General features: G+C 39.4%; 4 protein-coding genes and 1 long non-coding RNA gene across 6 annotated transcripts; 1 reads left to right on the forward strand and 4 right to left on the reverse strand.

Annotated features, from left to right (window-relative positions):
* Positions 1-1,281: 1,281 nt before the first annotated feature.
* LOC134626793 (uncharacterized) lies at positions 1,282-6,265 on the reverse strand. Its single transcript, XM_063472716.1, has 13 exons — positions 6,238-6,265; positions 6,020-6,095; positions 5,204-5,454; positions 4,679-4,735; positions 4,429-4,502; positions 3,979-4,079; positions 3,631-3,834; positions 3,384-3,470; positions 2,927-3,180; positions 2,643-2,771; positions 2,420-2,560; positions 1,798-1,921; positions 1,282-1,726 (listed from the first exon to the last, which is right to left on the reverse strand). Exons 2-13 carry the CDS (start codon positions 6,060-6,062, stop codon positions 1,509-1,511), a joined length of 1,683 nt encoding a protein of 560 aa, XP_063328786.1. The 5' UTR covers positions 6,063-6,095; positions 6,238-6,265; the 3' UTR covers positions 1,282-1,508.
* Positions 6,266-6,280: 15 nt separating this feature from the next.
* LOC134625612 (uncharacterized) lies at positions 6,281-8,364 on the reverse strand. The gene is made up of 3 exons (XR_010093740.1): positions 7,871-8,364; positions 6,992-7,146; positions 6,281-6,451 (listed from the first exon to the last, which is right to left on the reverse strand). It is a non-coding gene; the product is annotated as an uncharacterized LOC134625612 (long non-coding RNA).
* A 7,832-nt stretch (positions 8,365-16,196) lies between these two features.
* Positions 16,197-52,964, forward strand: LOC134626522 (cytohesin-3-like). Of its 2 annotated transcripts, XM_063472424.1 has the most exons (15): positions 16,197-16,813; positions 35,246-35,879; positions 36,742-36,926; positions 37,433-37,506; positions 37,772-37,836; positions 39,936-40,002; positions 42,007-42,125; positions 43,581-43,661; positions 43,790-43,902; positions 44,193-44,341; positions 46,951-47,062; positions 47,167-47,243; positions 47,337-47,408; positions 47,639-47,787; positions 50,325-52,964. In XM_063472424.1, exons 3-15 carry the CDS (start codon positions 36,887-36,889, stop codon positions 50,407-50,409), a joined length of 1,203 nt encoding a protein of 400 aa, XP_063328494.1. In that variant the 5' UTR covers positions 16,197-16,813; positions 35,246-35,879; positions 36,742-36,886; the 3' UTR covers positions 50,410-52,964. The 2 variants fall into 2 exon arrangements, with proteins under 2 accessions (XP_063328494.1, XP_063328495.1); XM_063472425.1 differs by lacking the exon at positions 35,246-35,879 and having other exon boundaries at positions 36,859-36,926.
* A 5,599-nt stretch (positions 52,965-58,563) lies between these two features.
* fam83fa (family with sequence similarity 83 member Fa) lies at positions 58,564-75,030 on the reverse strand. The gene is made up of 5 exons (XM_063470863.1): positions 74,557-75,030; positions 66,399-66,566; positions 64,565-64,686; positions 59,312-60,102; positions 58,564-58,613 (listed from the first exon to the last, which is right to left on the reverse strand). Exons 1-5 carry the CDS (start codon positions 75,028-75,030, stop codon positions 58,564-58,566), a joined length of 1,605 nt encoding a protein of 534 aa, XP_063326933.1.
* Positions 75,031-79,734: 4,704 nt separating this feature from the next.
* grap2a (GRB2 related adaptor protein 2a) lies at positions 79,735-103,421 on the reverse strand. The gene is made up of 8 exons (XM_063470864.1): positions 103,179-103,421; positions 95,742-95,884; positions 95,572-95,663; positions 94,704-94,823; positions 88,259-88,454; positions 82,234-82,323; positions 81,833-81,949; positions 79,735-80,304 (listed from the first exon to the last, which is right to left on the reverse strand). Exons 2-8 carry the CDS (start codon positions 95,817-95,819, stop codon positions 80,125-80,127), a joined length of 873 nt encoding a protein of 290 aa, XP_063326934.1. The 5' UTR covers positions 95,820-95,884; positions 103,179-103,421; the 3' UTR covers positions 79,735-80,124.
* Positions 103,422-115,974: the final 12,553 nt, after the last annotated feature.

Raw genomic sequence — 115,974 nt, forward strand, 5'->3', positions numbered from 1 at the left:
GAAGGCTGGAACAATCACTCTCTTAGGACAGAGCGGAACTACACCCCAAACCAACTATGGGAGATTGGAAAGACTCAGAATCCAGTCAATCCTCCTGAAAGTATTGTGGTATGATTACACATCTTTAAATTTTTCAAATCGCTTTTTTGAAAAAAAAAATATATGTATATCATTGACAAAATTAATAAAGCATGTATTTTAAAGACTTCCTGAATTGATGGCGTCTAATTTCAGGCAGAGTATCCAGATGTGGACATTGCAGAGTTGGACCAAACTGGTATTCACCTTCCAGAACTTGTGTCTCCACTTGACAGTGAGGATTTGGAAAGAGTGAGACACCTTTTCAATCCCATGGAACCCTCGATGTCCTATGGGGCTGACATTTACAGTTCCCTTGTCCAGTATGTGGAAGGCATTCTTGAGAACAGGCAGGATTTATAGCTTTATCTAGAGTGATGGTTGAAAATAAGATGCCCTAACAGATGTTTACATTATGTTGAATTATCAGTTTTTGTATCCAAGGACAGTTACTAAAAGTCTGCATCAATATTTATTTTCAGTTTTTAATCTTAATGCATTTTGTGTTTGATGAGTTTACAGTTATATTTTCCTGATAATCTGTCAGTTAATGCAAAGGTAACATGATAAATGCTTTCTGTTCTCATGTAAGTCCTTTGTTTAATAATAGCTTCAATAAAATTTTGTTTAGGTGCCATCATGCCTATTCTTGCTGATTTCTATTTTTATTTAATTGTAAAGGCAATATTCAATTAATCTACTTTTATTTACAGTCTGACAAGAATTCTTTTTCTTAACTTTGATGGAGTGGCAACCATTCTAGAATGTAACTTGTATTTAAGTCCAATAACTGCTGCTCCAAATCCATGTCCTTGACAACTTCTAGATTTTAATTTGGGGTGTTCAAGCACATTTCCTTTGATTTACAAAATGATTTCAAACAACCTCAAAAATAATCCGGAAAATTATCATCCAATTTTCATAGCTCAAAACTTGACTTTATTGATAACAGCTTGAAAGTGACAAAAACTCTCATGACTGTAGAACTGTAATGTTTTGATGTGTGTTAGCTGTCCTGCATGCGGTAATTAAATAGCTTGACCACAGCTGACAGTGTGGCAGATTTTTATTAACATTTTATTCAACAGCATTGGACTGTGTGTAACATTTAATACAGCTTTAGTATTAATCTACTTTTTTTCACTTCTTGTAATCCATGAAACTGCTTCAAACAAAGAGATGATGTGAATCAGATGCATGACAATGACTTTAAGTTAACAAAACAACCCTAAATAACACAGTCATTAGTTCCTTAACTTCAAATATAAAAATTAATGGTGGGAACTGTAACTTTAATTTTTATATTTAAACTCGCATGACAATATTCCCAAAAAATCAATAAGCCTAGGTAACAGTGAAACTTTTGGCTATGTAAAACATTTTTCAAGCATGGTAAAGTTTATTCGACATCCAGTGTCTACAAATTGCTTTTAAATAAGGCCGAAACCTGTGGCACAAGTTGCAATGCAATCATCAACATGTTTGGAAAAGACATTGTACTCGTGGAAGTGCCCAGGCACACGCAACGTTCCAAAACATGTAGAGGATATGAGGTAGTCTGCTTTGACCACTTCAACCTTCATGGTACCAGTCGGAATTTCCCATCCAACCCAAAACCTCATCAGCTGGCTGAGCTGGAATGGAGTGGCTGTAAAGTTAATCAATGCATTAGAAATCAAATTAGATTCAAATTTTGAATCACAATGCAATTACACTTGCCTGTTTCAATGTAGGTCTTCAGAAATCCCACTGTTTGCATTTGGATGCTTAGTGGGTAAGGTGGATCATCATCGTCTTCATCATCGCCCTCATCTCCTGGCCAAACAATGTGGCTAAGAACAGCCTAAAACGAGATTTCAGAGACACACTTAGGAATGCAACTGCCTTACAAAACAGTTTTTTTACATGTTACATTTGTGAAGGGACTTTTTTCCGACACTTGGCATTTATATATGGTGTATTCTATGGGGTGCTCATGATGGCACTGGATTATCTGGCAGCCTTTAAAAGAATTTCCCTCAGGATGAATAAAGTATTATCAATCAATCATTTTGTCTCACTTAAAGTATAATGGTAGAAGGACTGATTCTTACTTTTCTACTCTCCCAGACCCTTCAAAGTTTTTTCTACAACAATTATCATTCTCACAATCACATTCTTATTTTCAGTACTTCCTACCAAAAATTCATACAGAGCAGGGAGCCAGGGATCTTAACAAACTGCTGATCAGTAGATGACCTGCTCTACCTCCTGAGCTACAGCCTCCCCTAAAAGCAGCATTAACTGTCATGCCAACTAGCCTTGTCACTGTAGTCGGCATCTTAGAAATGCATTGAAATACCTGTGCAGTAAGAATGCTGTCTTCATGCTGGGGAAAGACCACTGAGGCTGTGTCAGGTCTTTGTTGAAGCATAGTCAACAATCCGGTGTCCTTCAGACCTTTTCTGATGTGTTTTGTCTGCCTTTTAGTTCGGCCTATCACCTAAAACAATAATTAAAAATAACCACATGATATTTGCTTAGGTGATGACAATCTAAAAACAATTTTTAAAGGGCAATCTTACTGCATGATGGAGAAGCTGTTGGAACAGCCATCTGCGGTTTTCTGCACTGACGGGTGGCAAGTCCCAGGAAATGGCCAAATTGTTAATGTCATCCTTCTGCTGCTCAGTGAGGTGTTTATTACCATCAAGCTTATAGAGGAGAAAAATTCCATTTTAGTATGTTGCAAATATATTGCCTAAAAAATCTGCATTTTCTTGAGGGGGGGGGGGGTATTTACAGTTATATAAAAATGAGTTAATTTAAATTATGATTTCACTAAGGCTTGAAGTAAATTAGTATTCACCATGCAAATTGTAGAACGAATATCTAGATCTGGCACATCATCGAGCTGGACAGTGACAGTGTCTCTATCAGCATGGACCAACATGTGAATAATAGCCTTGCTGAGGCCATGCAATCGTGGCCCATCGTTCAAAAATGAATGCCCAATCATTCTGCCTGCTACCACAAATAAGTCACTGTCTGCCAAAATCTGAGAAGTAGAAGGCACTAGATGGTTCTCTTGTCCCTCAAAGAGAAGGGTCATGTTGGCTGCACCTGGAGAAGAACAGTACAAGCAAAATAAAAAAGCTATAGCTTTATCTATTGACGTAAGTACTTGATTAATGAAGTTGTCAAACATGATGCAAATACTTCAATGGTATCTTTTTTCTTTTTTTTTAATTTTTGGAGTAAAATTTTCAATGGATTATTTTAAAAACTCATCTCACATTAATTAAGAAAAGGATATAGAAACATACCGCTATGGATGTTAAAGCCATGTTGCAACTTTAGCATTGCCATGCTGAAAAAATGTCTCTGGACCCCAGTGCCAACAGCTGTGTCACCTATTTTAAAATTGGGAAAAAGAAAAAAACAACAACAACACAAGTAAAGTTACAAACTGCTTTACAGCACCCTTTAATGGAAAATCCTCATTTACCAAGTTGGAATGTTAAACAGCCTTTAAAGAAACTAACTGAATGTATGCTTCACCATAAGCATTACCTTGTAAAGAACAACGAAAAGGTCCTGCCCAATCAATCTGTGGTCTTTTGTAGAAAGCAATGATCTCTCGGCTCTGGGATGTTTGATCTTGTCGAATGTCAATGATAGCTGTGATTGTGGGGTTCTCCTCCTTTTCCTTTAAGAGATGCCTCTTAAACAAAACTGCAGCATCTTGGGGATCACTGGCCTTTTTCCACTGTTCTACTAAAAGATAAAGTACATTGTATGCAAAAATAACATTTTGTACTGTAAACCCAGTAAGCCAAAAAATTAAGGCCCAGCACACTTTCTGGTAAGCACGTCAATTTGGAATTTTAAATATACTCTGACATTTGGTATGAAAAGTACCTTCCTTATTGTTGGCTGGGATGTCAGTGTTCATCTCAGCAGCAAAATTGAGAAGTGTGTCTCTGAATTCATGTGCTGTGTGATGCAGGTCATCCACTTCACTTTACCCAAAGTGGTGCAAAAGAAAGAAAAAGATCAGTGTTTAAACATATATACACTGATCCATCTATCTATCTATCTATCTATCTAGATAGATAGACGCAGGAATACTGTCAATAAAAGACAAGGTGACCTAAACAATGCACTCTAAAGAAGCAAAAGTATATTGTCAAAATGCCAGGATGAACACTGATAAAAGCTCATCCATGTGGTCAACATGATCATAGAAGATGAACAGGTTAGGTAAGGATGAGCCCCTGCTATGACATGATGCAAAGGCAGAAGCAAGAGCAACTATAAATGTGCTACACATAGCATTTGTTTAGTGTTGTCCAACTAAAATGAACTTACCGATCACCACATGTACTGGCATGCAAGACCAAGTCATCTGGAGGATAACGATTTCCACAAACAGGACAAGAAGGCTGAAGAGGATATTGCAATTAAAAAGTGTATTTATTTTAGTCCTCGCAAAGATGAACAGTCCAAATCTAGCACAGAATGCCACAGGTAATTAGCAAATAATGAAATAGTTGAACAAAGATCTGCTTGGAATTTTGTATTGTCCATATTACAATGTTAAATATATCTGGGAACTCACCTCCAATTGGACTTCATTCTGATGTGCCTGGTCAGTCATGCTTTCACACGCAGCTTCCTGGTAAAGGAATATAATGTTACATTACACATTTATGGTAGGTAGGTACATGCTGCTCACGATTTGTCATTTAGAGCAAACTAGGGGATCAACGCCCCTCATGGGGACACTCCAATAGGGCATAAAGTTTTGGACTCTCCATCAATTGCTCTAAAGAAACGAAGAAGCTTCTCAGATGAGAGGTGGCACATCTTCAAGGAAACTTATAGAAGTCCAGATGTTTTCTTTCCAAACTCTTTACACTACAATGACTGGGATGACTGAGAAACTTCACAGACATTTAGAGCAAAACTTACGACTGATTTCAGCACATACATTGACTCTGGAAATTCACCCAAAGTAGTCTTGGGTAAAGCATAATATTCTGTCCTTCCATTTTGAAAGTAGTAAAAAGGAATACAACTTAAAAAGTTTTAGTTTTTAGCAAAGGTGGTAGCAATGTTTTTTTTACTGTTGAATTTGGCTTACTTGTACACAGTTTTCTACGTGACAAACAAGTAGCTGAAGAGGCATAGTCACACCACAGGTCTTGCACTGAGACTTCGGCATTTTGCTGAATTCTGCAGCATCATGTGGAAGAGGTGTAGTATCAATTTTTTCTTGGAGAGGGACAATATAAAGTGTATTTTTTCCATTGTTGGTGGCCATCTTGAGCGTCTTGGCTGTGTAGCCTTGTGTTCCCTGAGATACTAGAGAGAGATTTCTCTGTCCGCTACCACCTAGAATATGGAACAAAAACCAAGTAAAATGCATTCGCAATACAGCAATGTTCTAAAAGTTGAGATCATAAAGTACAAATAAATCCATAACATTATGGAACACTACTGTTGTATAGCAATGTCTTTAAAAACTACCTTGTATCAACCTATACTTTTCATTTTTAAACAATGCTTAAAATGTTAAATGAATCACTAGACTAAAACAATATTTCATTCATAACTATATTCAGAATATTCAAGTTTTTTATTAAGTGGTGCTGTACTGTTGATGTTATACCTGTAAACAATGGAAGTGTATTGATGTGCATCTTATGCCTTTATTGCTTTTCAATCACAATGCGCCAAAAAAAGTGAGTTAATCTAAAAAAACAAGACCATGCCAACAAATCTGAAAACTAAATAATAAAAGCCATATCAGTGTTCCATAAGTTATTCTCGGAAGAAGTGTTAGAAATGTTTTAATTAGACAGAAAAGCTTCTTCTAAAACTTATCCAGATGCTTTTTGCTCTAAGTAAATGTCTTCTATTAACTCAGACACAAAGTTGGGGAGTTAAAATGACTTACCTCCTGCTTTATACAAGAGCCATCCACCAGTTAGGGCCTTCATCTTCGGATACTCTTCATGCAGAGCTACAGTAATCTAAATTAGGGTTAAAAGAAATCAAACATTTCCTCATGATTAGTTTGTCAAGTCAAATTGTAACATTTTTCAATTTTAATTTTGAAGTTTAAAATTAGATTTTTTTTGACAAGATAAAGGCATCTAAAATTGAGAAAAGTACTTCTTCATGATCAGCATTGTCAGCTATGCTGAGAATTCGCCTTCCAAGTCCAGCTTGAAGAAGCCGTATTTCATTCTTTGGGGTTTTTGTCGTGGAATCAGGCAAAAGACAGAATTGCAACTGAATGTTGCGAACTGCATGTATGACATTACTAGGAGCTGGGAAAGGCCTCTTTCCTTTGGATTGCCTTCTTTGAAACATTGCTGGAAATGACCTGTAAATAAGATTATACATTTGAGGCATTAAACACTTTGCCAATTTCTTCCAAATTAAAGCAAGACTACTCATCTGATTGGAAAAGTACTGCATTACTGTTAAGGTGAAATGTCATAATGATGTTTAAGGAGGATCCAAGTGCATAGGTAATTTGCAGAACAGGTTGTTTAAATAAAAAGATGACTTACATAAAAGAGAGTAAGAGTAAAAGCTGAACACACAATAGAGACAAATCATGGATGCAGCATTTTACTTTTGTGCATGCCAGGTTAAAGCCTATGAAATATATTTTTAAACAAAAACCAAAGAGTAACTCAAAACCAAAGGGTTGCTTGAATCCAGTATTCATTATATCCTTGTCAGTACAGATGTTGTGTCTTCTCCAGAATACAGGGAAAAGAATATTAAAAATATGAACAACTGAAATACAAACCTAATTATCTGGGCTTCTACTTTACTGAATATCTTAGATTATTGTTCCATAACACTCCCCCAATGAATGGAGTAGCATTACTGGCAAATTTCTTTTTCTTTTTACCTTTGCATTTCTATTTGGGTGCTCACTCTTGGGGTTTGCTGAGGCACTGTCGCTGTAACAGATGTGGTTGCAGTTCCACTCCTAATATCAGACTGGGAAGTTGACAGAATTCCCACAAGATTCAGTATAGCCTTCTCTATTGCAGTCTTTGGCTCCTGTTGAAAATATATTTATATGTTATTGAACATCTGCATCTTCATTTAAACAATACCATATGGTTTCCCGATATATCCCTATTCCCTTATTAACCTGATATTAAAATAGTTAACAGTATAACTAATAGTCATGAGTGAGAGTTTAAAAGAACACTAAGGAAGCTTGTTAAGCCATAGTTACAGTAGTAAAAGAAAATTGAAATCAAATACTTTATACACGCACATATATCTCCTTAAAATGACGTTAACCGATTTTACGTTAGCAAGTTAGTGCAGCGTAACACGTTAGCACGGTTTGCTCGTTAACGCGTTAGCAGCTACTGAAAGTGAAGCTAGGTCCCCTAACTTTCAGTAGCTGTTGAAAGTTGTTGTATACTGTAATTACTGTAGTATTACTCTAACACAAACTCGGGGGTGACCTGGGACCAGTGCTAAGGTCAAGTCAGAGCATTTCAGTTCCAAATATTACCAAAACGACATCTCACCGGGATTAAACTTAAATCCAAACACATAATTCTCCACGATGCTGCTGATGTTTAAGCAGACAGACCGTGCCACACAGGAGACTATTTGAACACATGCAACACTAGGGCTAATGTTGAGAGCCCTTTTTAAGCTAGCTTTTGGCACCGTGAAAAATTACAGTGTAGTAACCGAACATGATATTCAAAAATATATGTCTGGACAATTAGCTTGTTCCAGTAAACCATAAATTAAAGCTTACCTGCGCTGCAGAAGCGCCACCGCTGTCCTCCATCTTCAAACTGTGTTACCCTTCCAGGACCTGAAGGTCCGTAAAGCATCCCCCCCGACAGCCAAGCCCATCTGTTCTCTGATTGGATTGTTTAATTTGTGATTGACATGACATTGACCAATCAGCTTAAAGGAAGAAAAATAGGGTCAAAATTCGTACTTGTAACTTGCAGGGGTTTTTTGGCTAAGTCCACACACAAATCTTTTTTACACACGCACAAATCTGTTTTACACACGCACAAATCTTTTTTACAGATACAAATCTTTTTTACGCACACACAAATCTTTTTTACAGATACAAATCTTTTTTACGCACACACAAATCTTTTTTACAGATACAAATCTTTTTTACGCACACACAAATCTTTTTTACAGATACAAATCTTTTTTACGCACACACAAATTTTTTTTACGCATACAAATCTTTTTTACAAGTACAAAACCGATTTACAAGTACAAAATATTTATGACCACATTTTGAGCCCATAGGATTTGGGTACACCACCATAAGGTAGTGTGCAAAAGTCTTGAGCCACCCCTCATTTCTTTATCATTTTCTTTCACAGAGCCAGACTTTCTCATCATTTTTAAGTGGTCTTGAGCAATCACTCTACAGAGTTTCTGAAGGTCTTTCAGAGCTTTTCTTTTCTCTTTTCTTTTTCACTGATTTTCAGCCCGGTCCTTATCTGACAATTTTCATAGGAATATTTTTTTGTTTTTTCAGCCACATAACACTAACCATTTAAAAAAATGCATCTAACTCAAGAGACAAACCAGTCTTGTGTCTACACATAACAGACAACTTAGCAAAAAATCAATTTTAAATCACATCTTTAGGAACCTTTTTACTCAAAGCCTGTCAGAAAAAATAACATTTGTTCTAATTTCTTTGGTTGAATCGATGAAAAAATGCTAAATTTAACACAGTTTGATAGGCATGAGATAGTATTTTTGCACCAACAAGGTGATTCCCAAAGAGCTGTTAGTAAAATTGCAGAAAACTGGACAAGTCAAAGACATGGCAGGGCTAAACTCTGCTGCATTTCATCCAGTGGTTTGGGGGATCTTACAGTACAGTACAATCAGTACAATCTGGAATGTGTCTGTTTGGGAACAACAGTCATTTTGGCAAAAGCGTACCTGAAATGGAACTCTAATGGTCATGAATTGGCTTCCCCAGAGATTTAACATGATTGAACCAGTGTGGGATCAGCTTGACAGAGAACAAAACAAAAGGCAGCTAACATCTAAAGAAGAGCTTTGAAGGTCCTTCAAGAGGCCCTGAGAACTATTCCTGATCATTACTTAAAGAAATTACAAGAAAGCTTTCCTAAGAGGCAGAATTGTACAAACTCTGTTTTTGCCTTAAATACCTCATTTCTATGTATGTTTGCAGATGTAATTGCTGAACCCATATCTCATTTTCCTAGGAAAATAAAAAGAATTGAGGGTCGGCGTGTGCTGTACAAATCAACATCTGTCAGTTTGCAGTGCAGGTTTTGCCATCATGCCACAAGCAGCTGCTCCATTTTGAATCCTAAATAGCTGAAGGTGTACAAGCTATCCGTGTCTGTGATTCAAAGCACAACCACAGCATGCATCTGTGTCTCTGGCTCACTGGAGCTTCTTAAGCCGGCTGGAGGTTTTATCAGATTTCAGGGCTATTTTTGTTAAATCTGTAACTTTTGGGAAATGTTTCCTAACAAATCAGTACACCACCCTATGTGGCCAATCTGTAGAATTATCTTTTTAAACCAAGATAATTTATTTCTATCACTCTGTCAGCCATATTACAAATCACCTCGTCTCCACACATGGGAATAAAATCAGAGCCGCATCTTGTGTGTTTGTGTATTCAGGTGTGACGGCTGCTTACGCTGAACGCTTATCACTCTTAATGAAAAAGTAAAGCTGTTTCCGTGCTCCTTTTATCCGTGTTGACGGGAACCAGCTGCTACTCCGATTAGATAAGTGGCTCTCTTTTCAGGCTGTAACCTTCACAGACCCACTTCTTAGTTTCCTTTAATCCCTGTCTTCAAGTTCATTTTTCTTTGGACAGGCCCTCTGCTCGTCTCAAGTCTCACCAGGTTTCAAAATGTCAAGAGAGGAGAGTAAGATTAAGTAAAGTGCAGGAACTCTGCATCTCTTAATTGAATCTTGGAGTGTACTTCCACATCTATTCATGAGTCTTTTTTATCGGATCATTTAGAGTTCTGAGACTTCTATACCCACATTTTTAATATGAGCATGTCCTCACAGACTCTGCGAAAATGAGTTAAAACATATACATAATTGAAACGCTCTCGTAACATGTCTTTAAAAAGTCATATTTGCTTTATAGACCACGCTAAATGAGCTGCACACTAAAAGCTGCAAAGTCCCTGCAGACCCCTAGTTTACAGCCAGTGCTGTGCAATAATTACATCCAGTTTTAGCCAAAAATGAGCTCTTACTTACATGTAAAGTTAAATAATTCCTGATTCTGATTCCTCTTTTTCTCCCTTCTCTTTGTAGTTCCCTGTCTGTCTTCATGTTTCTCCGTGTTATTTCTTTCTTTTGACTATTTGTTCTTTGTTTCAGAGTTGGGTTTTCTCTTAAGGCCCAGTCACAGAGACATAGAGATCGGTCAGTGACACCCTGACAAACACCAGTCACAGGGGAAAAATAAGTAATCTCCAACCAGTTATGAGTGGGTGCTGGAGGTTTTTGGCAGTCACTGTTAAATCAAATGCTGAAGCCCAGGTCTAGACACCAGTCAGTGAACTCCTGCGAACCACTAGTCGCTAGAGGAAGTTGGTCACAAAATCGGTTGCTATCAGAATATTATGGTTGCCCTTTGTTTGTGAGGAAGACTCCAACTTGTCTGCAAACTCTCATCAACTTCTTGTTAACTGTGAAGAGTGCACCATACACCAGAAATCGAGACTTTAAGGTAAAAGTTGTGACTTACTGCTGCAACCAGCATGTTGCAAAAGGCTGGTGGTTAACAGGTTTCACTGACTGGTCTCAGGTCCTCCATATTTTCAGCAATCTATTTCTCCAAGTTTCACTATCATTTGGCGAGTATTTGCTGAGTGCTTATTAAAGATGAGTCTGTATCTTCAATGCAATCTGCAATAGATCAAAGTCATCACAAGGAGGTTGTCATCTTCTTTGCAACCATCTTCACCCAGTGATGGTCAGCAACCACTCACCACCACCTGGCGCCCACTTAGCAACCAGTGGTCACAAGGTGATCGCGAACCGATCTCTAGATGAATGTTACTGACTTTCTATTTTTGCCTTTGTTCTGCCGTGCCATAAAGACACCTGTGTCTCTCCTTTGCTTTTTGTTTTTGTCAGATCTTCTGTTCACCTTCCTGTGTCCTCTGTTTGAGTTCCTGCCTATGTCTCTTGTTCCATTATTTTGGAGTTTCATTGTTTCCTCATTGTCTCTATTTGGTATACCCTGCAGCCTACCTGTAGCACTTTTATGAATGCATTAAGCTCTCCAAAATTAAGCCTGGTGATGCAAAAAACAACTGAAAAATTAAGAAAATGCAGAAATGCCAAAGTGGAATTTCTCTAATGGCCACTTTAGGCTGGCTTTAGGTACTCAAAAGCAGTTGTTTCCTTTTGTTTTTAGTTTTGTTGTTTCATGATAGTGTTTCATTGGATAAAGACGCCTACCTGCTGTCAACATGTTTCTGTGAAATACATGGCAGTACACACAACAGTGCACACGATATATTCTCAAATCCTTCCCTTGAAGCATCTTTATTGTCCACTTGTGTATCATACTGTGTATGATAAGATGTATTTTTTAATTATTCCTATCAGTTTCTGCTGTTTGATTATCTGCATGGTCTGTATGTCATTTCTGTAGGGATTGTTGTTATTCTGCTTGTCATGCAGCAGCACTGCCATAGAAGAAAGGGTGTAATCATGTGGAGGAAAAACTGACAGAAAGCTAAAAACAAATCCAACAAACAAAACCTTTGTGAGCATTTGTAATAGAATCACTAGTAAATCTCACCCTAGAATCAGTACCTGTTTTTTTTTTTTATCTTAACTTCAAAGTTTCTGTTTTTACTGCTTGAAGAAATGCGCATGGCACCAAAAACTTGCAATCTCTGCAAAGACAATGCCTCTAAAGTGTTCGGAGGACAAGCATTCCCCTAAGAGGAGCTCACATCGCACTCCATGTATGTTCACACAGTATAAAGGTTGTATAGCCTCTCAGAGACTGCAGCACTTTGATGGTGGCTCAGCACACTAAAGGGTCCTTTATGTTTGAAGCAATAACACCTTCACATTGCAGAGGAGAGAAATGCATTTATCTCAGAATGTTCAATAGCCTTTGAGATAGATAGATAGATAGATAGATAGATAGATAGATAGATAGATAGATAGATAGATAGATAGATAGATAGATAGATAGATAGATAGATGCTTAAAATACAGAAATCAATAAAATAGTATACATGAATAATTTGTACTATACACAAATTGTACTATATACATACAAATACTAGTGTGTGTTTATTGTTTGAACCTGATGAACTCTGTGGCTGCCCTCCAATCTTCCATGAAACATACGTGAGATTCTAAGAAGTAGAGTAGCAAACATGAACTGTACAATAAACGTGGAGTACTAGGAAACTATATACACATGAAATCTGTGGCATGGGGAAAAGGGGAGTCAGGCCGCGGAACGAAACCAGGAGTCTTTGAGTCACTGTAACAAGAGGAGACAGGGTTCAGAAGATGTTCCAGTGCAGGTCAGGAGAGAGCAAACATGGACAAGTACTGTCTTACTTATTGCAGGTGGAGGACTGGCATGAGAGGGGTAATGTCATGGTCCTGGGTCATTTTGACCCAGCGTTTTGTGTTTCCTTGAAGTTCATTTTTGTGCCTTGTGTTTATTCTGATTTTGCATTAGTTTAGGGTTGAACTTGAAGTTTAGTGTTTTATCAGCCCTACCCTGTGTCTGTCCTCGGTGCTCTGTTCATGTCCCCGTGTTGTGTTGTAAATCAGTCTGTGTGTTTCCTGCTTTACTTTGAAGGCTCGTGTTCTGGATTTCCTGTTCTATTCTGAAGGTCTGTGTCTGTTGTCATTGTGTTCAGCTTGTGTCCTCCAGTCATCGTGTGTATTAGGATCAGCTGTTCTCCCCTCCTGTGTGTCATTACCCGATTACCTTGTGTGTGTATATTTAGTGGGTGTCGGTCTGTGCTCGTTGTCGGCTCGTCTGTGTATCTCTGTGTAGTCTGCGTTCGTCTGTATATCTCTGCGTTAATCTGCGTTCCATGGTGCTTCGTTCCTGTCTGTGTCTCTCTGCCCCGCAGCCCTTTTGTATGGTCTCAGGTTTGTTATTTAGTTTTTCCCAGTTTAGGTTTCCGTTAGTATTTGCCATGCCTCACTGCCTGTTTGCCACCCTGCCACTTTGTAAATAAACGTCACACTCTTCATCAGTCGGCTGTCTGCATTTTGGGTCCTCCTTTCACTCCTCAACACGACTGCTGCCCCAGCCGTGACAGTACGAGCCGACCAAACATGGACCCAGCAGCATCCGCACCCTCCCAGGAGTTTCGGGAGGAAGTAATTGACTCTGTTTCGAGGTTGATTAATCTCTGGCTCGAACGTGAGGGGGAGGAATTGCACCGCGCTGTAGAAGCCAGGCTACAGCGATTACTCTCTGCTCACCCCTGGCTACTGGACTCTCTTCATCCGCTCGCACAGGACTTCATTCTGAACGAGCTTCACCTTCACCCTTCAACTGCTACCGCTTCCCAACCCAGCCCGGCGGCGAATGTTTTGCTCTGCCCGCCGGGGAATCTGCGGCCCGGCCCGCCGGATGTGGAATTACCCGGCCGGTCGGTGATATCCCCAAGAAGGAAGCGACGTTCACGCCACCGACGCCCATCGCCACAGCCGGACCCCGAGACTTCCGAATTGACGGCTGTGGTGAGTAAAAGAGACAAAAACCACGAACCTTCCAATTTAAGGACTGTTTATTCTGGGGCTGTTTTCTGTGCAGCCAGTGAGGACTATGGTGTTTTCCCTGGCTCACCTGCAACTGTCGTTTCCAAGAATGTGTTTCCAGGAGCCCTCTTAGCTGCCCAGCCTCTAGGAACTCACTTAGCTGCCCAGCCTCTAGGAGCTCACTTAGCCGCCCAGCCTCTAGGAGCTCACTTAGCCGCCCAGCCTCTAGGAGCTCACTTAGCCGCCCAGCCTCTAGGAGCTCACTTAGCCGCCCAGCCTCTAGGAGCTCACTTAGCCGCCCAGCCTCTAGGAGCTCACTTAGCCGCCCAGCCTCTAGGAGCTCACTTAGCCGCCCAGCCTCTAGGAGCTCACTTAGCCGCACAGCAGCCACAAGCTCAGTTAGCCGCTCAGTCGTCACCTCCATCACATCCAGCCTCACAACCCATAGCTCAGTTACAGTCACAGCCAGACTTATTACAAACAATGTTACAGTCCATTTCCCAGTCTATAGCTCAGTTGATAAAAGAATCATCAGCCTTATCATCAGCTCAGTCTCCAACTTCGCCACCATTATTGTTCCAACCTTTACCTCAGTCACCCTCAGATCAGCCACCTAGTCAGTCGTCATCTTCACCTACTCCTCCTGTACAACGAGCTGAGTCAATCCGACCTGAAAAGAACTATTTTTCATCCGTTCAGTCCAAGCAGAGAGACAACTCTAATAATGTAATCAGTCCTCAAACGCTGGTCATTCCAGAGACTGTGACGCACTCCAGGGCCTCCCCAGAGGCTGGGTTTCAACCCTCAGCCCACTCTGGACCCCTGGAGGCTAAGGAACCAGCTGAGGACTGCACCCAGCTGTCGCTGCCTGAGCAGGGCCAGTGCTCCGCGCAGCTGCGGTCAGCCATGTGTGTGCCAGGGGCCTCTGTGCCCGCTGGTTCAGTGACTGTTTCCGCTGGAGGGTCCGAGGGACCGCTCCGGCCTCCTGTTTCCGCTGGAGGGTCCGAGGGACCGCTCCGGCCTCCTGTTTCGTCCGCTGGAGGGTCCGAGGGACCGCTCCGGCCTCCTGTTTCGTCCGCTGGAGGGTCCGAGGGACCGCTCCGGCCTCCTGTTTCGTCCGCTGGAGGGTCCGAGGGACCGCTCCGGCCTCCTGTTTTGTCCGCTGGGGGGTCCGAGGGACCGCTCCGGCCTCCTGTTTCGTCCGCTGGAGGGTCCGAGGGACCGCTCCGGCCTCCTGTTTCGTCCGCTGGAGGGTCCGAGGGACCGCTCCGGCCTCCTGTCTCGTCCGCTGGAGGGTCCGAGGGACCGCTCCGGCCTCTTGTCTCGTCCGCTGGAGGGTCCGAGGGACCGCTCCGGCCTCAAGTGGCGTCAGCTGGAGGGCCCGAGGAGCCCGCCCAGCCTTCTGTCTCGTCAGCTGGAGGTTCAGGGGAACCTAACCAGCTTCCTGCCACGTCAGCTGGAGGGCCTGAGGAGCCCATCCAGCCGCCAGCTGCAGCCTCCGTGGCTTCATCCTCGCCAGCTGCAGCCTCCGTGGCTTCATCCTCGCCAGCTGCAGCCTCCGTGGCTTCATCCTCGCCAGCTGCAGCCTCCGTGGCTTCATCCTCGCCAGCTGCAGCCTCAGCAGCTGCACCCACGCCGTCGCCTGGTCCAGCTCCGGCTTCATCGTCGCCTGGTCCAGCTCCGGCTCCATCGTCGCCTGGTCCAGCTCCGGCTCCATCGTCGCCTGGTCCAGCTCCGGCTCCATCGTCGCCTGGTCCAGCTCCGGCTCCATCGTCGCCTGGTCCAGCTCCGGCTCCATCGTCGCCTGGTCCAGCTCCTGCTCCGCCTCGCCTCTGCCGGCCGCTTTCCAGGCCTTTCCGTTGGCATCATGGTCGTCGAGGACGGCCTCCAGATGGGACTCGCCGCCACCGCTGGCTTCGCGGCCAACCTGCGGACCTGTTTGCACGTCGCCGCCGTTGCCGTGTGCACGGTCGGCCGCCTGAACTGTTTCCACATCGCCACCACTGCCTTCCACATGGTCGGCCTCCGGAGATGAACTGCTCTAGGCTCCTGAGTTGCCAGCCTCTGGGCCGGCCTCCTGAACTGTGTGTTGGGACCCTGTTCAAGGACTCCAGTGTGTGTGTTGTGTTTTGGACAATCCATGTGGTTCGCTGGAGTTTGTTTTTGTTTGGTTTTGGTCCCTCCGTCCTGGGCCCCCCGCCGCCCGCCCTGGGTTGGTTGTCTGTTTTTGTTTTGGGCTGTCTGGAGCCAGCCCTTGGAGGGGGGGTACTGTCATGGTCCTGGGTCATTTTGACCCAGCGTTTTGTGTTTCCTTGAAGTTCATTTTTGTGCCTTGTGTTTATTCTGATTTTGCATTAGTTTAGGGTTGAACTTGAAGTTTAGTGTTTTATCAGCCCTACCCTGTGTCTGTCCTCGGTGCTCTGTTCATGTCCCCGTGTTGTGTTGTAAATCAGTCTGTGTGTTTCCTGCTTTACTTTGAAGGCTCGTGTTCTGGATTTCCTGTTCTATTCTGAAGGTCTGTGTCTGTTGTCATTGTGTTCAGCTTGTGTCCTCCAGTCATCGTGTGTATTAGGATCAGCTGTTCTCCCCTCCTGTGTGTCATTACCCGATTACCTTGTGTGTGTATATTTAGTGGGTGTCGGTCTGTGCTCGTTGTCGGCTCGTCTGTGTATCTCTGTGTAGTCTGCGTTCGTCTGTATATCTCTGCGTTAATCTGCGTTCCATGGTGCTTCGTTCCTGTCTGTGTCTCTCTGCCCCGCAGCCCTTTTGTATGGTCTCAGGTTTGTTATTTAGTTTTTCCCAGTTTAGGTTTCCGTTAGTATTTGCCATGCCTCACTGCCTGTTTGCCACCCTGCCACTTTGTAAATAAACGTCACACTCTTCATCAGTCGGCTGTCTGCATTTTGGGTCCTCCTTTCACTCCTCAACACGACTGCTGCCCCAGCCGTGACAGGTAAGTGGAGCAAGTGCGGCGGTGATGGTTCCAGCCAGTGATGATCCGTGGTATTCAGTAACTGTGGCAGGGAGGCAGGCAGGTAGGAGAAGAGCTCTTCCGTTAAACCAAATGAAAGTGAGTACTGTCGGAGTTAGAGCGTGGAGATCGGATGGATGACTGCAAGCAGAGAAACACTCGGTGAGCAGAGAATATCGCTAGAATGATATCACAAGAACTGTGATGACATACAATAACAGAGGTTAGCTGAAGATCTGGCGAGGATTAGTTGCGAGCGCTGGTCTTAAGTAGCTTAATTGCCAACAGGTGTGGACTGCACACTGGAATGCACTCCCCCCGGACCATGACTGACCTGCCACAGCCTTACCCATAATCATGGTTGTTTCTAATCTTTTACACTAAAGGTAATTTTCCACATTATGTATCAACTTTACATTGAGCAGATTTATACGCTGTATTTTAAAGCTTCATTAATCAATGATTTTTCACTTATATAGATGGAGAAAAAAAAATAAAACCTCAGTGTGATTAAAAAAAAAAAAAACTAGTTTCCATACAGAATTTGTAGTTTTTCAAATTCAATTTTGATTTGTTTGCTATCAAAATATTTTAATATACTTTTGTAAAATCCAGCAGTAGGCCTGCTTTCCTGTACGAGTTGTTTTAGAAATATATGGCACTCAGGACATTAACAGTAAAAACATATACATTTTTAGAATATGAAGTTTAAAGAGCTGGAGTTTAAAGAGAATAGAAGATATTTATACTGACCTCAACCTTAAAAATCTGCAACAGCAATATTATTACCTGATGCAGATCACCTTTGTAAAGTAAAGGTATGTTTTAAACTGGTCCGGTTTCTGGATATTTGTTCATTATTTCTCGTGTTTAGGCGTTCCTGTGCCTCCCTTGTGTTCCTTCTTGTCATCCTTGTCTCCACATTCGTGTATTTCCTGTTTTACTTTGGAGAGTGTCGCGTCCTGTGTTCAGTGTTTTTATTTTTGCTTCCCCATTGTCTCATCTTGTCTGATTACTCTCAGCTGTGTTCCACCAAGTTTAGGTTTCGTTAGTGTTTTCAGTTCATCCCTTCGTTGGTTACTTTGAAGAGTTTTTTGTACAGCCACCCAAAAAAAAGGCTCGCTTTCAGTTTAACATCATCCTGCTACACCGTGTCTGCATTTGGGTCCCATCTCTCTCGTTTCCACTCTCTAAAATTCAAGCACACCCTCTGTTATGGTTTGTAATTCACCACAAGACATAGTATTAGTCCAATAATCCATTAAAATGCTCCAGAAGGCTCCAGCAGTTCACACAGAGATTTGAAAAGGTCAGAGTTGTTATGAGAGGTGAAACTATCTATAGAGGCCAAAACTGTTTGTCCCAGAATATAAATAAGATTAATTATGTAGTATGTATTGTTGTAAATTTGTGCCTGTTGAGTCTTTGAGAGACTCCCTTTTGGAGTCAGGCTAAAGTGGCCATTAGAGGAACTGCAGATTTTGGCTTTGGTCAAAATAGCATCACTCAGCTAAAGCTGTTTAACTCTTCAAACTAAATTTCTGTGTTTCTGTAATTTTGTTAATTTGTTTGTGTTTTTCTGTGACTTTTTATAAGTGTATATCTTTTTTTGTATTCAAATGCTTCTGGTGCTTATTTATGCATGGATGTTTTTGCATCTTTGCTTTTCTGCCTCTGTCTCTAAAAACCATGAACTTGCAGGGATGCACACTCCAAATCAGACAAATTCACATGACTGGAAATACGTGCTGAGTTAAAAGTGTCTTCTAAATAAAATAAACATCAAATTAGTGGATGGGGAACAATTTGAGCTAATCAAAAAAGTGGTTAAAACTGTATATATAACTGTTTTTAAAGTCTGTGTATTGACCTTTATGTTTAAAATTAACGGGGAACCCTTTCAAGTTCAGGTAAACTCCCCTGTGTGTGTTCCTTGTGATGTTTTTTACTCAATCTGCTAACGGTAAAGGTCACAGATGTTAAACCGTTGTGACTGTTCAGAGATCAAAGAAATATATTTATGGTCGTGGTCAAGTGGTGATTCATACCTTAATGGAGACAAAGGGAATAATAAACCTGAATGCATAAAAAATCAGTCAACAATCAGTTGTTGTTTAACTGAGAATATAAATTTTCACATTTAAGATGCAGCAACAACAGCACCGATACTCTAGCACCTTCTTTCAAGGACAAAAAAAATCAACGAGCCCACAAGAGCGACAGTTTGGTTTTGAAACATCCACAATCATCTTGACCTGGTTTGCTATCTGTGAAAGAAATGAAACGCTGCACAAATTAAAGTAAATGATTCAGCACAGACATAATTGAGGAGTTGTTTGGGGGCATTCAGCTTTCCCTCTGGAAATGAGTGTTTTTTAGCCTCTAACAGAGGAGCAGATGAATAGTTATTGTGAGGAGGAGTCAATGAAAACAAGAGAGGACAAAAGTTTATTTCTGTCCAAGTACAGCGAAGCCTTCAGTCAGTGAATGTAAGTTAAAAAAGCATTTACATGTGGCTCATCATCTTTTAAGAAGCCGGTGAATGAAAGGCAGTGAGTCATCACGCTGCTTTTGATGATGGATGGATTTGTCACAAAGGTGCATGGATTGTTTCTCAGCTGACCTTGAACACTAAATGACCACATTTGTGATCAAAAGAAGAAGAGAAACTGCTCTGTGAAGAAGAAATAATATTTTGACTTAAATGTCAGCGAGGGGAGCCATAAGAATGCTTTTTAAATGGCAAGCAGGTCACGGTCCCTAACCTCTGATACTACTTCAAGGCAGCTGGAGATGCACCACAGTAAGTACATATCATTATATGATAGTGCTATCATTCCCTCCACACTCCCTTGTCATGTCTAGAGATGGGAATTAAGAACTGGTTCTTGTAGAGAGCTGGTTCCCAGTAGTCTAGTTCCTTGGAATTGTTAGTCTGCTTCACTACTGACCTCGCTTATCGGTTCCATTTGCACTTGCGCTACAATCAGCTGATTTCAGTTTGTCAGAGGAGAAAATTATTAGCAGTCTACAGTTGGATTTGTACATTACTTTTATAATTATTGCATAATAGACTAGAACGTGATGGTAAAGTGCATCCAGAACAGGAACAACTGACTTAAGCTGCCAAGACAACTTGAGCTCTTTGCAAGCATGCTAATCCATGCTAATGCTAAGCTAGCTAAGGACCCAGACTGATGAATGCCGAGCCCAGACCAGCAGACCAGACCCTGACCTTAAACAGAAAACAAATTGATGAGCAGTCAGGCTGCAGCCTCTGTTTCTATCTGTTCATGTTTCTACAATCACTGTGGTGATCACTCTGAACTCTCTTTGTGCTGGTTTTCAAGTTTGCATTCACACCTGAATACTAAGAAAAATGCGACACGGAACTGAGGGAGACACTGACGTAAGTACACAGAAAGATAACGAGGGACGTGGGACCACACGGGGAACACAGCTGACACGGATAGTCATAACGAGACAGGGGAGGAGCAAACACAACATGACGTACACTGATGGGAGACTATCAAAGTAACACAGGAAGTACACAGAGACGCAGACTGGACGGGGAGAGAGAACATGACGAGCTGGGGAACATAGATAAACATGATGGAATAAAACACGAGGAGAAACACGACACGAGAACTCACACAATTAAATAAACACAGAGACACAGACGGCAAAGACACAACAGGGAATCTAATAAACAAAAGCTAAACAGAATAACCAAGTCACTACAGAATCAACCCTACAATAACAAAGTAGACTGACATAATACCAAATGACAAAAACACAAGAAACTCGCACTTGCACTGGAGTGGCTTGCAGCTGAATGTAAAGAGGCAGGAACACCTTAACACCTTATTCTTATTTGATAAAACAGTTTTCCCTTTTGGTTCTAAGATGTTATGACGCCACCCACCACTAGCCAGAGCAGCACCTTTCTCTCTTTGTGGCAAGACGTTATAAATGAACAAAGTGTGAATTAAGTGGATGTGGATGCTAGCCTCCTAACGTCAGCCACACTCAGCAAACTAATCTCAAATTATGTTTGCAACCCTAACATCATCCATTTAACGGTGCCTAGCTTTGGTTATTTTCTAAGGGTTTTCTTACTTTAGGCTAGCCAGCAAGGCTAAAAACTTTGTTGTGCCCAAGCTTGCATTGTTCAATAATCCCTCAAAAATATAATGGATTCAGATCCAGCAACTCTAACAAACAAACAGAAATAGCAACATAGGCCACTTTTCTGAACAGTAAAATCCAGTCAAAAATAAAAGCAAAAAATGTAATGTTTGTATCTGTGGGCCAGAACAGCACCTTCAATTACTGAGTAATTAAATCTGATAGGCTGGTTAATGCACATAATTATTAAATGAGAGTAATTTTTCCTGTGCTGCAGCAGGGCATTGCTTCTGGTAACATTTATATACTTGCTTGATAATTTAAAAAATAATCATATCCCACAGCCCTCTTAAACTCTCAGCACAGCCTTTTTTCCTTCTCATCGCAGTGATGCCTTCATGGCACAAACGTGGAGCTGTGGTCATACAGTAGTACATAAGCATCTAGCTAGAGGTATAAAGATTAAGATATAAAGATAGAGGTATAAACATTTTTAAGCAGCAGCCAATTTCAAATGCAACTTTTTAATCAAACCAACAAATATCAACAAACACAGAAAACTGTTTTTTGTGACTTTTGTGATCACTGTAATTCAGTGGCTACATGCAAACACTGCACTACACAGTTTAGTGCAGGCTAAACGGGTTAGTTTGCACTAATGTTATTGTAGGATCTTTACCTTACAATATAAAATGCCCTTAGGTTGTTTATGTTTTGAATTGGTGCTAATCAATCAAACTGCTTTTAATTTAATCGATTTACTGTGATAACACTTATATTGATGCACTATATTGGACTGGTTACATCTAGGGTGCTATTACTAGGTTACATCACGGGTCGCAGATATCAATTTATATTTTAGGTGATGAAGCTGATTAGATTCACTCACTGAAGTCTGCTTTTTATACTAGCTTCATAATGTCTGCAGGTTAGAAATCTGCTCACATAACACCTCCTTATATCTTTTTGAATTAACTTGGCTAAATCTATAAAGAGCAGTGAATATTGCGGTAGGAGCACAGGTCAGCTGTTCACAAAGGAAAATCTGCTGGAGCTCACAAAGCAAATTATGTGACTTATATCTATGTAATTATTTTCTCCATGATGCACTGCTACGCCTCATCTTAGGGTTAACCCACCTGCCAAATCAAGTTTAACCTCTGTGTGTATCCAGTGTGTAGACATATGAACAGTCTCTAATATCAAAACTCCTCAATATTCAGTATTCAGTGGTCCAAAAGACCTTATGCTACTGCTGCAAAGCCCTTAAAATGACACAAGAGATACCGAGAACCACCACAGGCATGCCCTCTTGATTATGCTGTGGTGTCATTTTGAGTATTTTAAAATGCAATTTGAAAGGTAACGTGACCTTCTGCAGAGTTAATTGGTAATAAATTGTGGCTCATTGTGGCTCTATTTAAAACATCTTTTTTTAAAGTCTGAGTACAGTAAAGTGGTACCGGTAAAGAAGGATTATTTAAGTACATAAACAGAAATTCACTTTTTAAATCGGGTGATTTTGCTGCCACGTGCTGAATTCTCAGGTGTAGTGTTACTGTTCTTTTCTTTCCTTTTCAGTATGTCTGCACCTTTTCTGGGATTTAATTAATGTAATTAAATTAATTATTATTCACTTGTATCTCTCTGAGTTGCGTATTCTCTTAAATCTATTAAGTGCAAAATTATGAAGCCAAACTTCATGATTATGAAGCTTCTGTGAGAACAAATGCACTATAAATATCTTAATATTTGCTGTAGTACTAATCACTCTGTTTTCCAAGGAGCAAATACAAGTCATAAAAGTCATTCATAAATCAATTATAGTGATAATATTAAAGAGACTCCACATCTCTAAGTGAGAAATGGGCTAATTTTCTCAAACAACTTTACAACTGAACTTTTTGCTACCGAAGGGGTCGCCCCCTGCTGCCCATTAGAAAACAGGTTTAAGGAATTTCATCACATTTTTAATGCAACCCTAACCCTAACAATGCAATATACAAAGTTGTGGATACAGCGAATAAAGCACGCCACCACAGGACTCCAGAGCAGTGCAGACGTGTTCTCTGGAGTGATGAATCAGGTTTCTCTGTCTGACAATATGATGGACGAGTCTGGTTTTTGCAGTTTGCAGGAGAGCAATACTTCTCTGAGTGCAGTGTGTTAAGTGTAAAGTTTGGTGGTGTGGGGTTGTTTTTAAGCAGTTCAGGAAATGTCCAAAGGAACATTTTGGACAATTTCATACTCCCAACTTTGTGGGAACAGTTTGCCGATGGCCCTTCCTGTTCCAACATGGCTGGGCACCTTCCACAAAGCGAGGTCCATAATAGATGAGCAAGTTTGCAGTGGAAGAACTTAACTGGCTTGCAGCGTGCTGACCTCAACCCCATGGATACCTTTGGGATCATTTAGAGTGGAGACTATGAGCAAGGACTTCTCGTCTAACATCAGTGTCGAATGTTCAAAACGTCCCATAAAGTCACTCCTAAACCCAACGGGAAGCCTTCCCAGAAGAATTGAAGCTGCTATAGGTCCAAAGGGTGGACCAAGATCATATTAAATCCTGTGGATTAAGAACGGGATGTCACTCAAGTTGGTAATTTGTTTACTGAGCATAAATAAACTTTTGCACCTCAGAATCAGTTTGGTGCACTCCATTCTCCAGCCATTGGTCATGTGACACAAAAAGGGTACACACAATATCAACGTCATTAGTGCCACTGTAGTGCAACTGACTCAAGGTGACCGAGGCTGGACTACACTGCCTGCTGGATGCTGGCATGGCATGCATGTCCGAGTTGTTGCTGCAGCCCTGGATGTCCATGAAAGTGCCGTGTGGTACTTGTGTCAGTCTTGCGGCACCCCCGCAGTGTGCAGGTAGGCTTTGTTCTGCTCAAACAAAACAAAGCCTACCTGCACACTGGCAGAGAAGTGTAGGTCTTTCTGCATTTCTGATATGTCATGTGTAGATGGGAGATAGCCATACCACCTATTAAACATCTCGTATATACATGTGTTATAGTTTTGGACAGACAAGGTGTAGTTCAGTGATTCAGTTTAGCTAGTAAAGCTGTTTAAGTCACCACACCTCTAACTTTGAGCCTTACTGGTATCCAAATGGATTAGTAATACAGGAATTCACCCTGTATAGAGCTGTATATTGTTGCATGCTGTAAACATGATTATTTCTGCTGTAAAGTTGAGCTTTTTAACACTATTTCATGGTCATTAGAGGAACTGCAGATTTTCACTGACGTTATTTTTCATCTCTGGGTTTACTGCTCGGATTAAAAATGAATCTGAACACGTTTTGCTCACCAGTCCATTTCAAATAACTGTTTGTTTGTTTTTTCTGTTGACTTTTTGCAGTTCGATTGTTTCATTTAATGATGATGTCATAAGTACACTGTTTACTGTATCAAATGTTTGTTATATAACATAATGTGAGTATCCAGCAGAGATACTTAACTGCTACATTTTATGTGACTTTCCAACACTGTTATAGTGCATTATGCCTACACACCGCTGCTGTAAATAGATCTGCTTTCCTTACCTAAAGCTCACGGATCTGACAAGGCAGCATTTGCATTATAGATATGTGGTTACCATGGCAACTTAGTCAAACACAATGACCTTAAGCGAGAGGCTAAAGAGGAGTGTTGGAAATCAAAGTTTCACATGTGGAAGTGTGTCTGCTTTGGCATGAGGGCCTGTTGTTGGGACTTAATGACCAAATCAAAACACTGAGTACACTTGTTTATGCAGGCGAGGAGATTCTAAATGGCACAAAATGGGATGGATGGCACCTCAATAATTACCAATATCAAGGACAATTTTGCCTCTCTTCTGTCGCACCTGCGCTTTATGCAGCAGGTTCAGACCGCTTCGTCCTCATGACTCGCTGCTGCTGTTTCAGACCGTCGCCACCGCAGCTGCTGGAGCCCACTTTGGAGGCAATTATTTTTGCTTTGACTGAATCAAGGCTCAAGGAGACAGGAGCCGCATACTGATCGATGTAAGTGTCTGTCTACGTCTCTGCCAAATGACTCCATTAGAAAAACGTACATTCATAGCACGAGGCAGCTTACAACTTCAGCCGCATTACTTTGAGTTTGTGTTTGTTGCATTCGCTTTTTTGACATCTTGTTAGATTACTGCTCTTCTGTTGCTTTCTGTACCTGCCATGTGCAACACAACATAAACATCTTTAGGAGTCAAACACACACTTTAATCTGAATGAAAGTGCAGTGAACACTGTTCTTCCTGAGCACTGGGCACATGACCCCCCTCATCCCCAACTGAAGCCATGAGGATAGAGTTAATCTTATAGTGTCCAACAATGGAAAGCATGTAACTGAGTACTTTTACTCAGTTAGGTTTACTGAGATACAGTTCTGATGTAATCTGTTTAGGTATCATAGGTTACATATACCTCAGTTCCAATGTTCCCTCTAATTTTTCATGTGTCTGAGCGAACACACAAACTCCCTGAGCGATCCCTTGGACCACTGTGAGCAACAGCAGACGTGTGCACTGTGGTCACGCCAGCATCGAATCCATCCAAGTTACATGGTTTATTAAAATAATCAAATTACAGCATTTATGTTTGACTAGTTTTAATTAACTGCTTTAGCCCACTTACGATGAAAATTTAAAAAAAAATCTTGTTCATGACCTGTGTAGTATGTTAACACTATTGGAAGTAAAAAGTAACTTGAACTCCAATTTTGAAAACACAACTTTCTTTTTTTATAAAGCTCTGACTTGTATTATGAGTCTGTGGTCTGGGAGAGAGTCCTGTAACTCTCTGTCTGCAAAATACAGTATATAATGACCAATGTTGGGCAGTTAATTATATAGTTACTTTTTCAAAAAAGTAACTGAGTTATGCAAACAACGAAGTTTTTTGCAGCTGTTTACCTAAAAATGCAGCCAAGGCGTTTTTTTAAATAAACATTTCAAACTATTTACAGAACAATCAGCTGTTCTGCATCAAATTTGATGCCACACAAATTATTTGTGCCACTACAAAAAAAAAATAATAATTTCTGTCTACTATGAGATAAAGGAGAACAACAGCCTGATACCTGCAGGCCTGACAACAGATGTATCACTCCTGTAACACCTGTAACATTCAGCAGCTGCCTCATTGTTCTTACACACACAACAAAACTATTGACTACACTACACACTAACTACACAAGATTTGCTCTAAACGTCGCAAATCTTTCACATCTCAAAACACCACCGTCACTCCTAAAACTTCCACCTTCCTAAACAACTAAATGCCATGTTGCCATATTATTTTTTGATTGGTCGACATGGTACATTTTTCCACCAATAGGAAAGGGTGGGGTTTGGTTTGGTTTTGCTCACAGGCGGAGAGCGCTTTCGAGCGTTTTCCTTATAAAACGCCGTTTTTACCGTTTCTTCCCGCAGTAAATATAAACAACGATAGTATTCAGGAAGAAAACCAAACATTGCAGATATTTTTATCATAACTCTGGTTTTACGTGGCCGATCAACACAATTTAAAAACTGGTATAAAGTCCACACTTTTTCCGTCAATTGTTCCGTCTGTCCTGCTCACATCTCCAATGGTTGAACACGTTGTCATTAACGTGGCTTCACTCCACATCAGCCACGCGCTTTGCTAGCTAAAACACCGGTGTCGGCACATAAGGACGCTGTCATAGCCTGTCAACGACGTTGATTAGCTGCGTATATACGAATGTGAATCGCATTATTGGCTGGACTATGGGATAAGGTGGCATCGTTGTAATCCCATACGGGAGCAGCCAGTCACTCACTGACTAACACTGCAAAACAGAACTGTTAAAGTATTAATTTTAATTTCAATTCAGGTTAGATTTTTATTTTTGTGCCCAACGCAGATTTTCTGTGCGCAGAGACCGTGCCAGCAGTGCGCAATTGCGCACGCGCGCAGCTTAGAGGGAACATTGCCAGTTCACAGATTCAGCAAGGTGCTGGAAAGCTTCCTCTGGGATTCTGGTTGATGCTGACATGAAATCGTCACACAATCGATGTAGATTTGTTGGAGCACACACGAGCTGCCCTGTTGAATCGTGATCTGGTGACTGTGGAGACCACTTGAGTACAGTGAACTCCCTGTCATGTTGAAGAAGCCATTTTAAAACAGTCTGAGCTTTGGGACACCTTATCCTCCCAAGAGCAGCCATCAGAAGAAGGTTACGGGATTTACATGGTCAGCAACAATATTTAGGTATGCTGTGACTTTTAAATGATCTAAATTTGCTACTAAGTGGCCAAAATATCTGATCCTACCATCCAGATATCAAGACTCATAATACCAGGGGACGTTTTTCCAATATTTTATTGTCCAATTTGGAGAGCCTGTGTGAACTGCAGCCTGTGTAGGTCAAGTTTTCATGTAACAAATCTGTATTAACACTCAAAGCTTCATGTCCATGAAATTATGTGCGTGTTTTTTTACAGTTTTTCTACATTAGATGTTGCTCTGATTTTAAACTATTTAATATAATAAAATATTTATAATATAGATATCTTGTTCTTGGCTTCCTTTCTAGGCAACCCATGTAAAACATCTGGAACTGCCCCTGCTAAGCACTAACTTTCTGTGATGTTCTTGAGAGAAAAATACTGTTGTTAAAGTCCCGCTTCTGATTCAATTCAGTTGATTTTTAACATCCTAAATCATAAAATAAAAAGCTATTTTCCTCAGTAGCCTTCCACAGGAGCCAGAGAATATTCTTAACTTTAGACAGTTGGTTTGGTAGTGTGAGCACTGCTGCACCACAAACATCACTCATCCTAATGTTGCAGTCCTCCTGTGAACTCATTCTAGCAGCATTAGCATCCAGGCACTCTGACACATCTGCTGACAGTTTATGCTCTGCCGATTCTCTTAGTTTGCCTTTCTCCCACCAGACAAACAGTAATCATGCTACTAACTAATACCTTTTAAATAAACATTGTATGCTATACAATAATAAAACCTTAATGCCCTGGGCATGTGCCCACTTTTCCCATGCAGTTATCTGTCTGTGTAAACACTGGATAATAAATGATATTAAATAGGTAGCCAGATGAGATAGTCAGTTGAAAGAGATTGTTGCATCTCTTGTATTAAAACCAAATTAATCCTTCGGTTACATCTTGATTGCAAATATAAAAACAAGAAAACTCTTTCTGCACAAATGTTTCTGAACCAATCTGTACTGTATATGGTTTTGCATTTATGCCAAAAGTGGCAGGAGGACACAGAGGGGGGTAATGTGACATTAGACTGAATCATCAGACTAGTGAAGAGCTGGGTAATTTTAGATTTTAAACTCTTGCATAAACTTAGTTTATCTAAACTTTGTGGTTAATTTCCCTTAAATGCATGCTGTGGCTTCTTTGTGCTCAGTTTATGTGTAGGGTTTTATTTAGTGCCTCTTTACAGATGTTTTAAGTGTGTCTCTTTTGTGAGTGTTTGGTACCTCTTTTTGGTTATTTTAAGTCTCTCTAATTGGGTTTCTTTGTGTCTCCTTTGTAATTCTAATTAGCTATTTTAGGTCTATTGTTGTAGAACTAGGTCATCACCTTACAATATAAAACGCCTGAGGCGATTGCTAGTGGTGGGCGGGTCGATCCAATCCATGTGTAATAAGATCGATACTTTAGTTTCTGCATGCACTGCTGCAAAGGGGCAACCTGGCTGCCTGTGTAAGTGCCTCTGCTTTCATGTGTCACAGCGCAGAGCAGCCACAGTTTGGTCCTGTCACGTGTCTCAGCAGCGCTAGGCAAAGAAGCAAGCATGTTCAGGTAGCCAGGCCACCCAGCAGCGCAGTATGGCAGAGAGTATCCAGGTACATGATGGTGGTAACAGTAATATTTTAGTTATTTTCAGCATTGCTGTAATTTTTAAAGTGCAGCTGGCTAATTCTTATTTTAATCAACTAAAAAAGTATAAATTACATTGAGACCTTGATATAATTGAATTAGAGCAAACATTCCAATTATAATATGGCTCAGATTTGATTGAATGTAATTACCCCTTTGTGTTAACTGTGAAACAGATACAGTATGATTATTATATTTAAAATACAACTAGATGTGCTACAGACTTACTCATTATAGTATTTCTGTCCTGGGTTTGAACTCATTAATAACTTAAAGGAAAAATCCCCCCAAACACTTAAAGGTCATGAAAACCCATTCACATTTAGCAATGGTGGTGCATCTATGTTAATTACTAAAAAGTATCAGTATCGGCGATAATCGGCCTTGTATTTACTCAGTATCGGACCAATACCAAATCTTAGAGTATTGCACACCACCAGCGATTGCTTTGATTTGGCACTATCGGAATAAAATTAAATTGGATTATTTTGTGTCTGTAGTTCTTTCACGTCTCTGTGGGTTTTTTTTTTTTATCTTTTATTTTCCGTTTGGTGTCTCCTTGTGGTTAATTTGTTTCTCTTTAACATTGCTTTGTGATATTTTGGGTTGTTTGGTGTCCCTTTGTGGTTAATTTGTATCTTTTTTCTGTTTGTAGTTCTTTTGTATATCTTTGGGTTGTTTAGAGGTTCTGTGGCTACTTTCTCTTTTTTGTGCTTTTAAGTGTCTTTTTGATTATTTTACATCTCTTTTGTGATTGTTTTGTGTCCCTATTGCATCCTTTTTTGTCTCATCTGTTATTTTGTGTCTATGTTTTATGCCACTTGTGATTGTTTTGTATCTTTTTGCGGTCCTTTTTTATTCACAGCTCTCAGAGTGACTTTTCAGTAAGAAACAAAAATCCAAGGCCGAAGAACATCTTGGACCGCCGCACAAATATCCAGCACCCCATTAAATCCATTTTGTGGTTTGCCTTGCAACAAACTATTCTCCTATGAATGGAGCAGTGGGAACAATGGATTCTTCATAATGGACAGAGTACAATGATGAAAGCCATTACAGCGAGATCAGTCAAAGCGATGCAGACAGAAGAGTCTGCAGCAGGCAGATTACCTTATCTCGTAACAAATACTCCAGTTGATTGGCATTGGTGGCAATAGATCTAATTTGACAAGGGTCAGCTCAGAACAACCCATCTGAGAGACTTATCTGGCCCATTCATGTCTCTGCCGAATTAGTTTTTTGGTAACACAGAGTCACATTCTGTCAGTTTTTCCTGCAGCAGCACAGTCACACGCTAACTTAAAGTAATATTCTCAACCAAACCTTCCCTGTTTGTGTATACTATCTCCTTTATGATTAACAATGTTTGCACGCGCAGCTTCAATTGAACCATAGAGAGGCGTTAAATAATAAAATCAGGGTTTGTTTTATATTTTATGACACATTCATAAATGAATAGTCAGTATGCTTAACAACTGAAGTGCTTCTTTAACAGCAGTAATACACTCAGTGAGGACTTCATTAGGAACGCCGTACTAATACTAATGCACTCAGCCTCTCTTGGCTGTCAAAACAACCTAATTTCTTGGTCTGGACAAGATGTGGGAAATGTTTATTTGAGATTCACATTATTTCTGCAGGTTTGTTAGCTGCACTGTTATGATGTGAATCCAGCACATCCCAAAGGGACTTTTTTAATTGGTTTCAGAGCTGGTGACCAGGAAAGAGACAATTCTGTGTATTTTCATACTGGAAATAGCCACTGAAAGATGGCAAACTGTGGCCGTAAATGGACTCAAATCGTCAATAACAACACTGAAAACAACATTCAGTGTGCTATGGAAACTTTCCACACCATTACATCACCAGCAGCAGACTTTACACAGCACAGGTTGTATGCCAACCTGCAGGCACACAAAGTAATCATTTCCTTTTCATCGCCGGTAGTTGCACTTCCTCCCTTTGTTTCCGTTTAAGCAAATTATTTACGCAGCATATAAGCTGAAATCTAGTGTATGTACTTCCATGTTCTTGACAGATGGTCTCCTGTACTCTGAATTCTCTTCTGCATTGCAGCATCTTTTTGCAAATTTTGGCTGTCTTTTGTTTGGGCTTTTTTTGTTTTGTTACTTTTTTAGTTTTTTGTTCCATATAAAAAATTCCATATAAAAGCCACCATTCGGTTCTTAAGGGATGACATATAAACCCTGCTTCTAGGTACAAACTACACTGTGTTTATTAAGGCTGTTGTCATTTTAACGTGTTTTAATGCTTTGTATCTTGTTCTATTTAATCTGAACAAGCCCTTAAAAATAGTCAGTGATCACTATTGGCCTCTCTCAGTTTTTATTTCTGCCATTCATCTGCAGCACATTTTAAAGCTTTGTTTTTAAAACCTTACGATGTAACTACAGCCCATCAGCTTTGCCATGAGACTCACAGTTTGCCAGACACCAAATATTTGAACAGGTCAGAAAAGCATCACTCTGAGGCTAACAAAGACTTGAATGAGTACATGAAGCTGAAGATCAGGAGGTTTTCATAGTGAGTAATCCAAATCATGCAGCAATATATAAATGACTAACCTCGTATTTTGGATGGATTATCTCAGATGCTGTCCTGATGAAGTTTGGTCCGTTTACAGCATGTTTTTCCTGTCGTGTGATTGCATTCGTCTCTACCCATCTGGGGCTCTCACATTTAATTGAGTGGAAAAAAATTAAATGCATCCTCCAGCTTCACGCTGCAAAAGTGTTTTTAATATCCTAACCATAGCTCTTTAGCTAGCCAACACGCAGCATACCATTATACGCCAGCTGGCCCAACTTCAGTAACCCTACAAACGTCCCTGCTGCTTAATTGTCCTTCTTCATTTTATCCAAAGTGATAGCAGAGCTGTACATTTTAGGTTTTCAGAAATCCCTCATAGTATATCATATTTAGATGGAAACTGGAAGCTAACTAACTGCTAACTTCTGTTTTTCATGGATGCCTGGATGTTAAACTTTATTGTTACACCTGGTAGAGCAGCCACACTGATCATTTTATTACAAATGAAAGAATTTAGACAGTTTTAAACTCTCGGTGATGGCTAATGATGTCAGACTTAAGAGGCAGATAGAAAAAGATAAGATGAATGTCGCTATCGTGACATCATCCATTGGAGTTTGAAGCCCCGAGGATTTCTGCCATCACCATCTTTGTGTTGAAACTTGATGTGAGGAGAGAGGGGTTGATCTGACTGTGAAAGCCAATGAGCATAATCTAAATGATCCTCATTTTTGAAACTTAGAATGACCAACATTTATAAAACTGACTCCTTTTTCTCAGTATGACTCGAAATTTAATGTCTGTGGAGTTTAACGTTTGGCCTCAAGTGGCCATTAGAGGAACTGCAGCTTTGGGTCAGTCCCATTACAGGCTGTGTATTCATGCTGCTAATACCAAACTTTAACGCTAGAAGGTGAGCCTGTGCCCACTGCAGACTCACATTTGTTTTTTCTGTTTTTCTCTTAAGGAAGAGGGCTAAGCAGAGGTTATCTCCTTCTGTCATTCACCCACCTCTGAACTCTGGCATCAGCAAAGAGCGTCCATCCAAACAACTGCTGCTCATCCATCTTTCTGACCGAACTCTCGCAAACCAGCCTATCTGCTGCCAGCAGTCATGCCAGACTCATGTTAACTGAAGGAAGGTTTTATGCTGTGAAGCCCTGCCAAATGACTGGCTGACTGCTGGTCCTGATAAAGTGCTTTGTGAGGGAATATTCTGTTGACAGCAAATGTGACTCTAAAAACTGGATAGTTTGTCTTTTCAATCAAGAGTTTATTGTGGAGGAAAACAAAGAGGAACTATGAAGAGTTCCCGTAAGTGAATCACAGAGCAAAAAGTTATAAAAAGACAATGATCCTGACTCACAAGGTCAAAAATATATCTGGTTTATTGCACAGAAAAATCCACCTACGCACACTCGATGACTTGTTTTTGTCTATTTGCAGATTTTGCCATTTGTTCCACATTAAAGTTGACCTATGGGCCTCAATTCCATCTGGACTCCTGGAATACAGTTGCTTCTCATGAGTCACAGCTTAAATTAAGTCACATGAATCTTATGCTGAACCTTAGTGCTGCCCCTAAGTTCATCCTCTCCCTGCAATAAGACCTTTTAGACATGGACTGTTTTTACCATCATCATCTTGGTGTTTGGTGACTAAGAATCTTTTGGCACTGTGTGCACATATGGCAGCCACCCTAAATCATACTTATCTTTATTAACTCTAATGAGGACCTTAATTTAGGAAATGTGTTAAATAAGACATAAACTGGCAAGAACGTGTTTATTGAGGTCAAGGAGCGAAGGAGCTGGAGGTCTGATGACACACTGTATACTCCTGTAGTGTATGACTATGTCGACATCGTTTTTAAGCCTTTTCACTGTATTTTTCCTACAAGTCAAGGAGCTGCACTCAGGTGCTTGGTTTCTGGTTATGACAGAAGCATCTGTTTCGTAATGACAGTAGAGTGGAAAAAAGTGGAAAAAGTGACACATATTGTTAAAATTACATTTATTTGACCTCATCTTCTGCTGATGAATCATTGCATGCAAAAGTTCTCAGAAAGTACTTATTTACACTTAAAAAAGGGGAAAATATTATCATTTATTATTCAGCAGTTTTACTGCCTAGATCCTCTTGGTTAAATCAGACTGCAGGTGGCCCAGGAACTATAATAAGTTTGACACCCCACAACGGTATGTCCGATCCAGGAGAAGAAGCAGAGTGTTTAAAGCAGTCTAAAGCATGAAGGTCATTGGCAGTTTCTTTTTTAGTGTTAGTGTGGAGTTTTATTGATAACAGTTTTTTATAATTATTTCCCAGGGTCACCCAGTTTCTCCTTGTCTGTCTTTGCTTCCTGTTTTTCTTTGCTTTAGTTCCCTTGTTTCCACTCAGTGATTTATTTTGGTAACTTCCCCCTTTCTTGGTTTACTCAGTTTGCAGATTCTTGTAGATCTGTCCTTCCTCTTCTCATGTCTTAATCTCACTCCTCTAATATAAAAAACAATCCTCAGAGAAACAGTTGACGTCCTGAAACAAAACTACTGAAACATTAACTTTTCAGACCTTCCCGTCAGCGGTTGAATGAAAAATTCAACTTATTTACTGTATATCCTCCAAAAGTATTACTTTTTATTACAAAACAGAAATTTACTGTGTAGCATATCTTCTGCCTTCAAATATCTTTATCACTGATTTTTATTTATCCGAAGTGTCCACAGAGCTCCACTGTTGTCCAACAGCTTAAAAACTGTGTAAAATTGTCCTTTATTACCACAGCCATACACTCCATACACCATATGGTTGAAGGAAATAAAAGAAGCAACATATCAGCTGCTTAAAGTGCCTGTCTCTTTCTGCTTCCTCCTTTTTCTGCTGAATCAGAATTTCCTTTTTGAAGAACTGAACATTTATAAACTTTTTAAAGACTTATGTCAGTCTTTCTTTAAAAATAGAAAACTTGTTGCTGTCGAGGCTGAAGGAGTCCAAAAGTACTGACACACTGAAATATAGCAACAATCTCTGGTGTTTAGAAACGTGACATCCCACTAGGTGGGGCCTCATATTTAAAAATGAAAGAAGTCTGCTCTTTTCAAGTGTTGCCTTCATGCAGATGAAAACATAGCTGATGCTTCATCTCGCTGCTGTGATGTGGCGGCAGAGGAAAGTACATTTTCTCTCCCTCTCCTGTAAAAACATATTCACTTTTAGGTTCCAGTGACGCAAATATTTTGCACGTGTAGTACCTTATTAGGCATGAAATTACAATAAATTAACCTTTTTTAAAGGTTTTGGGGGCATTACCAGAAAGGCTCATAACTAAGGTGGTGACAATGGTGTACAAGTTACACCAAAAAGGTGTTTTACATGGTTATGTATGGGATGGACTGAACAAAATAATGAAGTCAAACAAGTTCGGGTTATGGGTTCAGCAGCGGTTACCATGGAGATCTAACAAGGTTAAACAGCGTGTTTCACATACATGGATACCCATTATGCTCACTTTGTAGTTTATCCCTGTGTGTTTTCGCTCCCTGAACAACTTTCCTAACACAAACCTCTTTGATGTAAAACCATTTTACTTCACATTGTGCTGAAAATCTTTCAATGTCATTAACAGTTCTTTTTTAAATTATCAGTCTTACATTTTTTTGCATCTTTAACTGCTACAATTTCCAGTTACGGTGGGCAGTGGTTGGCACTGCTGCCTAAGAAAGTTCCTGGTTTGAATCCTGGCTTTGGCCCTTTTTCTGTTTGCATGTTCTTCTCATAATTGCGTGCGTTCTCTCCACTTAATGGATGGATAATCATGTTACTTACTTTATATTTTTCTTGAACATAAAGGGTTTGGAAAAACCGAGCAAGTCCTTGCACTGGTGGAGTGGTGCATTGATAACAACTTGGAACAGAATGTCAACTAAACCAAAGAGATCATCGTTGAAGCCAGCATAGCTACACACTACATGTTATCAACAACACCACAGTGGAGGTTGTCATACAGATAATACACATCCTGTCCTTGTCACAGCAGCGTCTGCTCTTTTTGTGCTGAGAGAGAAGAAATGACCTACCCTGTGCATATCTGTGATGTCAGGACGGTTAACTGGAAGTCCCTGCAGCGCGTGGTGACGACAGTGATGATCATTGGGTCTTCTCTTTCCACAGGATCTGCAGCAGATCACTAAACATGCCCCCAAACCACCAGCACTACAAATGACTGGACTGCTCCATGTAGTCAAAACGAAGCTTTACAACAGAGAAATCTAACGTGCAATAGTTATTCTTATACTTCTATGTATATGTGCATTCATTTTCTTCTGCTTATCCAATTAAGGGTCACAAGGAGGCTGGAGCCTGTCTTAGCGTACACCCTCACCAGTCTGTCACAGGGCTAACACAAAGAAACAGGCAACCATTTACACTCATATTCAAACTTACAGCCAACTGAGACTCTCCGATTAGCCCACATGTAACCTCAGTAAGTGCATGTCTGCATGACTCAAACCCAAAACCATCTTGCTGTGAGGCTACAGTACGTTATATGTTATATATGTGTATATATACTCACTCTGCATATACATATAACAGTATAATACACAGAACCTTTCTTGCACTATTATGAACCAGGCAACATATTTTCATTCAGATTTACACTGTCTGGTGTTGCCAGTGGCATGTTGTGCTATTGGCGCACTTCATAACTCATGCGAAGGCTTTAAAGCTTTTCCAGAACCAGACACTCGTGCACATCCAAATGAAAACAGAAAAAAACCCTCATGATTAGGACACATTTGCAACGTTCATGTTGCAGCTGGCTTTCATATTTTTATTTTTAACACAGTGTGCTTCTGTGAAGGCCATTTCATTTTTCATTTTTTCTTTCTTTTTTGTGAACTTTAGTTGTAAAAGTGTTGCAGTGCAGAATACATATTTACAATATCCTCTGTATAAAGTGTGGGTGTTTTAAGCGAAAGCTTCAGCCTACATCTTTCCTGTCAGCAATTTGAGTTCCTCAGATTTAAGTCATTTATGCAGTTTTATCAGCATTCCTCAGTTATTTTTGAATAAACAAATATTTTAATAGTTTGAGCATTTGCTGTTGATCTTTTTAGAGTATTCATAAACTGGAGTGCTTCTGTGAAAGCAGTGGATTTGAATGTCTTCTCCACCACCTCGCTGTTGTTTTACATTAAAAACGCCTGATTTCATCCTGTTGATGTTATGACATTACTTTTAGTGGTCACAGCTGTAGTATTTGTGTAATAACATGTAATAGCGATAAGGTCATGAATGAGCTGTCTGTTGCTCAATGGGCATTTTACCATGTTTCACGTCATCAGACGAGTTGTAAGCGGTGCTGTTGGCTGAGCTCTGGAGCGCCTCCAGTGTCACTGCTGTGTCTCTGAATGGCAGCGCCGGCCCTCTTTTCACTCTGACTGAGTTTGTTTCCTGTGCAGCCGTCAGTCGCTCTGCACCATCAACAACATGGCCATACGCAGAAAAGACAGCTTCCTCTGGGGAAAAGGTATGCCTATTAATCTTTTACTTTCAATCGTTGTCATAAGCTGCCGCTGCTTTAAAACTAAAAGTGGTTTTGATGATGTTTGTGTTGACTATTTGTGTGGTTTAGTTTACAACTCAAACTGCTTACAACTGCTGCTTTGAATATCATGCTATTTTCATATTACTTTTAACGCACAATGATGTCTTTGCCTAGGAAGGAAACTGAACTTTTTTACAATGTTATAAAAAATTACTTGAACTTAAATTCTGCTTTAGTGGCTGCACTGCACTCAAAAGTAACCCTTTTTGTTTAAAAGAGGAAGAAAAGCAGCTATTTTAAGCGTGTTGATTGACCACTTCTTTAACCTGTGAAGGGTGAAGGTGTGATATATGAATGTGTGTGAAAGCGAGTGGGGGGGTGTGAGTGGTTGTCAAGACAGTCCACAGAGTTGCATGTCTAATTAATGCATTATCAAGTGTATTTGTCCCCATCCTGAAGTGTAACTGATGCTTTCTGTCACCCAACAGCACCAATCAAACTCCCACCAGAAGCGAGGAGGCAGGGTGAGGCGCATGAGTTTGAGCTGCTGGATGACATTCAGGTACTGCGGTGAATATTTTCCTCTAAGGTCTTTCATTAAAATGCCTCGTTATTCTCCTGTATGCACCCACTCCTAGCAGCCTCGGCAGAGTTTTTCACAGCGCACAAAAGGCCATTCATACATAACATTTAATTGAGATATGAAGGATTTGAAGGCTGCTTTATAATAGCCGACAAACTGACCATGAATCATTGAGTCTGCGAGTATCTGTGATGTAACACCAAACCTTGGTCTTTCTCTAACGTCACTGCCTTCTTTCTTGCAGAAACTCAGATTGGAGATCAATCACGTCATGCCTGAAATCCACAGCCCTGAACTGAAGGAGCAGAAGTGAGTATGAGGACAATTCTTATAGCAGCTTCTTGGACTGGGGACTAGCATTCTTATTCTCTGAGTCAGCATGGCTTCTTCCTCTTGTTTAAGATACACTTTGATTCAGCTTAGTCTCCTACACCACACGTAACGCTCAGTCGCGCAGCCACCTTTACTCAGATTTGCATTTGACCAAGTCAGAAGCAGGGGCATTTCAGTGTGATGATGCACTGCACAAGCCTAATAAACAAATCGGATTAACTGTTTTAGGTTGTTGGTGTTAGGTTTACCACCTATTAGACCTCAGAGGTCTAAAAAAATATGCAGGATGCCACTTTTCAGACCAGCCAATCCCATATTTAGAATCCCAAAGCCCACTATGTAATCTGTAAATATTCTGTGGCCCAAACATTTAGTTGCATCTCTAAGTGATACTTTTGTCACGTTAGGGAAACCCTTTGCTTTTAAATAAGAATATAACCACAATACAACGAGCTGGCAACCAGCTGAGTTGAGTCCTTAATGCAAAAAGAAAGATTTTTGCAAACCCTCAGCAATCTGTCTGATAGTGACCTCACTCAACCTAAATACAGCTTGCCTCCCATCAGAAGACCTGACCAACTGCAATCTAAAGTGGTTGTCCAGAGGTTGAGGCTGTTGCATGCTCACCTTCTGAGTAACCAGCTGGTCAACCAGTTGTAGAATCAGAATGATCAGACAACCATTAGTTTTTCAAACTCACACAAGGATTTTCCATTGGAAAACTACTCTCAGCTCCTTTTCTCCCAGGGAATATTTTCCTCATGAGCTCATTAGTTGATAATTTCAGGTCATCTTGTATTTATTTGTGATTGACGAGTTATTAGCCAAAAAGAGCACAGTTTCATCGTCAGATTCAGCCCTTGTTTTAGCTAGCTGGTAGTTCAAGAAACCCAAAAGCTCAAATTGTGACTTCATAAAGAGATTTCACAAACTGTTGGCTGGTGTAGCTACGTCCATCTTTTACACAATAGAAAATGGGTTGTTTTTTTTTATTATTGCTTTTTGTTGGAAATATTTAATTAGAATGTTTTTACAGTGATTTAAACAACCTTTCCCGACTCATATGCAGTACCTAAACCACCCTACAGGGGGCTGTGGTCCACACTTTGGGACTCACTAATAATACTGGACCAAAATGAACGTGTATATCGCTTTAATGTCACAGACGGAGATGTATTTTATAACGTATATGCTGGTGGTGGCCTTGAGCAGTCAGGAGGGGCAGGGGCCACCTACTCCCTCTACAGTTTAAATTGCTTCTCAAGCCTTTTCACCTGACACTTGCGATCACTTTCTCCATAAGTTGTTCCACAAAGAGCAATTTTTGCTGCTTTCCTTTTAAAATAAATCCACACAGTTTAATTCAGGTACTTCACATCCGTGCTACCCTTTATTTTAACCTTTTACCCATTATTTTGCTAAATGTTTCAAAACTTTTTAGTCATCTTTGGAGGCTGGTAATTAGAGACAATGTGTTTTGGAGGAATCAGTGTGATCCAGCACGAACTGGAGCACCAGCTGTAATAAAACAAAGTTAATGAGCACGCTTAAAGTCAAAGAAATTTGGAGAGAAAAATGTCTTTTGACATTATGGGAAGTCCTTATTTGGAGTTTCTGCTTTTTGCTGTTGCACTTATGAGGCGATAATAAGTGACTAGTGTGACACTACATTTACACATAGCTGCATTACTGGCATCGCAACCTCAGTTTCTGAGTACTGCTGCACGCACGCCACAAAAACACCTACCACTTATCACAAAGCGCTCGTTATCGGAAAGTAGTTTGGAGTGTGATAAATGAATTCACAGAAAAAATGATTTATTTTAACTTGAACATTGATCAGTCACAAAGTTAACTTTTCATTGCCTTTTATACCAATATATGTATTATTTATGTTTAGTAAATCGAAAACTGCTGAAGCAAAAGGAAACCAAACATTAATCCAGCAATCTGCTCCTTATATTCAACACGAAAAAAAAAGGCAAACACAGCTCTCAGTTCAAAATAAACAACAAAATGAGCTATAAAACTTTATGATTTATAACATTACAACATTTTTTTGTCTTCTGTTGCAGTAAAAATGTTGCGAGGAACAGGAAATTCCTACGTGGGAAAAAGAAATTTAACATGGACTCCAAAAAAGTAAGTTGATATCATATTTTTGTGTACAAATTTTCATACATTAAGGAAAGATTTTTAATTTAATCTACAAAGTAAGACAATCCTTTACTTTGTTTATTAAAGCAGCTCATTACTCAGTGACCTCAGGAGATCTTTTTAAAAACTCCATATCTTCCAGTGACAGCGACAGGAGCAAACAAAGAAGCTAGGTGTTGCTATAGATGGATTTCTGTAGTCGGCTGTAGTTTATATAGAAGACACCAGTCTGAAGCACGCACTAACTACTCACTGAGCAGAAGTAAAACTTGAAAAAGTGCGACACAAGCTGAAAATATACAAACATTGTCCTTCAGTGTTGAAACAAACATTTAATTGGCAATCCACTAGTCAGACCAAACCAGTTGCAAGGAGATTTTCACCAACTAACCCTTAACATCACATGGTCAGTGGTCACATGACTGCAAAAACGTCAGAGCAAGACAGTCTGTTTAGGGTGGAGGTCCAGACAGATGGATGGGTCAACCAAACATCGGTATATGCTATATTTTCCCTGTTTTAAGTCATCCTCAGTGTTTCTTTTAAAAGCGAAATTGTAGCAAAAGGGGGTCAGTACTGTTTCTGTTAAAGTAGCCTCAGATATTGATGTCACTTTTATCATGATGTCATGTAAGAATTATAATGAAGGTCCTGCAACTGTAACCAAGAAGTCATTTTAACCTTTGACTCCAATAACTTTACACTAAAACTCCTAACTTAGATCTTAAAATAAAGACAAGTACCAAGGGTATATGAAGGGGGAAGCTATCCACACGGACAAACAATCATTTTTCTTGAAAAGGTCAGTATTTTAACACGAGAGTCTGTGGGGACTGATTTGAAGCCACCTTCAAGTGGCCATTAGAGGAACTAAAGGCACTTCTTGGGCTTTATGTACAGGTTTGTCTTTGTGCCTAAACCTTGACTAGGTTTGTTAACATAATAGTTTCTATTTTTCAGCATTTTTCAACTTTAATTTTTAGCAGCATATCAGTGCCTCATCCAGTAACCCAACCATTGTGGGTGGCACAAGCATTATCTAGTAGGATAAGGGGAGGAGCCAACACCTGTAAGGTCACTGCTCTTGAGCTGTATACCTGTAGATTATACATAAATGGTGCTATTTCTTAGTGCATACTCTTATATTTACTTCTGACATGCGCAGTGTTGTTTATTTCAAGAGATTAAAGGAAACTTTGCTAGTCACAGTAAAAGTTTTAATTCTACTTTCACTCACTTCAACATCTCTGTATCAGAAGGTCAACAGCAACACGGTAACAGAGATATCTGCACACACAGCGGATGTCAAGTTGAGAGATGTGTATGTGATGCTCAGAAGTGCAACCAGTGCACAGGCACAGACGCACAACGTGAGCAAAAGCGAGAAAAACCACATCCCGTTCCCTGAAGTGGGGCAGAGACGCCACTTCACCACTGCGACCTCCATCTTCTTTTTCTTTTTTTTTTGCTTCCTTCCTTTCTGGGTCTTCAGCTCAAAGCTGAGTGTCTCGGCCTGAGCCCGCTCTGCGCTCAGGCCTGCAGAGAAGTGGGCGGATAACACGTTTATAGCCTTCTTGGGGTTAAGGGTGCTAAGTGGAATTGATTTGGTTAGCAGGAGTGTGCGCTCAGAATTAAGAGTCATATTTTGAAGAACTGTCTCTAAGTACCTTTTTGAGATGCAGCGATAACAACATGCAGTATTCATTCAACCCTTCACATCTTGTGTGCTGGTGCTTGGTGGTGACCGTGACTTAAAAGGAGAAGAAGAAAACTTTTTTAATGTGTGATACAACTAGGTTACAATTAGCAGCACTGACAGGAAGAACTAAAAGCTGTGGCCAAAACTTAACACGAAGCTTCCTGTCGCTTAATTTGCCTTCTCGATGAAAACACACCACAGACATTTAATTCACTGATTAAAAACTTGTCCTCCTAGTTTTCAAATTCATTTCTTACATGTCTGACTTTCCATTCCCCCCTTTGCTGCAGGGTGTCCAGTACCTGGTTGAAAATGGCCTTCTTGAATGGCAGGCAGAGTCTGTGGCAGAGTTTCTTTACAAAGAGGAGGGGCTCAATAAGACCGCCATAGGAAACTTCTTGGGAGAAAGGTGGAGTATTAGTATAAGTTTCCCTGCTCCTTCTTTAAAGTTGTGAGATTTAACTAAAAAAACATGAACGTGTGTGCTGAACTTACTAAGCAATTTAATGAGAAACTGCAGCAGGTATACCAGTTTATGTAGATACGTTAAAAAGCCACCAAGATTCACTTTTCACCAGTTTTCCACCCACATACATGATTGGTTTCAGTTTGCACACTAAACATAAAACCATATATACACCTTTCAAAATAGAGTGTTTTTTTGTTTGGGTTTTTTTGTGGGCTGTAGTGTTAGGGGGTTGGAGGGTATCATCGGGGGGGTAGCATTCATAAGCAGACCACTGATGTGGTGAGCTGTTTTGAAAGCACCATCTAACACTAATTGGTGGTTTCAATGTTCCATTAAATATTTTCCAGTGATGTGTGAAAACACTTTTTTGCCCAAAATTTGACATTTTTGTATTGTAGTGCACTTTGTAGACAGACGCTGCACAACCTTTTTCCAAAGGTTGCAACCATTTGTCAAAAACTCCTCTTTAAGATTTTACATAACACGAGATGATGAAAAGAATCCTCTGGTCCTTTGCATATCTTAAAATGAAATAAATACAACCTCAGATGAACAACAGCATGTGACACATTGCACACTGTCATTGTTTATTTAACAAATACTGAACCAAAATGCAGAAGCAATGTCTGAAAAACTGAAAAAGTGCACCGCATGATTCAGTATTTTGTAGAACCAATTGTTTATCAGATTGCTCTCTGTATGACTTTATCGTTCTCTCACATCAGCGTGAGAGAAACGCAGCCCACTCTTCTTTACACAGTTGTTTTAATTCATTGAAATTCGCAGCATTTGTTTACGCAGAGCTCCTTTAAAGTCCCACCACAGTATTTCAGCCAGGTTGAGCTGTGGGCTTTTGCTGGGCCATTGCGACACCTTGATTCTTTTGTTTTTCAGCCATTCTGTCCTGATTTGCTGCTGTGTTTGGTATCATTGTCCTGTTGACCCAGTTTGGGACGAAGCTTAGACGAGGGACAGATGGCCTCAACTGATTTTAGAATAATTTGGTTTACAGAGGATCCATTTAAAGACTGCAAGGTCCCCAAATCATCACCCCTCCTTTAACCTGCCTTTTTGTATTTCTCTGATCATTGTACCTGACCTTACAAGATGTTCCCTGATAGGAGGATTGTAGCATTGTAGCAACACAAACCTGAATGCTCCAGACTAGCATACTGCTTTTATAGTTTATGATCAGCTTATCGAGTGTAATTCATTAGAAATGCCTGGAAAAAGTGTAGTTTGAAAATGTTCTTATTCACATGACTTCATGACTTTCATGTATGCTATGAAACCAGTGTGCTCTGACGGTAAATGTGTATTCTATATTTGAGCCTCATTTTGAGGGTTGTGGTTTTCATTATTCAATTATCTTTCATTGTTTTGGTTGTCACACAGGGAGGAAATGCACCTGAAGATACTGAAAGCGTTTGTTGGTCTGCATGAGTTCTCAGACCTGAATCTGGTGCAAGCACTGAGGTTTGTGAAAGGAAGCTTGGAGTGTTGCAGCAGTTTTACCTTTAGTCTTGCTTTCATCCTTATGATGAAACCCTCCTCCTTCTTACCAGCCTGTGTGTGTTGTTTTTCTTTTTCTTCCACCTTTGCAGGCAGTTTCTGTGGAGCTTTCGTCTCCCAGGAGAAGCTCAAAAGATTGACAGGATGATGGAGGCGTTTGCAGCTCGCTACTGTGGCTGTAACCCCGGGGTCTTCCAATCCACAGGTACAAGCACAAAGAGGCTGATTCATTTTCCCACACACTCCAATTAAAACACACATTTTTGCTTCTGTAATTACAAAATTCTATACAAGACTCATCATCTGCTAAGAAAAATCTGCTTTTCTTTCTGAAAAATAAACCCAAAGCCAGAGAAACATCTCAGGCCTCCCTGATTAGAGTTAACAGATTGTCCAATAAAACTTTTTTTGGCCTAAGCAGCTGTCAGCTGGTGTTTATAATGTGTACACTCGAGAAGGCGATGAAGAAAGCTAAACTGTGGTTTTCTGTTACAGACACCTGCTACATCCTCTCTTTCGCCATCATCATGCTCAACACGAGTCTCCACAACCCCAACGTGAAAGACAAACCCACTCTGCAGCGATTTGTTTCCATGAACAGAGGCATCAACAACGGCGAGGACCTGCCCACTGAGCTGCTCACGGTCAGCTGGCTTCATTATTTCATGGCTTTGTCAGGCCCTGCCTGTACAGTCAGGTGATAGAAAACCCAAGGCGCTGATTGGTGACAGCATTATAGTTTACTCTAATATCCTTTAAATGTATTGCAGAAGTACTGCAATGCTCCTTGGTCAGGGTGGTCAACTGACTGCAGGGCATTTCTTTCATCTCCTTACGTAGCTTACCCTTACTTCTTTAGTGACACCAATAATCTCTGATGGGTTTCCCCAGTAGTACATCATTCTTGCGCAGTGAAATGCAGTTATACCTTAAATCATCCTTCGTGTTACAGTGTTACCTCGGGGTAAAGTTTATGTTATTTTCAGCACTGACTGGAAGCAAGTTTGAACAGAAAATGTAATAGTTGCCTAAAAGTGGCTAGGCAGTAGATAATTTGACAACTCAAGGTAATGCAGAGTTGATTAAAATACACAAGTAATGACGCAAATTAATGGTTGATATATTGGTTAATATTTCTGTGGATAAACTGTTGAAACTGTTTGTTAAAAGAAAAGATAGCACTTGAAATAGCTAGCTAAAATTAATAATATACTTCAGAAATCATTTAAAATTAACAGCAGCAATTTGTTTGCTAATTTTGTGTATACTAAGAAGAAACTACACTCAATTAACATACTTTAAATTATGACTAAATAAACTAAATAAACTACATTTATGACAGAATAGCAGATAAAAACTTGGAACAGTTATTAGCAGTGTTATTTAGTTAATAACATGATTAAGTATCACCATCAGTTTAACTAATGTGCTAATTTAATGTTAGTTTTGGATAAACAGCTAAAGTTAAGCTAACACTGGATTTGTTCAAGCATACTGTAATATTTAAGCTGTTAAAATGCTTGGCTAATAACATGACTAAATAAAATTAGCGATAAAATATGGCTAGTAGTTAAATGTTAGCTAACAGTTGAAGTCATTAGCTAACAGAGCAAAGCTTTTAGCTAAACATTGCAGATTACTGGTTGAAATTAGTTACTTGAATAGTTAATCACAAATAATTAGTATATAATTTTATTAAATAGATAATAAAAGCAGTGAGTGAATGGTTGAAAAACGCAGTACATTATAGGCTGAAGAAAGCTAGTCCTTCCAGAGTACTTGAGTTTTCTTTAAATACTAAGATACTGTTATTTTTACTTATTTAATAGACCTAACCATTAGGGGTGCAACGATACACAAAATTCACGGTTCGGTTCGGTTCGGTTCGATACTTTGGTGTCACGGTTCGATATTTTTTCGATACAAAAAAATGTTCATGCCTTTTTAATTTGTCATTTATTAAAATTATAAATATATATTTTAACTCAAAAGTACAGTTTTTAAATTTAATGTTGCTGAAACAACAAAGTAATAAAAAAAATAAATCTATCTGATCGAGAAATCCCTCATCTTTGGAAAAAGAGAGTTTATTACAGAGAAATGGCTCTTTCCAAAATAAAAGCTATACTCTTCTTCTGGGCTATATTCTCAGCAGCATATTAAACATATCAGGTCCCCATAAGGAGAATCATGTGCTAACGACTGTCTAAATGACTCGGGTAAAGTCTGTAGCATGCCTGCTTGTTGTTTTTGTCTGCTTCCACTCTCTTTGCACTAGGATGATGTCGGAGTAAATGTGCAGTCATATTCATTGTGTTCCCACTAGTGCTGTCAGCGTTAATCTGAAATGACGTTAACGCCACAACACGGCAAATCTCCGTTAACGAGCTACCGCGGATCGCCCCGTGCGTGGGGCTGGACGACGTCAACACATTAACGAGCAAACTGTGCTAACGCAGTAGTTCCCACCAATGTAGTTGAGCATTGTGTGGCACATCCGACATACTGTTTTACTTTTGTCCATGATGCGCTTACCTTCAGGGTCATACTTCACATGAAGACCAAAATAGTTCCAAAGGCCAGATCTCAATTAGGGTGGGGGAGGTTCAATTTGCCATGTTGCAACTAGCTTAACTTCTGTCTCGCTAGCTTGCGCTGCGCTCAGTGGATCTGCGCTCGACAGTGCAGCCTAGGCGGATAAGTCGAACGCAGATCCACTGACATAAAATATCCACTGTCAACACAGACATAAAATAAATAAAAAATTTTGTATTGTTTGATACATATGCGTACCGAACCGAAAGCACTGTATCGAACGGTTCAAAATCGATACGAGTATTGTTGCACCCCTACTAACCATGTATCCCAACATGAAGTAATGTTATTTAAAAAAAATCACTGTCATGTAAAAATATCTAAAAATGTTGGTATTGATCAGGCTAAAATAACCTGGTGATTTTATATGAGTTTATCTGGATGTTTAGGAATCAGGAAAAGACCCACATTTGGGGTTATTTCTTGATGGTTATCTATAGTTTCAGGGATTTTTTTCGTTGTTTCATTGTCTTGTGTTTTTTCCCTATTGATATGCTGATATACGTTAGGTTTCTTTGATGCTAATCTGTTAACCTTTAGTAAAAATGTCACATCTGTGTTTCAACATGATTTCTTGTGTACACTGCACTAAATTACTCAAATCAGAATTTTAAAAATGCTTATTCGATGTTTCTGTGCATTTTCAAATTATTTTCAGAAACTGTACACAAGCATCCGTAGTGAGCCGTTCAAAATCCCAGAGGATGATGGGAATGACCTCACACTGACGTTTTTTAATCCAGACCGCGAGGGTTGGCTCCTTAAAATAGGTGAGATGAAGAAACTAACACCACACGATAAACCCGGACTCCAAGACAGGACGTCAGAGCTTCTCTTTGCTCGTGTTTCTAATGTCTTGTTTGCTTCATTGCAGGTGGTCGAGTTAAAACCTGGAAGAGAAGGTGGTTCATTTTGACAGACAGCTGCTTGTACTACTTTGAATACACAACAGTACGTTTAATTTTTTTTTTCTGCCGCTACATAAGTCAGACATGATGACAATAAAACATGGCCATGTCAAACATCTTCACTCTCATCCTGTAGGATAAAGATCCAATTGGGATTATTCCTCTGGAGAACCTGTGTGTCAGGGCACTACAAGACTCAAGCAAACCGGTAGAGCATCATTCACTTTCTGCATCACATTGTATGACTGCTGAGTTTCCACACACATATTATTTGCCACCACAGCCCTCAATGAATCATACAGCAGTTGCTAAATGAATTTCTAGTGCAAGTGCTCAAAACAGTGAGTCAGGAGGCTATCAGAAGATTATTAAAATAAACAAAAGGCATATGCACACAGTAACGGTGCTACATGTGGGTCTGCATGTGTGTTTAAACAGTTCTGCCTGGAGTTATATAATCCTAAAGGACAAAAGATCAAGGCCTGCAAGACGGAGAACAAAGGCAGAGTGGTCCAGGGTAAACACCAGTCGTATAAGCTCAGTGCAGCCAGCGCAGAGGAACGGGACGACTGGATAGATGCAATCAGGTGAGAGCAACTGATGCTGCAGAGGACACGTGGGCGGCCACATGTGTCAGTGACTCATGTTTATCGAGGCTTAATGTGAAGCACATGATCAGGAAGAGTTCAAACAAGCAACAGTGATCAAACTTATATGACCTACATGTCATCTCAAATCTAAACCTGCAGTTTTATAATGCACTCATTGCCTGGTAACCATACAGAGCAAAGAAATGGTGTTATCTGTAGATAACCAATGGTTTAATAAAATATTAAAGTGTTAGCTAATTAATTTAAATTGCACTGGGAGTTTCAAAGACTCTTGCGTGTTAGAATAAATATAACTAAACTTTCTACCTCACAGGCTGTTTTGTCAAAGCTACAAAGTAACACATATTTGTTGTTTCTGAGAGATATGCAGAGTGTGCTTTTCATAGACACCTTGAACCACCAGCTATGGCAAAATTAGATGCTTAATGCAAATGGGTTTGAAACAGTGACAAAATCTGCATAGGAAGGAAAGAGTCTGTGTTTTACATCCTCTTTCAGTTTTCTGGTGACTTTAGTTCTCTGCCACCTCCAGATCCCCTGTTATATTCATATGATGCCAAATATGATCCCAAGAGGCCTTCCAAGTCTGATGTCATTGTCTCAATTTAAGATTTATGTTGAGGGATGTTAGTCATGAGTGATGCTGCGTGGTTTGAATTACTCACTTTGAAAAAGTGCTGATCCCAAGCTTAATGGCCATACTGAAATCAGGCTTGGTTTCACATGGTGTGCACTATAGCCTACACCATGAGTTTAGTTAGTAAAAATAAATTTCTATTACATATTTGCTCCATAAGAAAATGCAAAAAGAGAAAGACAAAAGGTTACCTAAATGAAAGGTCAAAAAGATGAGTTTTAGGTGCTTTTTCAGGCTCAGTGGGAGAGAGTTCAAGAGTCTGGAGGTAACTGATGCAAAAGCTCCACTTTCTTTAGTTTTCAGCCTTTGGTGCTATATAGACACCAGACCTCATGGGGTATGCTAGGGACATATGTATGTAAAAGTTCACTGATGTTGTGATGCTTGTGCTCACCTATTCAGAGCTCTAAAAGTCTAAACCAGAGTCTTAAAGTGGACTATGAAGTTAATGGGGAGCCCATGCAACTAAATTAGCAACGGTGTGAGTACTTAGAGTACTTAGATATGTAACATGAGCATCCAAAGTGATGTCTGAATCAAAAGACATCCTACTAAAGATTCAGCAAAAGTGGGAAGGGGACCTAGAGTTTTCTTTATCTTAGACACAAATCTGCCAGAGCACAAGCAAGACAACTTTTTTCCTCATTTAGTTAGAGAAAATTGTCATCCATCTGACTTTTAATAGTCTAAGCACCTACGCGTAATCTGTAACTTAGAGGGAGTGAATATAACAGAAATAGTAACGGCCCCAAAATAGAACCCTGTGGCACTCCACAGGCTAGAGAAGTGGAAGAGGACCTGAACTTAGAAGCAGGCACAGAAATTAAGAAAGCCACTCCAAAGCAGACTTTTATACACCCACCTAGCATCTCAACCTGTCAAGCATAATGGCAGGTCATTATTTTAAAAGTGGGTGGGTGACATACTTCACACAGTAGTGCTAATAATAATGTATAGCTGGGATGTCAACCACATACAGCCCACTTTTATCTTAAGTGAAGTGAAACACTGTCAGTGTAAAGACATTTAAGTACACATTTAATCTCTGAGATATCTTAATACGAGATTTTTACTGAAATATCTATAGTACACAAAGGAAAACAGGGATTTTTCCTTCATGTAATTGTTTGTCTATTACATCTAACTATCACTTAGCTATTACAGAAAAAGCTGTAAAACACAAAAAAACGTGTGCCCTTTTTCATATTTTGCAAAACCATCCAGCAGGCCAGATTTGAGTCGTTGCTGGGCTGATTTTGGCCCCCTGGTCTTATGTTTGACATCCCTGCTGTAGGCTGAAGACTGCAAGACGTTAAAAACACAAAAGCATTCGATGCAGGAGACGCTTGTAATCAGAAATCACTTAACAGCACTGATGCTAAAGGACTCCCAGTGTAAATTTCTCTGGCTTTGACAAAACATTAGTCCCTGTGCTTGTTAGTGGGTAGTCAGTGAGGGACGACGAGGGTGTTCATTACATGAGCTACCATTTGGTTAGTTACACGGCCACAACATGGGATCATTATCAAAATGTATCATGCTAACATTTTTATTGGACATTAGAAGTAGAATAGAGGCTGGTGGGAAAGCTGTAAATATTTAGATTAAAGTGATTAAGGGTTAATGCTAAGTTAGAGTGATTACAGTCATCATCAAGATTGAATATCTGAAAATGTCCATCTCAGTGTTCTTAAGATCATGCATTAAGAAAGGCCTACAAAGAGTGCAATAAAGTCATTTTACAGTCATTCTTTAGTGATTTCCACTCACCAAAGTTCTCAAAACTGAAAAAAAAAAACCTACTTAAAACTGCTACTACTACTGTTACTTGAAGGTCTTGGTTTTCAAACTAAATCTGTTAAATGTTGTTTCTCAGGGCGAGCATCACCAAGGACCCTTTCTATGACTTGGTGACACTACGCAAAAGAAAGATCATCAGCAACACTTCCTCAAAGGACTGACACAGCACCATCAGTGGATCATGGATGAGTTTGACTGATGACTCATGTTTCATTTTAATGACTGCTCACGAAAGATAAAACCAAAGCGTCATTGCTCTGTATTTCAAAGAACTGCGCAAATTGGGATGTGATACTTGTAGTGTAAAAATGAGAAAAGTGAACCGTGGTTTTCACATTACTTCTGCAAAATGAATGCACTGCTGCTCCGACTTCAGGGGCGACAAGTCTGACGGACAAACATCTGCTGGAAAGCTATAACAATCATGAAAGTCTAACCCAGAAGACATACAATGACCACAAAAAGACTCAAACAGCTCCAGAGAGCCATAAAACAACTACAAAGAGACAGAAAGTGACCTCAAAGAGACATAACAAAGACACACAAGGAAACTTCAGGGGCATAAAATGACTTTAGACACAGAAATGACCACAAAGATTAAACAGCTTCACAAAAAAAAAACCACACACACAGATAGACTTTAGCAAGACATAAAATGACTAGAAAGAGACACAAAACAACTGCAAAGAGACAGAAAACAACTTCAAAAAGAAACAAAATGTTTTTGAAGTGAAACATATTGACTTCACTGAGACACAAAATGCCAACAAAGTATCAAAAAATAAATTGATACACGCCTTTTAGACATGCACACTTTTCTGTTAATATGAAAGCATCTGAACCTGTCAGCTTATTGAATAAATGTTCACTGTGGTCACTTTGTTGTAAAAGCTGAGATGGCATTTGCTCGGTCAGACCTGGTATCATTTAGGTAACAGAGTCAATGCATGCATGAATAAGGTTGGAATTACATGTGCCTTTACTTCATCTTCAGTTCCTTTTTAAAAAGATTTACAAAAGACCAAAGTCTGGCACCTTTTCACATCTGATGTCAGTGTCATAAACCAGCATTTGCAGAGACTGGAAGTCTTGTAGGGTCACTGTTTGGAAGACTACAGCTAGATTCCCAAATTGGATACCTAGAGAAAAACAGGTAGTTGTCAAATCTCAGCACAGAAACTTCATGAGTTTGGTTTAGGACCACAGCTGAATCTACTGATGAAGTGAATTCAGAGATTGAATTTGAGATTGACAACTCAATTTCTTTTGAAAGTATCTCCCATCATGGTGTCCTTGTCCGTGCAGCCACTGGCTGAGATAACAGAGAGAGCACAAGTATTGGTTTTCTATAATGTTTGCATGATTGAACTTCAATACTTGCAGGAGGAAAAAAAACTTTTATTGGAATATAAGACAACAGAAAGATCGACTTAACACAGGTCTGACTGAGTTTTATGACCACCTAACATCAAAGGACTGAGATGACAGAAGAACGCCACAACTTTTGAAAACTGTCAGAATTTAATTTAGACTTTAGACATTTGTGTGCAGCCAGAAATGATTATAAAAGTAAAATATCATTTTTATTGTACACTGGAAAAAATCGGAAGACATATTCAGGATCAGCACAGGTCTATAAACACTGTAGAGAGCATTTCTTGATTCATTGGTTCCACAGTTTAACTTGGATTAAACCCGATGAATCCAAGGTCCACTACTGACGATGTGTCCCAAATTTTAAAATGATAAGCTAGATCAGATCTCTAATCCCTAAACCTAATCAAGGAAGGAAAATGGCAGATTAGCCTGGGTAAAAGACCAAAAGTTGAGGTGCACAACCATGTGTGCTGCTGGGAAAGTTTCTGGGCTGCCTTTCCTCATAACAGCCATCCATCACGAGTCTCTCCATCTGAAGCAATGCATTATCAGGGACTGTAACATCTAGTCCTTTTTACTGAATCAGATTAAATCTAGAAAGGTTTCCAATGAAAACAGCATTGTTGACAGTCCAAACTAATGAGACTCAAGGTCAAGGTATGACACAGTTATCGGGATCTGAATTAGGTTTGTGGCTTGCAGCTATTTATAGAAGTCTTTCTTTTGCATTAATTACAAATCTGCAGCATCAGACAGCAGCAGGATTCGTCTGTGAGCATCTAAAACGAGAGAATAAATGCAACCCAGATAAAAATGGAAGAATGCTGTCATTTTAACAGAATAATGCAAACTGAAAAGGAAAAAGAACCTTTTTTGTGAACCTAAAGAAATTTTACAAAAATTAACCACAGAAATGAAGCAAAAACACAAATACAATGGCACAGATGTTTGTGTATGTGTACTTGTAAACTCTTAGTCTCCCTGTGGCTGCAGACTATTTGAAGTTACATATATTTATTTGTTCATATTAGAATATTTAAAGTAGATGATTTTACAGACCAATGTAGCAAATAAAATGTACAGGTTATTGTAAATGTGTATCAAAAGGTTAAAAAGCACTCGTACTTGTTTCTTGACCCTGATGTGCTATAGTCACACTTTAGCTTGTGTAAAAATGCATTTAGCACTTTTGTAAACCTGTTCCAGCTGTTTTGTAAATGAAAATATGATTTTTTTTTTGTTATTGTATATTCAAATGAATTTTAAGTTATAAATCTTTGTATAGCATGTTTTTAGATCATTTTTTGTATAATTTAATGACTTTATACTTGTGTGGTAATCAAACTACTTTTCGTGTATTAAAGAAGTATATCGTATATTAAAATTGTGCAGTTCTTTTTCCAGTAGATGGCGCTACTTTACCACTCCACACCCTTTCTTTTGATCAGGAAGCTCATGCTGAATTATTAACCCCTACAGTGACTCGCTGAGTATGTTAACCAGATTATTACTGTGATGATTACTGTGCGAGGTACAACATCATATGTTATCTTGTTATTTTCCCTCCTGTTATTATCAGATTAACATGATATGTGATGTGTGGAGGCTTTTCCTGTGAAGACGCAGCGTGTCTGATGTTGCGATAGAGTTGTGGTTTCCTGGGAGCAAACATACAAGAGAGAAAAAAAAAGAAAATATATCTTCTCACAGCTTTATTAAAACCTACAGCGTATTGGCTCATTTCTTTGTGCCAAAGAAACGTGTTTCTTTATGCAACTTTGCATCATCTAACCTTTGTGTGTAATTGACTTTGGCTTTTTTTCCTTATTTGTGTCCCACGCTTCTCACAGAAAATAATAGCTGAAAAATTAAAACCTATTTCCCCTCAAAAGTATGTGAACCTACACAGCTCAAACTCAAAGAATGAAGTCAAAATAACTGTAGTTTTCTTTGTCAATTTCATGAATATTTCTCTCACAGTAGCCTGATATGGTTTATGTTTATACCACCTTATCTGCCACTCATAAAATGACACATACCAAACCCATATTAGTAAGCATAGTACACAGTCACATGTTGACTCGTGGTTATTGCAAAATGATCACTCCAGCTAAAAGCACGCTCACTGCTCCGCTGTTTGAAGGGGGCGGACAGATGTGTCCCGATTCGGTCAGACGGTGAGATGTGTGCACTATTTTGAAACAGTTACTTTGAAGCAAACTTACTTATTTCCACTTTCAAAGTGCCATGCCTTCTACTTTAGAGTCTTGGTTTGGATTCTTATCTGTAAAAAACAGAAACTCACTCAATCAAATTATGAAACGGTCTCACAGGCTGATTGGTGAGCCACAGCTGAACCCAGCATCCTTGCACAGCAGGCAGATGTTTTCACTGTTACACCCTTCACACAGTGAGTTTCACGCTCTTTCTTTCTTCAGGATGCAGGTTTACAGTCACAAAGTGCAGAAGAGCACGGTATGAAAGCAGGTTCCTGGAACCATCACTCGCATGAATAAACAGCTTTTATGTGTTACTATTATTATCACTACGTTGTATTAGGCTTACCTGCTTATGCCATGAATGTGAGGATGGAGGGCTCCTGTGTGGACGATCCAGTCTATCCGCAGGTACAAATAAACTAACGTGAACTTGATCTTTTTTGTTTGTTTGCTTGTTTCAGCCGGTTTGGAGGTTGCAGAATTAATTATTAAATCGAGAAACTTTACTGCTAACATCCATATTTCACGTGTGGCTAATTACACTTACAGTATTTAAATATGGGCAATATCAGTCCCCTATGAGACGTGCATGAGCAAGTCAACACTGAGCTCAGTGTTTAGAGCAGAGGTGTCAAATTCTCCTCTGTTTGCCATCTCAAGGGGTCTGGACCATTAAAACCATTGTAATCTACTTGGCTACCAGTACAGACCAGTATAAAAGAATGTCTCCCACTGAGTTGTGATTAATTTGTGCCATTTTGAAGCTTCGAACTGAATGTTTTCACAGTTACCATCTCTGTGTTTTGAAACAGGTGTGATGAACGAGGGGTGTGAAACTGCACACGCAACTGCTAACAACTTATGATTAAAAAAATAGTTAGCCAAGGAAATACCCTAGATAATTGTACTTTCTGACTCTTAGAGCAACCACAATTTGCAAAAGTAACTTAATGTTTTTTTCAGTATGACTTGAACTTATCAACTGAGCAGTCATGTCCCCTTGGACTGCATTCAACACCCTGACCTACAGCTTCAATTGATGTGTATGATAAATGGACTCGAAGCACTAAAAGTGCTTTATACAACTTACACAACCGATTAAGATGTTCAACCCAATATCACGGCAAAACCTTGGTGGACTGGCATGGCTGTTACATGTTTTGCTGTGATACTGGGTTTGGGAGGTTTTGCTTTGTAGTGACTATAAAGGAGTTGAAGCCAGGAGTGGTTGTTTTGTTTTTACATAAACAGCTTCATCCTAAATATCAGGATGTCAGCGCCTCTTCACTGTTATGGGGAGTGACTCCAGTCAGGTGAGTGACTTAAATACTGTGTGAATTCTGACTGTTTGGACAGTAAAAAAAAGACCAACACAGCCACCGCAGCATCTATCGGTTAGTGAAGTTTTGCTGTGAAAGTTTTGAGCTGAGCATTATCACAAGCAACATCTTGGCATTTTCAAAACAGGATGTCACAAATCAGAGGTGAAACTGAGGACAGTGTACATTTATAAGAACTTGCAGCATGATTTTCTTTTCTTTTTGACCTTAAAAGGAACCAAAACTTCTAAAGTAAACTTCATCTTTCGTCCAATAAGCCTTTAAACTAGAAGCGGAGCACATGAGGTCATCAGGAAAGTGGTTACTGAGGTTGTAACCCAAGAAGGAAGTAGAATTATTATTTCCCCGAAGGGGGGAAAATCCCAAAGTGCAGACGCAATATTCAATCGACAACTGTATGATCAGTTCTGTTTGTTAGCAGTTTTCAAGATATCATTTTTAAATTTTCTGTGATGGTAGGTAACAATAACAGCTCTTTTATGTTGCCCACAATTTTTTTTTAATCGTGTTCAAACTTCACACCAATATGCTAGGCCGTGGGGTGTACAAGATGGCTAAGCATTTGACCTTGAGCTTCACTGTTGGCGCCAAAGGTCAAAGTTGACGAAGAATTTTTCTTTTTTCAATAAACCGCATTGACTAATATATCAAATGAAAGGGCATGGCAGGAGCTGTACAACACACTTTTTGTTTTTTCAATACGATGCCCTATTATAGTATAGTGATGCCATAAAGTTTAAAAAAAATTACACACTACATAAATATCTTAAAATCTCAAGTTTTTACAGCTTGTAGAAGCCAATTCTGCTCTAATCATACAGGGAAAATTAATAAAATACACCATTTTAATATGTAATGCCTCAAAGTCACAGATTAGACATATGCGTGTTGTTGTAAAAGCTGGCTGATGTTAGCATGTTGTAATTAAAACATCATAAAACATCAAAGTTTTAGTATAGCCCTTGTAGTACTGGGGGGCAAGTAGCAAGCAGTCCTCAAAAAGCCATAAATAAGAATGTGTCTAGCTAAAACAGGTCACATGACTCGCAGCACCATCCTGTGGTACAGAAAGGTATTACGGAAAAGTACAACCCGGCCCTAATTTGGCTTCAGTTGATATCTCTTATATACAATACAGACACGTTTGATTTTTGATTTTGTTAGAGCTAGTTAATCGCTTTATTTAAACACAGAAATTTATAATAAGTACCTTTAAATTCATCTCACTCCATAACCTAACCTTCCCCAAATAGGTTAGTGAGATATATTGTTGATCAATGGTCATGAGAATTTGCATAATTATGATGAAGAAACTGACCTCAAAGCCCATTGTTCCTTCAGTGGGCTGGTTTCAGTCGTTATGTAAATGTACTGTTTATAAGATTGGGGAAACCTGCAGTCAGCTGAGACTGAAGAAGTCACTTGGATGAGTGACGAAATGTTTCTCCTACTGAAAACACTACGTCCAGATGAACAGAATCAACTTTTGGGGGTTAGCGAGATACAACGAGTTTTCACTGTGATGAAGGCCACTGCCGTCTTACCCTTATATCATCATGGTAACTAATGCTAAACTCAGAACCTGGTCCTGAGCAAATTATGTTCAAAGCTTTGGTTTAAACTCTTCTGTAGCTCAACATTTTCACTGATTTTCTCCACTACAATCTCTAACTGGAGTAATTAACTACCGGAGAGAAACAAAGCAGTGTGCAGCAAAGTTACACCAGTGCAAAAAGCACCACATATTTAGAAGAATAGACATTCATTCAGTTGGACCTAGTGTACCCAAATTCCATTTTCCACTGCTGGAATTATGGCTAATAGATCAGACATTAGACAATTAATCAGTCTGTATGCAGAGTAGATCAAATCTGATTAATTTCTCTGTGATCTGACCACAAACTAATTTGCAGGTCTCTGTCATTGGCCTCTACGACTGTCAGACATGAATGGACTGACACTTAAATGTATCCAGTTTTCTAGACAGTTTAAATCACCTGCAGCATTAAGTGGTGAAACAAATATGTACATCCACTCATGGAGACAAAAAGTTACAATTTTCTGCAGCATCACCAACTCTTGACTTGTTTTTAACATCAGAGTGGATTTCTTTTCTAACTTACTCTATCTGATAATATCTCTGACCCAAGTAGGCGGTGCGCAATCGACCCAGATTGTATGGAGGAAGAGTCAAATGATGCATTAAATGCTCCTTTACTGTCAGAGCCTGATACAGAAAGAGTTCAAGCTGCTAACCAGTGTGATTTCTCTTAAATCTGACTTGAGTTTTATGTTAAGTTGGGCAATTAAATGCAAAGAAGGCCTGACTTTTTATGTTGAACCTGCTTCATAGTCTAAGCCTCAGTTATTGGCTGAGAGTTATTGACTTTTTTTTTTTTAAATAGGCACCAAACTGAAAATCTATAGGAACTTGCTTTAGGTCAGAAAGAGGCACCCCTCCCCATCTGTACCCCTCACCACGAAGCAGCACTCAGCTATAGTTCACCAGGAGACATCGTGTTCCTTCTAACTTTGTAAGCAGCATAAGATCTGACCCCCACCTCCTGCTGTGCAGTCAGGCAGAGCTTTGAATATTCGCTGTTGATCTTCATCAAATCTCAGGGCTCAAAAAGTGATCTCCCCTGGTTTACATTTCTGAAAATAACAGGCTATCTGTCTGCATGCTGCTCTTTAACTGACACCAAATCACACAAACACTTTTTTTCCCCTTTTGTTTTTATTCCATTTCTGCAACAGTTCAGATCATTTGTGTCTCAAGTGGTTCTCAAGGATTCACATTTTATTCTCCAGCCTGTTTCACCTGCGTATCAAAACAAAATCCCAAAGTGCAGACGCACAGGTCCTCATACATTATTCACAGTCTGTACAACACACTCCCATAAACACTGTTGCCAAGGGTCCTCAGTAAGGTTACACTCAGGTACAACACCACATCTGATCACTTTTCCTGTCCCCATGGAGACCAGAATACCTAAGAGGTGTTATGTAATCCATCCATGTCACCTGGATCAGTCATCGGCTGCTCTCTCAGTCTTTAGGTTCACGAGTGTAAAACATGAAAACACTTTAGTTGTAAAATAACTTAATACCAAAAAAGTGTAGAAAATACATTTAATAGTGGCAATAAAATCTCCCATGAGCACTTTGGCCGAAAACGTCTCGAGGGAGTTCAGCTGCAGCGTGTCTCTAGTGTCGACCTTCAGCTCAGCCTGAAGCAGCATACGTGTCCAGAGGGACAAACTGCACTCATTTTTCATTAAGAAACGTCGGCTGGTTGCAGTAAGGCGACAGAGACTCACCCGCTGCAGCAGGTTTAACAACCAGACCCTCAAGTGTCAGAATATCCTCGTGTTTTTTCTCATGATTGGATGCAGTTCTTCTTCTGATGCCGGCGGCGACTTTTGAACCCTGTTGGTAAATAAAAGGGAAAAAAATCCTTCAATTTAATTCACAATCACAAACTGCAGTCACACAATAACTGATTCTTGACCATGACGAAACGAAAAACACAAATATTATCGACAGACATCACGGGGCTCCTGCAGGTCCCTGAAATGTCTTTAAAAAGCTTAAAAATGCTAAGGATTCAGAAAGGTTCAAATGTTCTCTTCTTCTGACACTGCAATTTTGAATCTCCTAGTAAGATAAAGTGCTTTGCAAACACTCGGCAAAAGATATTTTCCCAAATGTTTCAAACAAACAAAAGAAAGTCAGGTTTTAAATTAAAAGGGTAAAAACTTTTACGATGTTCTAGTGTCATGTGCATCTAGATCTAGATTCAAAATCTAAATATTTAACACCACCGGAAATTTAATTTGAAACTAAAGCGCATCATTTCAGCTACTTGGCATTTAACCTGATCCAGAAATGAGTTGATTTGATGATAGAGGCTTTATCGCCAAATATTTTCAAGAGCTGGAGAAATTTCTTTTAATTTGAGTGTATCAGACAGAAAATCCTGGACTTTCAAAAAGTTTACATGTTAGTTTGTAACTCTACTTTTCAACCATTTTCTGGCATTTTATAGACAAAGCACTCAGTAAATATTTGCCTTGTTGCTCACTCGGACCACTGAATTATAAAATAAAAGATCTGTGATGACGCACCGTCTTCGTCTCCCGTGCTGATGGTCTGCATAGACACGCTCCTCTGAATGAACTTCGACGGCTTCTTGATTTTGGTTTTCAGTGGTCCTGGTTTCTCAATGAACTGAAACGAGTCGTCGGATTCATTTCCTGCAACCCCGTTGGCCACTGAGACTTTACAGTCTGCTGTGATAGTGGGGGAGGGGCTCTGAGGAGTGACCACGCCTTCCTCGATAGTGTCTGTACTGTGATTGGCTCCTCTGCCTTTCAAGAAATGCCTGAAGGAGCTGCGCTTTTTGGGTCCGTCTGCCTGGTTCTTCTTCTGACCTCCTTTTCCATCCTCCTCTGTAGGTGAACCCGGACTCTGTGGGGAGGCTCGGTCCAACTTTTCCTTGTTTGCATTGAGAAAGCCGTTCTGCAGACCGTTCCTCTGGTTCAACCCACCTACCAGCAAGTCCCTCTGAGTCGACAAGTCCTGTAGCGAACCCGTCAGACCCAAACTGTTCCCGAAAACCAGCGAGTACTTGGGATTGTGGTACTTATGCGCAGGAACTTTCAGGTCAATCTGCCTGGAGTCCCCAACCGATACCTGAAAGCGAGACGTAGTTACGGGCAGAGGCCGGATGTGCTGCATCTTTGGCTTCATGACTGGTGTAGGAAGAGGCGGTTTAGTGATGTTGAACTCTCTGTAGAGGTCCACCTGCTCAGACACTGCGTACAGCTCTCGGAAGTCGTTGTCAAAGAAGTCCACAGTGTGTCCCGACATCACCGTGATCGTGTTCCTGTCCAGCCGGGACGAACTCCAAGTAAAGCTGCAGGAAAAAAACAGGAGCGTAAACCAAAGCGGTGATTTAAAGTGGACAAGAAATATGAGATGAAACACTGGGAGACACAACTGCTTGTATTTTATTATTTAAGGCCATTTAAAGAATATATACATATACACACACTCTCCTATTTAGCAGGTTTTGGCTAAATCCAACAACCTCAGAGGTCAAACTGGGCTTTTTAGGGCAACAAGAAGTGCTTCCAAGTCTAGTCAGCAGGTTCAGTAACCATTCATCACAAGCTGCTGAGATTCACTTCAATTCAATTTTATTTAAATAGCGCCAAATCACAACAACAGTTGCCTCACAGTGCTTCAGTATGACCTATCCCATGTCCTTGCTTCCTTTGTAACAGCTACATCACCATTTTCGGGTCTTTCAGAGGTAAAAATGTAAACTGTGTGAATTTTGGTTAAGACTGGAAGAAATTTGTGACCATGTGATGAAATCCAATATGGCTGTTATGTCAGGGGTGTTTCCATATGTCGGCCGTAAGTTTTCACGCTTCTTTTCACTGATTACTTTTTTAAGGCTAACATCAGCATCACCAAATGGGACCACTGAACAAATTTCATGCAAATTAAGTTACTTTTTTTTTTTTTTTATAGCAACAGGGCCAGATCTCCACAACAAGGCATCTCATGGAGCTGTAAAGTGATGCCTCAAGCTATGGATGCAGTTATCCAACAAACACTTTAGATCTTACCATTGGTGCCAAATTTTGTGAGACTACAAAACTGGTGGATAGTGGCAGCATAAAGTCAGGTTATAAGACGATCGATGGGAACTCGTTGAGGCAAAGCTTGCACATGGTTCCTCCATGAACACAGCACCAACTTTGACCCTTTGGTGGCGCTACATTGTTTGAGATGCATGCATTAAATTTGGTGAAAATTAATCAGGGAACCGTCTCCAATCAGTGCATCTAATTTCACAACGTCACTACAGTTATGGCTGCTTAGACCTGAGTAAGAAAGTCAAAGATGTATAAAAATGTAGACTCAATACGGCTGCCTCTGTAGAATCACTTTTGAGCCCTCGGTGTTGACCACATAGCTGCACCCTGTAACTTTTCTATTTAAACTTGCAGTCATAATGAGGCATCACGCATGAGTCAGGACATGACTGTGCTCATTTCACCTGCCACAAATCGGTCCCTCCAGTTGTGACTTTAGTCAGTGAAGGAAGATTCGCCTCATCACCTTTGTGGTCAGATGACGTGCATTCAGACTCATTTTGTGTGTTTGCAGCTTTCAGAACAGCGATTTAACAACGAGAATACAGCTGTGTGGATCCTGTCAAACTCGGAGCTCAGAGGTGAAATCGAGCTCTTTTGTAATTCTGAACTTCACACTAATGGTTGCAGCTGTTTTATCAGCATGTATGTAGTTATGGCAACACAACATCTAAAACTGAACAAATGACATTATTTTGCCTTTATGTAGACTAAACTGTATCTAAGAAGTCTTTCTGGGATGTGCAACAACATTAGATTTTTATGTTTCAGTTAATTTAAAGCATATCAGTGCACTGCATGTGTCTGGCTCTTAATGTGATCTCCATTTCCCAGTGTGGCCATCACTAATATTCGATTTAATGTCCTGGATTTAGATTTTTAAAAAGATAAATGTTAGCTTTTGTCATAGCCCAATCTGCACCAGACACCTGATTTATTCAACACATGCAAAAACGCGTGTACTTCCTGTCATTGCTGCAGGTTAAAAGGAATCTTTTTCTTTGTAGATTTGCATTAAAATTACTGTTTATATTGATACCTGACATTTATATTCAATGTTCATACTGATATGACTGCTATACGGAAACGTAAGCTCGATGTTTTTTATGCCATTAACTGCAACATGTATTTAGACGTGCACTGGTTGTTATATGATCTCCCCCCCTTCTGGTTTACATATGTTCACCTCTGCAGAATTCTTTTTATCCTCAGCAGCGATAACATTTATCTATTTATTTGTTTGTTTCAAATCTTTAATCATTCATTTACTTGGTTTACTGTTGTTGTGATTTGACACTGTATGAAAAAAACTTAATTGAACTATTAAACTAATAAATAAGGTTTTATTTTGATCCCAGAATGTGCTGTAAAATGTTTCAGCTTACTACAGCAGTCATGCACTGTATATGCCAAGGGCTTTTAATGTGAAGGATAAGGAGAGAAAGCCCTTTTTTTGTGTGGATCTGGCAGCGGTATCATTTGCAATACTGGAAAAAGGTTGCAGAATAGAAAGGAACAGAATAAAACAAAGCAATGTATTAATACAATTAAAAATGAGTGAGGAAGATAAGAGAGGCACATTGAGTACAGACAGAGGCTAAATGCCTTTAATTTGTGGATAGTGCAACTAAAAAAATAAAACAAAAGTGACTTAATCAACTGCAGAAATCTTTAAGAGCTGGATAATTAATTCACCCGCATCACTGCCTGGTGTAGGATTTCATTTAAATGTCATACTTTCACCTAGTGTAAGTTTTTTTTATTGTTTTAATGGTTTCTCTGAAACTACTTAATCATTTTAAATAAGCACTCAGGAGAAAGCGGTACGATTCCCTTATAATAATCTCCCAGGTCATAAACGTCCGGCTCGGTCACCAACGACAATTACCAAAAAGCGGATCTACAACAGTACATTTATCTTTTCCCACACTGAACCAACAGCAGATAAGAAGAGAGTGTGTTTAAAAAGCACTTCGGTCATTTTACAAGATTAATAAGCTTCAGAGTGTGTAAGGAGTTATTTGGAGGTTTAATGGAGTTCCTTTTGTGTGCGCCGGCTGCTTTTAGAGAAAATGTCTCACACCTAACAGTCACAAACAAGCTGCTCTCATTATATTGGGTTTATACAAAAGATACAAAAAGTCAATCAAATGAAGCACAAATAATGGTTATTTAATAACCATGTCAGGATCAGTTAATCTGCTTTGGAGTGAAACTGTGTCAGAGGGACATTGTATTATGTGTAAAAGTGAAATTGTCCAAATGAGTCTCAAATGTGACTCTGAACATGTCACCGTAACACGGAGTAGAATATGAGAGGTCAAGCGGTTCAAAGTCTTGACCAAAAACAAGATACAACTGGACTCGGCACGCTAAGCTGGACTTTTATTTTGAAGGATTTTCCATTTCCCAACGAGAGCATACCTTAATTACATGATTTATCTGTTAGTGTGAATATTTAAATTCATCCCATTCCTTACAGCATATAGGCACATTTTATTCAAAATAAAACACAGAAAGCATCAAATATTTAAACCATTTAAAGAAAAATCTTGGCTCATATTGAATTTGATGGCAGCAACATGTCTCAAAAAAGTTGGGACAGGGCCGTGTTTCCCACTGTGTAGCGTCCTCTCTGCTTTTAACAACACTCTGTAAACAACTGAGGAGAGCAGCTGCTGGACTTGTAGAAGAGAAATGTTCTCCCATTCTGGTCTGATGTAGGACTCTAGCTGTTCAACAGTCCTCTGTCTTCTTTGTCGTATTTTTAGTTTCATGGTGCTCCTGGACTGCTGGCTGGTCAGTTCACATACTGCATCTATTCTGTGCTATTCTAATAGAAACTCTCTGCAGTTTAGCTGAAAAAGTCATTGTCTGGATGGGAGCATATGTTGATCTGTAGACTATATGCACCTTTCAGCAGCAAATGTAGGTGTGCCGGTAGATTTTCCAGATGTGCAAGCTGCCAGTTCAATAGGCACAAAGGCATGAGATATGAAGATAAAGACAGAGAAGACAGCGACATTTCTGGATCATGTTCAAACAGGGCGTTTTTGCATGATGGAGCTTTAACCTCCATTTGTGGATGGCACAGTTAATTGTGTTCACAGACAGTGATTTCTGAAAGTGTTCCTGCTTTTAATGCAGTGCTGATTTTCAGCCTTGTCACTTGCACACAGAGATTTCTCCATATTCTCTGAATCTTTGGAATATTGTGTACTCTAGATGATGACACATAGGTTTTCTCAATTTTACACAATTTGCAGATGCAGTTTAATGAAAATTAGTGAACCTCTGCCCATTTTTACCTCAGAGAAGCTCTCTTCTCTAAGATGTTTTTAGGCCCAATCATGTTATTGACCTGCTCCCAATTAACACAAATACTTGCAAAACATTCCTCCAGCTACATTTTAAGTACCACTTGTCCAGCCTTTTGTTGCTCCATGACGTTTTGAGACATTTTGCTGCCACTGAATTCAAAATAAGTTCATATTTTTCATGAAATTTCTCAGTTTTCTGTGTTGTGTTGTGAATAAAATGTGTTTATGGGACTTGCAACTTATTGTATTCTGTTTTTATTTACATTTTTCTTCTTCTGGGTGCTTTAAAATCTTACATAAAATAATAAATTGAAACAGGTTGCTTTATAAACCTTTTCTGCTTCATTTGAATGCACCTGACCACAAAAAGAAACACTGGTTTGATATTTACCTGTAAGACCCGAACATGACCTTCTCTCCATCCACCAGCATGTATTTGGAGCACAGGGAGCCTGGCAGTTTTCCAAAGGACAGGGCCAGCCCTGCACCTTTTAGCATCCGCACACGGAGATTCTGTAAAAGAAACACCTGTTGGATTACACACCGGCTTACCTGTGTCAAAAATGTCACACAGGTAAGCCTGAGTAAACGGACCCCAGCTATCGGGCATCCGTGGCTTTTTCAAGGATGACTGGCTGATTTACAGAGATGCCAAGTCAAATTTCTGCAGGCACACCCAGAAACATAAAGTCAGCTTTCTTAATAAGTAAAGGCTAAAACCCAAACACTTCAGCCACCTCTGTTTACTTAGAGGGAAGCAGGAAAAGAAAAGGACGTAAATGCTGAGTAGACAAACTGGGAGGAGGCTCTCCTGTGCTGTCAACCCTGTCGTGGGGTGAGAGTGTCAAGTTACTGTCCTTGGATCTGTTCTCAGGATCTATGAATGTTCCCTTGTCACTAGTAAGAGTAACAGAGCCTGGCACTCTGAAAGGGTCTTTCACAGCCTTATAAACTGATACCACAATGGCCAGCCATTCCACCACTCCGGTTAAACCAGACTAGAGCTGAAAAACTCTGCATACAACAGATAAGACTGGGTATTATGACACGGTGAAGATAGGATGACAGATGACTCACTATTTGCGCTTAATCTAAATCAGCACCTAATGTCACTTCTCAGCTTCTGCAACACAAGAAGCAGCAATTACATGTTAGCTTGTGCTAGCGTCTGCTCAGCAGTCGATTTTCCAATAATTCCTGAAAAATTATTAATTTGACCCGCCCTGTTTTACACTGGAAGGAAAATACTTCTTTTTATTTTCACACATATTTTCCACAAGTGCTCCAACAAGTCCATTTCCTCACAATTTATTGATTTCCTGCTGTTTATCAGTTACCTAACCACTACGTCTGCTACTTTTAGCTAACTAGTTAAACTGTTCTTGCGAAACCTTTAATGATCTGTTTTAGTTACTTAGATAATACTTTTTCAGCCTCAATCTTTGACTTTTTTATGACTGAACAATTTAATCAGTTACTTTAATCCTATTTTTAACCTATTTCAACCATTTACTCAAAATTTTAGCTAACCGCTACATCCGCTACTTTTAGCTAACTAGTGTAACAGTTCGTGCAAATCTTTGCAATCTATTTCAGTTACTTATATAAAATGCTTGTTTCAGCCTTAATCATTGACTATTTTGCTGACTTAACTATTTAATTTGTTAATTTTATCCCTTTTTAAAAACTATTTCAACCATTTACTCAAAATTTTAGCTAACCGTCTACTGTTTATGGTTTACGTTAAGCTGTATCAATTCTTTAAAAGTCCCATTAAAAACTACTCCATCCATTCAATGCTGGATACTTTTCTGAGCAGTAAATTAGCAGGTTTCACAAACTAAATTCCTGTAACCTCCAATGCACTGCTGCAAAGGCAGTTATGAGAAATCAAACCTAAAACTACCCTTAGGGTTAAGTGGGAAAATGTAAGGTTTTTGTGGTTGGTTCTGATCTTTTAGGAGCAGTTAATCTAAAACGTATTGCCAAGTTTTCCTGGTTCATGTTTTAACTAGATCAAACCTTTGAGGTAATTAACTTGTCAGCGATTTCCCAGAAAGCCTGACCTATGATTCAGAATAAGTTTTAATCTGGGATAATTCCAGCTGTCATCGGCATTGTTCCAGGACTCAGCAGTGACCTACTGAGCTGTTTTTCCATGTTCATTTCCTCTTTGTTTACTGTGTTAGAGAGCCTCCACTCTCTGCAGCGCTCTGTTTGCTCACCCGCAGATGCATCGCGTTAATCTGCAGCCGAGAGCACATATCCAGAAAGTGGGGCACTCCCCTGGCCTCCAGCACAACGTAAACTGCCACGCCGCGCCGTGACGAAGCATCCAGCAGGTCCTGGAGAATCTGCAGGTCCGTGAGGAGGTCCATGACGATGGCCACCACCTGCGAGAAACAGAGGGGAGAGGAGCCATCTCACGTTACTCATGCATATCCATTAACACTTGTGCTCTTTTTCAGTTTTTTAAGCAGTCATATTTTTTTAAAATTTGGAAACAACAATTGCTGAACAAAAGAAGAAGACTTTAACAGCAAGCATACACAATATGCAAATATGTGAATATTATTTAAATATAATAAATAATTCACAAAATATTGAGACTAATTGGATCGAGGCTCTCAAAGTTGCAGTTTTAGTGCCATTTAAAGCAGATAGCATGTGACTGAGGGCATCCCCTAATGTTCCCACCATGTGTGCTCACCGCATGCTGGTTGAAATTTTTATTTCAAAGTTAGTTTAAAGTTGTTTAACAGTTCATAAGGTGGTCCTGACTTTCATTTATACCAGTTCATTTGCTTACTGTTAAACTTAAATACATTTTGCATGGAGCTACAGGCTACAGAGGCTATAAAGATGGTTGTGAGCAGTCAGGTTGGCAGTTCAACTCCAGGTCCAGCCCCATCACCAAAACTATTTCTCTTTTACTTTTTCATCCCACACATCTGAAATAAATTTGGTAGCCTTGGTGTGAACTTTAAAGATATTTAAAAAATTTAAATTCGTGAAATGAGTCATGTAAAAATGCAGTCTATCTATACACACTTACACCCACTCATAACTGACAGATCAATAAAGAGCGGACGTCACGGTTATGTCACTGCAGTCGTGTGCATATTTTGGTGACATAATAACAGAAAATATATGAAATAAAACCCGAAAAATGTTGGGACTAAGTAAAAAAACCAAAACCAATCTTTTTGTGCCTTTAGTCATGGGAACAGAAATGTAAGTTTTTAGAGAATCATCAAAGGCATCTTTTGTTGGGAATCATCATCGTTTTTGTTTGTTAAACAGACAAAAGAATTTCATACCAGACACACACATAAAGGCAAAGTCAGCAATAATGAATGTTTAGAAAGATAAATTAGAGGGATCCTTATAGAAGACACCTTGTTACCAACTTTAACAGACAAAACAAATCAGTCATTTTCATTGTTTCTTCATTTATGTATCAGTCAATCAGCAGATATATTAGAATGTGTGATATGACACATTTATTTTTCAATATGATTGAAGATAAGCTCAGCTAAGCCTCTGGATTTAATAGTATCATTGCGGTCACAGCATGACCGAGCTCATTTATATTTGGCTTTAAATCTACACAGAGTCTAGGATGTAGGCTGTGCAACAGGCCGAAACCATTGCCAGCATTTATACTTGTGCACATTATGCCTGCGATGCTAAAATACCCGTTGGTGGTTGAGTTTCTCTATCCGAGCTGCTCAGTTCCCTTCCAGTCAGTTTGAAAAATAGCAGCACAAGAAGGAGTAACCAGAAATGAGTTGGAGGAAATGACTGCACTCACTGCAACGATGCAACGAGTATTTTCCTCTCTAGAAAGATGCACGTCAGGTTACAGCACAAGTGTGTGGTTGCAGCATACCTATGATTTAGATTTAACTCGGAGTTCTGAACCCTGAAGTTACAGAGGAAGCATCCACGGATACATCAAGTCCAAACTTTATGTCCTCATTGATCACTTCATCACACAAATTTAAAGTGTCTTGGGCAACAAACTACATTTATGCTGTGGCATTCAGATGGTAGGGTCACAATTTGGCTTTAATGACATGAAACCACTTATCCATCCTGCCTTGTACCAGCATTTAGGCTGCTGACGGTGATGTCATGGTGTGGGAGATATTTTCTTGACTGTCTTAGTAACCGTTCAGCACTGAGTATTATTGCTGACCGTGTCCATCCCTTTATGACCACAGTGTACCCATCTTCATATGACACAAAGCACCAAATCATCTCAGACTGGTTTCTTGAACTGTGGAGGGCAGTGAATTCACTGCCCTCCACAGTCACCAGAGTAGAGCAGCTTCGGCACGTGGTGGAACGGGAGATTCATATCATGGGTGTGCAGCAGACAAATCTGGACCAACTCTATGATGCTCTCATGCTCTCACCATGGACCAAAACCTCTGAGGAATGTTTCCAGCACCTTCTTCAATCTAATAAAGTGAATGGCAAGTGCACAGGTAATTCAGTAAGTGTAAGGAAATAAAAGCTGAAACCACTTCTGTTTTTTTCCTGTAAAACATCTCAGACCAGCCTGTTGGGGAAAAGTCACGATTCCTGTGTATTTACTTTTAAATCCGGCTGCGGGATGCACCATTTAAACATTAAAACAACATCTGAATGTTTCCACCACTCCCACTGCCAGTCCGAACAAAGGCACCAGGGCGCTAACCTGTCATTAGTCTTGTGATATGAAGTTTAAACACGCAACCTTCCACCACGGCAGCAGTTCACACTTCTGCATAACTTGTTTTTCCAGGTGATTAAAAGTTTTAACAAAGACAGTTTGGACAAATGCCAGCAACGGCTACGACTCACAGCACCGCTAATCTGAGCGAGAAATCAGCAGCTTCATCTCTAACAGATGCATTTATAACACTTTACAGCATACAGTTTAATTATGTACTGGATTTATTAGACCAATAAGACTGCTGTTTGCACTGAGATGTTTTATAGCCTCTCCTGGTTTTTGTACCCTTAAGAGCAGTTTCAAAAGATCATGTGACTCTTTTTTCCCCATTTCCTTATTACAGTTTGTTTGGGACTCATCCAGCAAACTGAAACTAGTTCTCCAGGAAGACACGAGTTTGAATAACACAGTAAACCAGGCATGACTCAGTGAAGCTCCCGTCATCAAATTCTCATCCAAACTGCTTACTATGCATTTTATTTTGGAAAAAACATCTATCCAGAAAATGCTTAATCTGAACTATTTCAAGGTTTTCTGGAAATTGAAGCGTTATTTTCATACACGCCCACTTGGTATGGCCAACGGTTATTCCACCTGCCAAGACTGTTTTATTACATTGACCTTCCACGAGCACTGGCTGATAAACCTGATAAACATACACTTATTTTAAAGTAATAAAATAAGTGTATGTAGAAGTTCATTTTCAACAGAGGATGAAACGAGGCCGAGCACAAGAGAAAGAAGGATTATTTTTTGCCAATAGCATTGTGCTTTCAATGAGGGCTTTAAAAATGAATTAAAGGCACCTGTCAGCAGCAGAGAAGTATTTACATGACTCACAGTTCAAAATAACTCTTATTTGTCTTATACAAGCCTTTGGTGCAGACCCCGAGTTGCCCCTCTGCCTGACATAAGCTGTTTCCGGTTTAGCCCCTCCTCCATTAAGCAAACTTTCTCTTGATTGGCTGGTGCTCATAAACATAAGGTTTGAACAGCAGGTGGGTGGGACTTCTCTGTAACACAGAACCATCATCAGTAAGAACAACTGAAACAGTGTTTAGAGCCCTTGGCTCACAGGGTCCACCTGGAGCATAGTACCTGTGTATATTATAGGAAATAAGGAAAAACACAACAGTTCCCCCCATAGAGAAGTGGTTTAACAACCATTAGAACAGTTTCCAGGGTTTTATTCCAGGTGTAGCTGCATAAGCAGAGACCACCCTCACTAACTTCTGATGCAAACAGTTATTTTGTTCTGTAAGAAGCCTGAAATACAACAGAAACCACTCAGTTCAGAGCTCCAACAGTTACTCCTAGTAGGCGTCCCGGGCAAATAACCGTCCTTGGACTTTCTATCACTATTATTGTCGTTATTATTTTATATTATTGTTCTGTTTATTTTTATCCTGCTGCTAAACTAATTTCCCCTTGTGGGACAAAAAAGAAATTGAATTGAATTGAATTGAATTGAATTGAATTGAATTGAATTGAATGGAGAATTGGGGTAAAGTGATGTCCACAGCTGACATATTTATATTTAAGCGAGATCTTTTCAAATGCCCACAGTTAAAAAACACACCTCACAGTCACTCTGATCCGATTTAGTATCAGTTTTTTCAGCCCTGAAAGCCATGTTCATCTTTTATCATGTACAGACGTCTAAAAAAAAGAATTTACACACAGTTTATTTAGTAGCTGAAGTGACACTTTAGACATGAGAAAAGATAAATGTCATATTTTTATTGTTACTTTTAATGAGCTGGAAACACCTGGAGAGGTTTGGGTGTTTGTTAGCGAGTGCTGCTGCCAGTCTTTGTTCATGGCTGGGCTTCAGCTTGTTTTCTCTGGTATCTATCATCATGTGTGATATAATGGAAAACCTTCCACTGTGGCGCAAATTGGATCAAACACTTGAGCCCTGTGACGTGAATGGACAACACCTTGTGTAAATGACTTCTCCTGATGGAAGTGCACCTTCTTCTTGTGCATGAAAATAAGCATGACATCACCTGAATCGAAGAACTCGTTGTTTTTTTTCCCTTTCAGGCGACATTTTCTGCTTTTTCTCTTGCATGCAGTTCGACCGGTAACCGTCACCTCGGCTCTTTCATATGTACATCTCAGCTCTTCTCTTGGATTGTGATAATGATCTCCTGTAGAGTAATGTTATGCTTCCAGGATTAACATGTGTGTGCGTGCACCACTTAAACTCCACAAGGACTCTTTCAAGTATCTGTCAGGCTTTTAGGAGGGGATGATTTATTTTACCTGAAGGGGAGCAATCCCAGCCTGTGCCTGATTCATTAAGCTGACACGGCGCTGAGCAGACTGCTGTAGATGGATAATAAAGTGGATTATTAACTATTCAAATATGATGAGTTCTGCACATCTTTATTCGTCTTTCCACCCAGCAAATACAGCCTCTGGTGCTGCCTGTCAAAACCAATCGCAAGTGAGCGATTCTCCTCGTTAGCTACGATTTTCGCACCTGGGATTTGAGCCAATCAGACGGAGTCGTGCAAAACTCCAAGTGGGCGAGGAGAAAAGTTAAAAAAAAAAAAGAGTGGCTTGTTAAATGCCAACCTTAACCTGGTCTGCAGGATCGTGGGGGAGGTTTTAATCGCTCTGCTGGGTGCGTGTCGTGATGCGAAGCTGCCACTCAGCCGCTCAGCTTTCCCCTTCTGCGTTGCTCATGGCTCAGCTTGTTAAAACTTGCACAGGACTCTCCCATTCATTTAGCGTTTATCATTTTATTTACCCATGCTGGCTTCGTTAACCCTCACCTGCTTCAACCTTACTAGAAAATTCTCTGAACAAGCGTTACAACAACGCTACTGCAGCGCTACAACTTGCAGATGTCCCTCAAACACGCCGTGTGCAGTTTGCTGGTCATTACGTTTTGAGAAAGAGAACATGAGGATACACTCGCTCAGTGAGTGTGCTGGTTAAAATCAAACAGATCTGAGAAAAGTTTCCGTCTGATTCCATAACTTCAGTAATTTAATGAAACCATTAAAAAAAATGTGGCCTTCAGAATATGGAATTTGTCAGTGTTACAGCCTCTGACAGCACACAGAAGTAGGTGGAATTTTGCCACTTTTACAGTTCTCATTAGTTTTTCCATTTGAGCATTTTTGAACCTTCATAACTTCAATCAATGAGATTTTCAAGGCTGAAAAAAACATTTAATCTCTGTTAAAACTTCCAACTAAATCAATTTTAGAAACACCTACTGCATCAAAATGTTCCAAAAATATTTATTTTATCTTTAATTATTATTTATTTATCTTTTTTATGTTTCCCATAATCAGCTTTTAGCATTAGTATCATGGGATGAATTACATTTTTAACAGAAAAGTTTCATAAATCAACCCCTGGTACCCTGATTGTTTGATCTGTTTTCTGATAACTCACGGGAGAAAACTCAAAAGAATCTCATCAACATGTGGAATAGGAACCTAAACACCAGATAAAGCCAGGAAAAACCTTGGAGCACCTCAGGAGTGCATTAATGTCAGTAGCTCTCTTCATAAAGACAGCGATGGGCGATCAGGTGATCATGTTTTAGTCATAACCACCCTGTCTGCAGGGACCCAACGAGATAGAAACACAGCGACGTCTCTTTCAGGGCAACATTGACAACAGAACAACCTTTAGCCAAAATCTGAGAACCACTCATTAAAATAACCTCAAACACAGCAGTGGACTTACTCGGGCCTCCAGAACCTTTTCTTCTTATTAGCCTCTCACTTTATTAAAAAGTATTTAAAAGTGACATACTACACAACATTTCCAGTTCGATATTTTTATTACTGGTCACTAATTAAGTAGCACAGGTCAAAATGATCCGTTTTTATCTTATGCTAGACCTCAGTACATCCCTTCAGCTCATCCTCTGTCTGAAATAAACCAATTTAAGTCCTATACTTGAAGGCCACAAGACACCTCAGCAAAAGTACAACTACTTTATGTAAAAGTACAGATATCCCACGAGAAGTATCAGAGAATATCAGAGGGAATATATGAAGAAATAAACCCAACTGAGTTTCTGTTTGAAAAGAAAACAGCAGCAGCTTTTCCCACTATGACGTTCCCAAAGAAACCCTGAATGAGTCAATCATTCCCTTTTACGCTGCAAGCTGAAACTTGGAGCACCGGAGTAGAGCGCTGCGCCATGACGATGGAAATTCCAGGTAAAAAGTCAGATGTGTATCTTTTATTTTCACTTTGACTTACAGCTGAAAAATGACAAAAAGCTCTTTGAGTTACAACAAATGTGAAAAACTTGAAACCCGCCTGCAGCTTCTGCTCTGTGGCGACTCATTAAGTTAAGACGGTGCAGTTATCAAGATGTAAACCTGCAAAATGTATGTACATGTACAAAGTGTACATATATATGCCACAGTGTGAGTTATATGCATACATGACAGTATGGACAACTAAGGTACAGAGTGAATTATTGAAGAAATCTTTGAATAATCCTTATTCAAGCAGGCCTGAAACTAAAGATTATTATTGTTAATAGTGAATATTCTCCTGTTTTGCTTTGTTTTTCCATAACTCTTATATATTAAAAGTGAGAAAACTTACTCTCATTATCCAATTAATCATCCAATTACTGCGTGACAGGATGAATCTGGAGGGAGGAAGTGCTACACGACTCAGCGGGGTGAAAACAAACTCAGTCCAAAAATTATTCTTGGAACAATTCAGGCAGCGAACCCCGTTTTTTATATGGACATTTTAAATTATTTAAAAGTATTTTTTAACCCTAAAATGATCGATTATCAAAACTTTTGATATTACTGATATTATTTTGTTTTTAACAGGCCGTCCCTGTTCACAGTTCACTCCACCTGTCCTTTGCACTCAAAATAAATCCTAAAAAGCTGAAGCTTTAACTCAAACTGACATTTACGTGATGAATTCAGCAAGACAGGAAACATGAGGACTGACTGTAACCGGCTCAGTCTGGGGGGGGGTTCTTTGTCACTTTCGTGGTCAGGTGAGCGTCTGCAGCCAATCGCTGTTAGTATTACAGTGTTATTCTCCTTCTTTGTTAGAAGTAGGTCAGGGACTTTCTCCTTTAATTGCTCCACCATATAAGAAATGAGTTTCCTTTGTCTGGTTCAGGTGCAGGAGCTGACTCGTAAACTTTCCTAAATCTGAATCTGCAGGTGTTTTATTCCACCTGTTTTATTGTTTGATGCATGCAGTCACATTTTTGTATCAGCACTTTTAGAGGCAAGTCATGGATTTCATTTTCATGTAAGAAGCAAAGTGCTCGGCAGGAAAGCTCAGAGGTTTCTTCTTATTTAAAGTTTCACTATTTCATGCCTGTAGAATTTGAATCTCTGTGGGTTTGAAGTTAAATCAGGACAAAACTGAATACTTCTCACTGTTTTCTGGCTTCATAAGCACTACATCACAGACTAAGTGAACACTCACCTGCAGCCCTGACTGTTTTTATCGCTTCAGGTTAACAAATAAAAGGACTGAAGTTCCTATAAGTCAGGGTGTCCCAAATTTGGTGGGTTATTATAGAAAAATGTGAATAATTAAAGCAAAACTTTAAAACACTTGTGCGTAAATTTGAGTTTGGTTTAGATGCTGTAAACAGGGTGGATATGCAGGGTTTGGTTTCTCTTCTTTTCTGTTACCTTGTGTGACTCCTGGATGAGCCTCCTCACCACCGCCTTGATGTGCGGTCCCTGCTCTTTGGGGGGGTGGGTGTACACGGACACCCGGGTCACCCCCTTGTAGACGCCGCTGCTGCCGGGCCAACCGATGTCCAGAGTCGGGACCTCTGTGTCGGACATCTGGGGCCAGTAGGTGGAGTGGACCCCGGAGTCCGCGCTGGAGGAGCCCTTGGACTTGTCGTGCTCCCCGGACTCGGAGTCGCTGTCCGTGTCGTACTCCTGGAAGGTTTTGCGGATAACTTTGACCTCCCGGGCGCATAGGAAGTCTTTGGTGTTGTCCTCCTGGAGGCGCATCTTGAAGGCTCCGTCCCCATTCCTCAGCAGCTGCTCCAGGGCCGCACGCTGCTCCTCACTGTAGTAAAACTCCGGCTTGGACTCCGGGACCTTCTCGTTAACGTGCTCATCATCCATGCACACCAGCTGAGACTCCGCCATGGCCCAAAGATTTAAAAATAACTTCCCCCTCAGTGCGCCACCGCTGCTGATCCCGCTGCTGATTCCGCTGCTGCTGTTGCTGCTTCCCAAGAACCGCAATACCTGTGCTGACAGGTAGCAAGGGGGCGGAGCCAACAGGCACGTTATTAAAGAACATCCGGCCTGTAAACTTTCAGAGTACAACTTTCAAAAGGCAACAACGGAAGTTTGTCAGTGGTGGATCCTTCAGAGTAGAGGAACGTTATTGTAGTTAACCAGAGATGTCAAACTTGTTTTATATTATGGGCCATATACACACTACTTTGATCTTAAGCATCATTGTAAAGAAGTTTAACTATTCATTTAATCCCTTACTTGACCTAATATGAGAACTAGAAATGCAGTTTCAACAGTGGCTCATTGCCCAGACGGTTCTGTATTTATAAAACATTAAAACAAGTTTTTTTTAATTCACAGAAATATTTTTAACTGTAGACACAGCATAATAAAAACAGAGATTTTAGTTGATAGTGGAAAACAGGAACTTTTATGTCATCTCATTGTTTTATCTATTACTTGACTACTTTGGTGTAGTATAAATGCGGGTGGAGTCTTTATCAGTAGGAAAAGCTGCAAAATTTATGACAATGCAGCTAAAAGTTCAAAATCTATGTACGAAGGTTTCCAGCGGGTCGGATTGGAGTCTTGTGTTTTGCATCCCAACTAAAAAATACTTCAAATTAAAACTAAATGCAGAAAAGCATCTTAGGTAACTAAAATAAAAATAAAAACTAGACTTTTGAAAAAAGTTCTCGTTGTCCAGGGCTGTGTGCTTGGGTGTGCACTGGCTCACTCTGGCTCTGCTGCTTGGCGGGGCCTGGCCCCCCTGGCTCTACCGGGCCCCTTGCAGGGTGTGGGGGCTCTGGGGGCTCTGGGTCCGGGGCTCAGTCTGCTCTGGCTTAGCCGGCTGCTTGTGGAGCCTGCAGGCTCGTCGTCACTGCTGCCCACCGTGGCTTCTGGGTGACCCTCGTCCGGAGCTCTCCTCCTTTTCCAGGTGGGTGGCGTGATTGCCCCTGCGGTGGTCCTTGGGATTTCGTGCTCTGAGGGGGCCTGTAGATGTCAGGGACCCGGGTCTCCTCCATGCCTGCTTCATGTCCTGGGGGGCAGGGCTGTGGCTCCCCACACCCACTATCAAACACTTACATGGAGAAACCTTATGAATACAAGCGCACTCACACACACAAGTTTGCAAACAAGTACTCACAGACACTCACTATCTTGGTCAGCTGCTGCCTCGAAACATATCATGCATCATTAATACCATGTGCTGCTCAGTAACATTTAATATTTACTGTTACTCGTGGTTGTGTTGGTTGTTGCTGTGGTTTCCTTGCTGTGTTGTTTTCGTTTTGTTTGGTTTTTTTTAAGCAGGTGTTGAAGCAGATTTTCAGTCTTTTATTTCTTTCTTTATCCCTCTTCTCTATTTTTCTCTCCCTCTCCTTCTGTTCAATCTCTTCCCAACTTCTCTTTCCTTATTCTGTTCGGTCCTGTGCGTTCTGATAAAATCTAATAAACTATGACTATGAAGTCGACCTTTCTTGGCCTTCAGACAAGAATTCTGATTGCGGCAGTGCCGGACAGGACAGCAAAACGAGAATAAAAAGTTTATATATTTTTCAGTTTGGTAAAAATTTCTATCACATTTAAAATTTTATTACTGTCTTGTTACTGTACTTTCTGTACTGGTTTTCCTAAATATTGCCAATAACATATTCCCTCCATTCAATAACAATCAAAAAGACTAAAACTAAGAGTGAAAATTAAAAAAAAAAGAAAAGAAACCTAAGCATGTTCAAACAATCTAAACCGAACGTAAACAAAAAAATCCAATCTGGAAACCAACAGAAACTAAACTGAACTGAAAGCAAAAAGTCAAAATAGAATAAAAATAAAAAGTAATTAGAAAATACAAAACTATAATAACTCTGAAGCAAAGGTTCCCAAATGGTGTGTTTTGGGATTTTGCACAAAAAGTAAGGAATTAAATCTTAAATTTTCTATATCAGAACACATCACCAGGCCCTGATTAGTAGTGATGAGGGGAAAAAAACAAAAACATCTATTCATGTCCACTTATCATTATCAGGGTTGCAGAGGAGCTGGAGCCTATCACAGCTGCCACAGGGTGACAGACATGGTACACCCTGAGCAGGTCACCAGTCTAACATAAAGAGACACACAACCATTCACACTTATGGGAAATTCAGAGTTACCACTTAACCTAATTTCACTAACTACATGTCTTTGGACTGTGGGAGGAAGCAGGACCACCCGACGAGAACTGACGTAAACTTCACAGACGGTGGAGTCAAACTCAGGACCTTCTTGTTGTAAGGCAACAGTGCTAACCACGATGCCACCGTGCTGGCACACAAAAGCACCTAAAGAAAAAAAAACCTGTCTGGAGATATTACTGCAAAAGCTTCCTGTTTCCACACATGTTATCTTAGTCACCTAGAAACCAAACATCGCTTCTCATCCCTGGCCTAAAGTAAGAGAGCACCGGATCTTAACGAGACGCAGTGCCTGTGTGAAAGTTTCTGATACAGAAATGGATGCATGTTACATTAGCGGTGCTCTCTGCAAACTAAAAAGTGTCGTTGGTACCCTGCTCAAAAATCCCTTCATCTGATGGTTCAGATAAAACTGTCACTGATGTCATTCCACAAGACATGGGGGTTGTTTTCTGCAGCTATAAATAGATGCTGTCCTGCTACTCTTCAGTGAGCTTTCTTTAGAGAAAAAGCTTTGAGTGACTCTGGATAACAAATGGATATCAGACAGTGAACTTTCTCTTACATCAAAGACACAGATGTTTGGATTTATTGAGTATTTTACTTTTTTCTATTTTATAGTCTATGAGCAAATTTTCATTTTTTTTATTAAGTTATGTTGTCAGAAATGTGATATTGGGTTTATTTGTATTGAGTGGGGCTGTTTTCATCTCCACTTCAGTATTCCAGGTGCCATAGCTGTACAACAAGCTACTGACAAGATCACCTTCAACCACCACAACTACCTGCTTGTTATACACACGTGAATTTTTATAAGAAAAAATGAAGTATATAAGTGTCTTTTTATTTAATTCCAGAAGTCTCAAAGTCAGTGGGGGAAGTTTTAAATGAGTTCTTTGTTCTTTGCATCAAAAAAGTAAAACGAGTGCAATTTCTTTGTCTTTAATCAGGATTTTATTTTGAAGGGCAACTCTCCTTACCTGTACTTCTGGAGTTTTGGTTAACGTTAAGCAGGTGGACAATAATCCAAGTACATCTGCCATGATTTCTATTATTTTCTGTCAGGTTTTGTCTTCCATTGGTTCATGTTCACATTAACCTTGTGAATATGAACTTTTTCATCTCTGGCTGTGAGCACCAAAGCCCCACCCACCTGCTTGCAAACCCACTTGTTTGCGAGAGACAACCAATCAGAAGAAAGTTAGCTTAAAGTGAAGCCTTAAAAGCACTGAATGCAACTTCCTGTGTTTAAAACACATTTAAAGCTTTCGAAATTAATTAAAACAGCCAAAAAGATTTAAAGAAACAACCTTGGCCATGACTTCCATATCGTGTTTGTACTGTGTTGAAGACAAATTGACTAAAGTTAAATATTGTAGGGCTGTCTGCATGTCGAACTGTGTAAATGTGTGAAAAAAGTGCTTGGGCAGAGAAAAAAGTACTGGTGTGAATGTGTGCTCAAACTGTGGAGAAAAGCGCCATGTAAACAGTGCATTTGCACATTTGAACCACAAGAGGGTACAGTGGGTGATTGTAGCATCCAGTCAGCCATAAGAGGAAGAGGAAATACTGATGGAGAGGAAGACGTTGTAGAACAGCTATTTAAACCACAGCTGAAGCACTCGGGAAGCGACTTTTATCGCCGCCAGCACGAGTCTGGGAAATTAACGATTAAAAAAATGCAGCAACAGTTTGTTTGCTATGTTAGCTTTTTGTAGATATGTGATTCACAAGGAATATGGTTAGCTCGATTAGGGCTTCATGGCTTTTAACCACATCATTAATAGTCTTTTCTTCTTTTTATCGTTAAAGACTCGGTTATACAGCAGGGCCTAATAAATGTAATTATAGGTTTTACTGCATCTTTAATATTCTGAACCTCAGCTTTGTTCTTTTAACTTTCACATTTTTAGGTTATTTTTTTATTCTTAACAACTGCATTCTATTTATTTTGTATTGACGTTACACTTAGGTCTTACACGGCCTAGTTTAAATGGATGTGCAAATCATTTTTATAATTTTTACTACGACTCTAAAATGATATGTGACGTTATTAATGTTGGTTAAATGTGATTCATTAAAAAATTTCTGCTAACACACTGCCCACTAGTGGTGAGAGTTTAATTCATAGGGTAAATACAAAAATGTATGTTTAAAGGTGGAGGAGTTAAAATGGCTCATTTCAGGGCTGGTAGCTGCACCAAAGCCCAGTAAGAGATAAAAAATAAAGATTATTTTGATTTGTGAATCATGCAGAGAGCAACTCCAAGAATAAAACATTAGATTTTACATAAAATAAATAAAAACTCACCTTTAAAACTATAGAAATACCCAAATAAATATCAGGAATATCACAGGTAAAATGTGATAAGATAAAACCCCACAGAAAGCCCTCGTTATGAGTGAGCATCATTTAAACATGAAGGCGGTGATAAAAAAAAGTTTATTTAAAAAGTCGATAACATTTTTTGATAAAAATGTGTCAAAAATGAGCAGACAGTCCATTCATCAGCAGCCTGGCCAGCGAGCATTCAGACAACATGCTTACGGACACGTCATGATACAAACAACTTCCTCAGGCATCATTTGCAGCATTTCCTGTGTGCCAGGTGAACATGTGGGAGCTGTAGGAAGTTCCTGCAGGTGTCTCTGCTCCTTTGTAAATAAAGCTGCACTGCCTCAGTCCTCTGGTAGGAGGCTGACACGCAGCACATACAGAAGCCTGCTGGTTCACGTTCAGAAACCCATCAAGAGCTGACGCAGCCGCAGATCGAGTCTGAACGCACACAGGCGTTTTAAAATCATCGCCTGTGGCGTTTCCTTACAGCTGCACTGTGTAGTTTGCGGGAAACAGCCCAGTCGATCCTCTCAGCCTGCCTTTCCACCACGACGCATCGGAGTTATCCAGCACGTCGATGATGTCACCGGCGGAAAATTCGAGCTCGTCGTCTTCCTCTGCGGTGAATTTGTAGAGTGCCTTCACCTGCAGCGTGGATGGTCTCTGCAGGTGGAAACCAAACAGTGATCAATACCTGACAGACACAGCTGTGAGAGTCCTTTACTGGACTGCTTTTTGTGACTTCTGCATTTTAACATTAGCTAAAAAGTCATATCCTGTAACTTGTCTTTAGCAGCCACACATCCCATACAGTGAAATGAGCCTTTAAAGTTTACCCAAATGCACTTTTTAAAAACTTTTTCCACTGAATTACCAGAAAACAGATCAAACATCCAGACTGCCAAATACTTCTGTTTCTGTTCCTCTACATCACAGACAGTGCAGTTTATTGAAACTATGATATATCCTGATACCGATACTCAAAGTTTGTTATTCAAAAATAAGCAAAGTGTGGCTTCAGACTGCGACACTTTGAGTGGGTGTAAATTGATTTGACTGCAGTTTTTAATAGAGCTTAAACGTGTTTTTCATTTCTATGTAAAGGCAGTTCTGAAAAAGAACATTTTCTCAGGACAAAGCAGAGTACATTCACAACGACTGCACAGGATTTAAGAGGGTAAGCGGCTGCCAGGAGCGGCTAATCAAATGCTCTTGATTTACTGATCACTGGCGAGGCACAACACTTCAATGAAAGCAGAGATTTTGGCTGCTGGTCTGAAATATGCAGGTGCGTGCACGGACTTTTCCCTGAGGTCAGCAATGCTCAGAGAAACAGCTAAAAACCCAAGAAGCTACATCTTAGACTTTACATGTATCAGTTAGCATATTAAAGGTCAAAGTTCACAACAGCACAATTAGAAAAAGACTGAACAAGTGTGGATTGTTTGGAAGGGATGCCAGAAGAAAGACTTTTCATGGCACCATGGCTTAAGTTTGCAAAGTTACATTTGAACAAACTACAAGACATCCGCTGTACAGATAAGGCTAAAGTGGAGATGTTTGACCATGATGCACAAAACCAAACATGTTATCGGCACAAACATCTCCTCTGTACACCAAAGTATCCTCGAGTCAAATGTGATGCTGCCTGATAGCTAAAGCTTGGCTCAAACTGAGTCACGCAATGACACGGCTGCGTGAATAGCTGAAAGAGAAGAACCGAGGTGCTGCAACAGCCCAGTCCAGACCTCGCCCTGACTGAAATGTGGTGCAACCTTACAGGAGAAGCTGTGCATAAATTAATGCCCGCAAACCTCAATGAACTGAAGCAACTCTGTAAAGACGAGTGGGCTTAATTTTCTCCGCAGCGATGTGAGAGACCGATAAAGTTATACAGAAAACAATAATTCAAGTTGCTGCTGCTAAAGATGGCTCTGCAAGCTCAGTTTTCACACAACTGTTTATATTTGTCACCATTTATTCCGAGTACTGAGATATGTGTTCCTAACAGTCATTATTTTTATTAAAATCTTAAAGCTGTGACCTAGTTCGTTTCATATTGTCTTATTTGAAGTTTAGAATAAACGCTGATGTCACCCGGCTAAACGCAGTGTATCAACATGATGTTAGCTGGTCTACAGTTTCCTGTGTTTACCACAGCCAGTAAGCATCAAAGCATGGCGGGGCTGACCTGAGGCAGAGGCAAGGTTTCAGAGGTGCGTCTCAGAGGCTGAGCCGAAGTAGAAGGACTGCTTCTTCCTGTGTGGCCGATCGTATGCGCTCGCGCCTCCAGCTCGGGTCTTCTGCCCTTAAAGCAGAGAGCAACACACACTTTACGTTCCTGCTTTTGCTTATTGTACAACACAGAACAATGAGCCAAAACATTATGACCACCCCCGCCTAAAATAGCGTGGTCTCGACTCTTTAAAGGCAAATTAGATTTTGCTTTTCTGTTTCCTGCACTTGGTTTAAAATTCTGTGCGAAGCAGCGCATTACAAAGAACCTATTGTTATCTTTGTGGCTAAAACCTTTGCACATTATTTGCTATCAGAGACTTCAGAGCTGAGAGGAAGAAAAGCTGTAGCTCATACCATCGAGCTGGGACTCTGGTCTGAAGATCGGCGTGGAGCCGTATTGAAAGCTGGTGTTGCACGTTGCTCAGGCAAACTCCCCCTCTTCACCTGCAGGAAGGAAGCCGACAGGAAGAAGATAAGATACAGTTTTTATTTCTATTTATGTTCAGAGATCTAACTTTTTTCATCTTATGCATGATTGATTTGTACAGTGAAAGAGACTTCAAAGCAAGAACAACCGCAGGTAATGTAATATGGGTCTACGTTTAAGCTCCTAAAATAGACTGAAGCAGAAAAGTGCATCTTTATACCTTTATGTAACATCATAAATACAAATTAACAAGTTCTTACAACCAGAACGCACAGTTTTACCATGAGCTGCTTTCAAATTTGATTGTTTTCAAAGTAAAACAAACAAGTGCATTACATTCTCAAAAGTATCCCAAAATTTATTGATCTCATCGGTTTCCTTCATCATAGGACCCAACATTACTGAGCTTTCAGTGTAGACGTGAGAGGTTGATCAATGAAGAACTTATTACCAAAGGTTAAACTAACATGGTTTCAGAACGCAAAGAACCACTTCAATGGCGATAATTGAGGCAGTAGAAGAAATTACTAATGCATTGGATAAAAATAAATATGCAGTTGGTATTTTTGTTGATCTCAAAAAGGCCTTTGACACAATCAATCACTCAATTTTATTGGATAAATTGGAAAGATATGGTGTTCGAGGGAAAGCTGGTAACTGGTTAAAAAGTTACCTAACGGGTCGGGAACAATATGTTAGCATAGGGCATTACCATTCAGAGAAACTTGGTATTACATGTGGTGTTCCCCAAGGGTCAGTGTTGGGACCAAAACTTTTCAATGTTTACATAAATGATATTTTTGATGTTTCTCAAGTACTTAAACTCATACTGTTCGCAGATGATACCAACATATTTTTCAGTAGCGATGATTATACTGATCTTGTAATGACCGTAAACAGGGAGCTAAAATTAATAAAAAAATGGATGGATATAAATAAATTATCATTAAATATAAATAAAACAAAAGCAATGTTTTTTGGTAATTTAAAATATAATATAGAATTACCAATTATTATAGAAGGTGTACCCATTGATAATGTGAGTGAAAACAAATTTTTGGGAGTCGTAATTGATAACAAAATTTCATGGAAACCCCACGTCAGACACATAAAAACCAAAATTTCCAGAAGCCTCGCAGTTTTGAACAAAGTGAAACCATACCTTGATAAAGATGCACTTCGTACTCTGTACTGTACCCTGGTTCTTCCATATTTTACATATTGTGTGGAAGTGTGGGGAAACACATATAAAAACACAACTAATCCATTAGTCACAGTACAGAAACGAGCACTGCGTATTATTCACAAGGCTGGTCATCTAGATCATACTCACAAACTCTTTCTTCAGGCAAAGTTACTTAAATTCCAGGATCTGGTTAATTACAATACATCCATAATCTTATACAAAGCCTTTAATAAACTTCTACCTGCAAATTTACAATCTATATTTGAAATTCGAGAAAGGGCTTATAATGTGAGAGGCTTCGGAGAATTCAAATTACCCAGAACTCGAACAACCCGTAAAGCAGGGGTAGTCAGCTACATAAAAAAAAGGATCCTGGTGTTATTTGTCTCTCAGAAACAGTTCATAACTTCAACTCATTCATGTCACCTAAAAGGTAAACCTGTTTCTCCATCACCTGTTCAGCTCTGATGATTCAGTAAGGACATCTCATGGTTTCATCTTTATGTTTCCCTCTCACCACATATCCAAACCGATATCATGACCAGCAGCTTTTACAGCTGTGGCTCCAGCAAACATCAGCTACTAGAAAGTAATATTAAATACATTCTAACAACAGCTGATCAAGCTTAAACGTGCTGCTGTTGTTTAGCGCGACATCCGCCGGTTTTCTCTTTCTGGCGCAAATTGGGCGATAAACAAACAAGAGAGAAAAGCCGATCAGCTGATCATTGATCAGTTTCATGATTGAAGTAGCAACAGGCGAGAGAGGGGGAGAGAATGAGAGCAGAAGAGGCAGCTGTGCAGCGTAACGACAGAATAACTCCAGCTTTGTGTCTTTTTCCATTCTAGCTGAAGTCCGGGACAAACTGTGTTCCTTTTCAACTCAATACGAAACGCGTAATATTTTCTCTCAATGCGGGACAATTCCGTCTTTTTACGGGACGGTTGGCAACTCTACTAACTAAGCTTATGAATAAAATAAAGTTCACTATCAGTAACATCATAGCACCCACCCAGCTGTATAGAAACTCCGTCATGTTAGCTAGTACGCAGTACGTGTTATTGTAACTGACTGTAAAAAGTCAGAATAACAAAAATAAACTCCACCTAAACTTGGTTTATATCTGACCCAGATAGACTGCAGGTCATAACTTCTTACCTGAAGTTCAGTTCACCTGACACTCGGACCGGCGGCTGCCTCGGGGCTCTCCTCCTGCCTCCCCTTTCTCTCATCCACCTGCTGGCCTCCACCACTTGCTAATGTTACTGAATCTGAAGAAGCACCGCCATAGCCACCACCAAACAACTGAGTTATTTTTACACAGCATCTGGCCAATCCACCACCTTTCATTGTTTATACCATTACAAAGAAAAAAAAAAAGTCACCGGGCCACCGAGCAAATGCCCGGTATGCCCGATGGCCAGTCCAGCTATGGTCGTGCCATCAGTTAACACCTCGCGTGCCAACTGTGGCACGCGTGCCTAGGGTTGCCGACCCCTGCTATAAAGGTTTTTGTGTGTCTGTATGTGGTGTGAAAATCTGGAACAGTTTGAGTTTACAACTGAAACAATGCAAAAATATTCATAGATTTAAATTCCTCTACAAACAGTTGGTCTGGTCACAGTATAATCAATGATGGTTTCAGTGTGCTCTGTAATGTCTGTTCTCTTACCATTGCTGGTATGGATTCCAAGGGGAAAAAAAAAAAGTGTGTGCGTATGTATGTATATATATGTACGTGTGTGTAGATATATGTATGTGTGTTTGTTACTTTGTAATTATTATTGCCTGTTACCTGTGGTAACGCAATTTATAATTAATATATTCTGTATTCAGTTATGAAGGTTCTATTTGTTTTGCTTGGTTTTGTTTGTTTGGTTTGCAACGATGGGCGTAGCTGCGGGAAGCTTATTGTTTTTTGTTGATGAGTGAATATAGGGGTGGGATTTAATAAGTTTTCTTCATCCCACTCCTTTTCAGGTACATTTTGTTTGTTTGTTTTTTGTTTTTGTGCACTTTATGTTCAATATATGTATTTTGTTGTGCCTGAAATGAACAAATTAAAAAAAAAAAAAAACATCCAGCTAACATTTTTTGGTTTCCCTTTCAGTTCAACTCAATTCACTTTTATTTATATGGCACCAAATCACAACAACAGTTGCCCTGAGGCAAGTGTTGTTGTGCGCATACAACAACAGTTGCCCTGAGGCAAGTGTTGTTGTATGCGTAATTTTTGTCCAAAATGTATCATTCTTTATTAGATAAACTTCCTTAACTGCTTTATAACACAAATATCTAATGAGCCAATCACATGGCAACAAGTGCATGTAGACAACCTGCTGAGGTTCAAACAGAGCATCAGAATATAATTTGTTGTTGTCAGAGGTCAGAGAGGAATGACCAGACTGACAACAGCAACTAAAATCACCACTCATAACAAATTTATGCAGAAAAGCATCTCTGAATGCAAAACACTGCAAACCTTAACACAGTTGGGATTTAGCTGCAGAAGACCACATCACTGCATGCCACTGCTGTCAGCCAATAACACGAAACTAAGGCTACGATTTACACAGGCTCACCAAAATTTGACACTTAAAGAAAAACTGCGATTTCTGATTTCTGCTGCGATATCCTGATGGTAGGGTCAAACCTGAAAGCATGGATCCATCCTGCCTCGTATCAATGGTTCAGGCTGGTGGTGATGATGATTTTTATGGCACACTTTTGGGCCCCTTGGTACCAGCTGAGCATCGTTTAAACACCACAGTCCTCTTGAGTATTACCCTGTCCATCCCTTTGTGACCACAGCCTACCCGTCTTCTGATGGCTGCTTCCTGCAGGGTAACGCGCTAAAGCTCAAATCATCTCAAAGTGGTTCACTGTGCTCAGATGACCTCCACAGTCAACAGATCTCAGTCTAATCGAGCACCTTTGGGATGTGATGGAACTAAAGATTTGCATCATGGATGCACAGCCGACAAATGTGCAGCAGCTGTGTGATGCTATCATGTCAACATGGAGCGAAATCTTTGACGACATCCAACCCAGAACTCGGAAATGTGTATGTCCACATATTTTCGTATTTAATAAAAAAAATCTCTACCAACAGAAAGACGCAGAATTCAAAGTCTCGAATAAGACACGTAGAGGTTTGCGTGGTGCTTTTAGTTTCTCAGGATTTTTACAGTTTCCCTCCATCACTTTGATATGCTCACATTAAACCACCTTCTTAGCTTTCATTTCCTCTTCACACTCTTTTACATGATCAGTCAAGGGGGGCAACTGGTCACAGTTCTGCTTTTTATCAGTTAATCATAAACTAAAAACATACTCTATTATTTTCATGTATTTCCTGCTCGCTCTCTGCCTGAACAGGCTTAAAACATTACAGCTTTCCTACAGCTTAGCTTTAGTGATAAAGTGATCATTCTGCTTTTTTCAGTGGGTTCAGATAATCCTCCTCGCATGTTCGTTCACATTCAGGTGCTTCACTTTTACAGCATCTCTTCAACATTAACAGGCCTCTATTAATAATAGGAAGGGAGGCATTGTGAAACTGAGCACATTTATATCTCTGATTCAGTCTCAGTTGCACCCCTGCACCCCTAACACAGTGGCTTAAGTGGTTACAAAGAGGCTTGAACCAAAGCAGCAAATTCTAGAGCGCAACTATGAAGTCTGTGCATGAAAACTGCAATTCCTCTAATGGCCAATTAAGGCTGCCCCCAAATGTGGGTCCCCATAGAGTCCCATGTCACCAAGTCCAGCTTTAGAAGAAATAAACATTTTACAGAGTGGTCAATAAAGCAGTTTTGGTCTTTGTGGATAGCTTCTCCATGATACCAACTGTGCATTCAAAGGTAGTTAGTGTTTAAAATTAGCTATAGCTGCCGAGCTAATTCTCATATTTTATTAGCCTTAGCACAGTTAGCTCATATTGTATTAGCCTTAGCACAATTAGCTCATATTTTATTAGCCTTAACACAATTAGCAGGTACCTCTGAGTCCAATTTGCTAGCATAACAAACTCATATGTCCAAATATAGAAACCTCTGGCTCCAAAAAACGAGCATGACCACATCCAGCACACTAACGCTGAGGTTTCTAAATGTCAGCTCCGTAACCTTCATGTGTCATCATGTTTTATACACAGTCTATGATTTGAAGCCAGTTGGGGACCCATGTGTGTAGAGTTCTGTCTGCACAGTATTGTTTTTAGGCTTTTCCAGCTTATCCTACCATCGAAAAACAAAAGCATGCTTGGTTAACGTTGCCCATCTTGGCCCAGGACTTTCTCTGAGAGTTCTTCTAAAGGTCAAGAGGTTTAATAGAAGAGTTCAAAAGCTTCTCTGCAATCAACATGTAAAAATGTTCTTTTGGAAAATGTCATCGTTGGAGTGTTTGGCATTTAGATTATCATCATGGGTTATCAGTTTTATCAGTTATCAGTCATGTTTTCAGTCTATTAAAGACTGATTTTCCCTGATTTTGCAGAGCTGGCTTCAAATAGTCTTTCTTAAAAATGTTCTCAGTATGACTAGAAAAAAAATTCTCATTACACTGAAATTCAACACGTCATCTTTTTGCAAATTTATTGTAAAAGAACCTGACACCTGAAATGTGGTTTGACCTTCTGCAATACCACAGAAACTGTCACATCATTTATCCCATTATCTCTGTGTGACACATTACTGTATGCTTGCTGCAAAATGTAAAATTTATAATCAGGTTTTGATTTCTGTAGATATGCTCGAGGCGTTACCGGCTGGGATGGGGAGGGGAACCCTTTGCTGTCGTTGAGGCTGCCATCGTTGAGGTAAATCACCCTGCTTTTAGAGATGGTGTTGGTTTTGTAGAACTCCACCAGCTTGTTGAGGGAGGTGAACTTCTCCTGCCACAGGAAGTACTGGCCTTTGTTGTCCCTCATCACTCTGAAGTGCTGGACGTCATTCTCATGTCTGAGGAGAAGAGATAAAGATTACATCTTTACTATCCATGGCCCACAGACTAAATAACTACTAAATATCAAAAGGTCATTTTTAATTACACAACACTATGTGGATAACATTTCAGGGTCAGAACTAACCGCTTCCCCTCAGTGGGAAGTGGCTTCTATTCATTTAACTAAAAAGTAGACTGAACCTTCAGATTCTTGAAGCCTTTCTTGTACTAATAAGGAACAAAAATTACTTTATTTACAGTTTTCAGACTTAAAGACTCTTGGACTTTATTAAGGAAAGGTTTAAAAAGTGGTAAAACATAAATTTTTCGCCCCTCATACAGCTTCAGTCTGGCTATACTTTTACACTAATTTGACGAATCACATCCATCACATCCACTTCTGTCCAGATTTATATGCAGCAAAGACCAAACTGAAGTAAATCAGGTCTTAAAACTGGATTGGAGACAAAGGCTGAAAGGTCTCTCCTTGATCATATCAGACTTCCAAATTGAAACAAATGTGTGATTGTGTAAATGATGTTAACTGAAATAAAATTGAGTAAACAGAGTCTTTCGTGGCCCTTTATTATAAAGAGAAAACCTTGATGTACTAATCCTGGTCAGAAGCTCTTATAAAACAGTGCCCTGAAAGAAGGAGTTGAAATTTGTTTAATTTCTTAAGGTTTTTTTCTGCTTCTCATTCTTTTCTAAAGCGAATGCATAACAGACGACTCCCTGTTTCCTTCATCCCACTGGTTCCTCTCTCCTTATCTGGATTGTCCTCTGCTGGTCGATGCACAAAACTACAACATCAAACAAAAACTCCCTCAGCACATAAGTGGGTCAACTTATATAGTGTAAAAAAATAATTCTACTCAAGGCACATAACAGGCCTAAGAGCACTTGAAGTGTGGATATTAATTATTTAAAGTGTGACCAGCGTTTTCACCACTATGAATCATACGGCACCGTATGTACAGTGCTTGTGATGTGTTGCTTCGAGCAAATGACAACAAAAATTCAGCCAACACCCAGGAAGCAGCCAATTTATAGTGTAAAACTACCGCCCAACTATACAGAGTCTGCTGTCATACAGAGATCTACAGCAAGTCAATGCTGAAGTCCCCTAAACTTCAGTTTCTTTCCAAATTATGTTTGGATGACTAAAGCTGAGGCTTTCAAATTTAAGAAAACTCTCCAAACTGTGAAGCACGGTGGTGTTAGCATCAGGCTCTGGTGCTAATTTAATGCCAATGGTACATTGCACAACATGGATGTAATAATGAACTTAACTACTATACAGTTAAAACGTGGGTAAGATTGAGTGCTCCAAGAGAACAATGATCCCAAACACACATTAAAACTGGTTTTGGAACAAATTTGAAGAAACTCTTTCAATTCTTCGAAGAACAATGGTCAAATATCCAGAAATAATTATGCCAGAAGCTACGAAAAGAGTCTGGTCGAGGTGCAACTTGCTAAATGAGATTAAAGCAAACATTAGTGTGGCTGAATGTCCCTGTAAGTATACTTTTGAGTCTGTGTGGATTGGAGAAAATCAACAATAAACTTAAACTTGTGCACCCAAATCACATTTATTACAGTTACTAAAGATGTTTCCGGTACAGTCATTCCAACCTGGAAAACGAATAGTTCAAAGAAATCATTAAAAGCCCCAAATCACCAAGACATTGATGCCCGAGCACGAGTGTACGTAAACTTCTGACCACAACTGTATACATTAAAAACCCATGGACATACTAAAAGACAGCACCTGTTACTGGTTACTGACAAATTAAAATACATGAGTCTTGAAACCATTTAGGACTGGAGATATTTTGCACGGGTGTTATAAATAACATACGGCACGACAGTCTTTCAAACTGTCCCGGCGGATCCTGTAATCAGAGCGCTAAAAGGAATAATCTGCGCTGGTGGTCTGACAGACAGCGGACACGAGAGGATAAACTGACTTCACCTCTGCCTCACTTGTTTATTCTGCAGCTGCCTTTGGTGATAAAAAATAAGAATCTCCAGCGAAGGAGGAAAGAGCTCAGAGGGCGTGACACTGTAACGCCAAAATATTAGGGAACTCTAACTGACCTTTTAATAGATGTTATCACACTTGCAGTTTAAAAACAACCTAATTATTTTCTTAAGCACAAGCACATTAAAATGATTCAGACAATCCAAATGTCAATTTGGTGATTTTCTTGACTGGTTTTTTTTTTTTGGTCTACAGGGTGCATAGACCAGGGGTGTCCAACTCCAGGCATCAAGTGCCAGTGTCCTGCAGGTTTTAGATATCACCCTGGGTCAACACAGCTTTATCAGATGATTAGTTACTTATCAGGCCTCTGGAGAACTTCAAGACCTGTTAAGGAGGTAGCTTAGCTATTTAAAATCAGCTGTGTTGAATCAAAGACGCGTCTAAAACCTGCAGGACACCGGCCCTTGAGGCCTGGAGTTCCCCACCCCTGATATAAACGAAGTACATAGATTTTGTGTGTCATTTTATGCTGGAAAAAACTATACAGCAGCCTCACATGAATAACTGTGCAGCCTCAAAAGTGCCAAAATGAAATAAATAAATACATCACCAAAATATTAATTCTTTAAAACTGTAAATAAAAAATGTTTTAAATACATAATGAATTAATTAAATGAATTCTTAATCCAAATATCAACTGTGTTTACATTTTCAGAAAACTTTCCCTCTGACCTCTCACCTTGAGGTCAAGGTCACCGAGATTCGAACTCATCCAAGATTTTTAGTAGATACTAGAGATGGACCGATCCGATATTACGTATCGGTATCGGTCCGATACTGACCTAAATTACTGGATCGGATATCGGCGAGAAATTAAAAAATGTAATCCGATCCATTAAATATCAAAAAAGCACCTCACAAAACTTGCGACACGACGTAACTCGGCTCATAACCGTAGCACGTCGAAGCAGTGTGCTCACGTGATAGAGCGGCTGTGTGTATTTGTAGCCTCGCTAGCAAACCAGCATTTCATCTCCGAGGAAGTTATCCCAGAGAGAAGTAAAGCAAGTGTGTAAGTTCATCTCTGAATGTTTGTAAAGCGCACCTACGTTAAGCTTAACAACCGATATATGGAGCCTCTTCTCTCTCCCTCTCTTGCTGCTACTTCAATCGTGAAACTGCTTAATGATCAGCTGATCGGCTTTTCTGTCGCGAGTCCGTCTCTCTTCTTTGTTTTTGGCCCACTTTGCGTCAGAAAGAGGAAACCAGCGGCTGAACAACAGCAGCACGTTTAACCTTGATAAGCTGTTGTTAGAATTTATTTAATATTACTTTCTAGACCAGGATCCTTTTCTAGCTGACGGCTGGTAACTGTGCAGGGGCGGATCTAGCAAAGTTTAGCCAGGGGGGCCGATAGGGCATTAACAGGGAAAAGGGGGCACAAAGACATACTTATCTTTCTTATTCTCATTTAAAATGTCTAGCTTTTAATAAATAATTATCTGAATCTTACACCCAAAGTTTTAATCTGATGTAAAATGTATAGAAGTCATTACTGTATATAGTAACTGTTAAGTCTAATATACCCTAGTAAGCTATAGTGCTTTTTCCTTTGGGAAAGTACCATCTGTGCAGTCTGCAATTCTGTAGAAGAAAGATGTTGAATATATTTAATTATTCTTGAAAAATAATTTATTTCTGTGCATTTTTTTCACACTGCATCAAATTAAAGTTGATTACGTCGATTAAGCATCATGAGGTGGAGGGTGGGGGTGGTTCCCTATTTTTTTTTTTTGCTGGGAGTTTGCAACCCTATTAGTTAGGTTGCTTAATATTTCTGCTAAGTACTTTTTAAAATACCAGAATAGGAAGGATGGAGTAGGTTTAAGTTTATTAGATTGATCAGTATTGCTGAACTATGAAATATTTTGGGTGCAGTGTATTTTTTACATACAGGTATAACAGAATAGCTTTAGTGTTGTTGTTTATTTAAACTTGAGTATGAACTTATACAAAATGCAGCAAGATATTAAAAAAAACAGTTTTATTGATTAAAAAACACACTATATCGGATTAATATCGGTATCGGCAGATATCCAAATTTATGATATCGGTATCGGTATCGGACATAAAAAAGTGGTATCGTGCCATCTCTAGTAGATACACCGATGGTATCAGTCGCTTTAATCTCCAGTTATCGCATTCACAAACTCTGGTGTCCACGTCGCCTGGCTGGCCACACGCCCACCCAGCAGGGTGACGACAATACCCCATTAGGCTTTTATGGCTGAGGCTTAGAAAGGCAGTAAAGTACTCAGTGAAGCTGTGCACAAGTGTTACCAAGTGTCAGACGTTATCAACCTGCCGTCTCACTCTGAGCTGTCCTCCAGTCCTGACTGTACTTGTCACGCAGGAACGAGCAAGTATGAAAACTCAAACTCTTTATACTTAGTATAAAACAAACACTGACCAAAAGCAAAGCAAGGCTTTGACTAGAGCAGCTTTAGTCCCGCCCACTGACTTTGGTGGTGCGGTTAAAGATAAAATAAATTCATGCAGCACAGCATGCAGTACCATATTAACCACAGTGAATAGGATTTTGAATAAAGTAAATCCACAATTAATTAATAACACTTTTAATTAACTGTTTGTTTATGTATTTATTTCATTTTGACACTTTTGGTGCTATGTCTATGTTGGACGCACATAAAGCACAGCCCTAAAGGATACTCTGTTTTATTTGTGTGTGTTACTCTGATTTATGAGGTTAAGCTACAAAATTAACCTCATATTGTATTGAAATAAGACCTGAAACTAGCAACTGAGACCATGAACTCATCAAAAACATGTTCACTGGAGTTATAGTTCAAGTGACAAGTATGGTTATTTTTTTCATTAGCTCGTCTTTTCGCAAACAGACGAGTCTCCCTCTGCTGGCTGGGAGAAATAATGCAGATATAACGTACTTTTATATTAATCCGATTGGCCTGTTTCATGGGAACTGTAGTTGGACCAAAGAGACAGTTTTGAAAGTGTAAAGCCAGTTATGGTTCAAACCAAAATGGCTACCAGGAGCAGTGGGGGTTGTGGGATAGGTTAACGAAATCACTGTAACACTTTAAGATCCGAAGTATTTGCAAGTCCCTATATAAATCTTCTTTACATAGTGAATACGCATCTGTTTTTAAGGACAGTGTGGTCAAATAACCCCTCGGTGTTGTGGCTGGTGCCATCCATTGCAAAATCTTGGTGTTTATTAGTTACCAAAGTTGGAAAAAGGAAGTTTGGTTTCAACTGAAACCCAAGATTCGGCATTTTTGAATGAGAGTGAAACTGGTCTCTACCACTGTCCATTCACGTGACACTCAAACAGCACACAGAGCTGGAAGTTTAGCTTGAAACCATAAACTATTAATAAAATAGACATAGCATCATCACCCACTGGTTTCTGGACATATTATTTTGAGTTACGGTTTTTACAATGTTAGTTTCTTAGACCATATTTAGAAGGTGCACTGTTAAGTTATCATTTAACAGTATTTGGAGATTGGCTCTCACTTGGAGTCGGCCGCTTCGTAGAAGCATAACATAAACAAAACTTTAGCATCTTCCCTTCGTTTACATGACACATAAAACCGGTCAATACGAGATACCAGCAGACTTTCACCGCTGAGCCAAATGAAAAGCTTTGTGATTGATTTTTATAGCACAATTTTTATAACACATTACATGGTGCAACTAGTAATTTTTTTTGAATTAATCATTAAAAATCAAGTAAATGTCAAAAAAGAGCAGAAAGGTAATCAGAAATCCAAAGTGATGTTTTCGATTGTCTCATTTTATCCAAATTCAAAGACGTTCAGTTTACATTTTTAAAGAAAAAGAAGCTAAAACATCAGGTTATGTGATGAGTTCTTCTTGAAAAACAACACCATATGGTTCTGGATCTGGATCTAGCCCCGTCTGGTCTATATGTGAAACAAATGTAAAAATATTTCTTTACTGTTTTATGAACTAAAAGAACGTATATCCAGTTTGAAGCTGGTTGAAGACGCTGAAGTACTAATATGCCTAGCATGCTGTCAAAGAGCTGAACAAACAGAATAAGAGACTCGGTAATATTCGTTTACTTCCCCTTTAACTGTCAAACCAGATGTTGACTAAGCATAGTTAAACATGCTGAACATCAGCACATAGGCATGATAGAGTATGCATTTAGCTTCAGCCTAAATATAGCTGTGAGCCAAACTTTAAGACTTCCCATTGCTTTACTCACTTGACAGAAATGGAGAAATCCCCCGGGGAGGTTTGGCACCCTCGGATCAGAAACTCCCCGACAGTTTTGGACTTGAGCATGTCCTCTGCAGCACTGCGACTGGCATCCTCCTTAAACCACCTGCACACAGAGGCCACAATGCTGCTGGTTATCTAAATTAAGTCACTCACACTCGTGCACAAAGCAGCCAGGAATTGTTACAAAAGTTTAAAACCAAGAATGAACCAATGTTGCTTTAGTCGTTTTTATTTACCCTTTATTTATACCTGTAATCCCATTGAAGCTCAATGTCTCACAACAATAAAAAAGCTAAAATTGCCTAAATCATTTGGTTTGTCTGCCATACTGCTGCTTCTTTTACATGTTTGCCCGGGTTAGGGTTATGCTCTGTTTTAGCCAATCAGCCATAGTTTCACAAACAACAGAACCTTTCAAATCAAGTCTCTTACACGCCGTTTGGCCCTAAACTATCTTGTAAAAATATAAATTTCCCTTTGGTTAAGCCAAACAGGGCATTTAAATTTCATACAAGAGTTGATGTTAACCCAACTCTAACCCTACTACAAGCTCTCACAGCATTTTGTGCAAAAATTCTGACACTTAACTGAATTCATTTGTGTTTCTCGACACTGATTTTAACCTTATTTTCACTTCTTTTCCACCAGGCCCCTCGCTCCGCCTCTGTTGTTTCGTGTCAGCGCGCACACACTAAAGATTTTCCATTCAAAGGGTAAAAGCATTGGCATCGTGAGTCAATTTGCAGCTCACGCCTCAGATCAAGACCCCCACAAAGAAACGATTTTTACACATCCATTGGATTTTCAAAAGATATCTGTTTGTAGTTCAAGGCTGTAGGTCCCTCTCTTACCCCGGAATCTGGAAATCGATGTAGTTATGTGGTACAAATCCTTCCCGTCCATTCATCTCCGCCTTACACCAATCACCTTCAACGTTTATAATCTGTTCAAAAGCAAAAACAAAATGTGTCAAGCCGGGGGAAATGGAAAACATGCCTTCATTATCTAATCATATACTGACCTTTAGTAAATCACCCTTTCTGAAGGTGAGCTCCTCGTCCTCTGTTGCGATAAAGTCATACTTTCCTGAGGCTTCCATTGAGGTCGGAAGAAGTTTCAGGGAGGTTTAGAAGAACGTGAAGGAGAAGTGGCGAAGGGCTTTTTCTGCAGGGATGAAGACAAACACCAACACAAGTTATGATTTACATTCCAGGTTGTAAAAATACAGCTGACAGCAGTGAAACTTGAACGTGCAAATCAGATAACAGCATTTTATTTAAACTGATAGTGTGGTGTGTGTCTGTCGGAAGCCACAAGAGCTCAAGCTGTTTCCAAATGTAAATGTTAGTTATTATGCTTCCATCACCATATACTTCTAATTGGACTACAGGAGAAACTCTAATGATACTTATTTTATTTTATAATGGGTTTCAGTGTGCACCCTCTGCCTGGAACAAACCATTCAGTCTTGTAGTGCCGACATATTTTTAGCCTTTTGTGCTAAGAACTCAATATTTCTTATGAGACATTTAAAATGACCATCTTAGGCTCTGGTACACTTCTACACAGCGCGTCATTTATAGGACATGGAAAGGAAGGACAAGGGAATGACATGCAAGGAGTAAACAGGAACTGGAAAACTTCATTTGTCATCCATTTTTACATTATGGAGAGACGCAGACGCCACTTCTCCATTCCCTGCAGTTTATTTAAACGTATACAGAAAGGATGAGAAGACAGGGGTCAACACAGTATTAGAGAAAATGCAATTCTCCAATTAAGGAGCTCTAAAACGTGGATCTAATGTTAAGGATCTGAATCCCATGACAGCAGTTATCATCACAGCTGGTTATTTTATTTTCCCACCAACGTGAATAAAACCTTCACTTGTTTGTGGTTACAAAGTGAAGGATGTGGTAAGCTTTCGTGAAAAAGCTGGCTCTATCATTGCAGCTGTAGAGCACTTTGCAACCTTACACAGTTCTGACAAGAGACACAGAGCTGCATAATGCCCGATATTGATATTAACCTAGCAAACAAATGCCACCTGCTAAACCACACACAGACTTAAAATAAACTTTAACCCTTATAATGGTTTTTATCTTTAATAATGAACAGATGTCTGAAACTGACTCAAATTCAGATGTAAAAAACTTCAGTTCCTGTTAATTAGACTAGTTATCCCAGGCCAGCGGTCCTTTTGCAGGTGCCAGGGAAGTATGTGAAAGCCAATATAGAGGAGCTGGGTAACCTGAAGCAACACACAAAAAGGTGTAGCTAAAACAGTGAATAAACAGGTTAAAGTTTACTAGATTAATCATTGTAAATCCTTGGATTAACAGCTAAAGTAATCCAATGAAAGCCAAAGACTGGAACTACATTTGGCTGATAAAAAACAGGAATTAACATTTTAAGTAGTCAGCTAAAAGTGACGAAAAAAAACTCAAAATAAGTGTAGCTAAAGTTAGGAATTAAAAAAAGTACAATTGTTGGATTAAATGCTGAATTAGTTATTTTGAAGTCAAGGATTAACAGCCAAAATAGTCAGATAACAATCCAGGACTAAAAGCTGAATTATTTACCTAAAAGTTATGATTAATATATGAATTAGACAAATACAAAACAGGGATTAACATCTTAATTAGCCATATCAAAATCCTGGATTAGCAGTTGATTTACTCAACAGAACGTCATGGAAGAGCTAAAGTATCCCAGTAAAAATCAGGGATTAACTGCTGACTTAATCAGACAGATGCATCAGTTAATTCAAAACACAGGATGGTAATAAGAAGGATAATAACAGATTCGTATAGCACCTTTCAAAAATCCAAGGACACTATACAAACATTTGGTTAAAGTCATGGACTAACAGTTGAATTGTGTTGCATTAAAAATGACAAATTAACAGCTAAATATAAATCACAGATTAACAGTTAAAATATTTAATATTTAATTAGTCGTATCGCAGAGCACAGTGCACAGTGTCATATTATAATAGTTTTATTACACAACACATAACGGTTAGACATGGAAATTGTGAAACAAGGGAGGCGGGGGGTCCTGTACTTGGGTGGTAGCTGAGGAGTCACGTGACACATTTCTCAGTGATGTATGCACGTAACAGAATATGCAAACCGTTATGACGTAACTGAAAAAGTAACAGTAAAACATTTGTTGAGCTACAAAGTGCTGTGGTGTCACACAAAGCCGCATCTTAATTTTTGATTATTTTTCACATGAATCACATGCGTCACACAGTCTGACAATGTGGTTCAGATAACAATAGTATAAGAAAAGAAATAGCATAATTAATCATGGCAACAGATAAAACTAATGCACGAATAACCCAGATTTTAAAAATTGGTAAATGATGATTGAAATCAACAAGAGCGCAGAAAAAAAGAGAACTGGTACCAGTGTATGATTTTATTTGTAGGTTTACTTGATCCGAAAAGAAAACAGGTTTTGTGGAATTCATTTATGTCACAAGTAACTGACATTAAAAGTGTCACTAGCTGAAAGTCAAAGGATTTCTCAGTTGGCAGCTTCAGCTCGTCTGTTCTCGCACTTCTTCCTCTCTCTCATAGCCTTGGGAGGAGATAAGAGGAAGAGTTGCAAGTGATGGAAAAGTACCCTAAACTTCTTCTCATGTGTTGTTGTATTAGGTCTGTTAGTTCAGTTAATGCCTTGTTTAGTTTTCATTATTTTAAAGACCCTGTTATTGATTTCTTTTTTATAAAATATCTGAATTGTTTTAGATTAAAAGTCTCAGCTTATTAAGTCACAACTCATAAGTCATCTTTGCAAGCCTTGCTGCTCATATGCCAAATAAAAAAGACAAATAACTGCGAAAGAATAGCTAAAAGTCACAGATTAGCAGTTGTAAAACTGCAAATCCCATTTTAATGATTGCAATGGTTAACTAAAAGCCATGAAATATAAGCTGAAGTCCTTTAAGGATATGGGTAAACAGTTGACATCCATCAATAAAAAGTCACAGAATTAGACCTGAAATAATGAGCTTAAGGTTATGGACCAATCCTTGAAAGATTTGGATAAAAACAACAGATTAAATCTTGCAATGGTTAGCTACAACACAATGGTTCAAACTCCTGATAAGTAATGAATAAGCAGTAATGTGCAAACAGTAAACTAAAATCCATGAAGTCAGCTAAGTGTTACGCATTAATAATCTGACTGGTCAGCTAAAAAACTGGACAGACAACTGAAGCATTTAAAGTCACAGATAAACACTTGGCGAAAAGTCGGACATATGCTCCTATTTAAGCGATGAGACTGAAGGACGTTACACATTGGACCTGATGTTTCTAAACAAGACAAGTAAGAAACAGAGTTTGTGGTTTCATCCAGTCTCACGAGATTGGAGAATTTCATGGTTTGAGGAGTTGAAGCTGTATCACGGCCTCTTTCGTAGAAATTTGAGGATGTCAGCGCGAGAGTTTAAGCTCTTGTTAGCAGAGCTGGGACCACACCAGCAGGCAGAGAGATCATTGACCATTTCTATCTCATTGTGTATTCAGTATCAGTGCGGGTTTAGATTACACAACAGTAACCAAACAGCTAAAAATTGTGAATTAACAGTTGAAAAACTCTTCTTTCAGTAATAAGTAGAGTTGCGATGGGTAAAACTCACAGACAAATAGCTGAAACCTTTGGATTGACGGCTGATCACAGCCACAGATCAGATGAGCGGTGAAAAGTCTTCAAGAAACTTAAACAAGTCCACTCGCTTTCTTTCCAAGCTCCTTAGGCTAAAGTTGAAAGATTTCTCTTTTATTATTGGTATTGGGTAAATATTTAAAGTGGCTAAAAAACAGCAAAAAGTGGACACATAAATATAAACACTGTACCTCTGCTGCTCTGTAGTTCCTGGTGCAAATGCAAGCTTGATGCTGCCTACTAAAACAGATTTTTGTATACGTTTGAAATGTTTTAATGAAATATTCGGAACAACACCGACGATGTGGCAATGAGGACTGCTTTAGTGAACCTGACGTGCTGATTTCTGACAAAATAATAATAATTTCTTTTAAATACGAATGGTTAAAAGGATTTTTAAACACAGAATAAACCAGGTGAGTTAAGGTTAAAGTTAATGAAGGTTCATTTTAGTTCATCAAACTAACTGTCCATTAAAAAAAAAAAACAGGTGCAATTCAAGCTGTTTTTGAAAGCAGGCTGCAGCTTCAGGAAACCCCCTTGTTATGTGCTGCACAGCTGAAACGCTGACCAGTATGCAGCCAGGGCTTTTGTGGTTAGAGCTTGCTAGTACAGTTTCAAATGTGCCTTAAAAGCATTTCTGTACTCTTTTATTTAGACCATCAAAGTTGTCATCTCTGCTGTATCCAGTTTGGTCATGGTTTACAAGACTGATTCATCTGAGGATTATTTTCTCAGTTAGTCTTTATGTGGCATAAAAATGTTTCAAATGCCATGTTTTGCCAAAAATTCACATTATTTAGTACTAAAGAGGGAAAAAAGAAGCATTTCAGAGCCTCAAACTCAGTAACTCCAGCTGCCACAAGCATTAAATGTTTCCATATTTGAGGCTTAAACTGGATAAATCCCAGCATGTTGTGCTTAAAAATAACACTCGATTGCTGACCTGAATTAGTTTAGAACTTAATTAGTGTCCTTTTCAGCATATCTACCAAATGCTAAAAGCAAACAGAAGGTTGCACGCATTTGTTCAGTGGTACTAGCAACCAACTGCAACTTTCAGAAGCGTCTTTCTCATGTTGATGCACCTGCATCATAAACTGCATCATAAACTGCCTCTGTGCAGCGACCCATGCAAATGCAAGAGTTCAGACCGGTGCTCTGAAACTTCTTAGATTTCACCAGCAGTGCAGAAGTCACTGACATCTTTCTCTGAATTAAAAGTTTCAAAAAATAAAGCTTTAACTTTGCTGGGATGGTAATGAAGCAAATATATCACTGGGTTTTGATCTGTCAGGAATCCTGATGGGTACTGATTAAGAAAGTATCAATCATCTTCAATGACGACGAAAACAAACAAAATCATTTTTATAATCTAAAATTTTAGGGCAGAAATTTGCTGCTTTAAGCTTCTCAGACGTAGATGTTATAAATTAAACGCTGTTGGGTCAACACTACTTTCGGACCTTTAAGGTACGTGGGAGATTGATTAATATTTATAAAGGTTTTCCTCAGCATTGCTTGTTGTGTGCCCGTAAATAAAAATGACTTGAAAAATGACTTAAAAATGACCACTAAAGTACAATTTACTCATTTTTAAAACTGTTGCACATCATGATCAGTGCTTCAAAAGGGCCAAAATGTAAAACATGAATTTGTTAACCCAACATATACACCAGTGGATATTAAGGAGTTCAATATGTAGACATGTAGAGAAAGAGCACACAGCGTACAATCGTTACAGGTAGTTAAAGCAAAGAGGACTGCAGAATGGGAAAACTCCAAGTAAAACCAGACACAACAATATTAAAATCGTTCACTAAATCTAGTGTAGAAGCATTATTAGCTAACCCAGGAATATGTTCCCTGTAACAGGATGCATCAGATGTATAAGCAGTTGTTCATTTAAGCTCGCTTTTAGTCTTTTTTTTTTATCATTTTTAGGAGCCAAAACTAAAAAAACATCAAAAAAGCTGTTTTGTGTCGCTTTCCTTTGCTTTTTATGTTAAACGAATGAGTGTTTTACATCAAAATTCATATACGTATTTAGATTAAACTCTTTAGCTGAACCACTTAAATGTTAGTTTCCACGTGGTGCAGTATCTGAAGCTCTTGAGTAAAATTCAAAATAAATTAGAAAAATAAATAAAATGTAAATGTGAAATTTCCCAGTCCAAAGTAGCACCTTGGGCCTGTCTAAATTGGGGATGCAGCTTTGATACTAATCCAGTACTGACTGGGTAAGCTGGATCATTCATACGTCATAACAAAGCACTGAGGAAGCTAACAGGTAACAAGGTGCTTCAAGCTCGTGACGCCGCCTTTTTTGTATGTTTGCCAAACATGCAAACGTAACCACAAAAGACCTGAGTCACTATTTGTCGCTCGCTGGGAAACCTTTATTGCACTTCCAGTAAAATAACTCGATTGACATGATTTCACCTTAGTTATCTCTGTCTGCTCCACTCCGTGTGCACTTGCAGCGGCACTGAGAGCAAGGACAGGCCAAACTAGCATGACCATTTAAAATATCACTAAACACTCACACTGAGCTAAAAGCAGACCGGCTTTTAATCGGTTTTATATTAGCCCCGTTTCCAGTGAGGACTACAGCTGATTAATGTAACCCTGCTATCAGATGGTAACTGTCATCAGCAGATACCCAAAGTTGAGGTATCATTGTCAGAATGGGAACAGGATACGGTTGGATTGGTGGATCAATGATTTGGAAAAAAACATCATCAAGTTTATGGAAGTTTAATTAGCTGCAAACACTGTGATTACATTACAACTTCTCTATAAATGTTCTCATTTGATAACGCTTCATACGTTTGTTATTTAACCGTTTTTAACTTTTCAAAGGGTCTCTGTGTTTTCCTTTGATAAATTAGCAACTAATACTTAAAAAATGAGAATTTTAATAGCTTTATTAACAGCAGAACATGATGCAAAATTGCCTACTACACCTGAAGCCACTTTTATGACCCAAAAGTGAAAAGCAGCATATATTAACTGAGTTAACAACTTTTTTTCTTCCATTTTTCATCTGGACGTTCTGTTGGATTCACATTCCACATTTGAAGAAACGGAATTTATTCCACTTTTAGTCTATTTGTCAAAGAGAAAGTGGCTCCTGATGCTCATTCTTTCAACACAGGCTTCATGCAGTGTTTGCAGAGGAGGATGTGACCACCACAGCTCGATTAGAGGAGATGGAACAGGCCTCTAACATGAGGTCTGACCCAACTGAAGTCAGAGAGGCAGCTGTTCACAAGTCTGATAAATTAATATCGGTTATGAACTAAGTACACCCAGCCCCTCTTTCTTTCTCACCAACAATAGCTTTTATAACCACTTCCCCAAAGCTGGGGGTACTCTAAGCATGCAAAATGGGGAACAAACAACCCGATTCAAATAGATCTGAGAAACAGGCAGAAAATGCGAGAAATTCTTACTTCAGGCGTGAAGATCTACCATGAGTTTACTGGCACTGACGAATAACCAGAAGATGTCAGAGCCTCAAGTGGAGTTCAGCCTTAATTAATGAATTCAACTGAATTTAAAGGGCTGAAAGAACGAGCTGTTGTGTTTTATTTGCGGGAATCTATCTCTATTAAATTAAAAGAAACACATTTTCCTTTTCAGCGACCAACATGAGAGATGGAGAAGTGAGAAACTGAGAAAAAGAGGAAGAGCAGTGAGCAGGAGCTGACCTGAGTCTTTTTAACAGACAGCTTTTGCTTTGAATATTTCTGATATTTATCGTGGTTCGGCTTACCTTTCCTCCCCTCTGGAGTCGAGTCAAACTTTAGACGAGCTTATTCTAAGCCTGCCCGCTTCTCCCTGCGCAGTTTGAGCGCAGCAGCATATTTTAAACTTTTTTTAAATTGGGGAAAAATCTTATTAAAGTCCTGTTTCTGTGCTGAATGAAGTTTCCCCGACGGGTCAGTAGAGTGAATGAAGTCGACTGAAGACGGGAAATAAACACGCTCAGTGTTCGTCTGCAGTCTGCGGTCTTCGCTCTGCTGCTGCAGCTGCACCAAGAGCGACGCCTTCCCTCCGACTTCAGTCCACCTTATCAAAATAAAAGCCACGGGTTCCGCCGTGTCTTCTCTCTGTGTGGTGAAGAGCATGCTTTTTTTATTATTTATTAGAGCCCAACATTAAACCAGTGAGCTATTGTTATTGTTATTATTGTTATTATTATTATTATTAGTAGTAGTAGTAGTATTTAGGAGTCATCACAGCAGATCATCTGCCTCCTTCACTATGTCCCCCCCTTTTTCCTTCTCTCACCCCAACCAGTCGCGAACCGACATCAGCCTGGTTCTGCCGGAGGTTTCTTCCTGTTAAAAGGGAGTTTTTCCTTCCCACTGTCGCCAAAGTGCTTGCTAATAGGGGATCATATGATTGTTGGGTTTTTCTCTGTATGTATTATTGTAGGGTTTAATTTACAATATAAAGTGCCTTGAGGCGACTGTTGTTGTGATTTGGCGCTGTATAAATAAAATTGAATTGAATTACATCAGTGAATCTTCTCTTTTCCCTCCTGTCTAACAGCTCCAGCTTAAAAATCCTTTGTCCAGGATATCCACTACCCTCCTGTGTACATGTCCAAACCTCCAAAGTTGCCTCCAAACTGTCCGACCTGAGCTGTCCCTCTGATGTTCTAATTTCTGATCATTCCCACTGAAAATATTAACATCTTCAACTCTGCCACTATCTCCAGACCAGCAGCTCTCACTACCATCTTGTAAACCTTCCCTTTCACTCTTGCTGCTATTCTTCTGTCATAAATTCCCAGTGAAAATCTTGGCATCATTAAGATTTGGATCAAAAAAAATTTTTTTTTTTAAATTTGTATGTATTTATGTTTTTTGAGCACCTACATATGCTTGAAAACTTATGAAACATACCACACATTTACATATTAAAGAAGGCTCCAGTTGCCAAGGTAACCCTTTAATGTATTTACTACCAGGTTATACTCACTCACAGGTACTCTTCACTCTCACTGAGAGTCACTGAGAGTCACTCAACTGCAAATACAGAAAAATCTATCTCAGGTCAAGCCCACTTTGTCTCACCAGCAGTTATTTCGCCAAGTGGCCAAATATCTTGTGACGAATCTCTTCTAATATGCAAGCATCTTAAGCGAACCCCAGTTTTTAGCAATCCAATTAAATTAAATTACTTAACCTGAAATCTGGACATCACTCACTGGTTTGAGAATTTCTTCATCATGCTTTTTTTTTTTTTCAAAGTTTGAAAATTGGATAAAGGGAAGTTTGGTCGGTAACAGAAACTTAATATCTAGGAGTTTACAATGAGAGCGAGACTTCTCTATAGATGCTGCGCCATCATATGATTCCCAGACAGATGCTGAGCTGACATTTAGGGTTTAAACCAAAGACCTGTCATCCACTGGCTTCAGGACTTTACATTTTGAAGGCTCAGCATCAGTGTCTTGACTGTTGCCATGTTAATTTTTAAAGGTAGAAGTGAGCATAACTGGAAAAGAATTTGGACTAAGTTATTAGTGCAGTCAACCACTCAGCAGGCAGCATTATTTGTCACTTACACTAAAATGTTTCAATTTTTGCACAAACTGGCTGCGCTCTTCTACATAAGTAGACACAAAAAACACTAGAAATCAAATTGGACCTCCAACCTTATGGCTTTTTTTCTACAGTAACTCCTCATGATTCACAACTCAAAATGATCCTCCCCTCTTTAAGCTGTCTTTCTTCCGATTGGCTGCCAGTCACAAATAACAGCAAGTGGGTGGATAACTATGCCTGTGGTTACCATGTTAGTGATGTCTTGACTATGTTATTAAGTGATTTTTCACATATTTTGGAATAAAACATTAAACAAATACAGTTTTAACTTCAGTTCAGCATCACGTTTTGTTCTTAAAATACCACATAACAGTCATACAAATGATATATGCTAATATCTTATTCAATGTCCTGCAGGTACAACACACTCAAGAATATTCAGATGATAAATGTACCTTGCAAACCTACCTGCTGAATAAATAAATCTTCAAAGAACTGCACTAATGTACAGTCCTATTTAAATCAACTTGCAGAGACCTGAAAGACTGAAAACCTGCCAGAGCACATGAAGAAATGAAGAAATAAGAAATGCAGATGCGTTCATCAAAGCAGGAGAGACTGTGAGCAGGATGCTGCTGCAACATTTGTGAAGATACCAGAATGGTCATAAGAAATGAAGATGGGGAAAATTTTACATTGAGTTCTGCTTATTTTCAACATGGTAGTAGTTTATCTAAAATCGAAAAATCTAGAAACACAGATTATCTGCAGCTCTTTAAGGACTGATGTGTAATCATTAAAAAACAGGGTCCCTGATCTTTAGGAACCCAGAAATCACAAGATCATACATCTACACTGAAATGCTACATCAGATAAATTAAATAAATAATATTTAATACCACACAAAAACACATAATCAGGTTTTAATTTAAAAAATATATAATTAGAACAACGTTATTATGACTTTTTAAAAAAAATTTTGTTATATTATTTATTTTTATTATTACAACTCGCATACCAAAATAATTTCTCAAATATGGGCTAAATTAGCAGTATTTTTTTTTATTATAAGCGGTACTAGTAGTAGTATTTATTATTATTGTTCATTTACAGAATCAACGGTCCACAATTTAAAAACTTGCTTGATGCTTACAGATCATTTTCCTACAAGAAGACTGAGGCTAATGTGCCCACAGCTGGGACCAGTAGCATGTAGTCCGAAATCCTATGAGCACATATCATTTTCAGAAGCATGAGGAATTGAATTTAAACGAGAATTCTTAATTAGTCGTCAAATGTACTACAGCAACTACACATGCACTCCTCTGCAGTAAAAGTCTATTAGCTTTATCATTACTTTCCTTTACTACAAAGCTAATAGTAAGCTCTGGATCAGGCACTCTGAACCATCCCATAATCATGCTGCTGTAGGCTCAGACTGGATTGTGGCTACCTCTCCCTGAGGAGGTTGCTTCCTGTTAAAACTAAGTTTTTCCTCCCCCCCATTGCCTGATCTCAAGGAGACCATCTGAACACTGAGACTGGGGTTTCTCTCTAATATTGTGAGGTGTGTACCTTCCAGTATAAAGTGCTTTGAGGTGACTGTGGTCGTGAATTGGTGCTGTATAAATAAAACTCAGCTTAATTATGTTGCTTTAAGTTTTATTAAACTTGCTTTCCTGTATAGTTTGTTCTCAAGCATGCAGCACACACATGGCTGTACAGTCTGTTCTAGACAGAGAAATCTTACATGCACTCTCGCTTTACATGCATGAAACTTGCATAAGAGGATGCTTGGTTGTGCACACATCACATGCCATCACCTCTAAATATTCTCATCACTCATTTGATCTGTAAAAAAAACTTATAAGACAGTTTAATAGAGTCATTTTTTCAAACATTTTTATTAACACAGTTATTCATATTTTTGAATGACTGCTGATAAACACAGGATGTGATCAATCAACGAAACTACATATTTACATAAGAAACTGAAATATGCTTTAAAAAGCACTAAGCGACACTAGACTCGCTTCTCTTTCAGTTTCCTCTGTAGCCTTAAAAAAGTCACATTATGTGCATTAGATAAAGATCAAATCCTGTTATCTTGATAACTGCTTCTCTTCTTATTTAGATGCTTCCTAAACAGTAAATGGTAGAGATACATTTTTATTACTCAGAAAAAGCAAAGAGAAAAGTGAATTCTTATGCATTTTACATCCCTGTTCTGTTCTTCTGTTATGTATTAGATTGTTTTTATAATTCATGGCAGCGCTGATGTTTTTCCACCAATCAATGACTATTACCTCAGTGGAGTGTGTGTTAATATTGATACAATAAAAATAGTGTATTTATTTTAACGTTTTAATTAAGTGCATGGAGAAAAGTGTCAAACACAGCAAAGTAGAAATGATGCATGTCATTTTTTACCCTCTTTATGTTTTTATGTCGTGATAAAAAATCTGGATTTTGTGCTTTTGTAAAATTTGGTATGCACAGAAATTAAAAAGCATTGAACCTAGTCCGCGTTTAATTTTGCATTATAAGTTTTTGATCTTTTTTTTTCTTTCAGATTGTGTCATTTAGTTGATTCGGCACACGTTTGTTTTGTGTTCACTTACTTTCTGTGTGTTTTGCATCATGTGCAAAGTAAAACCAAATCAGACCATTTTATTGTACTTTACACAGATCAGAGAATATTATTGCATTACTCAGGTTATGGATAAATAACACAGAGAAACAGCTATATCATATTACTCAAAGTGCATCATGTGCATTTAGTAAGGAAGGTCCTTTCATGTCCAAAAAGAATAGACAAAAGCACAAGTGACTTCTTCTCTATGTCTTGAATGTAATCTGGTTGCAGACCACAAACATGGCGGTCTTCTTCTTGGCCGAACAAGGAAATCCCTAAGTAAAAAAAATCTACTAAAGAGTTTGATCTTTTTGTGAATATTTGTAGGACTAGTTCCAGATTGTTCCAGTTTTCCACCTGGTTCGAACCACTGGTTTACCTGCAATGTTAAAGCCTCGGTCGGGTTTCCTTTATTTTCCTCATTTCAGGTTTAAAACTGACCCAGAATGAAAATAATGTGCACTTTATTATTCTGTCATTGTTGCCATGTGAAACATATAACTCTATTTCTATTCTTTTAACTGACATTTCAGTGCTGTCTCATTAATAATAATAACTTTATTTCTATAGTGCGACCTTTTTAAAAAAGAAAAACAGAGTTTATCCAGTGCTTTAACAGAGAAGCAAAAACAATCATATAGAATATAAATAAGTATAAAAATAAAGAGATTTTGAGGCAGTAAGATGATTAATCCTATGCTGAGCTACACAGAAGAGTCGCAATTAAAATCTCGCTGTAAAGCCAACACTGGCATTATTCATCAGTCATCACCGACACAAGCAGACATCTCTGTAATATTCAGCCAGAGAAAGATGGTTAGAAAGGTGGTTAGAAATCAAACAGCTTCTTCCTGTAGCATAACAGGAGTTCCTCACTGAGGGACTCTGTCTGGCCAGCCTCATGCAAAATAAATGAGAAAACAGACTGAATGTATGTGTGCCGAGCTGCTCTCGGCGTGTCAGAGCTCACAGATCGCAGGAAGGTGTAAAAACGCAAGTCTGACCTGAATCTCCAAACCGCTCGCTGTGCACAGCAGCTGCAGGTGGATCACATCCGCCTCTTGCCCTGTTACTCAATACCACAAGATAAATACACAGTTGTGTGTGTGTGTGTGTGTGTGTGTGTGTGTGTGTGTGTGTGTGTGTGTGTGTGTGTGTGTGTGTGTGTGTGTGTGTGTGTCTGTGTGTGTAGACACAGAGACAGACATTAAACTTGGGTTTGTTTAGAAATGCCACAGGTGCATGCAGTGGCCGACTGTTATTAACTCTCAGTGTGAACATGTTTAAAGCCCATTAGCATTTACATGTTTTAAAACCGTTTAAACTTGTTGGGAACACACATTAGTGCAGCTGTGTGCTGTGTGTTTTTCTTTTTTCATTTAAAGGTTTTGTAAATTACTTCCAAAATGAGCTGAAGCTCTTGAGAACTGCCAGAACTTTATGCCCAAAATATCGGTGTACACGGTTGAAAACAGGCCTGGGCTCCGCTTTCATGTTTTAAGCAATTTGTGCCACAAGATGGTGCAGTGAGTGAACCAGACCTGTCATTAACCTTCTTAATCACAGTCAAAAGCTGAAGCCTCTTGAGGACATGGAAGTACGGCTGAAGATAATAATCAAAGGTTAAGAAAAAATATTTAGCACTGGTGAAATGCTGCCCCCTGGTGGAGTTTAAGGTAAAACTTGCACAGAGTGATTACAGAAAGTGCCTGTTTGTTGTTTATTAAGACACAGCAGCAGGGGAAAGTCTGCATTAACCCACTGAGTGTATATTAAAGAAACAGCCAGTACAGATTTGCTTTAAATGGGAAATCTTTCAAATGACCAGTTCAAGAAAACAGAATATGGCAAAACAAAATTGCACATAAGTAATTATCCCTAGTTAAATGAAGAAGATCAATATATATAAATTCACTCAAATCTTTGCTTCAGTGGTCCCAGCCTTGTTGACTGCCATGCTGTAGCCATAGTCAGACCACAGGACAACCAGCAGCACACCTCCACCTGCCCGTGCTGCCTGCCACAGTGGACATCTGCACAGTATGCTCCTCCAGGATTTTTACACCTTGCCAGATGTCACCAGTTTTCTGAATTAGTCCCTATTAGAGTTATTTGTTCCACTGCATTTGTTTTTAAAAAGTTAACTGGCATCTCCAGGAAATCAAACTTTTTTCCACATTTTTATCTAATGCTGGTGTCAGTTTGTTCATAGAGTAACTTATATCCTGCCATGAAATAAGAGCGACATTACTAAAAGCAGAATATTAAAAATAATGATATGGATCACTATTAGATAATGATTAACGCTTCTGCTGATGAAGTATCTAAAGCCATTGCTCCGCCTATCGCCTCTATTCTCTATGCCCACCTCTAGTGTTATGACACCGCCTTCCCGGCCTCTGAGAGCATTGTGCCTCACTACAGTGTTACAGTAGAAGATGTGGCAAGCCACACAGCCACACATTCTGGACAGTTGGAGATTGCGCACTAGGTCTGTGGAGGCGGCCAAGTCTGTGTGGACTGTGTGATACTGTCTGTAATCATTACTTGTTGTTTGTTGGGGTCTGCTGTTGAACTGAAGGTGGTTTATGAGCCGGACATGATTCATATCATCTGTGGAGGCACTGCTGCTCTGGCTCTGCTGATTGTTGAACTGGCTGTACTCGTTACTTGTAGTCTGTGGAGGTCTGTTGTGGTGCAGCCTGTAAGGGTTACTTGTTGGCTGTGGAGGTCTGTTGTGGTACAGCCTGTAAGGGTTACTTGTTGGCTGTAGAGGTCTGTTGTTGAAATAGTCCTGGCTATTTGATGGAACCTGATTGGAAGCTCAAAAGAAAGAAAACAAAAATCAACACTTACAAATGTTTTCATGAGTTTGTTTGCTGTCATTTCATTTTCTTACATCACAGAAAAGTTACTTTTGAAGATGAAAATATTTTGTCATTGCAAATTTTGCCAATTTTATGCTCCATAAACATGTTACTTAGCATGCAGTTTCATTTGCATATGAAGATTTTCACAGTGTTGTATCTTAGCATATTTACCATCATCTGAACTGCTGTAGTCAAACGGGGAAGTAGGCATCTTCTTGGACATCTTGGCGTCTTCACGCTCCCTCTTTTCCGTCAGGGCTGCAAGTGCAGCTAGAAGAATTGATATCTCCTGTTAGAGAAGGAGTTGGATCGAGATCATTCTTAAGGCAGATTTAAACATATATAATTAGTACAGCAAAGATATCCCAGCCCAGCATATGTTTTTCCTTCAACTTGTAGAGTCCTCCAAGTTCTCCACAATCTCAAAGTCAGAGAAACCGTACACCAATCAGACATCATATTGTCCACCTACCTAATATTGTGTTGGTCCCTATTTTGCTAACAAAACAGCCCTAACCCATTGAGGAATAGAATAGAATAGAATAGAATAGAATAGAATAGAATAGACCCCTGAAGGTGTGCTGTGGCATCTGACACCATGATGTTAGCAACAGATTCTTTAAGTCCTGTAAGTCAGGGCCTTTCTATGTGGAGTTTGCATGTTCTCCACATTTTTGGATAGGTTTTCTCCCAGTACTCCAAAGACATGAAATTAGTGGGGTTTGTTTCTCTGAGCTAACCCTGCATCAGAATGGATGAACTGAATTGAATTAAAATGATAAATGGACTGGTTCTTATGTAGTTTTGTTCTACTCTGACCACTCAGAGCACTCTGCACACTTCTATCTTTCTATGTAAGTGCTTTCTGTCTAACATTCACATGCATTCATACTCCGATGGATGAACTGAAGACAAACTTGGGGTTAGTATCATGCCCAAGGAGATTTGGCATGCAGACAGAAGCAGATGGGGATTGAACTTTCAACATTCCGATTAGAAGGTCACCTGAGCTACAGCCACTCCCATAATTCATAACCTTCGAATGACGTTTCTATAATAAAGTATGCCGGAGAGGTGGGGCTCCAAAGTGACCTGTGTTTGAGCACTCTGACATTGATATGAACAGGAAAAATATTCATATATTTTTGCAAAATTCACCAAAGGAAGTCATAACATGCTATTCCCAAACAAGCTGTGTTTCCTGATGTAACTTTTCTTCAGGTTTTTTCAAAGCCACTGGACAACTTAGGCATCAAAATTTTGATCCAATGAATATTGGAGCGTTTTAAAGGCGTTTTAAAACACCTGCATATATTTTGAAGGTTCCAGGAAAGAGATTCAGAGTCATTAGTAACACCTAAAGTGCTAACATACCACAATCAACCTGTCAAACAGGGTGTTCTTAGTACTTAGTTTCACTTTTAAAATACAAAAACACATATAAACAACACACACTTCTGTCTTCACAAGGAGAGGCTACTCTCAAAGGTATTCAAAGCAGCTCAGATGTCATATTTAATGTTACAGAAACAACAGATTAATAGTGAAAAGCAAACAATGAGCACCAAATCTCTGCCATTTTTGTTTTATTCACCGCTCAGATTTAACCTTTTTCTTAATATCTGGATACTTGGATATCAGCAATATTACTGCTATGATTTCAACTTTGTATGTGTGTTTGTGTGTGTCTATGTTCCCGCATGTGTTACAGAAACTGTGAAATCTTGTCAGACTTGACTGTCTATGGGCAGATTTTGTCAACATGGTAAGCATCAATATGCAGTCATAAAACACAATAGGCAGCTGAAGTTCAATTCGATAATAAGTGTTGTCTCTGAACTTGTAACTAGTTTTGAATTGCTGTACACTAAAAGAACATTTAGAATTTATTTTCATAAATTTAAATCAACCTAACAACATTTTAGTTTAATATAGTTAACTAAAGTTCACATGCTGTCGTCACATTGCATTGAAACTACTTCCTCCAAAGCAAACTGTCATGCAGTGAAGGTTAGGACCCAAATGCAGTTTTCATAGGTATGCAGAAATAACAAAAAACTAACCTTTTATTAAAGTCGAGGAGTAATCCACAACACAGGGCAGCGAATACTAAAAATAAGAATAAAAAATAAGAAAACTTTCAAAAAGGATCACGAGGAGAACACGAGAGCACACAAACAGATACTGAAACAATGACTGACAGGCAGGGCAGGACTATATAAACACACACAAGGGACTTTCAGATAAAACAGAAAGTAAACAAACCACTAAACAGATATGACAATGACATACAAGGAAACACTAGAGGAGGCTGGTCTTAAATACATAAAAAGACAAGGATATAACTTTAAATAACTCTTAACACTAACATTATCTGGATTATAAAATAACGAGAAGTAAACAGAAATGACTAAAGAGTCACAATGAGCCCAAGCAGGAATGCCCAATAATAAAGTCTGCAATGACAATGAAATCTAAACACAATCAACTAGAAGTAAAACAGAAATGAGGAACAGTACAGAGGCAGAGGCACAAATTATGACAATGTTGAAAACATAAGATTTCTAAATAGAATTAGAAAGAAAACCTAACCTAAACTGAAAGCAAAGCCTGAAGTCTCCATAATAGAAACAATCGGTAAGGTGCATACCCATGCAGATGTTTTAGTCATCACATGAGTCAGTGGTGCATACCTATCATTCTCTGATTATGCCAACAAAACTGAACTAAAACGTTCTCGTACACATGCACGTTATTATGATAACTTCAGCACGTGTGCAGGAGGAGCACAGGACTGAACATGTTCCTCCAAACGGCTGCTGAGTGTAAAGTCATTGCAGTGCAGCCATTCCCAAAGAAAAGAGTGCTGCGGCCCACTTCAAAACCAGAAAGACCATCTCTGATCAGTAAGTCTGGTTTCTGTTGTTGCCTTGAAGCCTGGCGTTTCTGTGTGTGAGACAGTGGAGGAGATTCTGTTCCTGTTCATGTGTGATTGGCGCTCTGGATTCGTTACCTTTCCGTTCCAAAGACCTTGTAAATCATAGGTGTCAAACTCTGGCCCGCGGGCCAAATTTGGCCCGCAGCCTAATTACATTTGGCCCGCGAAGCCATACCAAATTACTATTAGAGCTGGCCTACTGGTATTATACAGCTAATATATATATTGTTTAGTATTAAGCTTAGCTTGTTCCATATTCAGTTTTTCAGCAAAACTTGTTTGAGTCCTTAAGAAAAGATTAATTCTTATATCTGGAGGAAGATTTTTTTTTCAATAAATATTAATGTTAGCCTGCAACTTTGTTCCAGTTTTGAATTTTGGCCCACTGTGTATTTGAGTTTGACACCCCTGTTGTAAATAGTGATGGGCCAAATGAGGCTTCGTAAAACACTGAAAAATTCAAACCACTTGTGCCGCAATAGCATCGAGGCTTCGAAACAATTTGAAACCCAACTCCACAGTGACACCTGCTGGCCAATTTGGGAATTGCCACATCTTGATGGTGCAATTCTGTCAGACGATGACAGAGACGAGCCCTGCACATTTCCAAATAAAGCAACTTATTATATCAAACTGTCAATAATTGTGATCAGCACGCGTTGTGGAGAAATCTCCGTACAAACTCAAACAATTGAGACTGTAATGATCACTTTGCTTCAGGAAAAACATTCTCGCTTTGTTAACCTTCATGTTGCTCAAAATAAACCAATAATATAGTAAAACATTCTGAGAAATAACTTTTGGGATCAGTCAGCTTTGTTTTGTTTGTTTTGCTCACACCCCTCAATGCTTGGATGCGTTTGGCTGATGTTTAAGTTTTCTGGGAGTTCATGTCATCAGGTTTGTTCTACACACCGTTAAGCAAAGCTAGAAGCTGGCATTGCATTGGGCTTAATTTTAATTAATCTAAAAATATATATTTAAATGAAAAAAGAGAATGTGTTTTCCTGCTTTCTAAAAAAAATATAGCATTGATTATATTTTGGTGGGCTAATTGTCATCAATTTTAACAGTCCACATCATGCATACACTTTTAAATCATTCTCTGCTGAGCGATCTCTGAGCTATGAAGAAACTTTTCTTAACTTTACACTGCTGTGGATGCTGTATCTTATAACACTGGCATGATGTTTACTGTGAGTCTGGGGTTTTGGTTATAGTGAACCTGCCTCGTGTTGTTTATGAGATATTCTCACCAGAAGCATCAGTGACATTAAAAAAAAGGAAAAACTCTTCTGTCATGAAAAGGTGTTAAGAAATAGATGAACTGTAATTAATGATTACTAATAATGTGTTTTTCTAGCTTTTATTTTCTACAGTGCAAACATATTCTTTATGGAGGTGCAGTATGTGAATAACAGGTTGTAGTGAGAATGACATGACCTGATGCATGTTTTTATTGGCAGCAGACATGTATATTGACGTAAGGGTCTCTTGTGGGGCCTCCTCACAGTGGGGGCATGTCCAAAATGCATCACATAGGTGCTGCCCTGGAGACATCCTGGCCAAATGCCCAAATGACCTCATCCTGTTGCTGTGGAGAATTACCACAGAGAACAAGTAGTTATGGAACAAATGTCCATTCCACTGCACCGCCTACTGCACCATATACAGCATATGCATGATACAGTACTGGTGTGTATTGTAAAATATTGCTGTACTGGCTAATTACACCATAAGGCACAGAAAAACTAATTGTTGCATAGTTGGCATCAATTGCTTCACACCCATTTTGCAAAAATGTGAAGGAGCAAGAGAGACAGATGTATATCCTCCAGCATGTCCCTCCATCATCTCAGCATTTCTGAAAAGGTGCTTGTTTTACATAGTTAAATGTAAAATGAGTAAATATTTGCAGAACTAAATTCAATTTATAAGGAAAATTGATAATGCATTAAAATTTTGGCCTTTGGGTGACAAGATCCACTCAAATGAAAAATGTACTGGAACTCTTATGTAGCTGTATAATGTGAATATATATGCATCCAGTAAAATGTAGGACTCTCTGGAAGTCTTTTTGACTTGGTGCCTCCTACCTCTGAGTCCCCATGCAAGTTTGTCCTAAACATAAGAAGAAATGTTTTTGAGAGGTTTGTTCTCTTTGGATCTACCTTCTTAGGTTGAACTAATTCAGATACAGGCTGTATCTGTGGTGGTCACTTGTCTGCTAACAAATGACCAGCTCAGATTAAGCATACTGCTGATGCTGCTGCTTCATAAATTATGACACGCTGCTCTCCCCTACATAAACTGCTATTATGAGTTCATTGCTGTGTATTTACTTTGTATCAGATCAATACCAAATTTTACAGTCTCATACATCAGTAGTAGGTGCGTCATCCTGTCTTTAAGGCTGAGCCTGGACAATCGCATTCTGTCAGGTATGTGTATTTACATGGAGGTATTCTGCTGTAACTAATCATCTAGAGTATTTGAAAATACACCCATAAACAAAAACGAATGTAAACATGGATTATCAGCCACCAAAGCAGCTGCTGCTCCTTTAATTT

Source organism: Pelmatolapia mariae, linkage group LG4, assembly GCF_036321145.2.
Source record: "Pelmatolapia mariae isolate MD_Pm_ZW linkage group LG4, Pm_UMD_F_2, whole genome shotgun sequence".
NCBI classification, from domain to species: domain Eukaryota; kingdom Metazoa; phylum Chordata; class Actinopteri; order Cichliformes; family Cichlidae; genus Pelmatolapia; species Pelmatolapia mariae.

Bases quoted from the DNA above. Each gene is read 5' to 3' on its own strand.
- LOC134626793 (XM_063472716.1), bottom strand. From the start codon at position 6,062: ATGAAGGCCCTAACTGGTGGATGGCTCTTGTATAAAGCAGGAG. The intron at 5,455-6,019 runs GTAAGTCATTTT...TCCATATTCTAG, and splicing joins GCTCTTGTATAAAGCAGGAG to GTGGTAGCGGACAGAGAAAT. The intron at 4,736-5,203 runs GTAAGCCAAATT...TTCCTTTACCAG, and splicing joins ACGTAGAAAACTGTGTACAA to GAAGCTGCGTGTGAAAGCAT.
- LOC134626522 (XM_063472424.1), top strand. From the start codon at position 36,887: ATGGCCATACGCAGAAAAGACAGCTTCCTCTGGGGAAAAG. The intron at 47,063-47,166 runs GTGAGATGAAGA...GCTTCATTGCAG, and splicing joins GGGTTGGCTCCTTAAAATAG to GTGGTCGAGTTAAAACCTGG. The intron at 47,409-47,638 runs GTAGAGCATCAT...GTGTTTAAACAG, and splicing joins TACAAGACTCAAGCAAACCG to TTCTGCCTGGAGTTATATAA.
- fam83fa (XM_063470863.1), bottom strand. From the start codon at position 75,030: ATGGCGGAGTCTCAGCTGGTGTGCATGGATGATGAGCACGTTAACGAG. The intron at 60,103-64,564 runs GTAAATATCAAA...TTTTTCCTGCAG, and splicing joins GTCATGTTCGGGTCTTACAG to CTTTACTTGGAGTTCGTCCC. The intron at 58,614-59,311 runs GTGCGTCATCAC...ATTTACCAACAG, and splicing joins CAGCACGGGAGACGAAGACG to GGTTCAAAAGTCGCCGCCGG.
- grap2a (XM_063470864.1), bottom strand. From the start codon at position 95,819: ATGGAAGCCTCAGGAAAGTATGACTTTATCGCAACAGAGGACGAGGAG. The intron at 95,664-95,741 runs GTCAGTATATGA...GCTTTTGAACAG, and splicing joins GAAAGGGTGATTTACTAAAG to ATTATAAACGTTGAAGGTGA. The intron at 94,824-95,571 runs GTAAGAGAGGGA...CTCTGTGTGCAG, and splicing joins ATCGATTTCCAGATTCCGGG to GTGGTTTAAGGAGGATGCCA.